Source organism: Rhineura floridana, chromosome 13, assembly GCF_030035675.1.
Source record: "Rhineura floridana isolate rRhiFlo1 chromosome 13, rRhiFlo1.hap2, whole genome shotgun sequence".
NCBI lineage: Eukaryota > Metazoa > Chordata > Lepidosauria > Squamata > Rhineuridae > Rhineura > Rhineura floridana.
In genome coordinates this window covers 6,829,053-6,939,040 of record NC_084492.1, presented here as the reverse complement: position 1 = coordinate 6,939,040, position 109,988 = coordinate 6,829,053, and the positions used below count along the sequence as shown (strand labels likewise).

The window sequence follows — 109,988 nt, the reverse complement described above, 5'->3', positions numbered from 1 at the left end:
TGTTCTGTGAATGCAAGACTGCCTGGCTGCACAAGCAGTCTCCTTTGGGTGGCTTGGGGTGGGGCATTTTCACTGATGCTGATGAGGCAATGGTGCAAGCAGCCAGGATTCTGGGGCAGTGCCAGCACAACGTCTTGAGCCCCTGTCTGAGCGGAGTGTGAGGCCGATGTGTCCCCAGACTTGCAGTGGTTTCCCCTAGTTTCCCATGTTCCTAGCATATGTACTTGAGCTGTAGCTCTGGTAGTGGGACATCTCCCTTGCACGCAGAAGGTCCCGGGTTCAGTTCCCGGCAGCATCTCCAAGTACGGCTGGGAGACCCCTGAGTCTGAAGTCCCTCACAGCCCGAGAACCCTCGTGGGCCCCCTCGGCCCTCGGCTCCTTCCTTTCTTGGGCAGCTAGGCCAGCTACTTCTGTATGACTCAAACGGTGCAGATTTGTGTAAAATTTAATTTACTTTAGATAGAAATATATCTCATCATAGTGACCAGGTGATCTGTCTGCTGTCCGGGTGCTGCTCACTGTTGATGGGCAACTTCAGGCCCTCTTCCCCCCCCCCTTCTTAGGGTTCTTTATTTTTAAACTGGACTTAGACACTGATTCAAATGGAGGATTGTCCTCTGTAAATTGGGACACATGTCCACCCTAAGAAGAGCTGTACTCTTTCCTAGAACTGCTGGGGCCCCAAAGGCCTTGCTGTCATCGTAGGAACCCAAGCATTTCCTGCACAGTGGAAAGCAGTTCTGGGGAACACCAGCAGAGAACTGAGCACAGGGCAACAGCCACCCCGAGTTCTAGTGCAAGAATTGCATAATGTTAAGTAAAGTTTGTTTATGCCTCGCTTCAGTCTCCTGTGATATAATTTTGCAAGGTTTGCAACAGCAAATATTCCCTGATGCCTATACATCCGTGCACGCACGCTCTGTATAAAAGATACAGGCATGGCCCATAAACATGACTATACCTCCAGGTTTCCATGGGCACGGCTATGTTTGTTTACACATGGTAGCCAATGGAAACATGGCAGCTGGGACTAGGGTGTCAGCAGACACCTGTAACAACGCCAGATATGCAGAGAGTGTGTGCCCCCACCGGTGCCAACAGACCAGGCCGTGGGGCTAGCCTGCCTGTCACTTCAAACCTTTGTCCAATACCACACATGTATACACACACACAGATGCACGCGCACACCAATCATTTGGGGGAATGCCAAATTTCAATGTGTTTTTTTCGAGTGTGTACAATATTCCCCAAACAGGTTATTCATGTGGTGTCAGAAGAAAGTGTTTTTCACCGTTCCCAAACACAAAGAGCCAGAAAACACATTTTCACCCAAAGTTGAATGATTGTTTTGGTTAGACCAGCCTTTGTCAACCTGATGCCCTCCAGATATTTGGGGCCACAACTTCCATCAGTCCCGACTGGCACAGCTGTACGGTCCTGAGGATGATAGGAGTACGGCTGGACTGTCTGGGGCTAACTGGATTTATAGTCCAAAACATCTGGAAGGCAACAGGTTAGTGAAGGTTATAGACACTTGCCCTCCTTCTGTATACAGAGTAAACCACACTGTTTCTGTTCCCTCGAGAAAAATAGTGTTCTTATTTAAAATTTGAAACAAGAAGTATCCCAGTGGCAAAAAATAGTTAGATTTCTTGGGATGTTTTACGTTCTGGGTGCAAATGTTAAGTGGCTGAAGCACCTTGGACAGCTTCTTGAAAGTTTTGACTAAAACCCAGAGCGGATTCCACTGCCCCACTGACATGGAGTCACCAGCCATCACTGAGTGGGAACCTCTGGCCTGTGAGCTTAATCATGCCTGCCAGCCATCCCCATTTGGCTTACAAGGCTGCGTTGGCCGAGCCACACCAACCTGCTCTACACATGACATTATATGTGACATCAGATGTGGAGCAGGTACAGGTGGAGATGGATAAAAGAGGCTTTTCTATCTGAACAAAGATATGGTAGAATCTACCCTAAGTAAGGTTTTTGTTTTTGTTTTTGGCAGCTGATCAAGTGTATTTGTGCATGGCTATTTAGTATTCTTGTTGCTTTACTTTGCATATATAATTGTTTTCCAATATGACGTTTGACAGTTATCTCCCATTAAGGGGTGATGCACAATGTTAGTCACTCTCAAAATAGACCCTCTGAAATCAATGAACTTTAGTGACTTAAGTACATTAATTTCAGAGGGCCTACTTAGTTGGATAACACCCAAACTCTTTAACATTGCTGCCAACAGGGTCATTTCTCCTTACTTGTTTTTTGGATTTTCTCCTTTCCTCCACTTTCTTGTGCTGCTGCTTTCCTACATCTCAGGTACAGGATCTTCAGTGAGGGGTCAATTCCCAGTAATGTGCACACCTCTGATCTGCGTCCAAAGGCCACCTTTTGATAGTCACCTTGCCATACTCCTTTGGTGCATGTTTTTGGGTGGAGAGACTATTCTCTGTTTGTGCTGAACATTTGTAGTTTGTAGTGCTGTGCTGGACATTTCTCCTACAGTTGTTGATTTTTTTAAACCATTCACCATCAATTAATAAGATAAACTGCATTTGAAAATTATCAGAGGGATGAGAACATTTCGGTGAAATTCTCATGGGTGGGATGCAAAGTTTTGCGCTCACCTTACTCTTCAGGTACTTGAAAGGTTGTCACACAGAGGAGGGCCAGAATCTCTTCCATGCAGGATACAGAATAACACGCTCAAGCTACAGGAAGCAAGATTTCAGCAGAACATCAGAAAAAACTTCCTAACTGTTAGAGCTGTACGACAATGGAACCAATTCCCTAGGGAGTTGGTGGGCTCTCCGACACTGGAGGCATTAAAGAGGCAGCTGGACAGCCACCTGTTGGGTATGCTTTAAGTTGGATTCTTGCATTGAGCAGGGGGTTAGATCTGATGGCCTTATAGGCCCCTTCCAACTCTATTATTCTATGATTCTTCTTTTGTGCTGTCTGGGTGTTTGTGAGTGACCTTTATTTCATTCTACAAAGAGTAATTTCAGTACCTGAAGGGCTGTCACATAGAGGAGGGTACAGATTTGTTCTCTGCTGCCCCAGAGGGTAGGACTAGGTCTAATGGTTTTAAGTTGCAGGAGCATAGATTCAGATTGGACATTGGAAGGAACTTCTTGACAGTAAGGGCAGTTCGGCAATGGAACCGACTGCCTAGGGAGGTGGTGGGATCCCCTTCGCTGGATGTCTTCAAGCAGAGGCTGGACAGCTATCTGCGGGTGATGCTCTAGCTGTGGACTTCCTGCTGTGAGCAGGGGGTTGGACTCGATGGCCTACAAGGCCCCTTCCAACTCTATGATTCTATGATTCTATCAGTGCTCTGCACTCTCCAGCCTTCCTGGGTGCCCTCACTTTCATCAAAAGCCAGGGGGAAAAGACACCATGCTGTAATTCCTCCCCTGGGGCTTTTTCAGATCAGGAAGTGCAGGCAGCTGGGGAGGCTGCAAAGCACTGGAGAAACATTTACTGGAAAGAAAAAGAGACACGGCTTTCTCGACCACCCCACAACAATATAGTAAGCTCAAAAGACCGCCGCCACCAAAATTCTCAATAAATTCTCAAGAGCCCTGAAAAAGAGGCAGAAAAATGGAAGACCCTTACATAGGGGAGGAAAAATTCTGAGAAACTGGAGAAGATGTTTCGGCACAGCACTAGTTTGTGACTGTGTGTACAGAATATTGGGGGGTAGTTATCAGAATAAAGGGCTGTGAATTTATGTCTCCCCAACCCAAGAGAAGAGCCTGAAAGGCACAGGTAAGGTCATAACAAGCTAGAACACTGAATACAGTCTTTTATTCTGTCTTTAACACCACCATCAGGGTGTAATTTGACCCAAGATCCAAAGTTTAAAATGCAAAACATCCTGGGGAAATTGTCTGCTTCTGAGACTGTGCAGGTTGGTTTCCTCGTTTGCATTTATATCACACCTTTCCTCCAAGGAGCTCAAGGTGGTGTGCCTGGTCCTCCCCCTCTATTTTATCCTCAGAGGCAGGTTCATCTGAGAGTTGGTGACTGGGTAAAGTCACCCAGTGAGCTTCAAGACCACATGAGGATTTGAACCCAGGCCTCCCGACTCCTGGTCCTATACTACACCACACTGGCTCTCATTAAGTGACTGCAGCCTGCCCACCCACATTTGGGAACGTGGAGCAGGGGCTCCAGACTGGAGGGAACAGAGGAAGCTGCCTTACACTCAGTCAGACCATTTGTCCATCTAGCTCAGCCTTCCCTACACTGACTGGCAGCAGCTCTCCATGATTTCAGGCAGGAGTCTCTCCCAGCTCTGCCTGAAGATGCCAGGGAATGAACCTGGAGCCTTCTGCATGCAAAGCAGGTGCTCTGTCACCAAATTATGTCATAACACATCTGCTAGGAATATAGAAAGCGGCCTTATACCAACTCAGACCACTGGTCCATCCAGCTCAGTATTGTCAACACTGAGCGCCAGCAGCTGTCCAAGGTTTCAGGCGGGAGTCTGTCCCAGCTCTACTTGGAGATTCCACTAAGGACTGAACCTGGGACCTTCTGCATGGAAAGCAGGTGCTCTCCCTCTGAGCAACAGCCCTTCCCCGGGATGTGTCTCCCTGATGAGCTTGAGCTGTGCCCTTTCTCTTTTTAGATGTTGAACAAAGCAGCCATTCACCTTGGACGTTTACTCTGTCTGGGCACAGCTGTCTGTCTGAGGGCCAGCCAGCCACCATATGGCCTGTCCCCAGCTCCAGAATCGGATGCAACACAGCATGCAGAGGGTTAAGGAGAGAACTGCTTAGGGTCTGCCTGTCACTCATTCTGGCCAGGTCTGTTTCTTTTCTTCCGGCAACTTCATCTGTCTGCATTAAAGTGACAGCCTCTTTTGACCCTGGGAGTCTGACACATCCTCTCCCTGATGAGTTGGGGGGTGGGTGGGAGGTCAACACGCCTAAAGAGACTCCCTTGACGCTTGTGACGGAGGCCTTGCCCATGATCCGAGGCCTCTTTTTCCTTTATTTTCTCTTCAGCAGCCTTTCCCAACCCGGTGCTCTCCAGATGTTTTGGACTACAACTCCCATCAGCCCCAGGCAGCAGGGCAATGGAATAAAGACTGCACTGCATTTCACACAGTAAATAATGTATGTTATATTGTTGTGACCTTCTAGTGAAGGACAGGTAATAAATTTAATAATAATTTTAAAAGAGCTACTTTAATAAGGAATGACATTAATAAATCACTTCATTGATGCCCTCCAAGTGACTGTGTCCTGAGGATGCAAATGACTGGCTCTCTGTGTGGATCAAGTTGACGTGGGGTGAGCTTTAAATTGGGTGCTCACCCTACAGGACATGTGATTTCACCAGCACCCAACAGGAAGGTAAATAACTCTCTTTGATCTCCAGCTCTCCATCTGTGTAATGGGAGCCATATTGAGCTACTTCTTCAGGGGCAATGGAATGAAGACTGCATCACATTTTGCACAGTATATAAAAGGGCTACTGAAATAAGGAACAACACGGTCCTCAAAATATTGCTCCCCCCCTGCCCTGGCAACCCAAAAGGTACATCTGGTAGCCCCTCTTTATCCCATATATGGCCCCCACCTGCTGACCCACTGTTACTTGGCCCTTAACAGGCAAAGAGCACACAGAAGGGTGTGATGAATGAATCTTTTTGCAAGTTCAAGAAAACAGATCCTGCCACCAAAAGCCCATGTAATACACCCAATATAATGTCACACCTATCTATGCACAAGTTCCAAATATTGGGTCACACCTTAATGCAAACTTCCCAATCTGGTGCCCTCCAGGTGCTTTGGACTGCACAACCATTCTTGCTGGTGCTCATGGGACTTGTAGTCCAACACATCTGGAGGGCACCAGGTTGCAAAAGGCTACGCTGCAGGATGCGACTGCAGGGGATGGGATGTAATTTCAGATTTAAATTGCAAAGTAAGAGATTGGGGGCGTGCAGGGAAAGGATTCTCAGCAAGGTTTAAAAGGTCTTGCTCTTGGAAGAATTCCAAAATTAAATTGAGGGGGGGAGTAGTACATTGTAAATACATTTATTGGTGTAACTTGTGATAATAAAGCAGTGTTTTGAACACAGAGATCAAACAGCCACTTTAAAAAAAAAAGGCAAAAAGATTTGTGCCTTTGGCATGCATACCTAGGGCAATTAAGATTGACTGGAACACGCTCTCTCTCATTCCCTCTCCGGAGGGTGTCAGGATACATCCTCCTATTTTGTGGTTTGACTCAGAGCCAGAGCCAGGGCAGCCCAAGGCATTTTGGCACTGGAAGCTGAAAATCAAAAATGGTGGATTTGCCTCACCCAACCTAATGGCATAGTTGCTGGCCAATACACAGAGCCTTTTTTAAAAAAGTGAAAACAACACAAAAATTGGCCTTGGTGGAAGTTTCTGTTACTGGGAACTAGCCTTGTGAAACCTTAAACATAAGATGAGGCAGCGTGTCATGTCCTCACGGATCAGCTTCCTTTTGAAAAGGTTTTCTAGAATGTCATGAGCTGTTGACACACTTCCCTCCGTTTAAGGATATTACCAGAAATAAACACTTCAGGCAGCATCTCCATACTTGGTGGGAAGCCCAAGCCCCCCCAATAAAAACAGGATTGCCATGTTTCTTGCTCTGAGAGGGCTCCTATGCTTTTAAGAGTGGCATGTCTTTTATGCCACTCACCAATCACCATGCTGAGGTGACCATGGGAGATGGCACCAGAAATTGGCGATATTTTTAAATTAACTTATTTTTAATTTTTAAAAGGTCAGTACACAATGTTATATCTAGGGGTGGGTTTAATAAAATATTAACATACACAAACCAACAAATTGCAGTCTCTTCAGATCCTCCCCCTCTAAATATCCCATCTATCCTACCCCTTTTCCATGTTCCAGAGCTGCATAAATCAAAGTTATGCAGAATCACAGTATGCTGTGACATCAAAGAGAATGCAAAATGTGAATAATAATTAAAATAATTCCTGGCCAGAAGTCCCTGATACTCAGGTTAGACAGCATCATCAGAAGTAGTGCAGTGGCAAACTCAGAAGTGCAGGGTCCGTTCATAGTCATGCCACACACCCTCACTCGCTTGCTCTCCATCCTCACCTTCACACTCCTCAGTCCTTCCCACGTGTGCCTTCTCCCACAACAACAGATGTCTCTAGGAGCCAATCAGCATGAAAAGGGAGAGTGTTAGCGACTGAGAAGAGCCTTCTCAGTAGCTGATTCATCTTTCATTCTGACTGCCTCCAATCAACAGGGAAGCATGCTAGAAGATTCTTCTCAGTGGTTAACAGACTCCCCTTTCACACTGATTGGGCTGCAGGATGTTGGAGACTTAGGGACCCTGACCCAGGGTCAAAGCTGCTTTTAGGCATGAAGGCAACCTTGGGACACTTACTATCTTTTAGCTTAACCTACATCACTGGGTTGTTGTGAGAATAAAATGGGTGGGGACAGAACCATGTATGCTTATTTATAATTAATAAAAAAATAAATTACCTGATCCATGGGAGGTTTTGACTAGTCAAGAGTTGGAAAGTCTGACAGATTTTGGTGAGTCAGGGGTGCAGCCAGTGGATTTTGGTGTGCCATAGAATCATAGAATAGAATCATAGAATAGTAGAATTGGAAGGGGCCTATAAGGCCATCAAGTCCAATCCCCTGCTCAATGCCATGTGGCAGAGCCTGGTGGATCAAGGTGTGTGTGTGTGTATGGGGGGGAGGACTTAACAACAAATGCAAACCCCCACAGCTCAAAATACCCAATTGATAAAACAACATACCTGCTACAGAACAAGCAGGTAAAGTACCTCAAGTTGCCAACCCTGGGTATTTGACACCGCACTTTCCTCACTGAAGTCCCCTTCCTTTCACTCCAGCCACATTCACACCATACCTTTTTCCCACTATTATTCCACTTTAAACCATCATGGCTTCCCCCAAAGAATCCTGGGAAGTGTCATTTGTGAAGGGTGCTGAGAGTTGTTGGGGAGACCCCTATTCCCCTCACAGAGCTATAGTTTCAGAGTTCTGACTGTTAAACCACTTTGAGAATTATAGCTCCGTGAGGGGAATACGAGTCTCCAAGCAACTCTTAGCACCCTTCACAAATGACACTTCCCAGGATTCTTTGGGGGAAGCCATGACAGTGTAAAGTGGAACAGGAGTGCAATACGTGTATGGTGTGAATGTGACCTTCATTTATGAATGGCTTCCTTTTCCTCCCCCCTGCCCCTATAGAGCTGGCCCAAGGAAGGGATAGACAGTGCCCTGAGCAAGGAGTGGCTTCAGCACCCTACCCTTGCTCTGCAGCCAGTAGTGTAGTGGCAAATTCAGAAGTGCAGGGCCCCTTCATGATATTTATTTATTTATTTATTTATTTATTATATGATTTATTTATTTAATTACTTAATTAATTTGTATCCCGCCCTTCCTCCCAGCAGGAGCCCAGGGCGGCAAACAAGGCACTAAAAACACTTTAAAACATCATAAAAACAAATCTTAAAATACATTAAGACAAAACAGCATTAAAAACATTTTAAAAACTTTTTTAAAAGGTTAAAACATTATTAAAAACATATTAAGCAAATCTGACACAGAGACAGACTGGGATAGCTCTCAACTTAAAAGGCTTGTTGAAAAAGTAAAGTCTTCAAAAGGCGCTGAAAAGATGTGTCTAATATTTAAGGGGAGGGAATTCCACAGGGTAGGTGCTGCCACACTAAAGGTCCGTTTCCTATGTTGTGCAGAACGGATCTCCTGATAAGATGGCATCTGCAGGAGGCCCTCACCTGCAGAGCGCAGTGATCGACTGGGTATATAAGGGATAAGATGGTATTTCAGGTATCCTGATCCCGAACTCTATAAGGCTTTGTACACCAAAACTAGAACCTTGAACTTGGCCCGGTAGCAAATAGGCAGCCAGTGCAATTCTTTCAGCAGCGGGGTGACATGTTGACGATACCCTGCCCCAGTGAGCAGTCTTGCCACCACACTTTGCACCAGCTGCAACTTCCGAACCAACCTCAAGGGCAGCCCCACATAGAGAGCTTTACAGTAATCCAGTCTGGAGGTTACCAGTGTGTGGACAACAGTGGTCAGGCTATCCTGGTCTAGAAATGGCCACAGCCGTCTCACCAGCCGAAGCTGTTAAAAGGCACTCCTAGCCACTGGGGTCACCTGGGCCTCTAGTGACAAAGATGGATCCAGGAGCACGCCCAAACTATGGACCTCCTCTTTTAGTGGGAGTACAATCCCATCCAAAGCAGGCAACTGACCAATTATATGAACTCGGGAACCACCAACCCACAGCGCCTCCATCTTGCCAGGATGCAGAATCAGTTTACTGGCCCTTATCCAGCCCACTACCGACTCCAGGCACCGGTCCAGGGCTTGCACTGCCTCTCCCAATTCAGATGTTACAGAGAAATAGAGCTGGGTATCATCAGTGTACTGCTGACACCACGCCCCAAATATCCTGATGACCGCTCCCAAGGGCTTCATATAGATGTTAAACAGCATGGGGGACAAGATGGTACCCTGTGGCACCCCATAGCACAACTGCCAGGGGGCTGGAAGACAATCAACCAATGCTATTCTCTGAGAACAACCCTGGAGATAGGATCAGAACCACTGTGAAACAGTGCCTCCAATACCCATCTCACCAAGTCAGCCCAGAAGGATACCATAGTCAACGGTATCAAAAGCCGCTGAGAGATCAAGTAAGAGTAACAGGGTTGCACTCCCCGTCCTTCTCCCGATAAAGGTCCTGATGAGTCCCTATGCTGACCCAGGTACTGACGCCAGGCTGGTCACTGTGTCATTCCCTCACCGGTGAAAAAAGGGGGTGGGGGGCCTGGCACACGCATGGCTACTGATGTTTGTTTCATTACTTTTGCTTTAAAATGTGTATATTATCATTTTCTACAAATCCAACAGTCTACATTTGTATTGGCCTTCATATTGTTTTGTGTTTTATATAAGAAATGGTTTTATACATGTTTTATTGTGGATGTCATTCCTTATTGCAAAATTGCTTTGAGATGCTTCCTGGGAAGTGATTCATAAATGAAAGGGGAAAAAATAAATGGAACAAAATACATTAAACAGTAAAAATGGTGCTTATTCCCAAATAAATGTCTTTAGCACCAGGGCAACAGAACCAAATTCCATCCTATTCCCAGAGTCGTGATGGTGCTATGATTTAAGCGAGTTTCAAATGTGAAACTGCGCTCAGAGCACTTTTTTCCTGCCTGATTTTTGGGGGTGGTTGTTTTTTTGCTTTCGGGAATGTAGAAGTCATTGTAAAGCAGTGTGTGTGTGTTTGTGTGTGTGTGAGAGAGAGAGAAATCTAATTGCGCACTTCATAACTTAAGTCCTGCACACGGTCGTCTAAAGGGGGGGGGTCATAAAACCATGAAGTCTCTAGGAAAGAGCCGACCCCCCGGACCCTGGTCGGTGTTGCAGACTTTGCCCAGTTGAGCGTGGCTCGTGTGGGCATCGCCAAGTCTCCTCGCGGCGGCACAGGTCCTCCGGCTCCTAGCCTTTGCCCGCGATGCCCGCGAAGAGCGGCCGCAGCCCCCGCCTAGCAGTCCAGCCCCCTCGCTCAGCGAGATGCCTCCTTCCTCTGGACGCTAATTGCACTGCAAGCAGGCGGCTTGCCCCCCACGTCTAAGGCCACCTCTGCCTGGCTTGCGGGCCTGCCTGCCTTTCCCTCCAGAGCTTTGGAACTCGCAGGAGGGCCCTCCTCCGTTCCTGTCCCCTCTACTCGGAGGAATACGGCGCGGCGAGGGGCTGAGTTTCGACGTGTCTGGGACAGATTAGAGGCGGCGGCGAGCGGGCGGCGAGTTTTGCGGGCGAGGCGGCGGCAGGAGGAGGGCGAGCCCCAGAAGGAAGGAGCGAACGCGTTGGCTGGCTGGCTGGCTGGCGCCGGACTCGACTGCTGTCCGCGCCCCCGAGCGAAGCCAGGTTAGCCTTGCTCCAGCGCCGAAGCCAGGCGGCAGCTCCAGGGCGCAGCGCAACGGCGGCGGCTCCAGGGGGATTCCTGGCCGGGTGCAGGTAAGCGCCGTCGCCGCTCCGGGCTGGGAGAGGTTGGCGAGCTTTTTTTCCTCCAGGGAAAGCCGAGGCGGAGGTGGAAGGTGAAGGGGTCGCCCCTCCACCGCTGGCCTGTTTCTGGGGTCAGGCTGGCTGGCTCTCTCGCTTGCTCCCTCGCTTGCTGCGCCGTCGGGTGTTCCACAAATGGAGTCGTTTGCCGCAAATGCTCCGCTGATCCCTGCTGCAGAGGTCCCCGCTTTGGGACCCTACGGCTAAATTGGCTTGGCTGGTTGATCCCCGATCTCGTGAGTTGGAATGATATTCCCTATTCCTGGGGTTCAACATGGAATACGCACATGGGGGCGCGCGCACACGCGTCTGTTTCTGGCCCTTAAGGGCTGGCAGTGGGAAACAGCCACTGTGCCATACCTGTGCCTGTTTTGACAGTGGCATAAAAAAATCCTAATTTCCCCCTTTTCTATCCTCTGCCGCCCCTGTGTCCTCCAAGCAGTTCAGAGGACATTCTAGCTTCACAACAACCCTGCCAGGTGTGCCAGGGTATGCCACGAATGCCCTGCATGAGTTTTTAGGCAATGGCACTCTTTTCCAGGCCATTCATTTATGAAATGGGCATTATGACGACTGACCTTTTAGAAACATTATTTATTTATTGTTAATTTTCTTTGGAAGCCTTTGCAAATTGCTTAATATTTTTAGAATCTCTAAGTGGAGTTAAAGAATACAATATTAAAAATAACAACAGCAGAACAGTATTATAAAAATGGATGAAAACAGGAATTCAGTAACAGCAGGGTTCAATCTTATGGGTCAGGGAATGCCTGGGTGTGTATTTAGTAGATGTCTGAAGCCACTGATGGATGATGTTTCACATGTGGCAGAGGGAAGGGCATTTCATAGTGCAGGGGCAATGGCCAACAATACTGATTTTGGCGTCACCTCATTGCCCTGTGGTAAACTGTAGGGTGTGATGCTAGGAATAAAATTTTCCCAAATGATCTTCCAGGTCTTAGAATCATAGAATCACAGAATATTAGAGTTGGAAGGGGTCTATAAGGCCATCAAGTCTAACCCCATGCGCGATGCAGGAATCCAACTTGAAGCATCCCCCAAAAGTGGCTGTCCAGCTGCCTCTTGAAGGCCATTCTTGTTAGAGTGAAGTGAAAGGGGCATCTTTGCTGGGGGCCTCCTGGACAGGGACATAACATGGATCTCAAGGATCAAATAATCAATAAACGGACAGATGTTAAAATTCAACGTAATGTTAAATGATGTAATATTTTCTTGTTGGTATGGAATAATTAAGTATGTTTTCAAGGTGAAAAGCCAGGTATCAAATTGCCCAGAGGCTTAGTAAGGGCAGTAGGCAAGGCAGATTGGCTGCAACTTCTCATTATTTATAAAACATTTTAATACTGTCCTTTATCCAGTGGATTCCAGGGTGCTGAACAATGCAATAAACTAAAATATATAATAAAACCATAGTATGAACACTATATTATGAGGCAAAAGTCAGACTAAGGCATTACACAAATTAGAATGTCTGAGAAAACAGAAGTGTTTTAACCTGGTATAAAAAAGAAGTAATGTACGTGGTAACCACATCAGAAAAGCCTTTGCTCTTATGTAGCACACTTCTAACAAGAAAGGCATTTGCAGAAGATTATCAGCAGAAGATCTTGAGACTTAGGCAGGCTCATTGGCTGTGTACCTGCAGCCTAAGACAGTAAAGCACATCCAGCTTTACGGCTGGTGGGGAAGGAGAAAACTGGACATAAAGCAGCCAATTATTGCATTTTGGGGTATGTGTGTTTTGCTCGTCTTCTTTGGGTGTTTCTAAGATGGGGGACTTAATTTGGAAATGGGCTGTTGGCAAACTTTTGTTAAAAAAAAAACTCACTGGATTTTCCATGATAAAAGTAAATCTGATACGTTTGGATTTGATGGCAAGAAAATATCTGTGATGGAGGAAATTCCTATCAGACTTTTATTATATGACTATGACAGCAAGATTTTTGGGTGCGTAAAGATGGAAGATGGAAGATGGACCCAATATGGATAATGACAGAAGAGCGATTTAAAATTACTGGACTTAGTAGATTTGATGAGTTGGATTAATTGGCATGTTTATTTAGAAAAAAAAATTGATTGACATATATCTCAAGGATTGGAAACTTCTCTTTGACTTTTTGTGGAAGATTAAAATGATATGATGTTAATGAGATTTGAAACCAACTAAGATAACCGTTGGAGGAAGGTGATTTTATAATCTATTAAGAGATAGGTTTGTTATATATTATAGATTTATAGCTGAACTATGACAAATCGGAAGTAAATATTCTTTCTTTTATATATATATATATATATATATATATTTCTTTTTGTATTGTACTAGTTATTGATTTGTGTTGTTTTCTTTTTGTATTGTTTTGGTTTTGAAAATTGGAATAAAAATTAATTGAAAAAAATAAATAAAAGTAAATCTGAATTAAGTAGGGGGGAAATGTAGGCTGGCATTTTGATGTCAATGACATCATGCAAAAAACTTACATGCATGAGGAGCACCAATCCCACCATAAACACCCATGCAGCACCTTCATTTTTGCACAGTATCTGAGTGACAAGAACTTGGGGTTTCAGCATCAGCTTAAATTGATTTGATTTATTGTATTTCTCTGCTGCTTTCCATCCAGGTGGATTCTAAAGTGGCTTGCAAACAATAAGGAACAACATCAGTGAACACAATAGAACAGCGTTTCTCAGCCTTTTTTAATCCATGTGCCCTTTTAGCTTACATAAAAATCCCACACATCCCTTCAGACCTGGCTCCCCTAATTATTATTTTTTTGAATTTTCAAAAGGATTGAAATGTAATTAAATTACTTTTAATTATGAATAAAACGTTGGGCTTAATAATAAGAAGTTATAATTTGGGGGGAGGTTTGCAGCCACTTTGAGATAATCCAATACCCTGAAATAGAATAAATGTGTTATTTTCATTCTTGTTGTGTTGCAATAAGAACATAAGACGAGGCAGCTGGATCAGGCCAGTGGCCTACCTAGTCCAGCATCCTGTTCTCACAGTGGCCACATTCACACTGTACATTTATTCCACTATTAGTCCATTTTAAACAGTCATGGTTTCCTCCAAAGAATTCGGGGAAGTGTAGTTTGTGAAGGATACTGAGAGTTGTTAGTAAAGTCATAATCCCCTTACAGGCTGGCAATTCCCAGAGTTCTCTGGGGAAAAGGACTGACTGTTAAACTACTCAGGGAATTGTAGCCATGTGAGGAGAATAGGGGTCTCCTAGCAACTCTCAGGACCCTTCACAAACTACACTTCCCAGGATTCTTTGGGGGAAACCATGACTGTTTAAAGTGGAATAATAGTGGAATAAATGTACAGTGTGAATGTGGCCAGGGTCCAGCCAATGCCCAAAAGAAGCCCACAAGCAGGACCTGAGCGCAAGAGCAGGGGTTTCCAGCACCTGGTATTCAGAAGAATGCTGCCTCCCACCATGGAGACAGAGCATAGCTGTCATGGCTAGCAGCCATTGATAGCCTTATCCTCCATATATTTCTCTTTTAAAGCCATCCAAGTTGGTGGCCATCACTGCCTCTTGTGAGAATGAATTCTGTAGTTTAACTCTGCACTGCTTGAAGAAGGACTTTCTTTTGTCTGCCTTGAATCTTCCAACATTCAGCGTCTTTGGATGTCCACAAGTTCTAGTGTTTTGAGAGAGGGAGAAAAACTTTTCTCTGTCCACTTTCTCCATGCCATGCATCATTTTATGCATTTCTGACTCGCCTTTTCTCTAAGCTAAAAAGCCCCAAACGCTGCGGCCTTTCTTCATAGGGGAGCCACTCCATCCGCCTAATCATTTTGGTTGCCCTTTTCTGAACCTTTTCCAACCCTGCAATACCTTTGTTGAACTATATATACCCAGCATTCCAAATGCAGCCACAACCATAGGTTTGTATAACGGCATTATGATATTGGCAGTTTTAGTTTCAATTCCTTTCCTAATGATCCTTAGCATGGGGTTTGCCTTTTTCACAGCCGCTGCACACTGGTCAGCATCTTCATTGAACTATCCATGCCGACCCTAAGGTCTCTCCTTCCTGGTCATCTGGGAGGATGCTGAAAGTTCTGCTGGGGATCCCTACCCGCTTCATAGAGCTTCATTTCCCAGAGAAAGTTCCTTAGGGAAAGCTGTGGCAGATAAAATTAATTAGATTTGTGCTATAAAGTTGTTAATTGTTATTAATTCCCCCCCAAAAAAGTAAGCCAGGGAATAAGTGGTGCTTGTGTTGCATTTGTTCTGAGCTGAATGCTGCTGCTGTTGCTGCCATGTCCCACACCCAGGCCCACTGGAGGCAGCAGGGTCTGGTGAGAGGAAAGTGACTGTGCTGTGCTGTCTTGGTATGCTTTTATCCTAAGATTTCCAAGCATCTGAGGGCTTACCTCAAGCATCAAACTCTCCATTGTCTTCTGCTTGGAGTTGCCTGGGGAGACAATCTGAACACTGTCCTTCTGGCATGAATGGTCTAACGCTGAATTGACTTTCCACCCTGTCTTCCAGCGGGCTTTCACCATAAATATGCCAAGGCGTTGGTTCCTGCATCCACAGAGGAAGGATCGCAGCCAAATGGCAATTTTCAGTTTGTAATGCAAACTCGTTCTGGGTTGCATCTCATCTTTTTGTTTCTCTGTGGGAATTGCCTCTGGTGGAGCAGATCTTTTTACCGTTCAGGCCACATTCACACTACATATTTATTCCACTTTAAACAGTCATGGCTTACCCCAAAGAATCCTGGGAAGTATAGTTTGTGAAGGATTCTGAGAGCTGCTAGGAGACTCCTGTTACAATTCACAGAGTTACAATTCTCAAAGTGATTGAACAATCAATTCCTCTTCCCAGAGAACGTTGGAAATTGTAGCTCTATGAGGAGAATAGAGATCTAAGAACTCTGAGCACCCTTCACAAAACTACACTTCCCATGATTCTTTGGGGGAAGCCATGACTGTGTAAAGTGGAATAAACGTATGATGTGAATGTCGCCCAGTAGGTATGGCAAGGTAAAAAAACATGCTGCCCCTCAGTTACTGAGTTGTCTTCCAAATCCTACTCAAAGTAGAGTTGTCTGCCAAGTCCCACTCAAAGTCCTACTCAAATTAATGAAATAGGTTAGCCAGGTGTATTAACTTCAGTGCGTCTGCTCTAAGCAGGACTAGCATTGAATAGCACCCGTTGTGGAGTACAACGCCTGTAACCCCTGACCACATCGGCCATGCTGACTGGGGCTGATGGGCGTTGTAGGACACAACATCTGGAGGGCAGTGCATTGGCTACCCTGAGCTATTGTCTGTTAGTTGCCTTGGAATAGCTGTGCTTCCAAGCACACCACCATTGGCTTAGCAGACTCATTGCTAAACCACTTCATTGTACCACCCTCTTGGTACAACGGGCTTGGCGGATTGTACAGAGATGCGAAAGAGGACCTTTTCCATGGTGGAACTCCCTTCCTTTGGAGATACGACAGGCTCCTTCATGGATGATTTTTGAAAAGCAACTGAAAACACATCTCTTCACACAGGCATTTGGGTGAGAACTGTAGTTTAGAAGATGTGTTTGTTTCAAACAGCCGCTGAACTGTTCTAAGCCTTGAACTGTTATATTGATGTTCTGATTTAATATATTATTTTATGCCTTGTGTGCACTTCCCTGAGATCCTTTGGACAAAAGGTGGCCAGTCTAGAGTAGGGGTGGGGAACCCCTGAGGTTGCTGAGCTACAACACCTGTCAGCCCCAGCAAGCATGGCCAACGGCCAAGGAAGATGGGGGTTGTAGCTCAGCAACATCTGGAGGGCCAAAGGTTCCGAACACCTGGTCTACAAAAACATAAATAAATAAATATGTGAATCTCAGAGAATGAGTTCACATAGACGTTTCATTGCTCTAGATCAGTGTTCTTCAACCTTTGGTCCCCGGATGTTGATAGACTACAACTCCCTTCATCCCTGACCATGGCCCATGCTGTCTGGGTATGATGGGAGTTGTAGTCCAACAACATCTGGGGACGCAAGGTTGAAGAACAGTGCTCTTGAGCAGGAGGTGCCTAATTGGCAGCAATCTGACACGCCCCCCATTTTGTGCAGTGCTTTCCTCTTCCTGGACCAGTGATATCTATCCTCTACGAGGCCTCTGGGGTCTGTTACTTCATATGCACCCTGAGGCTGCCTTGTCCTCGGTCAGATCATTGGGCCATCTAGCACAGTATTGTCTGTCCTGACTGACAGCAGCTCTAGATTGTCAGGTGGAGTTCTTTGACAATGCCAGAAAGTGAACCCAGGGCCTTCTGCATGCAAAGCATCAGCTCCGCCATTGAGCTATGGCTCCCTCGTTCAAGGGGCCTTCCGGGTTGGGAGCATGGTATGAGGACTCGCATTCCATTTTCAGCAAGCCAAGACACTGCTTCCCCCCACCCCTTTTTAAAAAAAGAACAGGTTAGTCTGGCATCAATACATGGCAAAATTCTAGTAATGTAGAATGCTGCCTTATACCAAGTCAGACCATTGGTCCCTCTTGCTCAGTGTTGTTAACACTGACTGGCAGCAGCCGTCCAGCATTTCAGGTAGGAGTTTTTCCCAGCCCTACCTGGAGATGCTGGAGACTGGGACCTTTAACACGCAACGCAGGTGCTCTTAGCTACGACCCCTTCTCATCCAGAACAGATTCTTAAGCTGTCTATGAGCATCTAGAAATGCGTTGATTATTAGGACCCAGCAGGCGTTTATTAAGAAAAAGTCGTGTCAAAACCCAACATTTCCCCCCTTCAGGTGTTTTTTACCAGAGCCAAGTAAACGCATGATTGGGACAGCGGAAACCAGCGTACCTTCTCCATCCCCCCCTCCACATCCCAGCCATCTTCCACAAGCTGGAGTTGGCAGCCCCCTACTACTCCTGCAAGGCACCCTGTGTGCTCCAGAACCCTGGTTTCCCATGGAGAGTGCATGGAGAGCCATCATGGGACCGGAAGGCTCCTCACTCCAGTTGCCTGTCCCCTCATCCTGACCCAAGGAGGGATACCAGATGCTGCTGTTTGTTTTTATTATAGTTTGTGTTTATTTAAATATTTATAGGTCACCTTTCTGGATCAAGCTCGCACTGGTCAGTAACTTTCTCTGCTCCTTCCCATAGCCTTATTATGTGCATTGGAATAACTACTCTGTTTAATCATTACTCAATAGTTCAGGAAGATATCATTGGGAAATAACATTTCCCCATCTCTACAAACTCATAGGATTTTTTGGGGAAAATGCAGTTCTCCATCCCCAGGTCCTCTGTTGCCACAGCCTTGTGGACTGTGGTTGCTTAAGTGGCATGAGCACTTATTGGACAGTGCCTGTGACGTGACTTGTGACAAGGGACAGAAGCCCACCGTACCCTTTAAAATGTTTATATAACTTATGATTTTCTTTCTAATTTTCAGAAGTTGAGCCCTCCTATCATACAGCTCAAACGGGAGAGGAGTGTGATGGTCATTTTGTTTTACCACATCCCAAAAAATGATTAGAAAACTAGAAAATATGGCTAAGCTGGCAAAAGCAAGCTCAAGCTGTAATCCAAATAAAGAATTTGTAGTCAATTAATCAAATGCCTTTTAATGAATGAATCAGTCATTTTAAATTCCATTGCATATTACCAAAACCTCAAAATACGTGCTTTTTTATATACTGAAGAAACAATGAGATAACTAAATATTTAATAAACAAAATGTTTTGAAAGACCATATTTAAAATTTAGCACACACCCCGACAAAAAAATGGAGAGGAACCCTATGAATTGTGATGCAAAACCAATTGCCTGGGAAGTCTGTTTTCATGGTAATTAGCTGGATTTGAAACTGAATCCCACAAGCCCTCAGCATGTGGCTAGCCATCAAGTTCCACCTACACAAGCTGATTGTCAAATCAGAATTGCTGAGCCTTAGATATCCTTCTGTGAAATGGGAATTGGAATGATGGCCTACCCTGCAGGATTGTGTGAGGACAATATTGTAAAGTAATTTCCAAATCAGCTGTACAACCTTGTAACTGTCTGCTTAGAAGTAAGTCCCATTGAGTTCAGTGAGTCAGTATAGCATTGCAGTCTAACAACCTTTTGTTAGGGACAATTGGTTTCTCTTCCAATGCTGCCTTGCAAATAGAACTTCAAAAGATACTAGGCCTCATTGTGTAATACTCTCCATGATTTAACCTACTGCTTTATTTGTTTTCTATTTGTTTTAATTAAGTAGTTTTAGTTGAGTAGTTTTAATTGTTTTATTTCTTTTGCACTGTTGGATCTATAGTGTGGTCTGAAGGCACATGAGGCTACCACCTTGCTGGAGTGGGTCTGGTCAAGGCCTGGATAGCAGACAGACCACATAGAAACTACATATATGCCGCCTTGAGTTCCACAATGGAAGAAAGGTGGGATAAAAATGTAAGAAAATAAATACACCACCTTGAAGATCAACTGGTGGAAAAGAAGGATATTGATTTTTAAATAAACAGTGGGCCTGTGAATCCTCCAACTGGAGCTGAAAACAAGCACCCATGTTGCAGAGTCCTGGCGTAAAGTAGCCTTCTATCTAGAATCAGGGTTTTGCTGCATTCTTCGGAGGAAATTAGGCAATCCAAATTCCTCTTGATGAAAAGCTGAATTCTGTAACTTGCATGGATTATATACGTCTTTGCAAGAATGTATTTGCAAATGTTTCTTATTTTGTATAATTTATTTGGCTGGAAAATAATTTTAAATCTCCCAAATGGCAGAATCCAAGCATTTTAGAAGAGAAAAAAATGTTACTGTTCTTAGGTGTCAGTGTCAAAATTGTAGGCTTTCAAGTGCGTGAGAGAGAGAGAGAGAGAGAGACCCTTGTTTCACAGTAAGCCATAGAAGGACACAGATTAAATTCCTTTCCACTTTGAGAGCTGTTCATTCTATCTAAGGATCATTCTGGAGAGATGGAGCCTGCTGGGGCCCGTTCTGAGCCCTGCGGCTGCCCTGCTCCTCACCCCCTCCCCTGACACTGATAAGATCCCACTGGTGTGGTAGGCTGGGAGACAAAAAGGGTGTGTGTGTGTGTGTGTGTGTGGTAGCTCACAGTTTCCACCACCCTTGATAAGATTGACATACTCTAGGTAAGGAACTGGAGATCAGTTGGCAAGAAGGTGGAAGTGATAAGATCACTAGGGAGTGGAGAAGAGGAATGTGTGTGCTCCCCTTCAGTACAGACAGAGAGCTGCTGGTGGTGGAGCAGATAAGATAACCTCATTCTTCTTTGCTTTGCCTTACAGAGTTATTTGTTAACCCTGCAGGGCATCTCTGCAAGAGTGCTTGTCCTGAAAACAATGTAAGGATGGGCGTGCACACAAACACAGAGACACAAACCTGCAGCTGCTTTCAGCTACAGGTGAAGAGGAAACTGGGGGAAAGTCAAAGGCTGTTAGCAGAATAATCCCCCCCCTCCGTTCATTTGTTGTCTTATATTGTATTCTATGATTGTTTTAAGTGTGTGGTTGTAAACTGCTTTGTAGATCCATTGGGCCAAAGGGCAGAATAAAAATATTGCCATAATTAAATATCCACCCTTTCTAACTTTGGTTCAGACTTTGAAAACAAGTTAAAGTAAACTAAAATATAAAATAGGCTTAAATCAGTCTTTTCCAGATTTTTTACCTAGTTAGAAGTTGGGGGGAGGTTAAGGATGTTTGTTTATTTATTTATTGCCATGTATGCCCTTCTTTCTGGAAGACCAGTAATTAAGAGAGTTGCAAGTCTTCATTTGAGTTCTGTTAGGGCTCAGGGACTCAGCCCTGAATCCTGCTTTTGAAGGTCAGCTTTGATGATCCTTCAGACGTGTGAAAGTTAGAAGAGTTCCTCTGAGCATGCAGGGACAAAGTTGTTCCATTGCTACATGTGCCTGGATCCCACCCCTAAAAGCCTAATACTGTCTTATTTTCATTTGTGCCCCAGTTGGCCACAGTACCCCACATTGAGTATGAGCAGTAGGAGGTTGTAACCAAAACCTATCTCACATGCCTGGGATGTTGGGCAGGTACAGCTTCTAGGCAGACAAGTACCAGAAGCCTAACTCTTTATTAGCTTTGGTAAAACACTTTTCATCAAGTTAAATTGAAATGTATGGGGATGATGAATTCTGTGTAGCTCAAAAGCCTGCATGCGCTTACAACTGACACAATTTTGTTCAGTAAAAACAGTGGATTTACCAGTTTTTTTCTGTTTGTTTTTATGTAAAACCAAGTTGGCTTCAAACTGTGTTAAAGGTGATTTAACTTCAATGTAAGCACGTATCTTCAGTCTTTTTCCATGGGAGATATGTCTCCAGGCCCTTTTCTAACTAGTTTTTTTTGTTTATGAATGCGTTGGAATAGGAGCCAATTCCAACATTCAGGAAAAACACATTGTATAGCATTCCTGACTTGTTAGCTTTCCATATGCAGATTTTTTAAAGAATGGGAGAGGGAAAAACAGTTTGGGGATTAAGCACCCCCTCAGCTCTTCCATGTTAAAGTGTCAACTGTCAGGCTTTTGCTACACATGCCTGTATGTGATATGTCATTAGGCCCTTGTTGTCATTGTTTTTGTGGTTGCTGTTATTTAATGGATTTATATCCTGCCCTTCTTCCTGAGGGAGCCCAGGGTGGCAAACAGAAACAAAACAATTTAACAAGACAAACAAAAACATACTAAGAACATTCCAAACCACAATTACAATTACAATGCCTGGGACTCAGTTTGTACCACATTTCATTCTGAGGATTTGGGAGTGGGGGTTACCAGGGCTGGCACAAGACTGCAGGGGCAACGCAGGGCCCTCAAAGGCGATGGCAATGCAGCTACTTAAATAGGCCTGGCCACGTTGGTGGACATGCACACTTGCCATCGCCCAAGATGGTAGGGAGGGCGTATTGATGCCTCCACTGCCATCTTGGGTGATGGAAAGCATGTGTGCGGCACCACAGGAAGATGCACGGCCAGCCTGCACTGGCGGTGGAGGGTGTTGCCTCGGAGGGTGGCTCCTGCTTAGTGATCCGTGCCAGCATCCGGTCACGGGATGCATGCTCCATGACCTGATGCTAGTGTGGATTGCGGAGCAGGAGCTACACCTGCCCAGCCCCAGCAGCAGGGGCCCCTCTTAGTGCCAGTGGCCCTTGGCTAGAGCCCAACCTGGCTGTCTGCTGACCATGGGCCTGGGGATTATCATGCCCTCTCATTTGAGGAAAATATATATCCTGAACAATATATGTATCAAATTTCAGAGCTCCAGTTCATGGGGGTGTACCCTAGCAATTTTGATCCCCAAGCACCTTGAGAGACATAAGTATTTATGACAGTGAGACTCTGCCCTATTTCCAAGGGATGCAGATTGCCTGAGCCAGTCTCCCCTCCAAAGAATATACAGAGCCAATCCTGCTTATCTTTGGCTGTGGAAGTGGTCATGTGCCCTCATACCATTCTCTCTGGGATATGTTTTGCCAACTGGCCATGAGACCATAACATGATGACATGTGAGGGGAAAGCACTGTTTGGACCACAAGGATCTTTTCCAGGACGGGCAGTGTTATGGCTGTAGTCACGGTTTGACGAGGGCATTAGGGTTTGGGTGGACTATCTGAATGGTATTTGCAAGGAACTATTGTTGGACATCAAGAGTTGTTAGAGTAGTTGTGGGCAAAAGATATGTTTAATCTATACAGACGAAGGCTGTTAGCACCACTAACTTGGAACATTCTCCCTATTGAAATCAGGCAGGTACTTAAAATTGTGACATTTTATTGCCTGCCAAAAGTGTTTCTGTATTGCCAGACATTTTCAGATAGTTCATTTGGTTCAGTTTTGGTCACTTACCCTGGGTATTATCGTTTTATATTTTTTTATTGTTTTAAAATGATTTTTATTGTCCGCTGCCATGATATATATTTTTAGTGAGTTGGTCATTTATAGATAGATAAGTAAATGTTAGAGGAACACAGAATTGGCTTGTTTGTTTAGGCATACTGAGTCTCCTAGAGCATCAAATCTCCAGCTGCTCCTGCCTCCACTGTTTATTTATTAATTAAATTTGTATCTTGCCCTTTCTCCCAAAGATGCCCAGAGTGGCAAACCACAACTGATAAAACAATTAAAACATCTTAAAAACATCTTCCTATGTATTTCTTTTCTATGTACATACATTTCTCAGAGCAAGCAACATGCTACTTGCACTTTTGGATAAACCTTTTTTTTAAAAAAGCCTTTTTCATGGCACCAGGATGGGTGACAGCCAGTAGTTTTAATTGTTGTTGTTACATGCATAGCCTGCCTTTCCTCTAAGAAGCTCAAGGTGTTGTACATGATTCCCCCTCATTTTAACCTCCCCATTTTATCCTCACAATAGCCTTGTGAGGTAGGTTACGCTGAGAGACAGTGACTGGCCCAAGGTCCTAATCCACTCCTCTTAACCACTACACCACATTGGCTATTACAAACACTATGAAAGTTAGCTTTAATAGACATTCATGGAGGATAAGGCTATCAATGGCTCCTGGAGGATCAAAGACAGCATCACTCTGAATTGCAGCTGCTGGTGGGGCGGGGGGGGGACAGCAGGGGAAAAACTCCTATAGAGATCTGATTGGTCACTGTGGGAAACAGGATGCTGCTGGCTAGGCAGACCCTTGGAGGTAGTTCTCAAGTGCACAAGAATGAGGGTTTCCAGAGAGGAAATTACAGCCGCTCTGCTTCTCCTGCGGTCCTCCTGCTGCTGCTATGACCTAAGCTATGGTTTGGCTTAGCGTGTCACCCGAACTCGGGGTTGTGTTTCCTCTCCTCCAGACAAATCACAAGCTATAAATGCATTACAGCTCATAGTTTGAAGTGAGTCAAATCATCAGCGCAGTGAGGATTGAAGGAACTGGCTGAAGAACTCTTAGAACCACTGTCAATTATCTTTGTGAAATTGTGGAGGATGGTTTAAGTGCCGGATGACTGGAGGAGGGCTAATGTTCTCCCTATCTTCAAAAAGGGCAAAAAGAAGGAACCAGGGAACTACAGACCAGTCAGCCTGACATCGATTCCTGGTAAACTTCGGGAGCAGATTATAAAGTGGTCAGTCTGTAAGCACCTTGAAAACAATGCAGTGATTACTAGAAGCCAACATGGATTTATCAAAAACAAATCCTGCTAAACTTGTCTTATCTCATTTTTTGATTGGGTAATCTCCCTTGCAGACTGTGGGAATGCTGTGGACATAATATATTTCGACTTCAGCAAACCTTTTGACAAAGTTCCCCATGATATTCTTATTAGCAGACTAACTAAATGTGGGCTGGATGGAATAATTATCAGGTGAATCCACAGCTGACTACAGAATCTTACTCAAAGAGTGCTTATCAGTGGTTCCTTCTCAAAGTGGAGGGAGGTAACAAGCGGGGTACCACAGAGTATGGTCCTGGGCCCAGTGCTCTTCAACATTTTTATCAATGACTTGGATGAGGAGGTGCAGGGAATACTTATCAAATTATCAGATGATACAAAATTGGGAGAGATAGCTAATACCTTGGAGGACAGAAACAAAATTCAAAGGGATCTTGATAGGCTGGAGCATTGGGCTGAAAACAACATAATGAAATTTAACAGGGATTAGTGCAAAGTTCTATACCTAGGAAAAAGAAAACAAATGTATAGTTGCAAGATGGGGAATACTTGACTCAGCAATACTAGATGCAAGAAGGATCTTGGGATTGTTGTTGATCACAAGCTGAATATGAGCCAACAGTGTGATGTGGCTGCAAGAAAGGCGAATGCTATTTTAGGCCGCATTAACAGAAGTATAGTTTCCAAATTGCATGAAGTATTGGTTCCCCTCTATTCGGCAATGGTTAGGCCTCACCTTGAGTACCGCATCCAGTTCTGGACACCACACTTTAAGAAGGATGCAGACAAACTGGAACAAGTTCAAAGGAGAGCAACAGGGATGATCAGAGGAGCAGACACAAAGCCGTATGAGGAGAGACTGAAAGAATATTTAGCCTTGAGAAGAGAAGACTGAGGGGAGATATGATAGCACTCTTCAACTACTTGAAAGGTTGCCACATAGAGGGCCTGGTCTCCTTTCCATCATCTCAGAGTGCAGGACATGGAATAATGGGCTCCAGTTGCAGGAAGCCAGATTTTGGCTGAACATCAGGAAAATCTTCCTAACTGTTAGAGCTGTATGACAATGGAACCAATTTCCCTAGGGAGGTGGTGGGCTGTCCAACCCTGGAGCCATTCAGGAGGCAGCTGGGCAGCTGCCTGTTGGGAATGCTTCAATTTGGATTCCTGCATTGAGCAGGGGGTTGGACTCAGCGGCCTTATAGGCCCCTTCCAACTCTACGATTCTATGGTTCAGGTTCAGGTGACATGCTAAACCAAACCATGGCTTTGCTAACAGCAGTGCAGCAGCAATACTGGTGTGCTAAGCCATAGTTTGGCTTAATGTTACATGCAAAACAGTCCTATGTCTGATCTACTGAGGCTGTTGTAGCTTGTTACGCATGCTTATAGGTGAAATAGAGTTTCTCATCTTGATTAACGATACAGCCCAGGAATCAGGAAGAGGGTAGTGGAGCACGATAGTGTGAAGTTAATTTAAAATACTGAAATTAAACAGAAAATAGTTGTCTGGATTATTTATTGTTGCATTGTTAGGCCTGTTCAGCATATAATGATATATGGAGATGAGGGCAGGATGGTTAAATCAGTAAGTGCAGCAAATATACATATATAAATATCAATAAATAGAATCTTGGTCCAGCCCTAGGAGAAGGGGACCCTTGGGAGGTCACTTGTCTTCTTGTACAACTCCTGTTAGTTTCACATCTGTGCAAGGCACCTTCCTGGTTAATTTTGCTCTGCCTACTGAGACATTTTCCGATCGCAGTACACAAAATCTGGTCCTAAGATGGACTTCTGTGTCAGGCCAATCCCTTACAGGAAATGTAAGTTTAAGGCAGAACCAAGCATCCCAGCCACGACCCCGAGGTCGACGTAGGGCAAACACAGAGCTTGGAAAAGTTAGACTAAATTCAGACTAAAACCCGGAGCAGATTCCACTGCTCAGGTGGCATGGAGCCACCAGCTCCCACTGCCTGGATGCCAACGCAGAGGAGGCCTGATATTTTGTGTATATGTCTGTGTGTTTTCTCCTGGAGTCTACAGGCAAAGAGAGCAGTGTTTGGCTTTGGAGTGAATCTGTTGGTTTTTATGCTATTATCAACGCATGAATTATTTAACGTGGAGACTCTGCAACTCATTGTAGGGAAAAAGGCTCCAGCTGGGCTGACGCCTTTGGTGTGTTGATGGAGGCGGCATAGAAAATCATGTAAGGGGGCGGAGAAGTGATTGTTTTCAGGCAGGGTGTGTGGAATTGCTCTCTGACTCTTAAAAGAGATTTCGGTTTAAGAGAAGATCAGAGCAGCATGTAGAAAGGTGAAGGGTGGGCTGAGGAGTATGGGCTTGTTCTCAGAATACATCAGTTCAAGGTCATCTCAAATTGATAAGGTAGCTGGTTTCTCAAAGGTAGCCCTTGGCTAGAAACTCTGCGGTTTGCACTAGGAACCTTCATGCTCTTGAGGCTGGGATTTGATCTACTAATCTGCTTGGGAGGGACTCTGTGTTCCCAATCCCCTGAACCATCTTCAGGAAAAGAATAGGGCAAAATGTAACCTGTACTGTTGTAGTACAAAGGGCTTCTGTTCAGGGCTCCTGCCAGTCAGCCATGCCCTTTTCCAGAATGCTCCATTCCGTTCTCCCTCCCACCTGCCCTATCCATTTTTCTGTTCCCCACCTCCAACTGGCACTCAATGGTCTGTGGCCACTGAGCATGTGCAGTCTTCACTGGGGCTTTTGGGGGGAGGTTGCCTCTTAAGGTTTATTTCCTGAAGATGTTTGTACATCTGTTGATTGTGGGGCTTCCTTCCCTGAGCCCTGCTGATAATCTTGTTTCTCAGTGGCCCTGCTTTGGATATATTTCTGACAGCATTCACTACCTGAGTCCACAGTTAGAAGGCCTGAGAGAAACATGCAACATGGGCCCCTGTGAATGGCAGTCAGTTTCAAGCCACTGGGTTGGCTGTGCCTCATGTAACTACTAGGAGTCTGCCCTTCTGCCTCTTTCTGGGTGCTGTGTTTCATATTTGTGCTCAAGTCTCCAGCTTACGCCTGTCATTGAACTGAATTGAATTGAAACTTTATTTTTACCCCGCCCTTTTTCCAAACTGGAACTCAGGGCGGCTTACAAATCATCTCCACCTAGCTCCCTTGGGTAGCTGCCAGAGCTCCAGAACCATGCGAAATCCTGCCAGTGTTGACACCTGCCTTGGGGTTCCCACGCTGGGCACATGGGTCTTTGAGCTACCATTTTAATTTTCTGTGGTGCCCCAAAGCAGGGGCTGTCAGCCTGGAGACCGTGGGCACCAGTGTGTCCGCGAGTGCCACCTACAGTGCCCACAAAAGGTCGCTGTCAGTATCCCCTTCAAAAACGCGCAGTGCACAAGAGACTTGCTTGGTCTTCCTGTTCCTCAGTTTGCTTAGCCTTAGAGAGTTCAAAGTGCTTTAGGTACTTTGGCTCAGCAAATCCTAACAACACCCCTGTAAGGTGGTTTAGTCTGGGGCTGAGGCAGAGAGTATGTTGCCTACGGCCCTTTAGTAGTTGCTTCATGACACAGGTGAGATAGTCTGATAAGGAGGAGAGCCTGGCTGCTGGATCAGACCAAAGTGCCAACTAATCCAGTATCTTGTTCTCACGGTAGCCAAAGAGCTGCCCCTGGGAAGCCCACAAGGAGGACTTGAGTGGAATAGCACTCTCCTCACTTGTAATACCCAACAACAACTGGTATCCAGAGGCATCCTGCCTGTGGCAGTGGACGTAGCACACACCCATCACGACGAGCACAGCCACTTCTTCTCCTCCGTGAAATTGTCCAATCCCCTTTTTACAACTGCCCACGTTGGCGGCCATTGCTGCGTCTCGTGGTAGCAAATGCCATCGCTCAACTCTGCGCTGTGTGACAAAAGTCCTTCCTTTTGTCTGTCCTGAATCTTCCAGCTGGGGAAGTTCTGACCTGTAGCTCAGCCCCTTCACTGCCGTGCTCTCCCACAACAGCTCTTGGCCCACCAGATGGTTTGCTTGGAGGGGCTGGGTTTCCAAAAAAAGGCTCCATGCCGCTCCCTTTCCTTTGCTTAGCCTCCTCAGAACGCCTGCACAACTTTCTCATTTCTGGGCCTGCCTGGTGATTTGGCTCTCTGCAAGCATTCCCTCCGGCGTGGCAAATCCTTTTTTTTTCCCCTTTAGAGGGCAAGTTTCCAACCACAAGTGTCCTTAGTTTCCCGAACGCTGTGTGGGGCCCTGGCCGCGGGCTACTAGGCACTGCTGTTTTGGACTCCTGCCTATGACTGCTTGTGCAGTTTCCAGCATTCCTCCGCTCAGAAGCAGAACAGTGAAATCTGGAGCCCTGACCTCGTGGCTTCCCCCCCTTTTGGTGAAGGCAACAGCAACACAAGTGCCCAGGACTGGCATAAGACATTTTGCTGCCTGAAACAGAAGGTCAGGATGGTGCCCTCTCCCTATTCCACAGACAGAAGCCAACTAGACTGGAAACTGAATCTTACTTTTTGAGCTCCAAGGACAGGCCAGCATCCTCCAGAGCAGTTAGTTTAGGGGGCACAGGCCAGCTTAATCCCCTAACAGAGTAGGACGGCAAGGAGATTCAGGAGGAACAGCCTGGGGAGGGGGTGCTGCAACTCCTCCCCCTGTTCTACACATCAGCAACAGCTGCCTAAGGCAGCCATGAGCCCAGGTCGAGCCTTCGAGCAGCTTCCAGACTCATCCATGTACTTGCAAATTCACGTGGCACACTTAATGTTGATTTGGCACTCTTGTGCAACAAACCTGCTTCCTCCCCAAAAATCAAACTTTTTGTGACAGGGAAATGCACTAGAAAGTGAGATAGAACTTGCTTGATGCACCGTTGCAAGCAGATCGGAGTGAATGTGGAATAAATAGCCAATGTCAAACCTTTCTGCAAACACTGTGCAAAGAAATGAGGACAGACGCTCAGTAAATTAAGAGGTTGTCTAGAAGAGACCTCAGTCCTTAGAGCTGTGTCTGCACTGTGGAATGAGTGCCTTAGGCCTGATTTATACATATATTTCATCCCTTGATTACTGAAACATCCAGCAATTGGTCTGCGTGTGTGAGGGGGCTATCTCAGATCACACACCACCGGTAGGTGGAAGCCGTATGAGGAGAGACTGAAACTGTTCACCATCAATTAATAAGAAAATAAATTGTATTTGAGAAGCATCAAAGGGACGAGAACATTTCAGTGAAATTTTCATGAATGGGATGCAGGGTTTTGTTGTGCTTACCTTACTCTTCAGATACTTCTTGTTACACAGAGGAGGGCCAGAATCTCTTCTGTGCAGGATACAGAATAATGCGCTCAAGCTACAGGAAGCAAGATTTTGGCAGAACATCGGAAAAAACTTCCTAACTGTTAGAGCGATATGACAATGGAACCAATTCCCTAGGGAGGTGGTGGACTCTCCAACATTAGAGGAATTCAGGAGGCGGCTTGACAGCCACCTGTCCGGGGTGCTTTAAGTTAGATTCCTGCACAGAGCAGGGGGTTGGACTGGATGGCCTTATAGGCCCCTTCCAACTCTACGATTCTATGATTCTGTGGTCAAGGGATCATGGGAGTTGTAGTTCAACAACATTTGGGGACCCAGAGTTGAAGAACACTGAGATTCCAGACAAACACTGGGAGAAAAGCACAATATGATTATAACTTTTCTGTGTACATACTACTTGCAGGAACCACCAAGAAAAAATCATCATGTGGACATCAAACTCTCCACTGGAGCCAGAGGCATTAGAGTCAGTGGGGATTGTCTGGAAGGGGGGCTAAAGCAGCCTTCTCTAACCTGGCGCCGTTCCAGGTGTTGTGGACTATTGGCTGGGTCTGTTGGGAGTTGCACTCTGAAACATCTGGAATGGTGCCAGGTTAGAGAAGGGTGGGCCAGAGGCTCCCCACATTTCATCTGTCCCTCCATGTCCCACCCACAGCTATGTGACTTTGATTGCCACTTCTAAGACAACTTGGCCTTCTCTGTCGCCTCTTATTCCCAACAAAACTCTACTGCTGCAGAAATGATCATCAGTGCACTTCTGGGAAAATTTAATTCTAGGCGCCACCACATACCAGGATAGCAGTCGGCTCAGGATCAAGATTTCTGGGAGCTTGGCCTGGACAGAGCTGAGAATATATCTTTCATTGTTGGCTAACCGATATAACATCCTACAAAGTTCCAATATGCTCCTCAAAGTCTGGCTGGAATGGTTTTTCATCTCGTCTTAGAGCCTTTGGTTATGATTAGAACTGAGGTTTGCTGAAGTGCAAAGAGGATGTTTTTGGAGGGGTGGGGAGTGGGTCTCTAATTTTGTTCATCTCATCTTGTTGGTGCTGTCGGATTCTGCATCCACGTCCAACCTAGCCGTTGGTTCTTTTAAGGCTCTTCTCCCCTTGCCTTCCCATCCCACTCTCTCTGTTACTGTACAAACTGATCGTTTGCCTCCTGTTTCCGCGGCCTGGGAGGAGGTTCTGCAGATGTAGAAACTGGCAGCAGGGGTGGAGAGGAAACTGTTATCATGCCTGACCTCGTGACTGAACATCTATGTGTTGGAATCCTAGAATTCGGATTCGGTACCAAATTTTCCATTCATTCGCTTATTCTCAATTGTTGAGGATCAGATTTAAATGTAGCAAATTTCTGTGGCTAATTTTGAAAATGGACTTTTTAAAAAACAAACAAACCCACATCTAAAATATTGATTTTAAGACTGTATACACATTAAAGTACTGACACACACACATACCCCAAATGCCAACTGCTTCCTCCTTCTCTGCTACATCTGTGCATGGCAGAAGGGAGCTGTCTGCATCCCCATGGTGGTGCAGAGCAGAGAAGTTTCAAGTTCTCCACCAGGTCCAGTGCCACAATCACCATGAGCCTTGCTCCCTCCCAAAGCTCACTGAATGATAATCTGGTGAGTAAAAAGGGGGAATTGTTGGGCTGGGCAAAGAGGCTGAAAGCGCTCCACCTAGCCCACTGCCATGGTTGGGAGGAAAACCTGCTGGTGCACTGCCTTTTTGCCCCCACCCCCACTCGTGGTGATGCCAGATTGGGTTGTGAGGTCTGGCCGGCCACTGGTGAAGGCTTGGCAGGCTGGATCAATCCCATGGGCCGCCAGTTCACCACCCCTGTATTAAGCAAACATATCCATGGATGGAGATCCAGCAGACCTGGACAGATACAGTTCTGCTCCCTGTTGCACATAGATTCTCTGCATTCAGATGTTCATCTAACCAGGGGCTGGTTTCCCCCCCCCTGCCTTGCTGTTCCCAGTGCTTGGAGGAGACACTCACTGCTGCCTTCTCTCCTTGGCAGTCTTTTTCTCAGCAGGGTGATCACTGAACTTCACCTTGCCTCTGGCTCTGTCTGCACCATGCATTGAAAGCTATATCCTACCATAGCTTCCCCACCACCACCAAAGAATCCTGGGAACTGTAGTCTGTTGAGGGCTCTGAGAGTTGTTAGAAGACCCCGATTCCCCTCATGGAGCAACAGTTTCCAGAGTTCGCTGGGAAGAGGGATTGATTGTTAAACCATTCTGGGAACTGTTGCTCTGTGGGGGGAAGAGGGGTCTCCTAACAACTCTCAGAGCCCTCAACAGACTACAATTCCCAGGATTCTTTGGGGGAAGCCATGGCTGTTTAAAGTGGTATGATCCTGCTTTAAATGTACAGTGCAGAGGGGGCCTGTATTTCCGTTACCACTCCATTCCTCCTACAGATTCCTCATATCCTGCCATCTCTGTGCTGCTGAATGTTGACCCTTTGATGCGGAGACCCTGCTCCCTCTGTGTAGCACTTGGTGTGTTCTTGCCCCTACATGCACGCTTAGCAGTGGGGAGCAGGAGGTTCTGCACCAAGGAGCCCCCGCCCCCAGTTGGGGCTCATCCTGATGCTTCGTTATTGCAAGAGAGCAAAGCAAACGTGGGCTGATAGACTTGGTCTGGACCTGTCATTTGGAATGATCCAAAAGCTATTTTGGGGTGGAGAATTGTTTCAATCCCACATTGTAATTCAGGCTGCATCTGTGCCTTTTGAATTTTGAACAACGGGCAGTAAATTAGGAAACAACGTGAACCTCGGATAATGGAAGCCTCCCTTCCAGTTTCCCCCTCCATTGGCGGAAAAGCCAGTTTCCTCAGCACCAGGCTGCAAATCGGTTCTCCTGTCTGCTAATGTTGCCAGTGCTCTTGTCAAACAGGTGCGTGATCTTGCTGTGTGACTGTCTTGGACACCCAGGGTGCTTGTAACATCACTCTCAGCATCAAACCCTCCCCTCCTGACGCTTCTCTGCTTTTCCTTCTTTTGTTTCATTTTCCTTCCCGTGTCTTGTTTGTTTTGCTTCTGGAAAGAGTAAGCACCAGTTTATAAGGAATCACTCTCTTGGTTGCGGTGGCAAGGGAGAGCTGTCTTCAGGTGAAAGAGCAGGGAAGTTTTGAAATGCTCTGATTTTCCGTTTTTTAGGTCCAAAATGACTTTTTATTTTATTTTAACAAATTTGTACTTTGCTCTTCAAGACAAACCTTCTCAAAGCAGTTTCGGCTTCACAGGTATGCAGATAGACAAAACTAGAGCCACACTGTGTGGTGCAGTAGTTAGACTAGAACAGGGAAGTCCTGGGTTCAGATCCCCACTCAGTGATGAAACTCCGGCTGTGAGCATGCTCGTTGCCTACATCAAAGTGGTTCCACGGAGGGAGAACAGTTTGATCCGCCAATCATTTGCGAAAACTCTTTGAAGCGAATAAAAAAAAACCCCATACAAGCTGATCCCATCAGGTTTGACCAGTGTCGTGTGTCCCCGTTTTCAGGGGAAAAAAGGGGTAGATGCACTGGAACCGGCAGAACAGTGAGTGTGTCTTTACTCTCAGTGGGTGATCTTGAGCCAATTACTGTCTGTCTCCCACCCACAAGGCCAAGCTAAGCCAACCATTAGGCAGAGTGAGGCAGACCCCACAGATGGGGTGGGACAAGGAGCAGCAGCAGCCCCCCCCCACTAGCCATTCTTCTGATGGAAGCCAGAGTTGTGTCTGCCCTTCCTAGCACCGCTAATCTATTTGGATACTCTCAGGTGCAGTGGGGGATGATGGCCTGTCACCCGTTTGAAGTAAGTGTTAAGATTCTGTATTTGCAATGGGTCTGGGCAATACTTTGGCTCAGGCGCCAAAATGTCTTGGTCCGCTCCTGCCCAGCCTAACCTACCTCACAGGGTTGTACTGGAGATAAAATGGGATCGGCAGAAAAGATAATCATGTAGGCCACAAAAGAATGGGATACAAATGTCATAAATAAGACCACCATAATCCAAGCTGCCGCTTTTGCTCTGAAACTGGGCTGGTTTCCACTCTCAGCTATCGCTGTAGATATGCTAAGGGGTTTGAATGACACTGTACAGAAAATCTTGGCCAATAATAGCTTTCCATTTTTAGTGGGAGTTCAGGTTGTGTGGATCTCTAGGCGTTTTCTGCCTCTGTGGGCTATGCAACTTTTGTCACAAGGCAGGATCTGAGCCCCTGCTTTCAAAACCAGCCCCGCTGAACCTAATGCCCTCTCTGTGTTTTAGTTGACAACTCCCATCGGCTGTGCTGGTGTTGTCCTAAAAATCCAGAGGGCACCACATTGCAAAAAGCTGTTTTAAAAGACGTGTGTGTGTGTGTGGTGTGTTCGCAGGGGCAGAGCACCTGCTTTGCATGCAGGAGATCTCAGGTTCAGTCCCCAGCGGCATCTCCAGGTAGGGCTGGGAGGGATTCCCTGCTTGAAACCCTGGAGAGCCGCTGCCAATCAGTGTGGACAGTACTGGGCTAGATGGATCCAAGGGTCTGACTCAGTATGAAGCAGATTCCAGTGTTCCTAAGTTGTGCTTCCCAGGAAGGCATAAGAGAGCATTTTGCTGTCTCTGTTTTTTTGAGTAAAGCAATGGGGGGGGGTTGGTTTTCCCACGCAACAATTCTCTTCCCACCCCCACATCCAGCGGAGAGTGAAGAGTGGGCAAGCACTTTCCTTGACTCTTCTAAAGAACTGTTTGAACAAGGGCCGTTTTGCTCCTCTCCAGCGTTGAACAAGACAGCAGAAGGGAGGGACAGGCCAGGAGGAGACCGCTGGAGCAGGCACAGGCTTTTGCCTTTGTTGCTGAGGTGTGCCGGTGCCATGCGGGTTGCCCTCCTCCGTTCCTCTTTAGGGGCCCATGGCCTTTGAGACGGTAATGGATGCCATCAACACTGGTGGAGGGGGAACAGGGAGGCACTGGCACAGAAACCAGCATCCCTGCCCTCACAACAGAAATCCCCAGTTGGCACCGACCCTGGAAAACAAGAGGCCCCAGGAGTACCTGATGCTGCTGCATTTCAACAGCCAGGGATGTCCAAGAATATTTGGATGCTTCTGGATGAGGCTTGATTTGCAAATGGGTCATTGAATTGTTAGGGACTTAGAAAGCTGCCTTATACTGAGTCCATAGGTCCATTTTGCTCCATACTGCCTACACTGACTGGCAGTGGCTATCCAGGGTTTCAGGCAGGTGTCTCTCCCAGCCCTACCTGGAGATGATGGCGATTGAACTTGGGACCTTCTGCATGCAAGACAGATGCTCTACCATTCAGCTACAGCCCTTCCCCATATTGCAGATAGATAATCCTTCTTTAAAATCTTAACGGTTTAACAGGCACATCTGGATTAAGAGGGGGGGAGATACAGGCTATCATTTTGATGCCAAGAATGCATGGACACTGCAACATGCTTGCATGCATGAGGAGCACGCATCCCACTATAAACCCCTGTCTGGAGGTGCCCTATATGTTTATGACTGCTCTGTGGATGGGCAGAGCTGATGCTGTGTTGTGGTTAGAGTGTTGCACTGGGGCCAGGCATACCTGGGGCCAAATCCTTACTGGGCCAGGAAGTTCATTAAGTGGTTTTGGGCTGGTCACATTCTCTTAGCCTAACCTACTTAACAGGGTTGTTGTGAAGATAAAAAGGAGGGGGGAGGATGCATGCTCCCATGAGCTCCTTGGAGAAAAGGTGGGATAGATATGTATTGTAAAGCAGAGTAGAGTAAATAAATAAATACCCAGAGACAGAGAGAATCTGCCTGCTTGAAACAAGCACAGTCCTGCAGGACCACACTAAAGTGGCTGTCCAGATGCTCCTGGGAAGCCCAAATGCAATTACCCTCGCTGTTGTTGGTCCACAGCAAGTGGCATTCAGTGGTACACTGCCTCTGAACATGGAGGCTTCTCTTGATTCTCTTGCCTAACAGACTAAAAAAAATGGAAATGGACTGCCTTCAAGTCGATCCCAACTTATGGCGACCGTATGAATAGGGATTTCATGGTAAGCAGTATTCAGAGGTGGTTTACCATTGCCTTCCTCAGAGGCTGAGAGGCAGTGACTGGCCCAAGGTCACCCAGTGAGCTTCATGGCTGTGTGGAGATTCGAACCCTGGTCTCCCAGGTCGTAGTCCAACACCTGAACCACTACACCACACTGGGGATTCCCAACGTGGTGCCTGTGGGTAGCCGAGTGTCCTCTGACACCCTTCTTGGGGGGGGGGCACCAAGACTCCCAGCCCCTCCTAATGTTTTAAAAAGACTTATTTGGTGGTGGTGGGGAGTTCCCCTATTTATTTATTTTTATGTTGGGCAGCAGCTGGGATGCTGGAAAAGGAAATTGCGAGCCTTCCCACCCTCTTCCCTTCGTGTCCCCCAGAATGCTTCCAAGCCCCCCATGGGCTTAATAGGTAAGGAAAGGAAGAAGGCAGGGGCTGGAGGCTGGAGCTTTTCCTCCCAGCCTCCCAGTGAAACTGTGAAAAGGGTCCCCTGCCTGGTAAGTGTGTGTGTGGGGGGAGACACAGAGCAGTAAGGAGCAAGTTCTGTCCATTTGGGATTGGGAGGGGGGTGTTGTCTGTTTATCGTTTTGTTTGCTGTTATTTATTTCGTTTGCTTGCATTTATACTCTTTACTTATTTTATTTATAAAAGTATTTATATACCGCTCTCTCGCAAAACATCAGGGCAGCATACAGCAGCATAAAAACATTTAAAAGCAGTTACAAAACAATCATCAAAATGACTGGCTACTCAAAAAACACCCCCCTTTAAAGAGCTGCACAGCACAGAAAAGTCAAAAGTGAGGATGCCTGCAAAATCTCTTCTGGGAGAGCGTTCCATAGCATGGGACCGTCTATACCTCCTCCCAAAAGGCAGCTCAGCAGTGAAAAAATTTTTTTTATTTATTTATTTAAAATATTTCTATCCCGCCCTTCTACCCTATAATAGGGCACGCAGGGTGGCTTACAAAAATAAAATCAAACGTACATAATAAAATTGTAAACAGTAAAATCACAAAAACATTAAAATAAATTAAAATACAACTAAAAATACAATACTATATATATAGGCATAAAATCAGCGTCAGGCTCTGCCTTCAATCCCTCCCAAAGGCTCTCCGGAACAAGATCATTCTCCGAAGTCTCCGGAAAACCAACAGGGAGGGAGCAGAACGAACTTCTTTGGGTAGACTATTCCAAAGCTTGGGGGCCACAGCTGAAAAAGCTCTCTTAGATGTCAATCTAACATATTTCACTCCAGGCACGCAGAGAAGACCAGAGGCAGATGATCTTAAATCCTGGGCAGGTACATATGGGTGTAAGCGGTCCCTCAGGTACACTGGTCCAAGGCCGTTTAGGGCTTTAAGGGTCAGAACCAGCACTTTGAATTGGGCCCAGAGACAAATTGGAAGCCAATGCAGTCAATAAAGCACAGGGGTGATATGCGCCTTGCGCCATGCTCCAGATAACATTCTGGCTGCTGCATTTTGGACCACCTGCAATTTCCGAACTGTTTTCAAAGGCAGCCCCACATAGAGTGCGTTACAGTAATCAAGCCTCGATGTCACCAATGCACGTGTCACTGTGGCCAAGTCAACCGCCTCCAGGAACGGATGCCGCTGGTAGACCAGTTTGAGTTGGCCAAAAGCACTCTTGGCTACCGCAGCCACCTGATATTCAAGCAGCAGGGCAGGATCCAGGAGGACTCCCAAACTGCAGACCTGCTCCTTCAAGTGGAGTGCAACCCTGTCCAGAACAGGTTGTAACCCCATCCCTGATGCAGTTTTTCCCTTCACCAGCAATACTTCTGTCTTGTCTGGATTAAGTTTCCGTTTGTTAGTCCACACCCAGCCCTTCCCAGCCTCCAGGCACCGGTTTAGGATGAGCGCTCCCACCCTGCAATCAGGTGGTAGGGAGAGATAGAGCTGAGTGTCATCAGCATATTAATGACATTGTACTCCAAATCTCCTAATGACCTCTCCCAGCAGTTTCATATAAATGTTAAAGAGCATGGAAGACAGAATGAAACCTTGCAATATCCCACAGGCCAATGGCCAGGGGATCGAGCAGTAGTCTCCCAGCACCACTTTCTGGGTCCTTTCTGTCAGGTAGGACTGGAGCCACCGTAAAACAGTGCCTCCTAATCCCATCCCAGCTAGACAGTCCAGAAGGATACCATGGTCGATCGTATCGAAGGCCGCCGAGAGGTCCAGCAGCACCAACAGGGATACATTCCCCCTGTCTGATGCCCGGCGTAGGTCATCAAGCAGGGCGACCAAGGCAGTCACTGCCCCATAGCCAGGCCTGAAGCCTGATTGAAAAGGGTCTAGATAGTCCGATTCATCCAGGAAAACTTGGAGCTGAGCAGCCACTACCCTCTCAATCACCTTGCCCAGACAAGGTGGGCAATAATACAATAATAATAATTTTAAAAAACTTAAAGCAAAACTCATTAAAACTGCAGCCATTAATGCTTTCAGTTCAGAGTGGGGCCCGCAGACTATGTTCTAAAGGCGTCGGCAAACAAATATGTTCTAACAACATGCCTGAACATAGTGACAGTGAGTTTTGCCTGGGCTTTTTGTTTTGGGGTTGTTTTGCGGGTTGTTGTTTTTTTTTGCCGAAATTGCATTTGTTTGAAAGGGGGGAGCTGTATTCAGTTCTTGAGCAAGTTTTTTCTTTGCGACTTGGTGGGCTCCCTCAGCAGCAATTTTGTGGTAGTAGCCATGCCAGTTTCTCAGTTGGCCAAATTTGCTCCTCCCCAAAAGGTTGGAGACCCATGGTATATTAATTAATTTAATTAAATTTATATCCTGCCTTTCCTCCCAAGGAGCCCGTACTCTGTCATATGTACTTGGAATGCTAGGTGTTGAGTGCAACCACCACCGTTTGCCTGAAGCAATGTTGAAGATTTGTGCAAGTGTGAGGTTTGCAAACTCTTCTCTGTCCCCGCCTTCCGTTTTTGTATGTTTTATCAGGTCAAAGCCAAAGAGAGGAGCAGAGCCACTGCCATCACTGCAGTTGAGACACCAGTAACTTTTCTTTCCTCCTCTCTTTGAGCTATTTGCATCCTGATAGAAAAACCTTTAACTATGTACCTGAGCTTCCGTATTTCCTCCTCCCTCCTAAGCCATTTTCCTTTTGTGTCATGTCTTTTTTAAATTAAAAACTTGAGGACAGGGACTGTCTTGTTTTTATTGATTTGTAAGCCCCTCTGGGAGATATTTTTGGCTGAAGAGTGGGGTAAAGTTTCTTTAAATAAATTAATTAAAGGATAAGGAGGCACTATGTAGGCTTACTTTTCCCTTTCATTTGGAATAAGGAAGTGTGGTTTTGATGGTTCCCAGGGATGGAATGAAGCAATTGCCCAAACTGGGTGAGAATTCTGCATATCCACTGAGACCTGTTATGATGGTGGTTCTCTGCAGGAAAAAACCTTGTTTCACATTTATATTGTCTTCTGCTCTTGGCTTCTGTCTCAAATGGCAATATTTCAAGAGTGGTTTTCCTAAAGCCACTTAGTGACTGCTTTGTGGCTGAGATGAGATAGGCAGCAAGGCCTTTGCAGATCGTTGAAAGGTCACCTGGCCCAGGGAAGAAACAGAGGAGATATTGCAACTGGGCTGGCCATGGACCAGGGATGGAAATATCTGTCTGTTTCATTTCTCTCAGTTTCTTATTTTTCCAACATTAAATTCAGTTACACTTCTACAATGATCTGCATTTAAAAAAAAAAAAGTCCTCATGGAAATTCTCCACCATTTTAGTGTGAATTTCTCCAAATAAACACATTTTTGTAGGCGGTTTTGACAAAGGTACATATTTTTGCAAGCCATTTCTCATCATTTCATGATTTTTTTGCATGTTATTTTCACTTATGTATTCATTTTTATGAACACTTTCCCCTAAATATATGCATTTCTGTAATTGGCGAACTGCATTCCAAAATTCTATTAAATGCGAATTTCGAAGGATGGCTGTGTTTCGGTTCTCATATTGTTTCAGAAATTGCAGATTTGATAAGTTCTGCTTGAAATGAGAACTGAATCAAAATTCCCACCCATCGCTACCATGGATTCCCTTTGGTGGAGCTCTGAGCTCCTTGCTGCCTCTCAGCGTAAATCTGCCATCTGCAAAAAAGAAGCAGGGAGCCCTCCAGATGTCACTAGGCTGCATCTTCCATTGCCCCTGCTGACCGAGGCTGATGAGAGTTTACAGTCCAATGTCTGGAAGGGAGTGGTGGCACAGGTTAACCATCCCTGCCTTGCAGGGTTTGCTGTCAGGATGAAACCCCCCCCCCAAGCAAAGTTGTCCATGCTGCAGTGCAGGATATCAGTCAGACAATGAACACAATTGATCTGCCCAGATCCTCCTACACATCTTTGGCACCCAGGACTGTGTCAGTTCTAGAGCCAGTAATAAAATTCCGGCACCCGATGCAATATCCTAGAGCTTAGCAATTCAGGGCAGCCCTTGCGGTGTGTGTGTGTGTGCGTGACCTCAAAGTCCTGCCTTTTGGAAAGCGCAGCAGTGTTTCAGTTGCTTATGAGACCCAGCAAGGTGTGGTGCGCCTGTCTGTGAAACGGGATGCGGACTCAGCAAGTTGGAGAGTCCTGTGTGTTTCCTGTCTGGCGACAGCCCATCCATGGTCTTATCTAAGGCTCAGCTGCCAACTCAGATGTAGGCTGAGCGGTTTGGGAATGAAGAGAGGCCTCCAGCATGAAGTGGAAGCTTTCGTGGGGCTTTTGCTGGGCAGAGGGGAAGGCACATGGTGGAATTTGGGCAGCAATGAAGTGACGGTCCCAGCTTGTATTTGTCAAAAACTTGGGAAACAGCTGTAATTGTGATGAGTGGGTGGGTGATGAATAAGGGGGAGAAGTATTGTTTCATTTTATATGTTTTAAAAATGATGTCCTGCCTTTATACCTGACAGTGGCTAATGCGAAGATTAATCCCTAATAAACTGAATAAAATTATTTTTTTAAAGGCAGTGATGACTTAATAAAGGCTATGCAGGGAAGGACAATTATGGGAAATGCGCATACTTCCAGACCTTATAGTGTTAAAGATTTTAGACATGCAAACATAGAGCAATGTCTTTATATATGGTACCATTTAATGCTGCCTTTTGAAAAAGCCTGAGGCAACCAAATTGCAATGGCTGCAGCCATGTAATTGGACTTCAAAGGCACAAGTGGGCATAACCAAGCTGGTGGGCAGATTTAGCCTTCTCTGTATGCAAACTCAGAGTTGTCCACTCTTGGGATTTAATTAATAGGCCAAGTAGGGGGAATCTCAGCTTTCAGTTTTACAGCCTCTAACTTTCCAATGCCTTCTTCATAGATATCTGCTTCAAATTGGGTATAGCCTATACCAGGCATGAGGAACCTGTGGCCCTCCGGATGTAGTTGGACTCCAATTTGTATTAGCCCCGATGATGGGAGTTGTAGTCCGTTGGCGCCTGGAGGGCCACCTCAGGTCTATATGGAACAGGATTGTATCTACCCTGCTGCCTGGTCATCCTCAAGTGAGGGGTGACCACGGCAACGAGCTGTATGCTTTAATGCAAGCAGAGAGTGCTCGCTTGCATAGACCCAGCTAGTGCCATCTTTATCCATGCTAACTGATGTTTAAATGCTGGGTGCATCAGGCCACGTGCATTTGCGCCCTGTTCACAAGTGCTGTCCAAGAGATGGACGAGAGACATAGCAGGAACAGCCAGCGGCCAGGAGCATCTTCCACTAGTATAAATTATGTGCAATTTCAGATGGGGTGTGAAAAGTCCTGTGAATGCCCAGGAAAGCCTTCAAATACGAGCACAACATACACACCAATGCCACAGACACCAAAAGAGATGAAGATGAAAGAGACCCAAATGTTGGTTTTAACCTCATGAATGGTCTTTTTTTAAAAACAACAACAACGTATAATTCAGGGCAGGGCAGGGGAAGGGGAGGCGTTTGGAAGTTCTTGGCCCCAGCTGACAGTTCCAGCTGATGAGAGCTGAGAGAGTCGACGTTTCTGATTGCTGTTGGCAACCTGGCAGTGGGAGATTTGGAGCTCTAGAGAGCAGAAGAGGAACTGAAGCATGTGGGTTTGCTCACTCGCGTCTGTGTGAACGTGGCTACAGATAATAGCACTGTGAAGTCAGCAGCATTCTGCAGAACGCCTCACTTCCGAATGCCCATCCTCTAATTTCAAGGCAATTGGAAGGAAGTGTTGCTCCCCAGGTTGGTCCAGCAGAATTAGAGCACAGAACAAGTAGAAGAATCGGTTTCAATTATACCTTTTGAAATGAGACTTTTTAAGAAAAGGCATTCTTGCCTGCTCCCCAGGCCCAGTGGAAGCATCTCCTTATGAATGTAGGATCAAAGTGTCTAGTAGTGGGTTAAAAGTGGACTGTTCCAATTTTTTTCTCCATCTGCTGCATGAGCCACCTTTGATTCTCCTGAATGGTTTCGCCGAGGTGGGGGGGGGAGGATGGGAGGGAGGGAGAAAAACCCAGCGAGAGAAAGATGTCACAGTCTTTCATCTATCTGTCGTTTTAATTTTTCAGCCAGCGAGAGGAAGTGGCTCGTGAGCTCCCGACCAGAACAATGCTGAAGAGGAAGGGAGGGGAGAGGACCGGCCTACCAGCCAAAGTTTGAAAACAGGTGAACGGCAGAGGAGCGGAGGGGAAGGAAGAGATTTGTCACTGCTGTGGGGGAGGTGAGCAGAGGCGCCGGGAAGAGCCTCCTCTCGGCTCTCTGGAGGTGGATCCTGGCTGGGCAGCGGCTGAACCATGGCTACGAATTTCAACGACATTGTCAAACAGGGATACGTGAAAATGAAGAGCAGAAAATTGGGGGTAAGTGCAGGCAGATTCCTTGTTGTTTCCCAATGGCTCGTTGGCAGATGTGTGGCATTCTTTTGCGTCTTTGTAGACATGCGGGCAGGTGCAAACTGCGGAAAAAACGGTGGAAGCTGCCACTGCTTTTGTGTGGAAGAATTCTCGCTGGAGCGTTGCTCTCTCTGCCTGTTCCCCAGGCATCCCTTCCGAACGGACCGTCATTTGTGCGGGCTCTGCTAGCGTGGGCTGGTGATGGAGGGCTGGCGGAGATGCCAGTTGCTGGTCAGTGCTGGCATTGCTGTGGTGGACATGGCATCCCTGGAGTTACTGACTCGAGGGTTTGGAAGGGGCTCTGCGTTTTTAGCTGTGAGGATTTCCTTCCAGGACGCAACCTGGTTGTAGAGCTTGAAGCTGATTATTTTTAAAGAAACACAGCTCTGTGTCTTTGTGTATGCGTAAATATAGTACGAATTAACTCTTCCCGGCTGTGTGGACAGTTTTTGGTTCCCTGTTTTTAGATGCTTCGGTGGCACTCCCTTCCCCCGAGACGCCTCTGAGCCTGTGGCTGAACAGCTTATGCAAGCGTAGGCAGACCTTTTTCTTGGCTGGGCAAAATCAGCATCGGCAGGCTTTATAATTATTTTTTTGCATTGTTTGCATTTTTTTATCTGTGTGTAAATATGATTTTGGTTGGCTGTTTCACACACATTTTAATGATTTAGCTTTCGCCATATTCCTTTACGAAGAGGAGGACTAGGATTCGGAGAGGGGGAAATGAATATGGTTGGAAATAGGCATTGAGATTTTCCTCATTCTGTCTGGACCCCTCAGCTGCAGAGTCATGTTGTAGGTGCATTCTCAGTGAGCTGAGCTCCTCTGGCCCACATGAGCAGGACCAACTCAGACACTGTCTGGTCCTTGATGTGAGCATAGCCACCCTCAGTCAGCAAGATCTCTCTCTCTCTCTCTCTCTCTCTCTCTCTCTCTTTCTCTCTCTCTCTCTAAATGAAGAACAAGCACTGCCCCTTTCTCTTTGCCAGCCACCTTTTATTGGCAGGGCGTTTTAAACTCCACGCTAGAGATCTCTAGGTTGCATGTAAAGGAAACCCACGTTTTCTGCTTGGAATAAATATTTTCAGGAGAACGTCTATCCTCTGTATACAGAGTTCCGAGGCTTTTGTCAAATATGGTGGAGTGTGAAAAGTCCTCTGAGCACCCAGGAATTTTGAAATATGGGACTCTTTGAAGCAGCCTTCCACAGCCCTGGGCCCCCAAATGCTGTGGGACTACACATCCCGTCACTCCTGCCCGGGGCCGAGGGGAAAGGGCTGTAGCTCAGGGGTCGAGCATCCACCTTGCATGTAGAAGGTCCCAATCTCAATCCCCGCCATCTCCAGGTGGGGTTGGAGGAGACGCCCCGTCTCACTCCATGGAGAGCTGCTGCCAGTCAGCGCAGACAGTACTGAGCTAGCTTGACCAATAATGTGACTCGGTACAAAGCAACCTCCAGTGTCCTGAACGACACCCAGAGGGCTAGGGGTTCTCCACCTCTGCTTCCAAATGTGCTGTCGCCTCACTGATTCCCTGTTCTTTGTTTTCCTTTCCTTTGCTGAGAGTACAAGGGTTAGGGTGTTTCCAGATGAATTATCTTTTTTGTTCCATTCCACATCTGTGTTTCTGGTATCTAGAGTCGGACGCCTCTGGCCCTAGTCAAGGCTGTTCCACCTGAGCCAACGGCACAACGGCTGCCCACGGGCTGGCCATGCCGCACTGCTGTGTGGGTGTTCCAGCTCTGGCAGGGATGGCTGCCCCACAGTGTTGGCATCTGTAGTTCAGCTCCAACTAACTGAATGGGCATTCATTGGCCTACACATATGCCTGAACTTCCTGCCCCCAAGGCAGGCCTGTCTGCTTGCCACATTCCCCTACGTGACTTGCTCAACTAAAGCCACCAAGTGCCGCTAACACAAGTCCAGCACGCTGCAGAAAAGTGCCTGCTGTGACAGTGGCCCAAAATGTCTCAGGGAAGTGGTCCCTGCCATGCCATGGTAGAACCAGTGTGGTGTAATGGTTAGAGTGCAAGACTGCGGTTGGGGAGGCCCGGGTTCAAAGCCTCACTCGGCTTGAAGCTCACTGGGTGAATTGAGTCACTATCGTCCGTAACGAGGGCATGACAATTTCCCCTGTCCCCTCCCAGTGAGTGTCTTGGGGCTGGAACCAGTGAAACCTTGATGTGGGGAAAAGGAGGACTGTGTACGCTGTCCTGATCTTCTTGGAGGAAGGACAGGATTTATGGCATGCAAATGCAGTAAATAAATGAACATTCCACAGAAAGGTAAAACCCAGCCCAGTGTCACTGGCCAGTGTGACCAACAGAAGGAGGAATTCCTTCACAATCCACACTGCAAATGTCAGATAGATTGTGAGTCTGCTTGGAATTTGAGTACATCTGATTGTATCTTTGGGGGGTTTGACAGAAAAGTGAGATAAAAGTGCTAAATCATCATCATCATCAGTCCCTAGTACCAGCTGGTGAGGGTGGTGGGCTGAGAAGTCAGAGACCACCGTCTTGCAACTCCTGCTGGGAAAGGTGCTTTTCCCTGATCAGCACCATTGACTTCTTCCTTTCCAGCACCTATTACTGCTTATCGAGAAATCAGTCTCCCAGAAGGATGCTGGGGTGGTGGGGAATATCCACACAGCAATTGCATTGGATCAGGGGTGGCTCAACCCCAGTTCGGGGGCCTGATCCAGCCTCCCAAGCCCATTTTTCTGGGCCTCGCCAATTTTGCCAGCAGCAGCAGCAGCAGTGAAAAAAGGGAGCGGTACAAGAATGGAACCAATGAACCAGGGAGCTGGTGGGCTCTCCCAACACTGGAGCCTTCAAGAGACAGGCCCAGCTTCGCAGTCTCAATGCGTGGATGAGACGATGGTGTCGGGTGGAAGGGTTTGGATTTGTTAGGCACTGGGGAACATTTTGGGACAAGCCGGGCCTGTACAAAAGGGACGGGCTCCACTTGAACCAGAATGGAACCAGACTGCTGGCACTTAAAATTAAAAAGGTGGCAGAGCAGCTTTTAAACTGACTGAGGGGGGAAACCCGACAGGAGCTGAGAAAGGTCCGGTTCGGAATAAACCTCCCCCCTGGGATAAAAACCAAAGAAATGATGAAATTTTAAAAGGGGTAGGCCTAGAAGTAGGCATTGTGAGAGCAGGGGCACAGGATATAAATTCAGAAGAGCAAAATTACCACAGGCCTAACCACAAGTGCCAAAGACACTTGAAGAGAGACACTGCTTACAAGTGCCTGTACGCTAATGCTAGGAGCCTGCGAACCAAGATGGGAGAACTGGAGTGCTTGGTGTTAGAGAAGAGCATTGATATATTGAGCATAACCGAGACCTGGTGGAATGGAGAAAACCAGTGGGATACGGTTATCCCTGGATATAAACTATATCGGAAGGACAGGGAAGGACGTATTGGTGGCGGAGTCGCTCTATACGTGAAAGAAGTCATTGAATCCAGCAAGCTCGAAACCCCAAAAGAGGCAGACTCCTCCACAGAATCGTTGTGGGTGGTGATACCATGCCCCAGGAGGGACTTAATACTGGGAACGATCTATCGTCCCCCTGATCAAAATGCTCAGGGAGACCTTGAGATGAGATATGAAATTCAGGAAGCATCCAAACTAGGAAACGTGGTAGTAATGGGTGACTTCAACTACTCGGACATAGACTGGCTGCGTATGTGTTCCAGTCATGACAAAGAAGCAAAGTTTCTAGATATTCTAAATGACTATTCCCTAGACCAGTTGGTCATGGAACCGACCAGAGGGACGGCAACCCTGGACTTAATCCTCAGTGGGGACCGGGACCTGGTGTGAGATGTAAGTGTTGTTGAACCGATTGGGAGCAGTGACCACAGTGCTATTAAATTAAACATACATGTAACTGGCCAATTGCCAAGAAAATCCAACACGGTCACATTTGACTTCAAAAGAGGAAACTTCACAAAAATGAGGGGATTGGTAAAAAGAAAGCTGAAAAACAAAGTCCAGAGGGTCACATCACTCAAAAATGCTTGGAAGTTGTTTAAAAACACTATATTAGAAGCTCAACTGGAGTGCATCGGGACAGAAGAGCTACCTTTTTAATCCATTAAACTAAAGCAAATAAGCCCCATGTGTAAAGCCAGCCTCTCTCTCTCTCTCTCTCTCCCTCTCTCTCTTTCATCCTGGGCTCTGTGAATTGCTACCTCTGACAGGTGGCATATGTACTGTAGTTCTCTCCCTCACCATTTCAGCAGGTCAGGTTAAGAAGGTTGACCCTTGAGCTTTCTGGCTGTGAGGATTGGGGGATCAACACCTATCCGCCACGCCTCCCTGGTTATTACCAACGGCATGTTGTGATTTCATGGATCGCCTCACTGAATGGATTTCATGCATCCCATCACACATGGGGCGGCATCATCTTAAGAGCCTTCTTCAGCCTGAGGGCCACAATCCCTTCTGGGCCACATGCCAGTGGTGGGCAGGGCCTGAGGCAAAAGTGCGCAGGTCAAAGGATGGGAGGAATCGTTAAGGATGAGGAGGAATTTGATTCAGTTCACATTTAAAGGCAAATCTATCAAATTCACACTCTCCAAAACAATGAGAGCTGAAACATCCTTTGTTGAACTTATCCAAATTTTGTGATATAGTTCTCCAAATAACCAATGTTTGCAATAAATAAATAAATCATATATTCGGGGAAGGTGTGCATCAAAATGACCATATTTGTGAAAATAATAGCACATCATATGTTGTGAACCGCCCAGAGAGCTTCGGCTATGGGGCGGTATAGAAATATAATTAATAAATAATAAATAAATAAATTAGGCAATTGTCTTTCAAAACTGTGTGCATTAGTCAAAACAGCATACAAAAATGTGTTTGTAGGGTCGGGGCCTGGGAATTGGGTGTGGCCTAGTGAGAGCCCCAAAGGCTGGACAGAGAGGCCTGGAGGGCCGCATTTGGTAAACTCTTCACTGAACAGCCACCGCATTTTAAGGATGGACAGCCCCTTGCCCTCTTGTGACTACTTAAGCTGCTGTGCCTCCTTGATTGATGGCATACAAAGATGCTTCCCTCCCTCTGAGTTCAGCCATTTCATGTCAAAACAAAGGCTAAGGAGAAATCCCCACAAGAAAAAAAAATATGGTGCAAGGTTAGCGATGGGCCAAAAACCAGTAGCAAATGTATGTACTGTAGGGGTGTCCTGAAGCTTCAAGAGAAAGCTCTATGGAGGCACATACTCAGAAGTACCAGGGTAGGAGCTTCCCTTTCCTTCCTTCCTTCCTTCCTTCCTTCCTTCCTTCCTTCCTTCCTTCCATTTGTCCTCCACAGGAACATTATGGGTACCCTCCTGGCTTTTATTGCAAGTGTATTCTGCAACATGTTATTGGCACAATAAAAGTGCATGAGTGGTGGATTAGTTGTTCTGCAATGCTTCCCCAATGCTATCACATTATTGCTGTCCAGAGGGGCTATAGTGCAAACAAGCCAAAACACACACACACCTAGAACATTTGTGGTCTGAAAAATTATGGGATTTCAGCAGGAACGTAGAGGATATGCACTGACTGGAAATGAAGCAGCATGGATGCCGCAAAATGTCTGCAGGAGCAAATAGTATTGGTGGCATATGACAGCCCCAACAGGATCATGAGGACAAAACATCATGAATGCACAATTAAAAAGGCTGTCTGGAGGGGCCCTACGGTATCCATTTCAACACAACAGAGTGGATATTGTTGCTTATGCAATTAGTACATATAGTGGAATTAGTCACAGGCCAGGGGTTGGGATAACAGAAAATGCATGATGACTGACCACTGCTCTTCCATTATTTGTTCCTGTTATTTGCCACAGGAGAAGGAAAGGATAAAGTTGGTTTATTACCAAAGGCAGGGATGGAGAACCAGCTGTCCTCCACATGTTGTTGTACTCCAACTTCAACAAGCCTCATCCAACATCGCCAAGGGTCAGGGAAGATGAGAACTGCAGTCCAGCAAACATCTGGAGAGCCTCAGATTTCCCATCCCTGCTGCAAGGCATAATATGCACATTTTTATTTTGTCTGAAATCTGGAAGAACAACTACTACTACTGGCAATCAGTCGTGACTGAGTAAGATTGTCTTCCAAACTAAGCCTGGTTGGAAGACGCCTGTGCGTGAATTTGATTATGTGGGGAGATTGGCGCACAATGATCAACACACAATCTTGACAGAAAAAGGCTTTGATCCAATGGCATGGGATACCACAACCAGGAGACCTGGTGAAATGGAGAAAACCAGTGGGATACGGTTATCCCTGGATATAAACTATATCAGAAGGACAGGGAAGGACATATTGGTGGCAGAGTCGCTCTATACGTGAAAGAAGGCATTGAATCCAGCAAGCTCGAAACCCCAAAAGAGGTGGACTCCTCCACAGAATTGTTGTGGGTGGTGATACCATGCCCCAGGAGGGATTTAATACTGGGAACGATCTATCGTCCCCCTGATCAAAATGCTCAGGGAGACCTTGAGATGAGATATGAAATTGAGGAAGCATCCAAACTAGGAAATGTGGTAGTAATGGGTGACTTCAACTACCCGGACATAGACCGGCCACATATGTGTTCCAGTCACGACAAAGAAGCAAAATTTCTAGATATTCTAAATGACTATGCTCTAGACCAGTTGGTCATGGAACCGACCAGAGGGACGGCAACCCTGGACTTAATCCTCAGTGGGGACCGGGACCTGGTGCGAGATGTAAGTGTTGTTGAACCGATTGGGAGCAGTGACCATAGTGCTATTAAATTAAACATACATGTAAATGGCCATTCGCCAAGAAAATCCAACACGGTCACATTTGACGTCAAAAGAGGAAACTTCACAAAAATGAGGGGATTGGTAAAAAGAAAGCTGAAAAACAAAGTCCAGAGGGTCACATCACTCGAAAATGCTTGGAAGTTGTTTAAAAACACTATATTAGAAGCTCAACTGGAGTGCATACCGCAGATCAGAAAAGGTACCGCCAGGGCCAAGAAGATGCCAGCATGGTTAACGAGCAAAGTCAAGGAAGCTCTTAGAGGCAAAAAGTCTTCCTTCAGAAAATGGAAGTCTTGTCCGAATGAAGAAAATAAAAAAGAACACAAACTCTGGCAAAAGAAATGCAAGAAGACAATAAGGGATGCTAAAAAAGAATTTGAGGAGCACATTGCTAAGAACATAAAAACCAACAACAAAAAATTCTATAAATACATTCAAAGCAGGAGACCATCTAGGGAGACAATTGGACCCTTGGATGGTAAGGGAGTCAAAGGTGTACTAAAGAACGATCAGGAGATTGCAGAGAAGCTAAATGAATTCTTTGCATCTGTCTTCACAGTGGAAGATATAGGGCAGATCCCTGAACCTGAACTAACATTTGCAGGAAGGGATTCTGAGGAACTGAGACAAATAGTGGTAACGAGAGAGGAAGTTCTAAGCTTAATGGACAATATAAAAACTGACAAATCACCGTGCCCGGATGGCATCCACCCGAGAGTTCTCAAAGAACTCAAATGTGAAATTGCTGATCTGCTAACTAAAATATGTAACTTGTCCCTTGGGTCCTCCTCCGTGCCTGAGGACTGGAAAGTGGCAAATGTAACGCCAATCTTCAAAAAGGGATCCAGAGGGGATTCCGGAAATTACAGGCCACCTAGCTTAACTTCTGTCCTTGGAAAACTGGTAGAAAGTATTATTAAAGCTAGATTAACTAAGCACATAGAAGAACAAGCCTTGCTGAAGCAGAGCCAGCATGGCTTCTGCAAGGGAAAGTCCTGTCTCAGTAACCTATTAGAATTCTTTGAGAGTGTCAACAAGCATATAGATAGAGGTGATCCAGTGGACATAGTGTACTTAGACTTTCAAAAAGCGTTTGACAAGGTACCTCACCAAAGGCTTCTGAGGAAGCTTAGCAGTCATGGAATAAGAGGAGAGGTCCTCTTGTGGATAAGGAATTGGTTAAGAAGCAGAAAGCAGAGAGTAGGAATAAACGGACAGTTCTCCCAATGGAGGGCTGTAGAAAGTGGAGTCCCTCAAGGATCGGTATTGGGACCTGTACTTTTCAACTTGTTCATTAATGACCTAGAATTAGGAGTGAGCAGTGAAGTGGCCAAGTTTGCTGATGACACTAAATTGTTCAGGGTTGTTAAAACAAAAAGGGATTGCGAAGAGCTCCAAAAAGACCTCTCCAAACTGAGTGAATGGGCAGAAAAATGGCAAATGCAATTCAATATAAACAAGTGTAAAATTATGCATATCGGAGCAAAAAATCTTAATTTCACATATACGCTCATGGGGTCTGAACTGGCGGTGACCGACCAGGAGAGAGACCTCGGGGTTGTAGTGGACAGCACGATGAAAATGTCGACCCAGTGTGCGGCAGCTGTGAAAAAGGCAAATTCCATGCTAGCGATAATTAGGAAAGGTATTGAAAATAAAACAGCCGATATCATAATGCCGTTGTATAAATCTATGGTGCGGCCGCATTTGGAATACTGTGTACAGTTCTGGTCGCCTCATCTCAAAAAGGATATTATAGAGTTGGAAAAGGTTCAGAAGAGGGCAACCAGAATGATCAAGGGGATGGAGCGACTCCCTTACGAGGAAAGGTTGCAGCATTTGGGGCTTTTTAGTTTAGAGAAAAGGCGGGTCAGAGGAGACATGATAGAAGTGTATAAAATTATGCATGGCATTGAGAAAGTGGATAGAGAAAAGTTCTTCTCCCTCTCTCATAATACTGGAACTCGTGGACATTCAAAGAAGCTGAATGTTGGAAGATTCAGGACAGACAAAAGGAAGTACTTCTTTACTCAGCGCATAGTTAAACTATGGAATTTGCTCCCACAAGATGCAGTAATGGCCACCAGCTTGGACGGCTTTAAAAGAAGATTAGACAAATTCATGGAGGACAGGGCTATCAATGGCTACTAGCCGTGATGGCTGTGCTCTGCCACCCTAGTCAGAGGCAGCATGCTTCTGAAAACCAGTTGCCGGAAGCCTCAGGAGGGGAGAGTGTTCTTGCACTCGGGTCCTGCTTGCGGGCTTCCCCCAGGCACCTGGTTGGCCACTGTGAGAACAGGATGCTGGACTAGATGGGCCACTGGCCTGATCCAGCAGGCTCTTCTTATGTTCTTATGTTCTTAACAGGCAGCTGGACAGCCACCTGTCGGGTATGCTTTAATTTGGATTCCTGCATTGAGCAGGGGGCTGGACTCGATGGCCTTAGAGGCCCCTTCCAACTCTGTGATGCTATGATTCTGTGGAATGGGAGAGGGGGATGGGTGCCTTTGTGTGAATCTGCCTCTGTGTGTGTATGTGTGAGAGATATGTGCTGCTGCCCCCCCCGAGGGTTGGCCAAGGGAGAATACAGCCCAGCCCCCAGGTCAAAAAGGGCTAGTTACCCTGTGTTAGATTCTAAGCCCCAGAGGAAGGGCGACTGTGAAGAAATTAAGCACATATTGTTGAGGGGGGCAACTGCTTTCTGGCTGATTCACACAATTCTTTTTGCCCCCGTATATGAGAAATTCTGGCATACGCTCGGAGGAGAAACATAATGTGTCAATGTGTTAGACCCTGCTTTTTAAAAAGTTTGTTTATTATTTATTTATTTTGAAATATTTCTATCCCGCCCTTCTACCCTATAATAGGGCACTCGGGGCGGCTTACAAAAATAAAATCAAACACATACACAATAAAATTGTAAACAGTAAAATCACAAAAACATTAAAATAAATCAAAATACATAAAGTACAATTAAAATACATTGAGAGGTACTAAAGGGGACTACAAGGGTAAAATTTAACATAGAAGGCATAAAACCATAAAATCAGTGTCAGGCTCTACCTTCAGTCCCTCCCTCAGTTGAGGGCAAGGCATAAGAAACGGCAGGACTGGGAGCCATTGAGCAAACCTGAGGTTGCAGGAGGCAGAGGTGACCTTCCTTCCAGACTTCAACTGGTGCTGGATCCCAACTCCCATCAGCCCCAGCAGGCATGGACAGTGTTGTGGGATGAGTGATTTAAAGTTCAACAACAACTGGAGGCACCAGGTTCCCCATCGCTGAGTAAAAAGAGGAGAACCTTGACCCATTCAGGCCTGTTGCTGTAAAGAAGCTTCCTGGCTGCACTCCTTGCGCTTTCCCTCATCCTTGCCTGGTATTCCCTTATGTTGCTGGTTCAAGACCCGCTTGCAGGCTCAAGACGTGTTGGAATCAGCAGGTCGTGGGTACAGATGGCAGCAATTCCTGTTGTTGTGGCAGGATGAAAACACACCGCGGGGATCACAGAAATTGCCGCCAGCTGTGTCCACGAGCAGCCCCTGCTCCCCTGCAAGCCCCACCCCCAACACCCCCATTCATGCGACCCCCCACGCTCGGTCTGGGCCCTGGAACCGGATCCCCCTTTTTCAGGGTATGTGATCACGGACACTGAGTCACAAGGAGAATAGTGTGCCAGGAGCAAATCCACAAGATGACCCGGTGGTTCCCATGCCCCTCCAGCGGGAGAATGTTGGATTGCCATCTTTTGACTCTGAAGACTGCATCACAAAAGCCCCAGTACAACCAGAGCCTGCCCCACTCTGTAAGAGTAAAAGACTTCTGAAGTGGGCTGAAGAGGTACCTTTCTGTGAAGGCGGAGCCTACAGTTGAGACTGAACTGCCGCTCCTGTACAAGGCTCAGTTGAAGGTTGACTGTTGCTGAAGCAACATCACCACTGTGCTCTCTTAGATCGCAGCCTGAGCCCTGCACAAGGCTTTGCCTTGGATGAGGTCAGTCCTTGTGTCATAGCCTTAACCCTTACCTGTGTTGAATGGGAAAGGTCTGCAGGGGCCTTTACTTGTGCTTGCTTGAATGCGCGTAGGACCCTCACTGAGATATCTTGATGAAGCAATGTTCCTGACCACTTGGAGGGGTTTGCTTGCATTCAAGCAAAATGAGCAAAAGTCCCCTGCAGACCTTCCCAGCACAACATGGGGCAAAGTTCAGGGGCGGAATGAGGAGTGAGGAAGCTGCGGGTGGGGCTTGGGGGTACATCCTTGCCCCTCTCCACACTTCTTTATTATTTATTTATTTATTGAATTTCTGTCCCACCTTTCCTCCCAGAAGGAGCCCAGGGCGGCAAACAAAAGCACTTTAAAACATCTTAAAAACAAAGGACTTTAAAACATATTAAAACAAAACATCTTTTAAAACAACAGCTTTAAAAACATTTTAAAAAGCAATTCCAACACAGATGCAAACTGGGATAAGGGCTCTACTTAAAAGCATTATGCATGTTCAGGCAACTACCTGAACACATTTCATGCATTGGAGGACCACTGCATTTAGAAAATATTTATCTGCATGTAGGTGAAGGGAGAAGGGGAAAGGTACTGTGCAAGCCAGCTTGGGTCACCAGAGTTGACAGGCCCAACAAGCCCTTCATGTATGGCCCCCTCTCTGCTCTATACCCAGGGAGTGCTGTGTTTGATTCCACACTCAACCCTGGACCAAATTTAAGATACTGCTTTAAAAAGGCTTTAGACAAATCCATGGCTACAAGTCACAATGGCTTGTGTTCTGCCACCACTGGCAGAGGTGGCATGCCTCTGAATACCAGCTGATGGGAATCACAAGTGAGTCTTGAGTGCTTCTGCAGTCAGGGTCTTCTTGCAGGCTTCCCATATTGAATGAACATCTGTTTGACCGTTGTGAAAACAGAGTGCTGGACTAAATGGGCCTGTGATGTCCCTGTATATATGACTGTAAATATGGTAAGTGCGGGTTTATTAGAGTGTATATGGTAGGTGGACTGAGTGAGAGGGGGGAGTACATGGGCTGGAATGCTGGAGAACGTTGTATTATGATTGGCTGAGCGTTTGAGTGTCTGAAGGTATAAATGAGAGGATGACAGTTGGTTGAGAGTTCTGTTGGTGGGAGTTCTGAGGGAGGCTGTTGGTTGGTTTTGTGGGTTGGATTGGATTAGGTGGGTAGTGAGGCAGGTTATTGACGACTAGTAACATAAAGAGTAACGCATCGGATGACACCATACGCTTGTTAAACTATACCTTTAAGTAACCCTGAGAGCTATTCTGCTAAGGGCGGTATATAAATTGAAATAAATAAATAAATAAATAATCTTGTTATTCCTGTGTATATAAATAAATATTTCTTGGTTTACCTAAGCGCCTGATCCTTGGCTGGGTTTATACAGACCAGAAGGTTGGGCAGGGCATGTACCAAGGTTGGGAAACAGCATCAACGATGGCAGTGGTGAAGAGATAGTGTAACATCATCAGGTATCCAGAGCAACCCAGGGCTGTATGCTTTATAGCAGTGGTTCTCAAACTTTTTTGTTTCGCGGCGCACTGTAAAACATAAAAAATTTCTGGCGCACTTTGTGTACAAAATTAGAAATATATTAATATATATTAATATATTTTAAACTATGAATAAAAATAAACTATAGAAAACTATTACTTACCCTATACAAATGGGTTTCTTCTCATTTTTAAAATATACTTTCATAATATTTCAGGCACGCCTAGCCTCCTCTTATGGTGCACCAGTGTGTCTGGGTGCACCGTTTGAGAATCACTGCTTTATAGGCACAAAGATACAGGGGGGTTGTGGCCTGCAAGTGCACCCAGACACAAAGTATCAATAGGCCTGGAGGAGACTAAGGCAAAGTCTCAAGGCAATATTGAATTACTGGGAGTGACTGGTGGTGCTGCCTAGCAGTGGGATCTTGAGAGATCTTTGCTAGAGCCTGTGAGAGAACCATTTAAAAACCAGGACCCTGAGGTGGGACCGTGACAAGGCGGTAGCCACAGACGGGATCCTAGCAGGTGGTGGCCTGAGGTGGGATCCTGACAGGAAGGGGCCTGACAGGGGCCCCTTTCGTCTGATCCAGCAGGACTTTTCACATATTCTTAAATGGCTCTAAAGGGGCCTTCCAGGTGACTGCACCTAGATTATGCAGCCCCTTACCTCGAGAAGTTTGGTTGGCCCTCTCTCTCACAGTCTTTGTTTGGCCACAAAATACCATTTCATTCTGGCAGGATTTTACAGCATGGCACATCTTCATGATTTTATGTTTGGTTTTAACTGCTGGTCTCATCTCTTTGGTTGATTTGTTTTATATTGTTGTTTCTTTAAAAAACGACATTGTAATTTTAAATGTTTGTAAGCCACCCTAAGTGGTGCATTTGCAAACAGAAGGGTTGGGTAGATTTTTAAAAAAAGAAGTAGAATAAGATAGCCAGCTTTGTGGAAGAAGGAAGGTCTGCTGTTGGCTGCCAGTCATGATAGTACAGACCCTCTTAGACCCAGCTGCAGTGTAGAAAAGTTCTACGAGAAGGTTGTTGCCTTCAGACCTGCCTTGTGGGTTTTCTGGAGGCATCTGGTTGGACAGTGTAGCACAGGGTGGTCCATGAAGGGCATATGGGGCACTGTTCCCCACCTGCCTGCCTTCTCACATACAACCAGTCCAGGGGAAGGCACTGGCTGTCACCTTCATCCTCCTTAATATCAGTATATCAGTGTTGCCCTTATAGAACTCAGCAGGGAGGAGGACGGGAACAAAACTAGAATTGCTACCATCTTATCAAGAGGTCTGTACCACACAACATAGGGAGCGGACCTTTAGTGCTGTGGCACTAACCCTTTGGAATTCCCTCTCCTTAAATATTAGACAGGCACAATCTCTGTTCTTATTGGTGCTTGTTGAAGACCTTCCTCTTTCAAGAAGCCTTTTAGGTAGAGACCTTATCCCAGTCTGCGTCTGTACTGGAATTGCTTTTTAATATGTTTTAAAGCTTTTTTTTAAAAAAAAAGATGTTTTAAAAGTGTGTGTGTGTGTGTTTATACATACATACATACAAGGGATGGGGAGAAATTAGATTCAGTTCTCATTTAAAACAAGATGTTTTCCAAGATTTTTTAAAAGATGTTTTATTTTTTAAGTGTTTTTTAATTTATATATATATTTATATATTTTAAGATATTGTTAGTATTTTGTCCTTTGTTTAATAGAATTGGTTGGCTGTGCCTGTCATAGGCTCCGCCTCTCATTGGCTCTGGCTCCACCTACTGTTGGCCTCCCTGCCTTCCGCCCTCCCAGTTCCAGTGGGCACTTGCTACCACTGGACTTGGTGAACCTTTGGTCTGATCCCACAGGGCTCTTCTTACACCCATTTGTCTTCCTGTCTTGGCAAGGCATGTAGGGAAGCTCCTGCTCTTAAGAGAGTCTGTGGACCAGTATACATGATTGATTGATTTGATTTATTACAGTCAATAGACCATTCAGAAAAAGACATACAGAATCACATAAAATCACATAGAAATATTAGAACCATCGTAAAACATAACTGTACATAGGTATTTAAATTCCATTAAAATCAATGTAAAATTTAATTGTCAAATAGTTGAATCATTTTATTTTTCCTAATTTGGATGGCCGCAACACTAAATTTGGCAACTACTAATGACACCTCGGGTAAATGATCATTTAAAAGATGGTTTAGATAAAAAGCTTGGTCCCTGCCTGGAAATGATAGTAAAATGGGAGAAATTAATTTACTTCTCAAATCTTGATAGTATAGACAACGAAAAAGGACATGAGCATTAGATTCTGGTTCTTTCATATCGCAAGGGCATAATCTCTCTGAATAAGGAATTTTATTATATCTGCCAAAAAGAATAGCAGAGGGCAAGATATTTAATGTCCGTCTGCTACCCACCTTTGATCGAAACATGCCAAGTTGGCCAAGACTCTGTTTGCCTACTGGCTGGAAGTGACAGCTAGGTTCCCTTGGCGTTTGAGTACGATTTTTCATCACAGTCCAGCTATGGTTTGCAACGCTCCTCTCCGGGGAACCCACTGAGAGCAGAGGCATAGCCCAGGGCACTGTAGCTGAAGCAGCGCCCTCCCTCCCTGACTCTTGCATGACTTCTCAGGAAGCTCTGCTCTGCTTCAGCGGCTTCTACACTGCCCCCAAGGGCTCTGCTCCAAATCAAGGGCAGTTAAATTGGAGCTCTGGCTTCAGGGGACCTACAAGTTTGTTGACTGCACAGAGGGGAAGGGGAGGATTCTCAGCCTCTGCTTTTTGCTGCTGTTGCTTCCGCTGCTGTGGCAGCAACGGCTTCCTTTTCCTTATTTAAAAAGGGAGGTCTGAGCTCTAGCAGGAGAGTTTGCAGCCTAGAACTGCTGGGTTGTTGGGGGTGTTGGGGGACTTCATATAACCGGAGGGCGTTGTTGTAGGTTGGGGTAACTAACCTTTCTTGAGGGCCACATACAAGGCTGGCCAACTCTCTAGGGGCCGCATGCTGTCAAACACACACATACTCTGTTTTGCACACATACAAACACAGGCACACTCTCGCACACTCACACAGATACATCCTTCACACATACACACACAAGTACATCTCTCCCCCTCTCTCTATCTCATGCACATACCCCACCACCAGCACCATAATCATCACCAGTTTATTTGCAGCCTCCCTGTCCACAATCTGTGTCCAAAGTGACTCACAACATGCCAAACGAACTAGATTATGTAAAACAGTGCAAATAAGCTAACCTGATGTAATAGCTTAAAAACTAAATAGGAGAGACAATCATGCTCAGCATAGAAATAAAATGGTGGCATACAGAACTGGGGTGAGGGGGAATCACTGTTCCCAAAGAATCTCCAGAATCTTACCACGGTTAACTCGCATGCATTGGATGGTAGGCACATACTTGTGGCAGCCTTCCCTACATACTGAGCACACATACAGCACTAGGAATGGGGTTCACTGCCTAGTTCCAATCCTCTTGTATTCCAATAGCCCATTGTTCAATCCTGACCCACCCTTTTTTTGTGCCTGCTTGCTTTGGCACTTGCTGGTTTGATCCACTGTTGTTATTGTTTTCTTGGTTGTGAAAAAAATTGCATAATTTTTAACGTAATGCCTATGTTAATTATCATGGTGTTCCACGTGGTTTATTTTTTCCTATTTATCACTCCTACATACTGTTTCGAATGCATCAACTTAGAGGAAATTACGAAGATAATTATGTAAAATTAGGGGGGGGAATTCATGCTAATTACAGCCACTGCCCACTGCAAGAAATCAGTGCTGGTCCAAAAAGATAGTGGACTGTTGAATTCAGTCGGGATCTAGTACTAGGTCCGATTTAGCAGATATTCTCCCCCATCCCTATACAGGCATACCCCGCTTTAACGTTCACAGTGGGACCGGAGAGTATACTTTAAGTGAAAATCTACTTTAAGTGAAGCAATTGTCTTCACTTGTACTGCACGCAATCACCACCAGATGGCAGCAGCGTCATGCCAATAAAATGTACGTTATTGCGAAGCATGCGAACGTTAAGCGGGGTATGGGGATGTATGGAGCATGTATGTTATAGCGAGGCAATGTTAAGTGAAGCAACGTTAAGCGGGGTATGCCTGTACAGCACACACACACTCTGTCCCATTCTCCCTAGGCTTCCAGCAGAAACACCAGCGAGGGCAGCACAAGGGCAGTATTCAGGGTCAGTCAGAAGTCAGAGTCTACCCCAAAGCCAAGGGGTCAGGCAGGGATCAGGGTCAGAGCAGTCCGGGATCAGGAGCCGAGTGGTCTGTAAGCCACACAGGTAAGGGCCAAGGCAAGAGACAGTCCAGGCAATCTTTATAGACAGGTCAGATTCAGAGCAGGAGTGTGGACATTGTTCCAGCAGCCCTTCCAACCCAGTACTGGGGTTTTATGCTGCAGCTGCTGAGCCACACCCCAAACCTCAGCTGACTCCCATTGACACCCACAGGCAGGCCTTAGCTCCCGAGGGGTCTGGGCCTGAAGTCCGCCACTCCTCCGGATGGGCCAGTCTCCAGCTGGCATTTGAGGCGACGCCTCTCACGGGCTGTTCAGCCTCAGAGTCAGAGGTCAAACTTGCCCCTGGTGCAGACGTCCCGTCCTGGGCCCTGCCATGGGACCCTGGCCCCTCACCCTCAGGTGGAGCCTGAGCCAGGGCTGGGTCCAAGACAGGAGCCTCCTGCTCTTCCACCGATGAGGACTCCCCTGGCTGGGACCTGACACTCTCATACACACACTTGCTGGCATGCACTACTTCTCTCAGTGCTGGGGAAGGGTGGTTAGAACCTCTCCTCTCAGCCTCCACCCCCCCCCCCATGGTGGTTGTTTTTTAAAGCTGAGCATGGAGTCTCAAAAACAGTCAGAAAAATATTTTTAAAAATAAAAGAAATGTTTCAGTAAGTTCCTTGTGATGTTACAAGTACAAACTCGGGTGCACGCCTTCAAACAGCATTAGTTAGGATGAAAACACTGCATTTTCCCAGTAATAGCAAAAAAGGGTTTTCTGGGGAAATGTGGTTTCCCTTCTTAGGGAGAACAATTATATCAGCTGCAAGAACTACTGCATAATAAAAAGCGTGTTCAGAAGCCCTGCACTTTGCTTGGTCATTGAAAAGTTATTCAGGTACGATAAGTAAAATGGTCAAGGTCAGAAAGAGTTAAGGTGTGTATTGATTGTCATGTTTGCCCCAGGGAACTCACAGCCACATTAGTTTTAGGGGGGTTATTTTCACTGCATTCCTGTAAGGTAAGTTAGGCTGACTTGGCCAAGGCTACCTTCATGAATGAGCAGGAATTTGGACCTGGTGTTTCCCGTACGTAATAGCTAAGCCTTTGCCAACCTGGTGCCCCCCATAGCTGGAGCTGATGGGAGTTGTAGTCCAAAGCAGCTGGAGGGCACCAGGTTGGCAATGGCTGCTCTAGCCCATAAGTTGGCAAGACTTCAGGCCTCCAGGATCTACTTTATTTCTTACTAGAAACTTCAGGTCCACCAACCAGAGCCAAGGAGCATAATACTTGCTCAGGAGCAAATCCAAATGGAAAATGGTGGCTGACAGCTTGGACCCAAATACTTTAAGTGCATCTCATGAGCCATAGCTTCAGATAAAAGCACAAGTCTACATCTGCAGTGCTAAAACTGGACAGCTCTGGACAGGCAGAAAGTTGGTAAAAAACATTAATGTGAGGAAAACAGAGAGGTAAGTGATTAGCATAAAGCTGGCCATGGCAGATAATTTATTTTACTTACTATTGTTAAACCAATGGGAGTCTGAACCTTTTGCCAACCTACTGCAGGTACCCCAAAGATAGAGCCTAGTCTAGCTTCTGCCCACTCTTCTGCCCATTCTTGCTCTAGCCATTATTCCACACTGTCTCAGGCTGGCCTCAAATGTTTTCTCTGAGGGCCTTCAGGTGCTACAGGAGATGGGTAGCTGCCATGAATCCATCAATCCCCAGGAACTTTCAGTAAAAAGCACAAAGTGATGTCATCCCAATAACTTTGGGAGGAAGGGCAGGATATAAATTTAATAATAAATAAAAATAGTTAATAAAAATGATCGTTTCTCTGCCCCTTGCACAGCAGTCAGTGAACTGGAGCATGAAACACTAAACACAGTGATGGCACAACACATTTCCCGAGAAGATGTAGGGTATCATCAGCCAGTTGTCCTCCATAACATTTGACTAGACCCTCAGAGCCTAAGATGGAACAACGGGATGAAATAATATCTGTGGAACATTTTTCCAGTGCTTCATTGTTCTACAGAATATGTTGCATTTCAGCTGCTATATATTTTGGAAAGTTGTTTGGCTGTTTGGAATGCATTTGGACACCTCAAGGTTTCGTAATCAAATTTTGTATGTCAGTTCCTGATATCTAGGAATAGGCTTTTATTTGTGTCTGGATACAGTTGGACACCATTTTGAATCAAGATAGTAGAATAGTAGAGTTGGAAGGGGCCTATAAGGCCATCAAGTCCAACCCCCTGCTCAATGCAGGAATCCAAATCAAAGCATTCCCGACAGATGGCTGTCCAGCTGCCTCTTGAATGCCTCCAGTGTCAGAGAGCCCACTACCTCTCTAGCTCATTGGTTCCATTGTTGTATGGCTGTAACAGTTAGGATGTTTTTCCTGATGTCCAGTCGAAATCTGGCTTCCTGCAACTTAAGCCCATTATTCCGTGTCCTGCACTCTGGGACGATCAAGAAGAGATCCTGGCCCTCCTGTATGTGACAACCTTTCATGGACTTGAAGAGTGCTATCGTATCTCCCCTCAGTCTTCTCTTCTCCAGGCTAAACATGCCCAGTTCTTTCAGTCTCTCCTCATAGGGCTTTGTTTCCAGTCCCCTGATCAGCCTTGTTGTCCTCCTCTAAACCTGTTCCAGTTTGTCTGCATCCTTCTTGAAGTGCGGAGACCAGAACTGGATGCAGTATTCAAGATGAGGCCTAACCAGTGCTGAATAGAGGGGAACTAATACTTAAGGTGATTTGGAAACTATACTTCTGTTAATGTAGCCTAATGTAGCATTTGCCTTTTTTGCAGCCACATCACACTGTTGGCTCATATTCAGCTTGTGATCAACGACAATTCCAAGATCCTTCTCACATGTCGTATTGCTGAGCCAAGTATCCCCCATCTTATAACTGTGCATTTGGTTTATTTTTCCTAAGTGTAGAACTTTGCATTTATCCCTGTTGAATTTCATTCTGTTGTTTTCAGCCCAATGCTCCAGCCTGTTAAGGTCCATTTGAATTGAATTGAATTCAAGGAGTCATTCAAGAGGCAGCTGGACAGCCATCTGTCGGGAATGCTTTGATTTGGATTCCTGCATTGAGCAGGGGGTTGGACTTGATGGCCTCATAGGCCCCTTCCAACTCTACTTTTCTATTCTATTCTATTCTATTCTATGAATTTTGTTTCTGTCTTCCACGGTATTAGCTGTGCCCCGCAATTTTGTATCATCTGCAAATTTGATAAGCGTGCTCTGCACCTCCTCCTCCAAGTCATTCATAAAAATGTTGAAGAGCACTGGGCCCAGGACCAAGCCCTGTGCTAGCTCACTTGTTACTTCCGCCCAGTTTGAGAAGGAACCATTGATAAGCACTCTTTGAGCACGATTCTGGAGCCAACTGTGGATCCACCTGATAGTTGTTCCATCCAGCCCACATTTAGCTAGCTTGCTAGTCAGAATATCATGGGGCACTTTGTCAAAAGCTTTGCTGAAGTCAAGATATAACTTTGCTGAAGTCGAGATATAAGTCGAGATGGCAGACTGAACCTTTCAGAACTGCACTGATTTTAACCACTGATTTCAAAACATTTTGAACAAAACTTTTTTAGAATTCCTGAGCAACGCTGGGTATGAGGGTGCTAATTAGTTCATAAGTTCATTAGTAACAACGAATGGATACCAGTTGGAAATACAATACTAGGCACGCTTGACAGCTTTCAGCTTTGTTTACTAAATACAAGTAAAATAAAACATGTGAAATTAGATCAGTTTCTAGGGAAATCAGAAAGTTTTTGAAAGCAAACTGTACATAACTTTAATTTGCATAGGAAAAATTTCCAATTCAAAATTTTCCAGAAAAACCGCAGCATTGCCCTTGAGGGAATGTATGCAGACAAATGTGCAAATATGTGCATAATGGGTTTCGTTTCGGGTTCAGAATTAACATCTACCCCACCCCCATCCCTGAATTGTTTTTGTTAGGGAATAGGGCTGGGTTCCAAAAATAAGTGTACCTGTACATGTGGAGAGTGGAGGTATTCAGTGGGAGAGTGGAATAGGCGTCCGTGGACAGCAAGATAGGAACAGAGTATACCGTCGTGTGGCTGGTCTTTGTTCTGATCATTGCAGTCTGTATCCAAGCAGACCACCACTGCTCCCCGAAAGACATTTTGCTGCCTGAGACAAAGGAGGATGAGTGTTAGATTCCTGCATTTTGAGGTGAGAAATATAAGGAAATACCCAGAGCTACTGACCTTTCCTCACACTCCTGTCAGCATCATGGTCCTTTGGTGACCTCTTGTGTCTGGCAGAGGGAGGGGGATGTAGCTGGAGCCCCTCAGACCTCACAGGTGACAGGCGGTGTGGGCTTTGAGGCCTGTGTCTGGGCCTGGCTTCCTCAAGCTGCTCAGTGGAGATGTTTTCAGGAAGCCAAGCTACGTGCCACAGAGACGCAACCCTCCCAGGGGCTCATTATGTGTCTGCAAGAGCTGCATGGAGGTGCTTTGGTTTTCCTGCATCCAGGCAGCCCAGCATATACAGCCATTTTCCACAGAGTTTTCTTCTGCGGAAGACACTGTTTGCTCACATCTGTCATGGTCCCCCTGCTCTGAACATACGCCCTGTCATGTTTGGGGGAGATGCAACAATCTTTGTGGTCTGGGCTGGTTGGTGGGCCAGAACGTTTGGAGACTCGCTCGGCTGATGGGAGTAGTGGTGGTGAGGTCTCTCCTCCTGTGCTACAGGGGAGTAGTAATATTACTTCGCTGGTAGATGTTCCTGTGTTGTCCTTATATTGTGGGGTGCTGCTGCCATAAGACACCCCACCTAGTCAGCATGGAGCACATTATGCCTTCTGACTAGAGCACCATCACGCAGAAGTGTTTCAGAGTGATATTCTGGGAGCCGTAAAGTCTTTTAAAAGGATTCAGCAGGCACCCATGTTGGTTGGAATTTAGGGGTAGGTCTCTCTGGGCCACCGCTGGCCTGGAGGTTGAGGAATGTGTATAGTTCAGAGGTGAACACTGGCTGCTGGTGGCTCCATGTCAATGGGGCAGTGGAATCTGGTCCGGGTTTTAGTCCAGATTTTCAGGGAGCTGTCCAAAGTGCTTTCACCTTCAAAGTTCAGATTAACATGACGCCACCAGCCGCCGTTGCTAGTGAAGCACACACCAACAGCCTTTCCCAACCTTTGGGTCACCATATGTTGCTGGACAACAACTCCCATCATCCCCAGCCAGCATAGCCAGTGATCAGGAATTTTGGGAACTGTAGTCCAACAACATCTGGGGACCCAAAGGTTGGGAAAGGCAGATGTAGAAGGTCCCAAGTTCGATCCTTGGGATCTCCAGGTAAGGCTGGGAATGTCCCCAGTGCTGCTGCTAGTCAGAGCAGACAATGCTGAGCTTTGTAGACCAATGATTTGTCTCAACACAAGGCAGCTCCCCCTTTTTCCCCTCTGAGACTCTTAGATGGTTTTCCATGCAAAGGGCACCACTTTCACTTCCTGGCCTCCAGCTTGGATGGCTTTAAAATAAGATTAGACAAATTCATGGAGGACAGGGCTATCAGTGGCTACTAGCCGTGATGGCTGTGCTCTGCCACCCTAGTCAGAGGCAGCATGCTTCTGAAAACCAGTTGCCGGAAGCCTCAGGAGGGGAGAGTGTTCTTGCACTCAGGTCCTGCTTGCGGGCTTCCCCCAGGCACCTGGTTGGCCACTGTGAGAACAGGATGCTGGACTAGATGGGCCACTGGCCTGATCCAGCAGGCTCTTCTTATGTTCTTATGGCATTATCAGATGTAGTGAAGGCAATCGATTTGGATGGTTTTAGAAGAGAATGAGACATCTTCATGGGGGATAGCCTTTCAGTGGCTACTAGGCCCAATGGACATGTTCTTCCTCCTATGCCTCTGAGTACCAGTTACTGGGAGTGACAAGCAGGGGAGAGCATTACTGCATTCATGTCCTGCTTGCAAACTTCCAATTGTAGCATCCGCTTGGCCACTGTGAGAACAGGATGCTGGACTAGACGTTTTTTCCCCCTCCTGATCCAGCAAGGACTTCTTACGTGCGTACCTCTAAATACAGCTGGGACAGACTTCTGTCTGAGACCTTGGAGAGCTGCTGCCAGTCAGTGTAGACAATACTGAGCCAGATGCAAAATGGTTTGCTTGGTATAAGGCATCTCCCTGTGTTCCTCTTCCTCCCCCACCCCCTTTTGCCTGGTGCTACAATTGCTGGAAGAGAGATCTCCCCATTAGCCTGCCTCTAACTGCAGGAGAGCTGAGACTGTGCACTGTCAAAATTCACACTGATAACACGGTGAAGAAAGATGGAAAGTGGCAGAAAGGAGAGCAGCGCTGAGAGCGAGGCAGGATGCATTTTCTACTCCCTGCAAACTGTTTGTTTTAGAGGGAGGTGAGGATGGGGTGTTGAGGAGTCTGGGCAGGGTCAGGTGCACAGCCAAGGGGCCTGGAACGCTCTAGGGCGGAACCGGCTAGAGGGAGGGGGTGAGGTCCTCCAGGGAGCACACCGCAAGGCCATGCAGCCCATCCCCGCTCCTTCTGCTGGTAAGAGGCTGTGCTGTAATTAATACTGGCGTTGTGACAGGTAGGGAGTCCCAAAGGAGGATGGAGGGCAGAAGGAGAGCTGTCAAAGGCAGGCGCTGCTTTCCCTGTCCTGCACCCTCCTCAGCTGCTCACTGGGAGGCAGACCCCGCTTGCAGACTGTAATGAGTCGATCCCGGAAGAGATGGCATGACTGCTGTGCTCTCAGAGAGAGGAAACGGGGATTCATCACAAGCAGACCAGCCTTTTCCCCAAGATTTGGATGTGCCGCCACAGATGTGAGGAGGGCTTCTTTGCATGCTCCAGCTCAATTCCCAGCCTCTGCTGAGCTGTGGGAGGGGACGGCACAGAGAGCTGATGACAGTGGCCTTCACCTCCGGGAGGCCGCTCAAGTAGGCTGAGTTGCTGGCCAGCCGCTGGCCTTCTTTGGCCCTGCGCTCTGGGTGCCCGTCACTGCGCCGTGGGAATTATACCCAAGGCCTAACCTGCAGCAGAGTCCTAATTAAAAAAAAGGAGGGAATGCATACATCTGAGGGCCTTTCTCTCAGCCTAAGGGGTTAGAAACGACCCCAGAGCTCTGGAGCAAAAGTAGCTGGCTCCTTGGAGAGAGTGAGCCTCAGCACCCCTTGTTAGCATTCAGCCACTGATTATTCTCCTCTCTCTGCCCTCCTCCGGATGTTGTCTGTTTTCTAAGCCCTTAATACTCAGTGGCAACCAGTGTTTTGGTAATTTTACTTACGTTGATTTATTTTACAATCTGGTTGCATCTTGCTTTACTGTCTGTTTCAAAGGCCACGTTGAATCGTTATTTTATAGAAAGGCAGCATATAAATACTATAAATAAATTGAAAGTCTTCAGCGGCCACCACAGCATAACTCCAATCTTTGTCATGGAGAGAAGTCTTTGCGGGTGTACACAGTTTTGGTGGGACAGCTCCCCAAAGCTGTATATCAACGCTCTGCTGAGTCCACCTCCTTGTCGTCATCTTGTGCGGGGGATGACCATTCCCTTTATTCTTTCTTCCGGTTCCTATGCCCCAGTCTAATTATTTTACATTTCCCATCTGCTGACCTGGAGCCCTGAACCATCAGTGCTGTTTTTCAGCCTCCCTTCACTGTGATTGTCCTTTGTTGCGAGCTCTGTCTCCAGGTTTGCTCTTTCCCCCAAGACAAAGCTTCAAAGGCCTTTCCTGTGGGGAAATGAGGCTTCTCTTGGTCTTCTTACCTCCGCCGGAGGTTTTGCTGACTTCCCTTGTCTTCCACGCTGGCTGGCCGTCTTCCTCCTCTCCACCCTCCTTGCTCAGCTGGAGCATTGCCTCTGAAGCATCTCACCTTCCCTTTTGCCCAGATAATAATAGCAATAATGTTTCCAGTGCAGGCGTCAGAGGTCTAGTTAGTTCTCCCTGCAGTGGTTGATCCATATCTGAATTGTTCTCTGTACAGGTCATTCCACATAGACAATTAACATGTGTCAGGGCTGGGCTGTGGATTTATTCTTAAACCCTCCTGTGATGCTTCATAGGAAAATGGAAATGGACTGCCTTCAAGTCGATTCCCACTTATGATGATGATGATGACCATAAACCAGAATGGGTCGCAGGGACAGTGAAAGGTAGCCCTCACTGTTAAGTATTGGGACTGCCCTCCAGTGGATCCCGACTTATGGTGACCCTATGAATAGGGTTTTCATGGTAAGCAGTATTCAGAGGTGGTTTTCCATTGCCTTCCTCTGAGGCTGAGAGGCAGTGAGTGGCCCAAGGTCACCCAGTGAGCTTCATGGTTGTGTGGGGATTTGAACCCTGGTCTCCCAGGTCATAGTCCAACACCTTAATCAATACACCACATTGGCTCTCCGTTTCATAGGAAGCAATTCATATATGAAAGGAAATACATATATAAGTCAGGAGCCAGGAACCATTTGTTTCTTTACGTTTCTATCCTACCTTTCCTCCAACAAGCTCAAGGCAGTGCTCACAGTGTGTGTGTGTGTGCGTGCATGTGTCCCCATTTTATCCTGACATCGACCCTGTGAGGTAGGTCAAGCTGAGAGAGCATTATTTATTTATATGTCATCTTTGAGACTAAATTTGTTCAAGGGTTGGCTTCCAATAAAATACTAAAATACAATGCAGCTATCCATAAATAAAATACTAGAATCGGCCACTAATAAAACAAATGGCCAACCCCAAAATCATTAAAAAAATATAGCAAAAGCAGACCAGTAAATAACTTAACCCATTTTCAGGCCTTTCCGGAAGTCTCGTGGTCTGGGGGAGCCCAGCTCTAAACGAGTTCCAAAGCCCTGAGAGAAACTATTTTCCCTGAAGGACTCCCTCTGCCCAAGGTGGGTGTTTTTAACCCTTAGCGCTTCTTACAGGATCAGTCCTTTCCTTCCAGGGAGGGATGGAAGGATCTGTCCGTTTCAATTCTCTCAGTGTCTCATTTTTCCAACCTTAAATTAAGTTCTCTACATTTCTGCAGCAATGTATGATTTTTTTAAAAGAAAATTATGAAAATGCTCCAGCATTTTAGTGAAAATTTATCCTACTAAACACATTTTTATATGCAGTTTTGACTAATGCACACATTTTTACAAGCCATTTCTCATAATGTTATTGTATGTTTTTGTATATTTTCACTAATATATTCATTTTTCTGCCCACCTTCCCTAATATATGCATTTTTGTGAGCATTGCTTAGTTAGAAAACTGCATTGTAACGTCTGGAAAATGCAAATTTCCAAGGATGTCTGTGTTTCAGTTCTCCTGTTGTTTCAGAAAGTGCGGATTTGATAAATTCGGGTTTAAACATGAATTGTTGAATTTCTCCCCTACTTCCAGGTAGGATCCCATTTGCGTCACCCCTCTTGCTTTTGCAACTTTCTCAAGTGCAGCAAATGGGATTGTGATCTTAGTGCCCCATTGTAAGGTTGTGAATACCAGTCAATGAATTGGCCAGATATTGTCAGTCACCTCTTATTATCTGACTGTGCTCAGATGTTGTCAAATATCCCATGAGGTCTAGGGCAACCATTGTGTCAATTAGCAGCCTATTGTTTCCTCAGTACATTGACCAGGAGTTCTCCACCAGCCAATAAGGCCATCGCAGGGATACAGGCCACGTCGTCATGGCAAGTGCCAGGGAGGCAGGACTGTCACAGAGGCCACTGCATTTGCTGTGTAAGGCAGTTTTCTATGTTCCCAGAAGATGTGTTGGGGCATAGCTCAGTGACAGAGCACCTGCTTTCCATGCAGAAGGCTCCTGGTTCAATCCCTGGCATCTCCAAGTAGGGCTGGGAAAGACTCCCTGTCTGAAATCCTGGAGAGTTGTTGCCAGTCAATGTAGACAGTATTGAGCTTGATGGACCAATGTTTTGACTCAGTATAAGGCAGCTTCCTATGTTCTAACTGGTTGTGTGTGAAAACTGAATAGAGACATGAACAGGTGCAATGGGGATCACGGAAGAGCCATCATCTGGATATAGGCCTCATTGTCATGGCAAATGCCCAGATGATGGGACTGCCACTGAGCCCAGTGCAATCGCTTAGGGTAGCAGGGGCCTTCATGTGACTTTCCATGGCACTCCATACAGCTCTCAGGAGAGACGATGTTCCAGAGTGGCAAATTTTGGTTTGTGCAATTAAAGTAGATTTAAGCACTCTGTCACTGTACCAAAATGAATCCGCTTGTTACATTTAAAAAATGGACTTTCTGCAGTTAGGAAAGTGACGGAAGATGCACTGGGAACTCTGGGATGAATGAATGATTAACAGGAAGAAGTTTAAACACCCTGCAAACAAATCAGGGTGAATGCTCATAATCATAAATCCAGCCCACTAACAAATCAGAACAAATGCTCAATAAAGATTATTATTATTATTATTATTATTATTATTATTATTATTATTATTATTATTATTGAATTTGTATTCGGCCTTCCTCCCAACAGGAGCCCAGGGCGACAAACAAAGCACTAAAAACACTTTAAAACATCATAAGAACATATCTTAAAATACATTAAAACAAAACAGCGTTAAAAACATTTTTTTAAAAAAACAACTTTAAAAACGGGTTAAAAACATTATTAAAAAACGTATTAACCCATTCTAACACAGATGCAGACTGGGATAGGTCTCAACCTAAAGGCTTGTTGAAAGAGGAAAGACTAGACATAGTCAAACCTCCACATAAGTGTTGTACAAGGAAATCAGGATGATTGTGAAAGAATTGGGTCATCTGGAGGAGCCTTTTACTTTTCTGCATGGGTTGAACCTCGTTGGACTGATTCAAATGGGAATTTCTGTTTCAATATATGCTTCAGTTTAGTCTGTCAGTCATTCTTTACTGCAGGGTTGATCTGATTTAAATCAAATTGATTTAAATCACGATTTAAATCACTTCTCTGAAGCATTCGTTTTAATTATTCAAATCAGTTTAAATCACTAGTGAGGATTCTATTAAATCATCATTTTTGTAGTAGAAGTAAATTCAGTTTAATATAACCTTAGTACATATTCAGAGATGTAGGTTTCATTAGAAGGTAGATACACACTAGCTATTATTCTGAAATGTTTTCAGATTAATTTTAATCAAAAAAATGGGATAATTTGGTTATTTGAGTACTAAATCAGATTGAACTTGTGAAGTCATTCAGGAGATGAACCAGCTTCAACTTTTCAATTAATCATGATATTTTTATCATGATGTGCCAGAATCACCACCACCAAACAGGCTTTTAAATTGTACTCATAAGGTTGTTTATTCTTCTGCTTCGTTTTGTTCTTCAACAAACAACATTAACAAAATATTCACATGGATTTTTGAATGGTTAACTATTTAAGTTTTCAGATAAATTAAAGTTCTTTGAACAATAAAATTTAGGCATTTTTAACTAAGTCAAGAAGAAAAACTTAAAATATTGGGTGGTACAGTGAACTCAGTCTTCTTCTTCACCTTTGTCTTCCTTGTTCATTATCTGGAAAAGAAACACAAGCTTCCCTGCTTTTTCAGTTCCCAATTTATTAATTTAGAATGAATTAGTCCAAAGGAAGAAAAAAACCACTCTACACCTACAGAAGAAGCTACTGCTGTTAAGAGCTGAATTACCACTTCAATGGTTTCCTCCTTGTTCAGATCTATTCCATCTCCCCAAATTCTCTATTCAGACCTTCTCTGTCTTTGCACTTAGAGAGAGGCAAGGCCTTGAGAGAGAGAAAGCACACGTGCACTTCATGTACACCACCTGCAGAACAGGAATTATCTCCTTTCTCCATAAACTGCTGTTAATATATTCATAGAATATAATTAGAAGTTGTATTATTAGTATTCATGGTGATATCTTTGATCTATGCTCTTTGTTACTAATTGTTTTAAGTAAAATTTGAAATCCAATTTAAATTTAAAAATCTGATTTTTAAAATTATTTTTAATTGATTTTTATCACCTCTCTTTTATTGTATCAACCATAGGTCACAAGCAAAAGCAGTAAGTAGAATAACAGTATTTATAAAAAGTAAAATATTCACAATAGCAATAAAATCTTAGTTTATCACACTGAGTAGAAAATTGGCTCAAACATAAGTGGCTGCCAGAGCATATAAATCTTGCCTCTACTAAAAGTGTCATCCTATTACAAGAAGCCAACAAAAAAAGTCAATGCTCTGCAATTGAGATCTTTCAGTGTAGTTCAACCAGCTATAAAAACAGAAGGAAAGCATGCTGGGTCAGGCCAGAGGCCCATCTAGTCCAGCATCCTGTTCTCACGGTAGCCAACAAGATGCTCATGGGAAGCATGCAAGGAGGACCCGAGCGCAAGAGCACTCTCTCCTCCTGTGGCTTCCTGCAACTGGTATTCAGAAGCATACTGCCATGGACTGGAGGCAGAGCATAGCCATTGTGGCTAGTAGCCTTTGATACCCTTATCCTCCATGACTTTGAATAATCCTCTTTTCAAGCCATCCAAGTTGATGGCCATCACCCCTTCTTGTTGGAGCAAATTTCATATGCTGTGTGAAGGAGGACTTTCTTCTGTCTCTCCTGAATCTTCCAATATTCAGCTTCATTGGATGTCCACGAGTTCTACTGTTATGAGAGAGGAAGGAAAACTTTTCCTTATCCACTTTCTCCATGCCATGCATAATTTTATACACTTATATCACCTCTTACTGACCTTTTCTCTAAACTAAAAAGCCCCAAATGCTGCAACCTTGTCTCATAGGTGAGCAGTTCCATCTCCTTGATCACCAAGGGCATCCAGGTTGGGCCCTGGCCTGGGGCCCCTGAGAAGCCCCTCGATAGGGTGGGGGGGTAGCGCTCCCCTTCCGCGATCTGTGGCAGGGTAGCTGCCGCGGATCTCAGGGAGGGAGCTTGCAAGCCGCCTGCCTGTTCGCTGGCTCCACCTACCTGTCTTTCTGTTTTTTGCGGCAACACGCACAGGGCTGCCATTAACCAAGATGGCGGCCGAGGTTTCCCTAAAGTGCTGATGCCGCTGCCGCCATCTTGGTTGATGACGTAGCACCATGCATGCCATCAACGAAGATGGTGGTGGGGGCTTCAGCTTCATAGGGAAACCTCCGCCACCATCTTGGTTAATGGTAGCCCTGTGAGTGGAGCGCACAGCTGCAAAAGACAGGAGAGACAGATAGGTGGGGCTTGCGTGCATGTTTGCCGGGGCCCAGGGCAGGCTGGTGCCCAAGGGCCCCAGCATACCTGGCTCTGGCCCTGATGGTGAGGCTACCAGAACTGTATACAGTATTCCAAATGCAGCTGCACCATAGATTTGCATAACGTCTTTATAATATTGACAGTTTTACTTTCACTTCCTCCATAATGATCCCTAGCATGGAATTTGCCTTTTTCATAGCTACTGCACACTGGATGGACATCTTCATGGAGCTATCTAATATGACCTCAAGGTCTCGTTTTTGGTCAGTCACTGCCAGTTCAGACCCCATGAGCATACAGTCGAGCCCTGCTTCCCGGCACTTCGCTTCCCGGCATTGCGCTAATGTGGCGGCTTTCATTCCCCATTTTAAAGCCGCTTTTGCACCTTTTGGCGTCATTTTTGCGCGACACACCCCATTATACTCAATGGGGTTCTGCTTTACGGCGATTTCCGCTTTATGGCAGGGGTCCGGAACGGAACCTGCCATATTGGGCCCGCCTGTATATGTGAAATTAAGATTTTTTGCCTGACGTGCATCACTTTATACTTGTTCACTCTGAATTGCATTTGCTATTTTACTACCCATTCACTCACTATGGAGAGGTCCTTTTGGAGCCCTTTGCATACCTCTTTGTATTCACAACCCCGAGCAATTTAGTATCATTAGCAAACTTGGGCACCTTAATGGCCAGTTCCCCTGAGGTTCAGAAGGGCAAAGTCAAGGACTTCAGGGATGAAGCCTGATTGGATGGAAATGGGGTCTCGTAGAGAGAGCCGAGTCTGGTGTATGGAGGTGGGGAGGATGCCTGATTTTGTCCAGTGGCTCAGCAAAGAAGCACCCTAACGGATGCAGGAAGAGAGCTGATAGCAGGTCCTTGCCCAGCCAAACAGAGAATACTGTTCCCATATTGGGACTGCCCTTTCACACCCTGTGATTTTAGCTGTTCCTCTGGAGACTCTTCAAAGGAGGAGACTGAAATTTCAGGTCAAGACCTGACAATAATCTCTGCAACACAATAATCCTAAACAGGCTGCGTACTGGGACTTACTTCCAAGTAACATGTCAAGGAGTGTGTGTGTGGGGGGGTTACTAGTATGTCAGCCAAACAAATGGCTGGTGGTTTGAGCCCACCCAGGGAGAACTAGAGACATTCCTCTTGGGAGCCAATGGATCCAGTTGGATAGACTGTTGGGTTTGGATGTGGAAGGCAAAGGCTCAGGGTTCTGCTTAACTCTGTCATTTACAGCATGCTGTTTCCCAACTTTATCTGCCTTGCAATGAGTATCTGCCCTAGCCTTCTGCAACCTGGTGGCCTCCATCTGCTTTGGACTACAACTATGGGTGGGGCTGATGGGTGTTGTAGTCCAAAAGTTATGGAGGCCACCAGGTTAGGGAAGACTGATTTATCTGTACCCAGCTTTAAGCTCTTGGCCTAGAGCAGAAGCAGTATCTAAATGATTTTGGTTTATAATCCGGATGTTCTTCTTCTTGTGTTCTGGATAGGGGGCATCCTGTTGAGGGAACCCCCATCCTCTTTGCTGTTGCACCCTTGCACTCTGTATATAGCATGACTTGAAAAGGTTTAGCTAGAAACCCACCCACTTCCTCCTTCCCCCTCTTTAATCAACTTGTTGTCAAGTACTGCAGGGAAATTGAGCATGTGTGTTGTGTGATCCCGAGTAGGCGCCCTGGGTGGCAAATAGAGCCAGAGTTAATGGTAGTTATTCCACCCCTTGCTGAATCGTCACCTTGTAGTGGTGAGTGGGCTTGTGTGTTCCAGTGAACCCTGTGAGGGATGCCTTCGGCAGTCATGTACTCCCAGCAGGGTCACCCATGGCGGTAAGGTCAAGGGAGAGGAACCAGATGAAGAATGATCCAAGAATGCCCTCAACAGCAGAACAGGCGGAGGATAACAACGTGTATGTTACAACGGCTGTGAAGGCGGATGAAGGCTGCAGCAGATAAAAGACTTCCAGTTAAGAACATAAGAAGAGCCTGCTGGATGAGGCCAGTGGCCCATCTAGTCCAGCATCCTGTTCTCACAGTAGCCAACCAGGTGCCTGGGAGAAGCCTGCAAGCAGGACCCAAGTGCAAGAACACTCTCCCCTCCTGAGGCTTCCGGCAACTGGCTTTCAGAAGCATGCTGCCTCTGACTAGGGTGGCAGAGCACAGCCATCATGGCTAGTAGCCATTGATAGCCCTGTCCTCCATGAATTTGTCTAATCTTATTTTAAAGCCATCCAAGCTGGTGGCCATTACTGCGTCTTGTGGGAGCAAATTCCATAGTTTGACTATGCGCTGAGTAAAGAAGTACTTCCTTTTGTCTGTTCTGAATCTTCCAACATTCAGCTTCTTTGAATGTCCACAAGTTCTAGTATTATGAGAGAGGGAGAAAAACTTTTCTCTACCCACTTTCTCAATGCCATGCATAATTTTATACACTTCTATCATGTCTTCTCTGACCCGCCTTTTCTCTAAACTAAAAAGCCCCAAATGCTGCAACCTTTCCTCGTAAGGAAGTCGCTCCATCCCCTTGATCATTCTGGTTGCCCTCTTCTGAACCTTTTCCAACTCTATAATATCCTTTTTGAGATGAGGCGACCAGAACTGTACACAGTATTCCAAATGCGGCCGCACCATAGATTTATACAACAGCATTGTGATGTCGGCTGTTTTATTTTCAATACCTTTCCTAATTATCCCTAGCATGGAATTTGCCTTTTTCACAGCTGCCGCATACTGGGTCAACATTTTCATTGTGCTGTCCGCTACAACCCCGAGGTCTCTCTCCTGGTCAGTCACCGCCAGTTCAGACCCCATGAGCGTATATGTGAAATTAAGATTTTTTGCTCCAATATGCATAATTTTACACTTGTTTATATTGAATTGCATTTGCCATTTTTCCACCCATTCCCTCAGTTTGGAGATGTCTTTTTGGAGCTCTTCGCAATCCCTTTTTGTTTTAACAACCCTGAACAATTTAGTGTCATCAGCAAACTTGGCCACTTCACTGCTCACTCCTAATTCTAGGTCATTAATGAACAAGTTGAAAAGTACAGGTCCCAATACCGATCCTTGAGGGACTCCACTTTCTACAGCCCTCCATTGGGAGAACTGTCTGTTTATTCCTACTCTCTGCTTTCTGCTTCTTAACCAATTTCTTATCCACAAGAGGACCTCTCCTCTTATTCCATGACTGCTAAGCTTCCTCAGAAGCCTTTGGTGAGGTACCTTGTCAAACGCTTTTTGAAAGTCTAAGTACACTATGTCCACTGGATCACCTCTATCTATATGCTTGTTGAAACTCTCAAAGAATTCTAACAGGTTACTGAGACAGGACTTTCCCTTGCAGAAGCCATGCTGGCTCTGCTTCAGCAAGGCTTGTTCTTCTATGTGCTTAGTTAATCTAGCTTTAATAATACTTTCTACCAGTTTTCCAAGGACAGAAGTTAAGCTAGGTGGCCTGTAATTTCCGGAATCCCCTCTGGATCCCTTTTTGAAGATTGGCGTTACATTTGCCACTTTCCAGTCCTCAGGCACGGAGGAGGACCCAAGGGACAAGTTACATATTTTAGTTAGCAGATCAGCAATTTCACATTTGAGTTCTTTGAGAACTCTCGGGTGGATGCCATCCGGGCACGGTGATTTGTCAGTTTTTATATTGTCCATTAAGCTTAGAACTTCCTCTCTTGTTACCACTATTTGTCTCAGTTCCTCAGAATCCCTTCCTGCAAATGTTAGTTCAGGTTCAGGGATCTGCCCTATATCTTCCACTGTGAAGACAGATGCAAAGAATTCATTTAGCTTCTCTGCAATCTCGTTATCGTTCTTTAGGACACCTTTGACTCCCTTATCATCCAAGGGTCCAATTGTCTCCCTAGATGGTCTCCTGCTTTGAATGTATTTATAGAATTTTTTGTTGTTGGTTTTTATGTTCTTAGCAATGTGCTCCTCAAATTCTTTTTTAGCATCCCTTATTGTCTTCTTGCATTTCTTTTGCCAGAGTTTGTGTTCTTTTTTATTTTCTTCATTCGGACAAGACTTCCATTTTCTGAAGGAAGACTTTTTGCCTCTAAGAGCTTCCTTGACTTTGCTCGTTAACCATGCTGGCATCTTCTTGGCCCTGGCGGTACCTTTTCTGATCTGCGGTATGCACTCCAGTTGAGCTTCTAATATAGTGTTTTTAAACAACTTCCAAGCATTTTCGAGTGATGTGACCCTCTGGACTTTGTTTTCCAGCTTTCTTTTTACCAATCCCCTCATTTTTGTGAAGTTTCCTCTTTTGAAGTCAAATGTGACCGTGTTGGATTTTCTTGGCGAATGGCCATTTACATGTATGTTTAATTTAATAGCACTATGGTCACTGCTCCCAATCGGTTCAACAACACTTACATCTCGCACCAGGTCCCGGTCCCCACTGAGGATTAAGTCCAGGGTTGCCGTCCCTCTGGTCGGTTCCATGACCTACTGGTCTAGAGCATAGTCATTTAGAATATCTAGAAATTTTGCTTCTTTGTCGTGACTGGAACACATATGTGGCCGGTCTATGTCCGGGTAGTTGAAGTCACCCATTACTACCACATTTCCTAGTTTGGATGCTTCCTCAATTTCATATCTCATCTCAAGGTCTCCCTGAGCATTTTGATCAGGGGGACGATAGATCGTTCCCAGTATTAAATCCCTCCTGGGGCATGGTATCACCACCCACAACAATTCTGTGGAGGAGTCCACCTCTTTTGGGGTTTCGAGCTTGCTGGATTCAATGCCTTCTTTCACGTATAGAGCGACTCTGCCACCAATATGTCCTTCCCTGTCCTTCTGATATAGTTTATATCCAGGGATAACCGTATCCCACTGGTTTTCTCCATTTCACCAGGTCTCCTGGTTGTGGTATCCCATGCCATTGGATCAAAGCCTTTTTCTGTCAAGATTGTGTGTTGATCATTGTGCGCCAATCTCCCCACATAATCAAATTCACGCACAGGCATCTTCCAACCAGCCTTAGTTTGGAAGACAATCTTACTCAGTCACGACTGATTGCCAGTAGTAGTAGTTGTTCTTCCAGATTTCAGACAAAATAAAAATGTGCATATTATGCCTTGCAGCAGGGATGGGAAATCTGAGGCTCTCCAGATGTTTGCTGGACTGCAGTTCTCATCTTCCCTGACCCTTGGCGATGTTGGATGAGGCTTGTTGAAGTTGGAGTACAACAACATGTGGAGGACAGCTGGTTCTCCATCCCTGCCTTTGGTAATAAACCAACTTTATCCTTTCCTTCTCCTGTGGCAAATAACAGGAACAAATAATGGAAGAGCAGTGGTCAGTCATCATGCATTTTCTGTTATCCCAACCCCTGGCCTGTGACTAATTCCACTATATGTACTAATTGCATAAGCAACAATATCCACTCTGTTGTGTTGAAATGGATACCGTAGGGCCCCTCCAGACAGCCTTTTTAATTGTGCATTCATGATGTTTTGTCCTCATGATCCTGTTGGGGCTGTCATATGCCACCAATACTATTTGCTCCTGCAGACATTTTGCGGCATCCATGCTGCTTCATTTCCAGTCAGTGCATATCCTCTACGTTCCTGCTGAAATCCCATAATTTTTCAGACCACAAATGTTCTAGGTGTGTGTGTGTTTTGGCTTGTTTGCACTATAGCCCCTCTGGACAGCAATAATGTGATAGCATTGGGGAAGCACTGCAGAACAACTAATCCACCACTCATGCACTTTTATTGTGCCAATAACATGTTGCAGAATACACTTGCAATAAAAGCCAGGAGGGTACCCATAATGTTCCTGTGGAGGACAAATGGAAGGAAGGAAGGAAGGAAGGAAGGAAGGAAGGAAGGAAGGAAGGAAGGAAGGAAGGAAGGAAGGAAGGAAGGAAGGAAGGAAGGAAGGAAAGGGAAGCTCCTACCCTGGTACTTCTGAGTATGTGCCTCCATAGAGCTTTCTCTTGAAGCTTCAGGACACCCCTACAGTACATACATTTGCTACTGGTTTTTGGCCCATCGCTAACCTTGCACCATATTTTTTTTTCTTGTGGGGATTTCTCCTTAGCCTTTGTTTTGACATGAAATGGCTGAACTCAGAGGGAGGGAAGCATCTTTGTATGCCATCAATCAAGGAGGCACAGCAGCTTAAGTAGTCACAAGAGGGCAAGGGGCTGTCCATCCTTAAAATGCGGTGGCTGTTCAGTGAAGAGTTTACCAAATGCGGCCCTCCAGGCCTCTCTGTCCAGCCTTTGGGGCTCTCACTAGGCCACACCCAATTCCCAGGCCCCGACCCTACAAACACATTTTTGTATGCTGTTTTGACTAATGCACACAGTTTTGAAAGACAATTGCCTAATTTATTTATTTATTATTTATTAATTATATTTCTATACCGCCCCATAGCCGAAGCTCTCTGGGCGGTTCACAACATATGATGTGCTATTATTTTCACAAATATGGTCATTTTGATGCACACCTTCCCCGAATATATGATTTATTTATTTATTGCAAACATTGGTTATTTGGAGAACTATATCACAAAATTTGGATAAGTTCAACAAAGGATGTTTCAGCTCTCATTGTTTTGGAGAGTGTGAATTTGATAGATTTGCCTTTAAATGTGAACTGAATCAAATTCCTCCTCATCCTTAACGATTCCTCCCATCCTTTGACCTGCGCACTTTTGCCTCAGGCCCTGCCCACCACTGGCATGTGGCCCAGAAGGGATTGTGGCCCTCAGGCTGAAGAAGGCTCTTAAGATGATGCCGCCCCATGTGTGATGGGATGCATGAAATCCATTCAGTGAGGCGATCCATGAAATCACAACATGCCGTTGGTAATAACCAGGGAGGCGTGGCGGATAGGTGTTGATCCCCCAATCCTCACAGCCAGAAAGCTCATGGGTCAACCTTCTTAACCTGACCTGCTGAAATGGTGAGGGAGAGAACTACAGTACATATGCCACCTGTCAGAGGTAGCAATTCACAGAGCCCAGGATGAAAGAGAGAGAGGGAGAGAGAGAGAGAGAGAGAGGCTGGCTTTACACATGGGGCTTATTTGCTTTAGTTTAATGGATTAAAAAGGTAGCTCTTCTGTCCCGATTTCTAAAATCCCTTTCACACTGCAGTACCTCTTGGATTAAGGAACAGTAGATTTTTCAGCCAATATACCGGCATTTCGCGCAACTGTCTTTCACACGGCTGTAATGAACAATGTCTTGTTTTGTCCTTTGCCCATTATACACATGCACACTGTTCCCCACAGTGTAGGAGGTCTAAGATCTCATCCCATTGCCATGCAAGCCCTCTCCCTTTAGGATCTGACTTTTAAAATTATTTTAGTTGTATCGACATGAGGGTATATGGGGGGAATGCTGCTGCCATCTGTGCCTATGCCAGAACACCAGTACAATTTTCGTCAGGCAAAAGAACCCTGTAGGACTACAGGGTGGGAACGCACTGCATGCTGGGATGCCTGTCATGTGAGTGGCTGCAGCTAGCACAAAACTCCTGCAATCTTCCAGGTTCCCAGCCTTGCAAACGGATTGTTTCTGGGTATCATTTCTCACGAAAATTTGTGCTACACTTGCACAATATTCCACTAGAATTCCAGAACTAGCTTGTACGTTGTGTGAAAGGTTAAATATAATGCACAAATTCCCAGGTAAGAAATAATCAGAATAATGGAATAAAGTGCAGTGTGAAAGCAGCCAGAGACTCTGGAACCCCAGTCTTGTTGGCTCTCTTTCAGCACTTTCCATTTCATTTATTTATTTATTACATTTATATGCCACCTTTTATATCCTCCAAGGAGCTCAAGGTAACGTGCATGGCTCTCCCTCTCCTCACTTTATCCTCACAACAACCCTGTGAGGCAGGGTAGTCTGAGAGACTGCCACTGGCCCAAGGCCACCCAGTGAGCTTCATGTCTGAGTTTCTCAGAGAAGCAGAGAAGGGCCCCCCAAATGTTTTACAAAGAAGGATCTGGCAAAAACACCTGTGCTGGTATAGGTGGGTGTTTGGGGCTTTGGATGAGTCCATTTACAATCTTTGTGTCTTCCTTATGTAAACAGACCCTTCTTTCCTTCCTTCCTTCCTTCTCGCTGCAGATTTACCGGCGCTGTTGGCTCGTGTTCCGGAAATCTTCCAGCAAAGGCCCCCAGCGGCTGGAGAAGTATCCAGATGAGAAGTCGGTGTGCTTGCGTGGATGTCCAAAGGTGAGCATCCCAATTCCTGATGTGATGACGCTTCTGCTCTGGGGAGAAGGGGCTGCATAGTGTTGTGCGATTGGGGGCAGATGGACGTGGGGCTGTTGGCTCTCCCAGGATGATCCTCAGCCCTCCCCACTCCCACCCCATGCTACGCTTCCCTCATTCCCAGCACCTTCCGGGAGGTTGAGGAGTGGGCAACCTCCTACACAGAGCCAGCTTGCAATTTGCCTGCTCCAGTGACGACCAGCGACATTTCCTAGTTCAGCGACATTCTCATTATCCTCAAATGCTTCCCTGGGGCACCATTGTGGTCTATGTGACATTGCAGGCTGGAAAAAGCCTCCCTGCCCAAGGGAGCCATCGTGGCAAAAATAGCCCTGTTTATGTTTCAGAAGCGGAGAGAACCTCTGGCCCTCGTCTCTTGCTGCTCATCCTTTCCATCCTCTCACCTGGCCTCCTGGGTCTTCCATTCCTCACCACCTTAGTCACTCTGATGCAAAGACCGATTCCACTCCCATCTCCAAATCCCAGTCCCCTCAAGTTCCTGAAAAACAGGGCTGGAAAAAGCCTGCACATCCACCTGGGCCTCCAGACCATCCAAGGGCCCTCTCCTCAACAGTAGCACCCTGTCACTTTACACAGAGTACCCAAGAAGGTCTGAGGCAGCTTGAGACAACTCTCTGCACAGCCCATCTCTGTAAGGTGCTCGCTGTCTCAGAATGCCCATCCCAGAGAGCCCCCCTCCCCCTCAAATCCCAGAAATCCTGAGAACATTCATCAAGCCCATTGGCTACTGCTTGCAAAGCAACTTCTTCTCTCCGCCCTAAACAACTGTGCAATTCCCTGTGCGGAAGCCAAGAAGCGATCGTTTGACCCTGAACATCAGGGGTGGGGAACCTTTTTCAGGCCAGGGGCCACATTCCCTCAGGGGCGAGTTTCCAGGGGTCAGTGGCGGGCAGGGCCAAAGGTAAAAAGTATGTGGGGCCAAAGGACGTGACTCTTAACTGTGCACAGTAGAGTACATCCCAGCCACACAAAACCCAGAGGTTTCTACACACACAGGCACACGCGTGTCTCCATCTTCCACTCAGGCAAGCAATAGGCATTATCACAGTCCAAGGGTGTGTTCCAGCCAAGCAGAATCACTCGAGAAGAGAGCAAACCAGGACCAGCAAAGGGCTTGGCTTAGAGAGAGTCCTGGGGGCTGGATAGGGAGCCCTGGAGGGCCACATTTGGCACCCAGGCCTGAGATTCCCTGCTCCTGCTTAACATCAGGCCACCCAACTGTCAAAGAGCTGGTATTCCTTGCCTCTTCTCCGCAGAGGAAGCTGGGCTCTTGGGAGTTGGTGGTGCCCCCGAAGAAGGTTCATCCATAAAGCCTCTTCCTCTCTTATAGGTCACCGAGATCAGCAATGTGAAATGCATCACGAGGCTGCCAAAGGAGACCAAGCGGCAGGCGGTGGCAATCATCTTTACAGATGACTCGGCTCGGACGTTCACCTGTGAATCTGGTAGGCGTCCGGTTGCGGGATTTCTGGAAGTTTGTTGAGTGGAGATAGGCCGCAGTGCCCTCTGAGGCTGCCTGCGATTGGGTGGGGTGGCACTGACTGGCAACGGGGCGGAATGCTGGACACTGACTGTGGGCGGTTCCAATCTTGCAGAGCTGGAGGCTGAGGAGTGGTACAAAACTCTGTCCATCGAGTGCTTGGAAGCACGGCTCAATGACATCAGCCTGGGAGAGCCAGACCTGCTGGCACCTGGGGTGCAGTGTGAGCAAACAGGTGAGGGGGGTGGCTGCCCTGGGCTCGCTCTGGAGGGAGGAGGGCAGAGAGACAGGCTGCAGAAAGCCACATGCTTGCAAATGGCTTACAAGGCAATATAGAGGGCAACTCCTTGAGCAGAACACTGCAGGCGCCTCTCCAGGGCAGAAGCAGCTGTACCTAGAGGCGGCCTTGGGAACTGCACCGGGAAATGGGAATTCGGTGAGCTGGGAAAGTGTGGGGACCGAGGCAGTGTTGAGAGCTAAGCTGTGGGTTGTGGCCAGACAGCACGGAGCAAGGCCAGGGGAGCTAGTCGGGCGGTATATAAATTTAATAAATAAATAAATAAAAATAAATAAGCAAGGGGGAGGGGACTAGAGTTAGTCTAGGAAGCAACTAACTGGAGCCAGAAACATCGAGCTTGGGAGACATCGGACTGGCGGGTTTTGCTGGTGCCCCAGCTAAGTCTTGGGAGGAGAGGAATGGGAGGGGTCCGCAAGGAGGCTGTCAAGCCTGGCTCGGTGCATCTCTCCCCTGCAGATCGGTTTAACGTCTTCCTCCTGCCCTGCCCCAACTTGGACATCTACGGAGAATGCAAGCTGCAGATCACCCATGAGAACATTTACCTTTGGGACATGCACAACCCCCGCATCAAGCTCGTCTCCTGGCCCTTGTGTTCACTGCGTCGCTACGGACGAGATGCCACACGGTTCACCTTTGAGGCTGGCCGGTATGCACGCGCACATACATGCACATGCGTTGGGGCTGCTTGGCTTACCTCTGACCCAGAAGGCTTGCAACCCTGAGCTCATCATGCAGTTTGTGTGTTTGGGAACTTGGGAAGGATTTAAAGTACTGGCCCAGCTCTGCACACTGCCTATAACCACTGAGAAATGGCTCATAAGCTGTGAAGCTCATGAGGTGACCTTGGGCTGTTCATGATATCTCTGCCTAACCTGCCTGTAAGAATAAAAAGAGTGCAAGGTGGGGGGCAGTGGGGAGGGTATGCGTCTTCTTGTGGGAAAGGTAGGGTTTCTTATGTATTTGTTTATTTACAACATTTTTACCCCACTCTTTAGCAAAAAAAAAATGTCTCCAAAAGTTACTTACAGATTAGTAAAAACAAGGCAGCCTTCCTTTGGGCTTGCACTCTGAAAGACGGGATGTGGAAGGAAAAAGGGCTAGGGAAGGAGAAGGAAAACATTAAAGAAGACACGATTCAGAAAGGAAAAAGGCGAGGGAGGGAGGGAGGAGGAAAAAAGCAAATCCAGGCACCAGACCTTAAAGTTACAAAGTTTTTATAATGACCAGATGGGATGGAAAGAGTTCAGGAATGGATATAAATGGGGGTTGTAGTCATAAAAATGGGACAGGCACTGGACAGCTCTGAGACACCCATCCATAGCTCCCCATAGCTGTCCCCAACACCAGCACCACCACCGCCATGTATTTACTGCTAAGGACATATTCACTGCAGTCAGGGTTGTTGCTGAGTTTTGCAACTGGATGGTAGTGGGAACTAACCCCACCCCCTATTCGGAAATAATGAGATTTTTGCCACTCAAGCCAATATCTCTTTCAGTTTTGGCTCAGCTTGTAAAAAAGCTTGGGCCATTCTGAGCACCTGATCTTCCCCGCCCTTTCCCCAAAACATACCTTCCTAGCAACAGCAGTCGGGGTCAGGGCATGAAGGACGAGACTGCTCCTTTCTTTCTTTCTTTGTTCAGAGTGTCCAGTGACAACGACAAAATATATACATAAATATAAACAACAACCCCCCCTTAAATCATCATAAAATCCAGGAAGTTCTTGTTATTTATTAGGGCTCTTACGTACCCCTCACCCAGGGTGGATTACAGCAGTGTCAAAATATAGTAATTAAATCAGTTTAAACCATTTACAGTCAAATTAATAGGGGTAAGTCCTAAAAATGTTGTTAGGCCTGAACGTACTAATTGCCCAGAGGCCCTGGCATATTACACTTCCCAGAGATCTTTGCTTTGGAAACTTCCTATTGGTAAAACATTTGGACATCCTTCCCCAACCTGGTGGCCTCCAGGTATTTTGAACTACAACTCCCATCAGTCCCAGCCAGCACACTTAGAACACCCCTTATTATTTATTTGTTTATTTATTTATTTATTTAATTTGTTAGTAGCCTCATATCTGGTGGTCTCTAGGTGACTTACAACACATTTTAAAAACATACAATATAAAACAAATTTTAAGACATACAATATACAAAATTTAACCCCCTCTCAAAAAAAAAAAAGGATTAAGACAGTATACCAGAAGCCTGAATGAAAAGGAAGGTCTTTGCCTCCTTGGAGAGAGCATTCCACAGCTGGGGGGCCACCACTGAAAAGGCCCGTTCATGTGTTGCCCCCCCTCCGAGCCTTCCCTTCACACCTTCCTGGTTGATGCATGAAGGTTAGCCCCCCAGGTTGACCCTCACACATTCTTTTTGAATGCCTGAAGAGAGCTTGTTCTTCTACAGCAGTTCCACTGCCCTAGTTATATATATTGATGAGATGATGTAGTTCAGTGATAGAGCATCCGTTTTCCATGCGGAAGGTCCCAAGTTCAATCCTTGGCATCTCCAGGTAGGGCTGGGAATGTACCCTGCCTGAAACCCTGGAGAGGCCACTGCCAGTCAGTGTAGGTAGTACTGAGCTAAATGGACCCACTGGTCTGACACAATATCCAGCGGTTTCCGGTGTTGCTTTAAGATGTGTTGGGCAGGAGAACAAGCTTTGCAAGCAGATGATCCAAGTTTAGTCCCATCCCTTCCTGGGCTGCCCTGTATCCTCAGCTGGCATCCCTACCTGGCCTGGGAAATATCAAGCCTGGAGCACTGCTGCCATTCAGTGCACGCAGCGCTGAGCTAGATGGACCAGTGGTCTGACTCCATATAAGGCAGCTTCCTGTGTTTCTAAACCCTCAGGGAGAATCTGTTGCCCTATGAAGGAGGGCTCTGAACAGTTCATATGGGCGGATTGTATCACATGCGATGATGGCCCCAGGAGGGTGGAGGAGAAACGGCCTCGTAAGCCCACCATCAACGTGCAATAAAGCCGAGCTGTTTGCTGTTCCCACCCCATGGCAGGATTAAAACCTCACTGCTCCATGAAGGCAAACGTCTGTTCCCAGGAGCTCTCAGACCTTCCCCTTTGTAGGCCTGCGTTAGGAACTTTGCAAAATGATTTAGATCATCCCAGTCTGCACCTATTAGCGACTCCAGCTAATTACCATCTACAAAGGAAAGAAATTTGATCTTTTCCTTTTATCCCAGACCTTCACTGACTCATTATGCCCAGCTTTTATACAGAGATTAGAGAAAGTCTTCCAGTGCTGTCCCACCCTGCTCTGAGGCCATGGAACAGGGCTGTTCTGACAATAAAGCTGTTTGTTTCTTTGGCTGCAAGAAAAGAAGGGGGAATAACCCGCCCACTGTACTGTAAGGATAAAAACTTCCTAGCAAGGCAGAGGTCCCATTCACCTCATTCTTTTCCAGGGTGGGACGACAGAGGGAGAATGCATGATTTGTTCAGAGGACTATCCATGTGGTGCAATATTCCATCTGTTACTGCATCCGGGTGCCTGAAGGCTGTCCATCTTCTGTGGGAGGGATTCAAGCACATATTGGCACTTTAGGTTTGCAGAACTGAAGTGGGTTAAAGCTCTCTGTCACCTTAGCACAACAAACCCACTTTTTAAAAAATGACAGACTCTTTTGTGGTTTGGAAATGTATTGAAAAGTGTGGGATGAATGCAGGATGAATGTTCATAGCTGTATAACCGCCCCACAAATAAATTGGAGCAAATTCTCAGTAAAGACTGGATATAATCTAATCTCTGCATATAAGCTTTGTGCAAGCAAATCAGGATGAATGCTCAATAAGTAGATTGTCTGGAGAGGCCCTCAGACTCCCTGGGCATACTTCGGCAAATATTAGGCTGCAATCCTGTGGGTGTGTGTAGCGCAGTGGAACTGTTTGCTTCAGAGCAAGATACACGCCGTGCCAATGTCAATGCGAATCACACAATTTGCAAATCTGCATCTAATCATATTTGCAAACTGCTGTTTGATGCTGATTATGATTAGGGAAAATGCTGTTGCAGATATAGTACTAACTATAGTGAGTTCCAAAAGGGAAAGCGGGAGGGGGACAAGGCCTGCACAAGAGGGCGGAGTCATGCGAGGGACTGAGCAAGCCTGCAAGTGCTCCCAGTCTCCATTGTTGAATCTGCACCAAGCCTCAAGTGTGAATGCTGGAATTACCTGACTGTATAAGCAACCCACATCAACTTCTTGAAAGAATTTCACCTGTCCTTGCTTCTTCATATAGCCAGGTTTGCATGTAACAAGCAAATGTGCGGGTTTCTGGGGAAGAGATTGCAGCCACTTTGCTCCTTCCTGGTCATCTTGCTGCTGTGCTACACTAAGCCATGGTTTAGTCTAGATTATGGTTTACAGCACCTGAGTTCAGATGACGCACTAAGTCAAACCACAGTTTAGCTTAGCTTAGCGCAGCAGCCAAATGACCAGGGATGAGCAAAATATCCACTATCGCCTATCTGGGGGGCTGCATGTTTGCTTATTCCTGCTAAGCTGTGATTTGGCTTAGCATTGGTGCGAATGAGGACCTTGTGTTTTGAAAGATTCTTCATGGACCCAAAAATATGTAGAGAAGAGTGCTATATGGTTTTATTACAACTAATACTTAAGAGTGAGAGCCAGTCTGCCGTAGTAGTTAGAGTGTTGCATTATGACCTGGGAGGCCAGGGTTCGAATCCCCACAAAGCCATGAAGCTCACTGGGTGACCTTGGGCCAGTCACTGCCTCTCAGCCTCAGAAGAAGGCAATGGTAAACCCCCTCTGAACACTGCTTACCATGAAAACCCTATTCATAGGGTCACCATAAGTCGGGATCCACTGGAAGGCAGTCCCAATACTTAAGAGTGAGGCCTACCTGAATCTTTCATTGTCCCTGCGACCCGTTCTGGTCTATGTGGTTGTGGAGAGAGGGAGGGAGATTAAGTCCTGAGTAAAACCTGGGTCAGAGCTGCTCCAAATTCTAATATGCTTCAACATCATCATCATCATCATCATCATCATCATTATTATTATTATTATTATTATTATTATTATTATTATTATTATTATTATTATTATTATTGACTTCTATTCCGCCCTTCCTCCCAGAAGGAGCCCAGGGTGGCAAACAAAAATTGGATTTTTGAGATAAACAATAAGAAGAATGATCACAAGAAAACAACAGATTCCAATGTGCTTGAACTGCTAGGGAAACATGGGCTTCTAAAAATGGCATATTCTGTTGCTTCCTTGTTTGGAACGGCAACGGAATTCTAAGAGGCAGCTATGCATCTTTTGTTTTAGTCACCGTTTCAGAAAACACCAAGCAGTGTTTGCCTTGGGATTGTGTTTGTCACGCTAAATGGCAGTAGATGGCAGCTAGGGTGGCTGTGTGTCCTACTTTATAGAGGGCAGTCCTCTGTTTGAAGGTGCCCTGTACGTGCATGACTGCCTGGTCCAAGTCCAGCTTAAAGATAAAGAGCCCACAGGGAGGGAGAGCTGGAGAAGCCTGGAAGTTGCCTGTCCACAGTGAGCACCTGGACTGCAGACTGAGTAGGCACAACAAAGCAGGTTGCCTAGTTGTAGTTTTCCCCACTAGGGTGAGATGAAATGTATTTCTGTTTAAGTATTAGTAATTTCTTCTAAATTTGCATGTAAAAACTAGCACATGTGATTTTTATGTGAATCTGCACCCTCTCACGCCCTCTCTTTTGGCAATTCATGAGCGGGCACACCAGTGTGTGTCACGCACCGTAGCAACTCAAGGGTCCACACACTCGTAATGTGGGTGAGGAGTGGGTAGCATCATTGGAGCTGATAATCTGGTGGAAGCAGGCAAGCGAGGACAAGTTGCTCAGACCGAGGAGCCACTTTATAGAACCTCCTGGCCATCTGCACTAGAAGTGCTGAAATACAGCAGAGAGCAAGACAGCGGCTCCCCCCTCTGGCAAGCTGTCACAGTGGCACAAAAAAGTGGCTCCTGTGTTGCGCTGCCGGAGCCTGCAGTTCAGGACACACTTCAGCAATGTTTGGCACATAAAAGCAGTCCATCAGTCTCCTGCCTTAGATGTCACCTAAAGCAGCTGTTTCAGCAAGCTGTAGCAGAGGGAGAGAGATGGGACTAGAGGGCCTCTCCGTCAGCCCTGCTGAAGCACCAGCAGCTTTTGGCTCCTTCCATCTTTGAAATCTTTCCTCCTGGTCATTATAAGGACTCTGTAATGAAGAAATAATGCCTGAGTTTGCTTTTTCTTCCCTCCTCCCTCCGGAACCCTCTTCCTTTTGTGTCGTGTCTTTTAGATTGTAAGCCTGAAGGCAGGGACTCTCTTACCACTGACATTTGTGAGCAACTGCAAGCCTTTTTTGGACTGAAGAGTTGGATAAAAATGCTGTAATTTTTTAAACAATGATTTTGTAAAGATGACTTGTATGTGTGTGGGGTATGCATGTTTGTGAAGTCCATGCAGGATTGAGGTGTAAATGTATAGTGGTGTGTCTGCATGTGCATGTGGTGTGTGTGGAGAGAGATGGAGCAGGAACAATGTGCACAGCACACACAGGGTGGAAGCAGCCTGCATGAGGTTTGTGGACGGGCTGGGAAGGAAATGCCCCTTCACTGTGATCTCCTTTTTGACCTCTTGCTCTATCTTGCTGCCCTTTTGCTTAGCAGGATGTGTGATGCCGGTGAAGGGCTGTACACCTTTCAGACCCAGGAGGGTGAACAGATCTACCAGAGGGTGCACAGCGCCACCTTGGCCATTGCCGAACAGCACAAGCGCGTCCTGCTGGAAATGGAGAAAAATGTGAGGGTGAGCATCAGGGGTGTGTGGAGGGAAGCGTAGGCGTTTTTATCACTTCTTTGACACCGGAGATAATGAAAGTGAGTGTTGGAAACAGCCGTTGGTTGCAAAAGCTGAACTGTACAAGTTCAGTCTGCTGCCGCGCAGAGAAATGTGCGAAAGGGAGGTTTGCATGTAGGACTCCTGGAGGTATTTGTTGACTTTCATGACACCTTTAAAAGATCAGGCAAATATTAACTTCAGTTAGTCTAATGTAAAGTTTGTCACGGTGGTGCCCTGCAGACCTTTTGGACTGCATCTCCCATGGACTGATGGGAATTGTAGGCCAAAAACAGCTGAAAAAAACCAGTTTGACAAGGCTGGTCTAACGCCTGTGTTTAATAGTTTTAACTCTACCCCTTGAGCCATTTCTTCGAGCAACAGCAATTAAACCAGCTTTTCCCCAACCTCTCCAGATGTTTTGGAGAGGTACGACAGCTATGCTGGCTGGGACTGATGGGAGTTGTAGTCCAAAATATCTGGAGGGCACCAGGTTGGGGAAGGCAGAATTAAACAGTGGTATTGGGGGAAGGTTTCATAATTTCCCTCCTAATTTGGGTGGTTCTGTTTAGGATGTTATGGGAGCCAGATCCTCCAGTATTTTGAGAACCTCAGTCTTTATCAGTAACTTACTAGAGTCATCCTTGTTAAGGGAACTTTGTTATCTCACTGTTCTGAGACGGCTTCCCCCAGCATTTCCTACATCTCTGAGACGACGGAGTCTTTCGTGAAATGGCCCCGTTCGCAAAAAATGGCTGAGTCTCAGCTCAGGTTTGTGCAAAGTATCAGAAGGAGGTTCAGCAGCCTCCCAAAGTAGCCTGCGCTTACCGTTAGGAAGTCAAAATCCAGAATTGGGCAATACCTTTATTGGGGCTGACCAGAATGTCACTAAAGTGTAGCCAGCTTTCAAGTTCTCCAGAACTCTTGATCAAGCAAGATTATGAAGAGTTCTGGAGAACTCAGAAGCTTGCCATATTTTTGTGACATTTTAGTTGGTTTCAATAAAGGTGTTGCCCAATTGTGGTTTTTGGAGTTTTTTCTTATGGACCATCATGGCTTCTTTTACTTTTTGTGTGCCTCGTTAGGAGGTTGTTTCTTTGTTATTACTTGCAGTGGAGGTAGTCCCAAATGCCTAGCTCCTTGCCTTATCCCAGTGAGCCACAAAAGCCAAATAAATTGTGCAAAATAAAAGAAATCCTGCAAATTTGGGCTACCCCAGGCTTGACATGGGCACCAAAGCTCAGTTGTTCAAATAAAGTTAAACAATGCTATGTTTTCATTCATTTTAGAATAATTAGATGTTTTCACGATGGTAAATGAAAAGCCAGATATCTGCCGGCTCAGGAATCTGGTAGCAGATTGAATAGAGCCGCATCATGGCAGCTTAGGAAGCTGCCTTATACTGAGTCAGACCACTGGTCTATCTAAGTCAGTATCATTGACACTGACTGGCAGAGGCTCTCCAGTATTTCAGGTGGGGAGTCTTTTCCAGTCCTACCTAAAGATGCTGAGGATTGAGCCTGGGACCTTCTGCATGCTAAGGGTCCCATAATGTACGGGAGCCAAACAATCAAGACGTTGCCGTATACCGAATGAGATTGCTGGTCCATCCCGCTCAGGATTGTCTGTTGCCAACTGACAGCAGCTTTCAGCAGTTTTAGACAGGAGTCTTTCCCAGCTCTATTGGGAGATGCCAGGGACTGAACCTAGGATTTTTGAATGCAAGGCATTCAGTGCAAAGCAGGTGATGGCGGGGAGGACAAAAATCAGAAACATGAGATGCCATAGAGTGCAGTTAGTCAATGTGGTGCCCTCCAGATGGTGTTGGACTACAGCTCTCATCATCCCTCACTCTTGGCCATGCTGGTGGGGCTGATGAGAGTTGTAGTCCAACAAGATGGGAGTTGTCGTCCACATGGTGGGCACCATGTTGGCTACCTCTGCCATAGATTTTTGCCAATCGGTCCAGTCAGTCTAGGGCAGCCTTCACTAACCTGGTACCGGCTAGATGTTTTGGACCACAACTCCCATCAGCCCCAGGCTAGGAGCCTGTGATCCAACACATCTAGAGGACACCAGGGTGGCAAAGGCTGGTCTGTGGGGTCTTGCTCCAGAGTCCTACAGAACAGGAAGCTACCCCAGATGCAGGAATGGCTAATAATGGCATTGCTTAGGTGCAGAATCTTTTGATTACTTTTGGGTAATGCAGATAACACACGTTGATAGTTCTGCTCTCCTTCTCCTCCTCCCAGGAACCCAGGGCTGTTAGCAACAACCATAAAAATGCAAACATGATGAAACAGTAATTCAGATATGAGCAACTATCTATATAAAGAACTAAAATACAGCACAGCAGACAGTAAACCTGAAGCCTTTAGGCTCCATCCCAGCTATGCTCCAAAGGCTCAGACAAATAAATATGCTTTCAAAAGGCACCTGGATGTTATCAGTGTGGGGGACAATTGATTTTCCCATGGAAGGGGGTTCCACAGTTGGGGTGCCATCAGCAAAAAAGCCTCTCTCTCATGACAGCCCCCCCTTGGGCCTTACCCATTGACAGGACTAGCCAGGACCAGCTTCCCAGGATAGAGAGGGGTGTGTGAATATGTGTAGAAAGTAGCCTACTGTACAAAGTAAAATTTGCATTTGTTTCTCTGTCCACTTTGCGTTTAGCCCTCCCACCACTGGCATGTGGCCCCCAGAAGATTGCCCAGAAGGGAAAGTGGCCCTTGGTCTGGTTTTCCGCTCCTGCTTCAAATACCTGGGCTTTCAGGGGTTTGTACATCAGTACCAACCCCTTAAACTGCGCTGGGTAGTTTGCAGGAAGCCAGTCCTTCCTCCTCCTCCTCTTCTTCCCATGCTCCAAAGTGACCTGCTATGCACAGTTCTGATTTCTGGCATCCACCCGCTTTTCCTCTTTTCCAGCTGTTGAACAAGGGCACTGAACACTACTCCTACCCCTGCACACCCACCACCATGTTGCCGCGCAGCGCCTACTGGCACCACATTACTGGGTCGCAGAACATTGCAGAATCCTCAAACTATGGTGGTGAGTTTCTCCTCTGCGTGGGGGCGAGGGAGACAAACGCAGCTTTTCCCCTGAATTCATTCTGTCCCATGTTTCATCTGTAGGTGTGTTTCTGCAGCTCTGTAGGCCTGGGGGTAGGCCTGGGACTATGAGCAGCTCCTCCTTCCCTTTCCCTCACTTCCCACAAAAAAGAAAATCTCCCACAATCCAGCAACTGACTGCATCCTGCATTGGACCCAGCAAAACACCCAGTTGAAGTACATCTCTAGTTTGTGACCCCAAAGATTTCTGGGGTGTGCAACTAGGGCTGCAGCGGGTGTTTGGGGATCTTGATTCAAATTTGGGAGGGTTGCTGCTGGGTGGGTGGGTGCAGATTAAAGCAGCTTTGCAGGCAGCTCCAGCCTTTAGGCTGCCATATTGGCTGTCCCTATAATAGGGCTGACCTGTCTGGAAAAAATTAAAATCTCACTGATCAGCTGTCTTTCCCACAAGACAGCTGGCAGCTGGATTTTCACTTTTTACAGAGGGCTCAGCACAGGTTGTATTGAGTTTGAGCCTGCTTCCATTGCTTTCATTCCAAGGAAAGTAACATGATTTAAAGCTCTAAGATTTTCTTTGCATCATGTAAAGAGTACCACTTTTCTTTTGGGTGGTTATCTGAAATAGATTCTGAAACCTGTAGTGCTGAGCTTAAACCTTTTGTAAATATGTTTTCACTAAAAGACAGTTTTGTTTTAATGGCCCTGCACCTTTTAAACTTTAAAGGTATTAACTGCTGTCATTTTTAATAAGTTCTGATTAATGTTTTTTTATGGCTTATTGTATGGAAGGGTGGGATATAAATCTAACAAGATAAATAAGTAAAATAAGGCTGCAATCCTATACACCAGAGGTGGCTGACCTGTGGCCTTCCAGATGTTCCTGGACTCTGACTCCCATCATCCCTCATTCATTAGTCATGCTGGCTCCTCGGAACAGGAGTCCAACAACATCTGGAGGGTCACGGGTTAGTCGCCTTACCTGGGGATAAGTCCCATCAAATTCAATGCGGCTTACTTCTAAGTAGACATGGACAGGATTGCACTGTAAGCCATCTTTCTTATTTCGTTAGTTATTTACTTATATCAGTCATATATCTAGACTGTTTCCTATCAATAGATCTCAAAGTGGTTTACATTAAGAAAATAAAAATAAAATCCAAGTACATAATAAACCCAATTTCAACAATTTAAGGCAAGGTGGGAATCCAAGAATATCGGTACATTACCTATATATGTTACAATCTTATCAATATAAAATTCTAAAAATAGAAAAAAGTGTATAGCTCATAAAATTGAACTCTTGAAAATTCTGCCCACCCAGCTGCTCTTGCAGTCTCTCAACCACCTCTCACCCACATAACCACAGCCATTACATCTTTACCTCCTGAGTGCATAGAGATTTTTCTGGATTTAGGATGCCGCTAATTTAAAACAATGTTGTGATGCTGTTCTGCAGTCAATCATGTTAGATACTGTATTGGCATCTTAAAACACGGTGGCCACAATCCAAAGCAAATGAAGCACTTTTAAGCCCTATTGATTTACGTGGGAAAGCTTCAGCACATACCTAACTCTCCCCTTTTTGAAATCAATGGGACTAAAAAATGCTTCACTTTGGCTAGATTGTGTCCAGTGAATTCATTTATCTATTTGAGGATGTTTCTGCCCACCCTGCAGATCAAGTGGTTCTCTATCTTGTGGGTCGATCAGTCTATGACATGGTACTTCTCTGCCACAATTCTCAGGATAGTTTTACAAAAGTATAGTAATGTAGAATACTAGAATGTAATAACAAGGAATCAAAGGCTGTCTCTGTTTAAACTCACCAGCCTTTGCCAGACTGGCGCCCTCCATCTATTTTGGACTACAACTCCCATCAGTAACCCCGTCATGCTCTCTGCGGATGATGGGAGTTGTAGTCCAAAACAACTGGCAGCCACGAGGTTGGCAAAGTTTAGTGACAGCATAATGAATAACCGCAACAAAACTTAGCACCCACATAGCACATCAAGAAATATTTGACATGTGTCACATACATAATTACAGTGGATTGCATCCAGCTAAGTCCCACTGAAAGTAGACCCATTGAGATTAATGGACTTTTATTATTAATGTAATATTTATTTATTTATTTATTATTAGATTTATATCCCACCTTTCCTCCAAGGAGTTGAAGGTGGTGTACAAATATGGTTCTCCCCTCCCAATTTTATCCTCACAACAGGTAGGTTAGGCTGACAGCCTGTGACAGGCCCAAGGTCACCCAGTGAGCTTTATGGCCAAGTGAGGATTTGAACCCTGGTCCCTCCCAGGTCCAAGTCTGAAACTCTAACCGTTACACCACACTGGCTCTCGAATTGGTCATGCCCATTAATTTCAACGGATCTACTCTAAGTGAGACTAACATTGGATACAACCCAATAACGTCTACAGTGATCCTGTCAGTTAAGACTATATTGTTCCCATACAGGTCTAGGGGAGAGGATTGTATTCATGGCAGATTCCAACCAGGGACTTCTGGGCTCACAGCTCACCCTGTTAACCACTGTGGTCCACTAGCTTGGCCTGTCAGTCAGACTGTCAGATCTCCCATGTCAAATCGCACATGGATTGGTGATCTGGTTCATTTTCATCATCGTTTGTCATATAAATCTATGGAGCAACCACACTTGGAAAACTGTTTACAATTCTGGTCGCCCCACCTCAAAAAGGATATTGTAGAGTTGGAAAAGGGGCAGAAAAGGGCAACCAGAATGATCAAGGGGATGGAGTGACTCTCCTATGAGGAAAGGTTGCGGCATTGGAGGCTTTTTAGTGTAGAGAAAAGGCGATTCAGAGGTGACATGATAGAGATGTATAAAATTATGCATGGTGTGGAAAAAGTGTGAAGCTAAAAGCTGGACGAGTCAGGACAGAAAGTATTTCTTCACACAGTGTGTAGTTAAACTATGGAACTCGCTCCCACAAGAGATAGCGATGGCCACTAATTTGGATGGCTTTAAAAGAGGATTAGACAAGTTCATGAAGAATATAGCCAGTGTGGTGTAGTGGTTAAGGTGTTAGACTACGACCTGGGAGACCAGGGTTCGAATCCCCCCATAGCCATGAAGCTCACTGGGTGACCTTGGGCCAGTCACTGCCTCTCAGCCTCATGAAAACCCTCTTCATAGGGTCGCCATAAGTCGGAATCGACTTGAAGGCAGTACATTTACATTGTGGCTACTAACCACAATGTCTGTGCTCTGCACTGTCTGAGCCAGCATGCCTCTGGGAATTGCTGGCGGGGACCCACAAGTGGGGAGAGTGCTGTTGCCCTCCGGTCCTGCTGGTGGGCATCTGTCTGGCCACTGTAAGAACAGGATAAGAACAGAAGAAGAGCCTGCTGGATCAGGCCAGTGGCCCATCTAGTCCAGCGTCCTATTCTCACAGTGGCCAACCAGATGTCCCAATGGGAAGCCCACAAACAGGACCTGAGCGCAACAGCACTCTCCCCTCCTGCGGTTTCCAGCCACTGGTATTCAGAAGCTTCTGCCTCTGGCTGTGGAAGCAGAGCAGAGCCATCATGGCTAGCAGCCATTGATAGCCGTACTCTTCATGTATTTGTCTAACCCTATTTTAAAGCCATCCAAATTGGCGGCCATCGCTGCCTCCTGTGGGAGTGAATTCCCTAGCTGCACTGTGCACAGGATACTGGACTAGGCTCATCTTATGTTCAGCAATAACCTGCAGCCTGCTCTGCCTGAACCATTCATAACAAATACCTGCAACCAGCGTGCAGAAGGATGGGCTGGGGAATGTGGTCCTCTTCTGCCGCTTCTTGCCTATCCCTGCCCTTCAAGTTGCTGTGCAGGGTGCTAGAATGCTTTAAGTTGGATTCCTGCATTGTATGCCTTAAGTTGCATTGTATGCTTTCAGTTGGATTCCTACGCTGAGCAGGGCATTGGACTCAGTGGCCTTATGGGCCCCTTCCAACTCTACAATTCTATGATTCCATGAGTACATTTGAAGAGGCAACAGGTGGAGCTTGGGGAAACCCTGCCCCATCTTCAGGAATGTAAGAAATGCCCTGCTGGATCAGGCCAATGATTGGTCTAGCCCTGGGTTGGTCCTCCAGTTTTTGTTAGCTTCCAACTCCCATCAACCCCCACCAACGGGGACAATGGTCAGGGATGATGGGAGCTCTACTCCAGCAACACCTGGAGGGCACTCACAGGTTCCTCACTCCTGGTCTGGTCACAGCTCTCAATAGCAGCCAGCCAGATGCATCCAGGAAACAGGGCATGAAGCTCTCCCCATTGTTACGCCCCTAGAATTTGGTCCTTAAAAGATAGATCGCATCTGGATATGGTGGTTCATTTCATCCATCCCTCTATTTATTTATTACATTTATATCCCACCTTTTATATCCTCCAAGGAGCTCAAGCTCCCCTCCCCATTTTATCCTCACAGTAGCCCTGTGATGTATGCTGAGAGGCAGTGACCGGCCCAGGGTCACCCAGTGAGCTTCATGGCTGAGTGGGGATTTGAACCCTGGTCTCCCAGGTACCAGTCTGACACTCTAACCGCTATGCCACGCTGGCTGTCATGGCCGCTGTTGGAACTAAATTGCTATGAGCTTTTTCTAGCTACAACCATATCAACATTAGAGCTTCTTCTTAACTCTGGTGCCTTTTTCCAAACAGAGACAAGATCTGCTCTTTGCCCACAGGTGACACATACTCGGGACCCCAGGCCAGCTCAGAGACTGACCTCCTGAACCGTTTCATCTTACTGAAGCCAAATGCTCCCAAAAGTGGAAAGAATGACAACAAAGATCCCAGCTCAGCTTCACAGTGACGCAGCTCTGGGTGGAGAGAGAGAGACCCAGGCAGGGTGCCGGCTCAGCCCAAGAGCACAGTTGCTCAGCAGTGAAGATTTTGTGTACCAGTGCCCATTCCTGCCTTTTCACGAGGGGCCCTGAGGTTTGGGGACAGCTTTTTTGCTGTGGGGAAAAAGGTGCAGAGTTTGCACAGAGGTAGCCCCAAGGAGAACGTTCCGAGCCACGGAGCTGGACCCTGGCATCCTGAAACCTCAGCCAAGCAGGCATACTCCGGCTAGGCCCAGGAAGAGAGCAAGAGCCTGGATGTGAGGAGGAGGACTAGCTATATATTGTTTAAACTATTTTAAATATATAATATTGGTTATGCATATTCTATATATCAAGAGATTACCCACACACACACACACATGAATGCACATTTCTTAGCCATCATGGCAAGATTTTTAAATGGTTGGACTGTGGGATGGTTTGTTCTTTGCCTTCCTTCCATAGGGGCCACACCTGCAAGCTCAAAAGGAAGAACTTTCAGCCACGACAGAAAGAAGTCTTCCCAAATCATAGCAGAAGGGTCAGGTTGTCTCGTGGACAAAACCATGTCATCTCCTAGAGACGTGAGGGGACGGGTAAGGGTTGTTGTTGCTGACACAGGCCTCCCGAAGTAGGCCTTTCTGCAGAACCACCGGACAGTCTCCTCTCTCAGTGGATCAGTTGCTGCAGACTTAGACCACAGGAGGCCAAAAATAAACCCGCCCTTGCCGCAACAATCCTGCTGGCAGAAATGAGAGTGTTTGTTCCCTTTAAAAAAACACAACATTTGGGAAGTTTGCAAATCTAAAAACAGAACAAAGTTTTCTCTTCTCTGACTACACTGACTGCACACAAAAACACAATAGACCTTTGTGATGATGTCTCAGGAGAAGCCGCCAGTTTCCTTTCTGGGCTGTGACTTCTGCACAAGCTTCCTTCCCTCTGGCCTTCCGAGGAGGCCCAAGTGCTCTCCCTCGTCCTCTCTCGCTCTCTTTCAGTGTGGGCTGCCTGCTCAAGGCAATCTGGGCCTGTGAAGTCTGCGCAGGGCACGCAATGAAGGTGTTTCACATGTGGATATTTATTGACAGCTCATTAGCTGCAAGGGCTGGGCTGACCCTCCCTTTCCAATGTGGGTGCTAGATTATAGATGTATACGCACAAGCCGCCTCCAGACAAGGGCAGTTCCAAATGGATGTTGTGAGAGTTGGTGGGGGAAAATAATTTGGGGCTGCTTTGTCTACCATTGGCTTGTCAAAAAGGTCTTGGCTACATTCCACTAGGGAAGCTGCTGTCGCCCTCAGTCCTACCCCCTCCCGCCAATAATCTGCCCCAGCCTTTGCCAGCCTGATATCCTCCAGATGTTTTGGACTACAGCTCTCATCAGGCCTGGCCATCACAGCTGGATTCCTGCAATGAGCTGGGGGTTGGACTCAACGGCCTTATAGGCCCCTTCCAACTCTATGATTCTATGATAGACCAAACCAGCTGGAGAGCACTGGGTTGCTGAAAGCTGATCTACCCACAGAAACAAAGACAAGTGTTCTGGGAGGGTCTGGCGCTAAACCTTCCATCCTCATTTTATGTCCTAAAGGGCCTGTCACACAACCTGTTCCTGCCCAGCGTTCTGTACAAAATGGAAGTCGGTTCAAACCTTCACTCGACTGACTGGAGACAATCAATTGGGCGCCAAGGCTTTTGCTTCCCCAAGGAAGGCTCACCCCACCCCACTGGGGGAAGCTGTTCCTCTCTTTGTCAGGGTTGAAGGTGGTCAGCCATGGGGTTGCCAAATTTTTACCTAGCCCCTGCTCTTCCGCCTCTGATAGTAACTTGATCTGCAGGCATTAGCTGGTGATACTGCTTCCATCAATGCTTTGAAGCACTTCACCTGCTGACATTTCCGGATCAGGCTGCTGGCAACTCAGTTTCCCAACCTCCTCCAGGCCTGCCATTCCACAGGCCAATGCCTGACCCAGGATGGCATTTATTCTTTTCCTGCTCCCCTCTTCGGTCATTCGTACTTCCCACCACCCAACCCCACACGCACCCTGGCCCAGAAATCAGTGAAACGCTTTTCACAGAGTGGCTGGTTTTTTTCCTATGCTGAAATTTTTTTAAAAAGCAATTGATTTTCTAGGTTTACTATTTATTGAATAACTTTTAGAAGGGCTATCTTTTTATTGTAGTACGAACCTTGGTACCGTGTAGTTTTGTGTTGTTGGGTTTTTTCCTCCCTTTGTTTTTAAAATGCTGGAGATCCATTATACAATCTTGTGCTCTGTTATGTGTAAATAACTGTTTCTGGACCCTGTCTCTGCACAGGAAGGAAGAGGAAAGCCTCCAAGGACCCCTGCAGGGGTGGAGTGGGGGAGGCCGCAAAAAAGGGTCAGCAACTGTCCACACTGCCTTGCTCCACCTTCAGTTCCAGTTCAAAGATAACATTTTAAGCATGGATGGCTGGGGGGAGGATGAAAGACCCGCAAGACTACTGATCCCTGGAGATATTTGCCCTCAGTATTTAAGATCTGGGATTTAAGGACCCAGTGCCTGTGCTTGGTTAGTCAACACTATCCCCAGCGAGTGCTCCAGGACATAGGAAGCTGCCTGATGCTGAACCAGATCCTTGGCTCATCTGCGCAGCTCAGTCTGGACGGGCAGCAGCTCCCCAGCATTTCAGAGAGGCCCTTCCAGGAGCTGCCAGGGATTGAGCCTGGGGCCTGTTGCATGCAAGGGAGCTGCTCTGCCAGTGAGCTGCGGCCCCTTCCCCGAGGCTGTCCTTGAGAGCCCCCTTAATGATGTCACCCACGTTTAACCAGCCCTGTAGCCGTCCCTGTAGTTCGGGGTTGAGCCAGCAGGTGTCGCTGGACTTTGAGCCCTTCATCTCTCACCAGTGGCCCAGCTGGCTGGGGCTGATGGGAGATGGAAGTCAAATTACAGCGGAGGGCGGGGGTGGCCCAGGTCCCACCTGCCTGCTATGGCTGCATCGTGTTTCCACAGCCTGCTTCTCCTTGAGGTTTGCTACTAGGGTTGCCAAGTTCCTGGCCTGAGACTGATCCTGTATCTTTAGGAGAAGAGAAAGCCAAGTGCAGGTGTTCTTGCAACCCTGTAATGGGAAAAACCACAAGGTGGAATTCTCCCTTCCCCCTGCACGACTTTTAAAGATACAGAAAACCTCTGGGAGGCTGGGCCTGGCAACCAAGAGGTCTTCTGTATCTTTAAAAGTTGTGCAGGGGGAAGGGGGAATTCCACCTTGCGGTTTTTCCCATTACAGGGTTTCAAGAACTCCTGCACTTGGCTGACTTTCTTCTCAAGATACAGGATCAATCTCAGGCCCTGAGCCTGGCAACCCTTGTGCAGGACCACTTAGATTAGGGGCAGGAAACCAGAGGGCTGCATTTGTTTCTGGACAACCTTCTGAGGGCCACATGCCAATGGCGGCAGGGCCAGAGGCAAAAGAGCAACTAATGTAAATTACACCTTTGTACAGTTGGTTAGTTTCTACACACTTGCTCGCATCTCTCTGTCCTCCATCCAGACAAGCAAGAGGCATTCTTGGAGCTGAAGGACACAGTCCAGGCAGGCGAAAACGCCGAGTCCGTGAGGGCTGTAGCTTGGGGAGAGTTCTGGGGGCTAGACTGAGAGGCCTGGAGGGCCGCATCTGGCCTCTGGGCCCGAGGTTCCCCTCCCTCCCGCTGCTCTGCCATCCAAATTGGTGGCCATCGCTGCCTCCTGTGGGAGTGAATTCCCTAGCTGAACTGTGCACAGGATACTGGACTAGATGGGTCTCTGGCCTGACTCAGCAGGGCTCATCTTATGTTCAACAATAACCTGCTGCCTGCTGTGCCTGAACTATTCACAACAAATACCTCCAACCAGCGTGCAGAAGGATGGGCTGGGGAATGTGGTCCTCTTCTGCCGCTGCTTGCTTTCAAATCGCCGTGCAGGGCGCTAGAAAGCTTTCCATTGGATGCCTGCACTGAGCAGGTGGTTGGACTCGATGGCTTTATAGGCCCCTTCCAATTCTATAATTATGTAAGGATTGCATGCAGCGGAATGAAGTGATAAAGGCTATTCTGCCACTGCAGGACTTTTCCACCTCATCCCGAGCCACCTTGAGAATAAGTTTTGACAATATGGAACAGGAGTATATCAAACAATAAATAAATTGAAATACATTCATCACTGTGTGTAAATCCACAAGCCAACTCAGTAGGCTTAAATATAGGAAAACTCTGCTGAAAACTGGTCTGAGTGGTGCATTCCCCCCCAGGAAAAGTCTGTAAGCAAGATATGCCCTGAGTCTGCTTGTGGGGTTTTCAGGATATGCAGTGAGGCAGCCACCTCAGGCAGCTGATGGATAGCTCCAGCAAAAGGTGTAAAGTCCTCTGTTCTTTAATTTATTATAATTAACATTTGCTTAAAGGAGATGTGAAGGAATAATTTCCAAGACTGTTTTCCTCCACTGATCTACATTTTGGCACAGATAGTCGTGGGATGCGTATGGTAAGACAGCCAAAGTGTCAGGGCTATGAAATCCTCAACCTGCTGAGCCTGCTTTGCTGGCTGGTCTACGCTGTCCTTGTTTAAAAAAAAAAAACCACTTAGGCAACGACAAAAGCTGCACTCTAAACTATAATTTATATAAATCTGCCTATTCTTGAAAGAATGACGTAATTTATTCTGTCTACTCTGGAGGGAAAAGGAGGAGGCGAGGGTGGAAGCTTTGCCTGCCTGACTATCCCACTAAGCCCCTCCCCCCATTCAGAGATTTAGCGAGATGTCCGTTCATTTTCAAGCCCCTCTCGGCAGACGTTGAGGACTGAAGGCTTTGCGTTAAAAGGAGTAATAGAGAGCTGGTGTGCACATGCTGAACATTCTCTTGCACACCCTCTGACCTTCTCAGGTGGCCTCTGCAAAGCAAGAGGCAGTTTACGAGCCCCAGTGAGGCAGCCACATTTGCATCACCAAAAGAGAGGATACGAATTGGCATAAGAATGCGCAGAACTTGATTTATAGATACAGGCGCAAGTTTAGAACTTACGTAGAAATGCAATGAGGCTCGCTGTAGCAGGGAAGACTGACTCGGCCGGTGATGTCCTGCTCATTCTGGGGTCCAGGTACTCGCTGCTAATGACCCATCTTGGGGTTCTTTTATCTTCAGACCTGCCTTGGACTGGACAGTCCTTCAGCTGGCAGACTCTCATCTTTAAAGCTTGGACACGTGGCCTCCCTAGCCTCTGGGAAATGCCCAGACTTGGTACCTACTACAGTGGACCTTGCTGGGAAGGGCCCCTTGGCACCCAGCCTTCTTCAGGCTTGACATTTCTGAGCCTAAACCAGCCCAGGTGGCCTTTTTTTTTTTTTTAATAATTTTTATTCAAATTTTTCAAAAGACAAACAAAAAACAAAGTCACACAACAAAAACATAACAATACAACAAAAGAAAAAAAACAAAATAGTTGACTTCCGATTTGTCGCAGATCAGCTATAAGTATATAATATATATCAAACCTGTCCCTTAATATATACATACAGGATCACTTTTCTCCATAGGCTATCTTAGTTAATTGTCAAATCCCAATATCATCATTTTATTTTGATCTTTCAACAAAAAGTCTAAGAGAGGCTTCCGTTCCTTAAGAAATGTGTCTGTCGATTTTTCTCTAAGTAAACATGTCAATTTATCCATCTCTACTAAGTCCATTAATTTCAATAGCCAGTCTTCCGTTGTTGGTGTTGATTCCATTTTCCACTTTTGTGCATATAATAATCTTGCTGCCGTAATCATATATAATATTATTCTTCCATATTTCTTTTCTATGTGTTTATCCATAAAACCCAATAAAAAAAATTCTGGTTTTGACTGAATATTTATCTTTAGAATTTTTTGCATCATCCTACCTATCTGTGCCCAAAATGATTTTGCCTTTTTACACAGCCACCACATATGATAAAATGATCCTTCTTGTTGTTTACATTTCCAACAAACATTAGAAACATTACTATACATTTTTGACAACTTTTCTGGAGTCATGTACCAACGATACATCATTTTATAGAAATTTTCTTTAAGATTATAGCATAATGTAAATCTCAAGCCTTTTTTCCACATATTTTCCCATTGATCCATTTGTATGTTATAACCAAAATTTTTTGCCCACTTTACCATACACTCTTTTACTTGTTCTTCTTCCATATCCATTTTCAGCAAGAGTTTATACATTTTCGCAATTGTATTTTCATCATTTGTACACAAACCTATTTCAAAATCAGATTTACTTATTTCAAACCCATACATTTTCTTGTCCATTTTATATCTTTCTAACAATTGTAAATAGGCAAACCATTGAGAACTATATCCTTCCTTTATCAGTTGTTCTCTCTCTTTCATTATATATTCTCCATGTACATTTTCTAATAGTTCTTGATAAGTTAACCATTTCTCTTTTCCAGCCATTTCTCTTCTGTAAAACGCTTCTTGACTTGAGACACATAATGGTATTTTCGAATAAAACATTGGTTTATATCTATTCCATATTTTCAACAGAGGACGTCTTATAAAATGATTATTAAAGTCTACATTTACTTTTACTTTGTCATACCATAGATATCCATGCCATCCCCACTTCAGGTTATGGCCCTCCAAATCCAATAGTCTTTTATTCCTCAATAAAATCCATTCCTTTATCCAGACTAAACAGCAGGAAGCAAAATAAAGTCTCAGATTTGGTAATCCCCGTCCTCCTCTTTCTTTGGCGTCTTGTAGTAATTTAAATTTAACTCTTGGTTTTTTTCCTTGCCATACAAATTTAGAAATATCTTTTTGCCATTGTTTAAAAGGTAAATCAGAGGATATTACAGGTATTGTTTGAAACAAAAACATCATTCTCGGTAATACATTCATTTTTATCACAGATATTCTACCCATTAATGACAATTGTAGTTTATCCCATTTTAGCAGATCTTTCTTAATCTCTGTCCATAATTTTTCATAATTATTATGAAACAACTTTGAATTTTTATTTGTCATAATGATACCTAAATATTTCAACTTTTTCTCTATTGTAAAATCTGTCTTGTCCATTAACTCTTTCTGTTCCCTTAAAGTTAAATTTTTCACCAACATCTTTGTTTTTTGATTGTTGATCTTAAATCCTGCTAACGGTCCAAATTCTTTTAATTTGTCCATCAATACATTAATTCCTTCCAAAGGGTTTTCTAATACAATTATCAAATCATCAGCAAATGCTCTCAGTTTATATTCTTTTTTTTATCTTTAATCCCGAAATCCTTTTATCTTGCCTTATATCTCTAAGCAGCACTTCTAAGACCAGAATAAATAGAAGGGGAGATAATGGACATCCCTGTCTTGTACCCTTTTGTATTTCACATGAATCTGTTAAATCTCCATTAACAATTATCTGAGCCTTCTGAGATGTATAAATCGATCTAATCCATTTTATAAAATTGTCTCCAAAATCCATTTGCTCCAAAACCTGAAACATAAATTTCCAATTCAAATTATCAAATGCTTTCTCAGCATCTAAGAAAATCAAAGCTGCTTGTTTATCATTTCGTTGTTCTAAATATTCCAACACATTCAAGACATTCCTGACGTTGTCACGTAATTGTCTTTTAGGTAAAAACACCGATCTTCCTGGATAAATTGTTGCAATATTATTTTCATTCTTTCTGCCAAAATCATTGTAAAAATTTTATAGTCATTATTCAATAGAGATATCGGCCGATAATTTTTTGTTTTAGTTAAATCTTGCTCCTCTTTAGGTATTAATGTTATGTTAGCATTTTTCCAACTATCCGGTATCTTTCCCTCTTGCAAAATAGAATTCATTGTATACTGTAAAGGTAGCAAGAGTTCTTCCTCCAAACATTTATAGTACACTGCAGATAACCCATCTGGTCCTGGCGCCTTTCCTGATTTAATTTTGTTTATAGCTTCAGATATCTCTCTTGACATGATAGGGCCATTAATAGCTTGTCTCTGAAAGTCTGTAATTTTAGGCAAATTCTGTTTAGATATATACTCTTCTATTTTTTCAGATGGGATTTCCTGACACTTGTACAATGTTGAATAATATTGATGAAAAATCTTTTTGATTTTTACATTATCTGTCAGCATCTCATCTCCTTCTTGTATCTTTAAAATAATATTTTTTGACGTTCTTTTCTTAATTTATATGCTAACCATTTCCCCGGTTTATTTGCAAATTCAAAAGTCCTTTGTTTAGCAAAATTTAGTTTCCTTTCAATTTCTCTAACTGTCAGCATTGATACTTGATTCTGTAACATTTTAATTTGATTTACAATAGAAACTTTAGTTGGATTCTTTTTCAATTCTTCCTCTTTTTGTTTTATTTCTTCCAAAATTAATTGCATTTTCTGTTGTTTCTTTTTTTTTAATTCAGAGTTACATTTAATAAAATATCCCCTCATAAATGCCTTACTTGTATCCCAAACAATATTTTCATTTGTTCCTTTATGTAAATTATGTCCAAAAAACTCTTTTAATTTCTTCTTACGTTCTTGTACTACTTTGTCATTCTGTAATAAAGGTTCATTTAGTCTCCATCTAAATCCAAGATTTTTTTTTTTGAAAGTTAATATCACAGGATTGTGGTCCGAAAAAGTTTTTGGTAATATATCCATTTTAAAAATATCTTTCACTAGATTTTTAGACATCCAAATCATATCAATCCTCGAAAATGTTTTGTGTCTTTCTGAAAAATAAGTAAATTCCTTTGCGTTATCATTTATATATCTCCAGGTATCCACCAATTCTAAATTTTCCATCAATTCAAAGCAAATCTTTGGTAATTTACCCTGTGTCTCTTTAATATTTTTTTCAGAAAGTCTATCAATTTTTGGTGAGATTACCCCATTCCAATCACCCATGACACACCAATGATCATATGAAAACTCTGACAATTTTTCCATAAGTCCTGTGTAAAACCTTGTTTTATCTTCATTGGGGGTATAAATACCCACTATCAAAATTTTTATGCCCTGTAAAGTAATTTCAACCCCCACAAATCTACCACTATCATCCAGTAATATCAATTTAGGAAGCAATTGTGGGTTAATGTAAAGAACAACTCCATTTTTTTTTAATCCAGCCGAAATAAATTCTTCACCCAAATTTTTACAAATCAAATATTTGGAATCTTTCTTCTTAATATGAGTTTCTTATAAACAAATTATATCCAATTTTAATTTTTTCAAATAATGAAACACTTTCTTTCTCTTCTGCGCCGTGTTGGCTCCATTTATATTCCAAGTTAGATATTTGTAATCCATCTTTAAGCGTGTATTTTAAAATGTACCTGATGCTCCCTTTAATCCATCATCTTCCTTCCCCTCCTCTGCATGTTCCTGTTGACTTTGTTTCCCAGGAATTATATCCATATCTTTGAGTTTATCTTCTTCCATGTCTTTTGAAGCTTTTCTCAAGAAATCCCTTGCTTTTTGAACAGTATTCAATCGATATTTCTGTTGTCTGAATGTAAAAATCACTCCTTCTGGAACATCCCATCTAAATTGAATTTTACATTGCTTAAGTTTTTCTGTAAGGAAAGCATATTCTTTTCTCTTACGTAAAAGTCTAATAGGAATTTCTTTCATCACCAGTATTTCCTTACCATCAATTTTAAAGGTATTGTTGAAGTGTTGTTGTAATACCATATCTCTGGTCGTCTTTTTTATAAAGTGAACAAGCACATCTCTTGGAATTTTTTTCATTGTTGCATATCTGGAATTAATTCTATAAACTTTATCTATTTCAAATTTCATCCGATCTTCATTCAAATCCAAAAATTTTACTAAGGCATTAACAATTTTATCTCTGATATCTTCACCTGTTTCCTCAGGGATTGCACGGAATCTCAAACAATGTTCTTTATTTCTTAATTCAATCACAGCCATGTAGTCCAAATTTTTTTCTAATTCCAGATTTAATATATCTGTTCTATTCTCCAAGATTTGTACCTTTTCTTTAGTATTTTTTGCATCCTCCATTATTTGCCCAATTGTCCCTTTAATCTCATCCACTTGTGTTTTAATTTGGTCTTTTATATCTTTCAATTCAGTTTTCATTTCTTGTTTTAGATCACTAATCCCTTCCATTATTTTTTGAAACATATCTGGGGGTATAGCCCCTTCCTGTGGATCAACTGAACCTCTTCTCTCCTGAGCCTTAGCTGCTTTTCTAGTTGTCATTCTCAAAAGAAGCCTTTAATTTCTGATATTAACCACTGTTCCCAAACATAAAGGCAGTCTATTTCTTTTTTTCCCCCTCCACCAACAAAAGAGTTAATATTCCAGGCCTGTTATTATAGTCCGGCCAGCACAGTTCTTATCTACGTCCAGGAATGCAAAACAATTCTGGTTCACAACACCAAGCAATTAGTAACATATACGAACAGCTGATTCGTCCAAAAAGAAATAATCCAAGGAGAAAAATAGTCCAAAATATATTTCCATCAAATAATAATTGCCTCTCATCCGTTTTTTAATCTTTATAACTCCAAATTCAGGCCAGCTTTTTGTCGTAAAAAAAAAAATATATAAATTGTTTACATTTTCTTTCTTCCTTAATTATATTTAACAGAGAAAAAGTATGACTCACCCAGATTTCTCAATTGCTGATTCGTAAACAAATCCCTTTTACTGTAGTAATTTAAGCCAAATGATAAGATTTAGACAGAAGGAGGCTCGCTGGTTAAGAACGTTTTTAAGAAGAAGAAAAAAGCCTCGCTTTTTTTCAGTACAGCTTGTTGGAAGTCCTGACCCCGTCTTCAGCCGATCGGTATGCCTTCTTATCTCAGGGAATTCCTGATCAATTCCAGCTGCCGACAGCTCAACGAAGTCCTGTGGAAAATCTGATCGGTTCACCTTTACCTTGGAGAACATTTAAGCCAGTCAAAGTTTCCTCTTGGCTGGCTTTTAAACTGAAAAAAGCTTCCTCTGAGGCAGAGATCTCTCAGAGACAACCACCAGCTGGGCACTCACTTCCAGGAAGTCCCAGTTGGCCTTTTCTTGGAACACCTCTGGAGAGGAAGGGGATCTGACGATTGTCTTGTACAGCCTATTTCAACCTTCGCCAACCTGGTGCCCCCCAATGTTTTGGACAGCAACAGAGTGCATCTGGGGAGCACCAGGTTGGCAAAATCTGACCAATTTCATTGCTAAACTGTTCTTACCACAAAGGCACCTCGCAAACATTTAGAAAACAGCCTGCGTTTCCCTCTGTCATGACCAGTCCCTGAGGTACATCTGCCTCTGCTGGGCTGCTCCCCTCCTGTAGAACTTGGGCCAGTAAAAAGACCCACTTCTGCCGGTCTCTCTCTCTCTCTCCCCCTCTCTCTCTTGTCTTCAAAGCATCAAGAGGCAGCCATAACAGTAAGGCTCTCTTTCCAGCATGGAGCAGCAGAGACCCTTTCAAAGCTGGCAGATTGGTAGAGCAAGCGGGACTAGTCCCTGTTAATGGTTGCGAGTACCCAGTGGTTAGGGTGGTGGTGGAGCTTTCTCCCAGATTAGTTAATATCATGTGGACTCTGGTGTGGATCTGAAGGTGGTGCAAATGCTTGGACAGGCTATTAATGGAGACAAGGTTGACCCAGGATTATTTGATGCACAGAAGGGGGAGGGTTGCCAAAACATATTTTGGTTCTTGTGGTGTTTTTTTTATGGAACTGCTCAGTCAATAAACAAACATTACTCCTTATACCAATCTCAGATTATTGATTATTTTGGAAAGAAACAAATTCAACACAATGTAAGAGAATCGGAATGGGGTGTGTGTGTGTGAGAGAGAGAGAGAGAGAGAACAGGCCCAGTTTGCTACTCGCCTGAGTTGACACTTTGAAACGGAAGAGCGGCTGCCTCAGGTTCTCAAAGAGTATGAAGTAACACCAAGACGTTAGCATCCCAGCCTCTAGCCAAGATGGATTGAAATATAAGTATTTGTGATGATTTTTGCTGTCCTTCAGTGAATGAATCTGCTGCTATGGTTTTCTCTGACAAACTCAATAACTTTTTTATTGGGTTGTGTTCAGCAAAGGCCTATTCAGAATATGCTCATTGAAATGGAGCCTCCATGAAAAGCAGTCTACCACTGAATTTGTATTTGCTGGGGAACAAACAGTGGGAGAGAGCTATTGCCTGCTTGTTAAGCTTCGCAGTGGCCTCTGTGGGAAACAGAAGGCTGGACTAGCTAGATCTAACCCAGCAGAACTTTGCAGCTTCTGATTGCCTTGGCCGGACAGCTCCCGGCAGATGAGCTCTATCAGGCTATGAACAGCAGGCATGGGAGGCATTACTTCCCACCCTCCCTTGTTGTCACTGCCCATGCCAGGTTGGTGTTCCATGATGCATCCAGTGGGCTGGTTGGCATAAGGCAGGGGCAGCTAACCTGTGGCCCTCCAGATGTTGGACTTCCATCAGGCCTAGGCAGCATGGCCAATGGTCAGGGATGGTAAAAGGTAGTCCAGCAACAGAATTCCCCTGGTGTGCTGTAAGGGATGGCAAAGGCACAAGTGGTGCATCAGTGGAAGGAATCCGACACAGCGTCTGCCTTGTCCAGACAAGGCTTGCTTGCACCCCAGCTGGGTGGGGATCCAGCCTTGGAGTTTGTCTCTCTGCCCCTCCCTGATGCCCCTTGGCCCAAAAGGGCCCACTGGCTGAAGGCTTGCTGTGGAGGCATAGGAGTGGACCAAGAACATTCTCCTCCTACACCTAGTTTTTCAGGCAAAGGATATGCAGCCCTATCTATGCATGTTTACTCAGAAGCAATTACCACCGAGTTTAGGATTGCATTCTGGAGGA

The 109,988-nt window shown here is 45.6% G+C and overlaps 1 protein-coding gene across 4 annotated transcripts; it reads left to right on the top strand.

Moving 5' to 3' along the window:
* Positions 1-10,812: 10,812 nt before the first annotated feature.
* Positions 10,813-100,186, top strand: DOK4 (docking protein 4). 4 transcript variants are annotated; one of them, XM_061593773.1, is made up of 9 exons: positions 10,813-11,075; positions 42,178-42,468; positions 80,442-80,549; positions 81,940-82,054; positions 82,205-82,324; positions 82,844-83,033; positions 89,068-89,206; positions 92,162-92,285; positions 97,014-100,186. In XM_061593773.1, the coding sequence occupies exons 2-9, from the start codon at positions 42,403-42,405 to the stop codon at positions 97,139-97,141; spliced, it is 990 nt and encodes a 329-aa protein (XP_061449757.1). In that variant the 5' UTR covers positions 10,813-11,075; positions 42,178-42,402; the 3' UTR covers positions 97,142-100,186. The 4 variants fall into 4 exon arrangements, with proteins under 4 accessions (XP_061449757.1, XP_061449753.1, XP_061449755.1 ...); XM_061593769.1 differs by having other exon boundaries at positions 89,065-89,206; XM_061593771.1 differs by lacking the exon at positions 10,813-11,075 and adding an exon at positions 41,680-41,711 and having other exon boundaries at positions 89,065-89,206.
* The last annotated feature ends 9,802 nt before the right edge of the window (positions 100,187-109,988 follow it).

Excerpts from the sequence above, each read along its gene's own strand:
- DOK4 (XM_061593769.1), top strand. The coding sequence starts at position 42,403 with ATGGCTACGAATTTCAACGACATTGTCAAACAGGGATACGTGAAAATG. Across the intron at positions 80,550-81,939 it reads GCTTGCGTGGATGTCCAAAG|GTCACCGAGATCAGCAATGT; the intron begins GTGAGCATCCCA and ends CCTCTCTTATAG. Across the intron at positions 92,286-97,013 it reads AGAATCCTCAAACTATGGTG|GTGACACATACTCGGGACCC; the intron begins GTGAGTTTCTCC and ends CTTTGCCCACAG.